The 144179-nt window shown below is 44.0% G+C and overlaps 2 protein-coding genes and 1 pseudogene across 3 annotated transcripts; 2 read left to right on the plus strand and 1 right to left on the minus strand.

Moving 5' to 3' along the window:
* Positions 1-19881: 19881 nt before the first annotated feature.
* Positions 19882-72020, minus strand: UBE2J1 (ubiquitin conjugating enzyme E2 J1). 2 transcript variants are annotated; one of them, XM_056566098.1, is made up of 8 exons: positions 71537-72020; positions 51892-51965; positions 44218-44349; positions 44035-44119; positions 35022-35127; positions 33974-34097; positions 31281-31376; positions 19882-22809 (listed from the first exon to the last, which is right to left on the minus strand). In XM_056566098.1, the coding sequence occupies exons 1-8, from the start codon at positions 72003-72005 to the stop codon at positions 22540-22542; spliced, it is 1356 nt and encodes a 451-aa protein (XP_056422073.1). In that variant the 5' UTR covers positions 72006-72020; the 3' UTR covers positions 19882-22539. The 2 variants fall into 2 exon arrangements, with proteins under 2 accessions (XP_056422073.1, XP_056422074.1); XM_056566099.1 differs by lacking the exon at positions 71537-72020 and adding an exon at positions 65843-65978.
* Positions 72021-95797: 23777 nt separating this feature from the next.
* On the plus strand, positions 95798-98678 carry LOC130361028 (uncharacterized). The gene is made up of 6 exons (XM_056563586.1): positions 95798-95874; positions 97153-97295; positions 97685-97850; positions 98077-98132; positions 98274-98360; positions 98487-98678. Exons 2-6 carry the CDS (start codon positions 97185-97187, stop codon positions 98676-98678), a joined length of 612 nt encoding a protein of 203 aa, XP_056419561.1. The 5' UTR covers positions 95798-95874; positions 97153-97184.
* Positions 98679-116822: 18144 nt separating this feature from the next.
* Positions 116823-116916, plus strand: LOC130363327 (U2 spliceosomal RNA; annotated as a pseudogene).
* Positions 116917-144179: the final 27263 nt, after the last annotated feature.

The following is a 144179-nucleotide window of genomic DNA, read 5'->3' on the forward strand; positions in this document are numbered from 1 at the left end:
CATTTTGTTTCTGCCCAGCAAGACAATTGGGTTGATCTTCTGTCTTGGGCTGAATTTTTTGTCATCTACGGTCTTCATCCTCGTCCATCTCTTCCTCTACCAGATTCCTCAGGAGTGCCAGCTCAGAAATGTTGTGTCCATCTGGCAAGAGACTCGACACTCGTTGCTATCCGCTTCCTCCCAAGTGAAGTCTCAAGAGAAGACCTCCTCCATCTTTTTCTTCTGGTGACAAGGTCTGGCTCTCCTCTAAGTATATATGCTTTAAAATTCCCAGTTACAAGTTGGGTCCTCGTTACCTGGGTCCTTTTGTGGTTTTTCAAAAAATCAATCCTGTCTCTCAAATTATGTCTGCCTTCCTCCCTCCGCATTCCAAATTCTTTCCATGTCTCTCTGCTCAAGCCCCTGGTCATTAATCGTATTTCTTAAAAAGTTGTTGCTCCCACTCCTACCATGAAAACTGTGAGAGGAAAGTGTTATATTCTTGTTGACTGAAAGGGCTTTGGTCCTGAGGAAAGGTCTAGGGAACCGGAGGAGAATATTGTTGATTATCTCTGGCTCCGGGACTTGTGGTGCGGGGCGCTTCCGCACGCGTGTCCTGGGCATTGCTATGGGTAACGCTCCGGACGTTCTGTCCATGCATGAGTGCACCCCCTCTGCCTGTCTTAGTGGCTCCGGGACACGCTATGCGGGACGAGCACGCATGCAAGCCCTGGGCATCCCCTCACCTCTCTTGGTCCCCGGCCTGTCTTCTGCTCTGCATTGCCAGCGCACGCTTCCTCTCTTCTTAGGGTGCATGCACGCAGGCGTTGCAAGATTTGAAGGGCCAGTACACCCTTAATTGGTTTCCTGCTGGGTGGAACCTATATTTGTCTGGCACCTCCCTATCATGGTGCCGGATCTTTGTGCCTAGTGCCCTAGAGAAAGCGTTACTGTGAGTGTGCCATATTAGTGTTTCTGACCTCCAGCTTGTGACCTGACTTTGCTCCTTCGCCATCTGCCTCCTGACCTTGTGCCTGTGACCTGACTACGCTTCTGTGCTGCTAGCCTTCTGACCCATTCTACATCTGACTACGCTTCATTCTCTGTGCCAAGTTATATCTGGGCAGCCTGTGTGGACGTATCGTGCCTGGGGTAGCGACCTGCAAAGCAGGATGGTCTTTCTGCAGCAGGGGGCTGCAGAAAGACCATCCTGCTTTGCGGCGGGCTCTGGTGAAAACCAGCGGCACCTTAGACTCCGCTCCCTGGTGCGTTCAGCCATTGTCCACACAGGACAGCGGATCCACTCCTCAGCCGTTTACGGTAAGACTGTTACAGGTATGACCTTAAATTAAAACTTAAAAAAAAAAAAATCTAAATGTGTTTAATGAAATGAAAAAACTGATCCATCTGAATATTCTGGCCTTACTTAATAGAAAATGGAAGATATAATAAATGGTAATAAATGGGGCTTGTTTCTGTATTTGTATCATGCTCACTAAGTGCTTTCACACTCGAGGGTTTAAGCACTGAAAACTGTGGATTAACCAAATGTCCAGATGAACTGCAAATAACCCCAAAATGGGTCACTCCAACCAGCGTCACATTTAATTCATACAAACGATCTCTGAACAGGTATTAAACAATAAAGACCTTCCGAGCTGATTCCTGGAGGAAAGGTGCCATCTACTGGTATGGAAGTGGGAATGACAATTATCGTTCTAGTTTGTTTACAGTACTTGACAAATGTATTCAATGGGGATATAGAAACCAATAGGGCAAATTTACTAATCATGTAAAATACTTAGATTGTATAAATTGAGACCACACAGTGCAGTTATGCGCCAAAGTGATCACGATGGCTCAATCTGTACAGTATAATGAATATGATTCATGTTGCTAGACACTTGTCTAATATTACACCACCTACTGGCTGTCTCATTTTAGGTTAATATTTTGTTGCAAAATTTTGGCACATGTTGTCATATTTCAAGCCAAACCCTTTTGGCAAGAAACTGAAGCAGATGAGATAAACACAGTAGGTTATTCTTTATAGTGCATTTGCTTCATAAATGTCTAAAATGTGATGCAACATTTTTTGCCAGGAATTAGCCAAACCGAAGGAAATTTAACCCCTTGGGGACGGAGCCCATTATAACCCTAAGGACGGGAGCATTTTTTGCAAATCTGACCACTGGCACTTTAAGCATTAATAACTCTGGGATGCTTTTACTTATAAATTTGATTCCAAGATTGTTTTTTTGTGACATATTCTACTTTATGGTAGTGGTAATTTTTTGTCGATACTTGCATAATTTCTTGGGGAAAAATTCAAAAATTTTATGAAAAATTTGAAAATGTAGCATTTTTCTAACTTTGAAGCTCTCTGCTTGTAAGGAAAATAGACATTCCAAATAAATTATATATTGATTCACAAATACAATATGTCTACTTTATATTTGCATCATAAAGTTGACATGTTTTTACTATTGGAAGACATCAGAGGGCTTCAAAGTTCAGCAGCAATTTTCCAATTTTTCACAACATTTTCAAAATCTGAATTTTTCAGGGACCAGTTCAGGTTTGAAGTGGTTTTGAAGGGCCTTCCTATTAGAAATACCCCACAAATGACCCAATTATAAAAACTTCACCCCTCAAAGCATCCAAAATGACATTCAGTAAGTTTGTTAATCCTTTAGGTGTTTCACAGGAATAGCAGCAAAGTGAAGGAGAAAATTCAAAATCTTCATTTTTTACACTTGCATGTTCTTGTAGACCCAGTTTTCGAATTTTTACAAGTTGTAATAGGAGAAAAAGCCTCAAAAAATTTGTAACCCAATTTCTCTCGAGTAAGGAAATACCTCATATGTGTATGTCAAGTGTTCGGCGTGCGCAGTAGAGGGCTCAGAAGGGAAGGAGCAACAATGGGATTTTGGAGAGTGAATTTTGCTGAAATGGTTTTTGGGGGGCATGTCACATTTAGGAAGCCCCTATGGTGCCAGAACAGCAGAAAACCCCACATGGCATACCATTTTGGAAACTACACCCCTCAAGGCACGTAACAAGGGGTCCAGTGAGCCTTAACACCACGCAGGTGTTTGACGACTTTTCGTTAAAATCGGATGTGTAAATGAAAAAAAAAATGTTTCACTAAAGTGCAGTTTCTTCTCCAAATTTACCATTTTTACAAAGAGTTATGGGAGAGAATGCCCCCCAAAATGTGTTACCCCATCTCTTCTGAGTATGGAAATACCCCATGTTAGGACGTAAAATGCTCTGCGGGCGAAATACAATGCTCAGAAGAGGAGGAGCGCCATTGAGCTTTTGGAAAGAGAATTCGTTTGGAATGGTAGTCAGGGGCCATGTGCGCTTACAAAGCCCCCGTGGTGCCAGAACAGTGGACCCCCCCACATGTGACCCCATTTTGGAAACTAAACCCCTCACAGAATTTAATAAGGGGTGCAGTGAGTATTTACACCCCACTGGCGTTTGACAGATCTTTGGAACAGTGGACTGTGTAAATGAAAAGTTACATTTTTCACTGTTCCAAAAATCTGTCAGACACATATGGGGCGTAAATGCTCACTGTACCCCTTATTACATTAAACGAGGGGTGTAGTTTCCAAAATGGTGTCACATGTGGGGGGGGGGGTCCATTGTTCTGGCGCTATGGGGGCTTTGTAAACTCATGTAGCCTTCAATTCCGGACACATTTTCTCTTCAAAATCCCAATGGCGCTCCTTCTCTTCTGAGCATTGTAGTGCGCCCGCCGAGCACTTTACATCCACATATGGGGTATGTTCTTACTCAGAGGAAATGGGGTTACAAATTTTGGGAGGCTTTTTTCCTATTTTCCCTTGTGAAAATGAAAAATTTAGGGTAACACCAGCATTTTAGTGAAAAAAAATTTTTTTTTTCATTTTCCCATCCAAATTTAATGAAAATTCGTCAAACACCTGTGGGGTGTTCAGGCTCACCATACCCCTTGTTACGTTCCGTGGGGGGTGTAGTTTCCAAAATGGGGTCACATGTGGGTATTTATGTTTTTGCGTTTATGTCAGAACCACTGTAAAATCAGCTACCCCATTGCAAATAACCAATTTAGGCTTCAAACGTACATAGTGCACTCTCACTCCTGAGCCTTGTTGTGCACCCGCAGAGCATTTTACGCCCACATATGGGGTATTTCCGTACTCAGGAGAAATTGCGTTACTAATTTTGGGGGGCTTTTTTTCCTTTTACTGCTTGTGAAAATAAAAAGTATGGGACAACAACAGCATGTTAGTGTAAACATTTTTTTTTTTTTTTTACACTAACAGGCTGGTGTAACCCCCAACTTTTCATTTTCATAAGGGGTAAAAGGAGAAAAAGCCCCCCAAAATATGTAGTGCAATTTATCCCGATTACGGAAATACCCCATATGTGGCCCTAAACTGTTTCCTTGAAATACGACAGGGCTCTGAATTGAGAGAGCGCCATGCGCATTTGAGGACTAAATTAGGAATTGCATAGGGGTGGACATGGGGGTATTTTACGCCAGTGATTCCAAAACAGGGTGCCTGCTGTAGTGCATGCTGGGAGTTGTACTTTTGCAACAGCTGGAGGCACACTGGTTGGAAAACCTTCAGTTAGGTTCTGTTACCTAACAGTATTTTCATACCAGTGTGCCTCCAGCTGTTGCAAAACTACAACTCCCAGCATGTACTGACATACCGTGCATGCTGGGAGTTGTAATTTTGCAACAGCTGGAGGCACACTGGTTGGAAAACCTTCAGTTAGGTTCTGTTACCTAACAGTATTTTCCAACCAGTGTGCCTCCAGCTGTTGCAAAACTACAACTACCAGCATGTACTAATCGCCGAAGGGCATGCTAGGAGATGTAGTTATGCAACAGCTGGAGGTTACGCAACTACAACTCCCAGCATGGTGAGACAGCTGTTTGCTGTTTGGGCATGCTGGGATTTGCAGTTTTGCAACATCTGGAGGGCTACAGTTTATAGACCACTGCACAGTGATCTCCAAACTGTGACACTCCAGATGTTGCAAAACTACAAATCCCAGCATGCCCAGACAGCAAAGAGCTGTTTGAGCATGCCAGGAGTTGTAGTTTTGCAAGATCTGGAGGGATACAGTTTAGAGACCACTATATAGTGGTCTCAAACTGCAGCCCTCCAGCTGTTGCAAAACTACATATTCCAGCATGCCCAAACAGCAAACAGCTGTCTGGGCATGCTGGGAGTTGTAGTTTTGCAACATCTGGAGGGACACAGTCTCAGACTGTAGGCCTCCAGAGGTTGCTAGGCAACTTATCGTCTTCTTCTGCTGCACGCTGCCTGCGCCGATCTCCGTCGCTGCCCGCCGATCACCGACACCCGCAGCCTCCCGAGGGGTAAATGGACCTTCGGCGTTCGATCCCCGTTGTTTCCCGTCCTGCCCCGCCTATTGTGGGTGGGCAGGATGGGGAAAACGAAAGTAAACCCCTCCACCCCCGATCTGCTATTGGTGGTCGCGTCTAGACCACCAATAGCAGGGACAGGAGGGGTGGCACCCCTGCCACCTCACTCCTATCGCTTCAGGGGGATCGTAGATGTCTTAGACAACCGCGATCCCCCTTCTATTCCGGGTCACCATAGACCCGTAATGACCCGGAATCGGCGCAAATCGCAAGTGTGAATTCACTTGCGATTTGCGCCGATCGCCGACATGGGGGGGTCTGATGACCCCCCTGGGCATTTGCACGGGGTGCCTGCTGATAGATATCAGCAGTCACCCCAGTCCTCGCCCGGCGCACGGCGGGACCGAAATTCCCACGGGCGTATGGATACGCCCTTCGTCCTGAAGTACCAGGACGCAAGGGCGTATGCATATGCCCTTCGTCCACCAACAGGTTAAAAAAGAGAAAAGAAAGTTAGTGCATCAAAATTCTCAAGGAATTACTCTGTATACTTTTTCAGTACTGTATTATGGAAGATTCACGAAAAGAGTTAACCAGCGACTGAGAAATTTTGGATCCCATATGCCATCCCATAGTTCTTAGTTATATAGATCGAATATTTGTGGATTTTAAAGTTAGAGCCATATGCCAGTTAGTATAGTTATGTATCATAAAATCTGCATGTGACTGCAAATTCACCAAACATTTCAGCCCATTATATTGAAGGGTGAAATCCGCAATGGAAATCCAAAACAGATGTTGCAGATTTTCAAATTCATAATGCATGGCAAAGGTCCACATTGGTTTCCAATTGTGTAGTCTCATCCATATATATTGTACTGTAGTCTACTGTGGAAATTCCACAGTTAACATTTGTAACATGAATTTACTCTAAAAAATATACTTACAAATCTAGTGTGAACAACCTTTTTTAAAGCTTGCTATAGAGAGAAGAGAGACTGATAGATGGGCGAAAATATTGGTAGCCCTGAAATTTTTCAAGAAAATGAAGAATTTTTCACAGAAAAGGATTGCAGTAACAAATGTTTTGCAATACACATGTCTATTCCTTTTGTGTGTATTGTAACTAAACCAAAATAGGGAGGGAAAAAAGCAAATTGGACATAATGTCACACTAAACTCCAAAAATTGGCTGGGCAAAATTATTGGCACCCTTAACTTAATATTTGATTGCACATCCTTTGGAAAAAATAACTGAAATCAGTCCCTTCCTATAATCATCAATAAGCTTCTTATACCTCTCAACCGGAATGTTGGACCACTCTTCCTTTGCAAACTGCTCCAGGTCTCTCTTATTGGAAGAGCACCTTCTCTCAACAGCAATTTTTAGATCTCTCCATTGGTGTTCAATGGGATTTAGATCTGGACTCATTGCTGGCCACTTCAGAACTCTCCAGTGCTTTATTGCCATCCATTTCTGGGTGCTTTGGTGTGTTCAGGGTGAGAGCTGTGTTGCTTTTACGCCAAACATAACGTTTTGCATTGTTGCCAAAAATGTTCGATTTTGGTTTCATCTGATCAGAGCACCTTCTTCCACATGTTTGGTGTGTCTCCCAGGTGGCTTGTGGCAAACTTTAAATGACACTTTTTATGGATATCGAAATGGCTTTCTTTTTGCCACTCTTCCATAAAGGCCAGATTTGTGCAGTATACGACTGATTGTTGTCCTATGGACAGAGTCACCCACCTCAGCTGTAGATCTCTGCAGTTCATCCAGAGTCTTCATTGCCCTCTTGGCTGCATCTCTGATCAGTCTTCTCCTTGTATGAGCTGAAAGTTTAGCGGGACGGCCAGGTCTTCGTAGATTTGCAGTGGTCTTATACTCCTTCCATTTCAATATTATCGCTTGCACAGTGCTCCTTGGGATGTTTAAAGCTTGGTAAATCTTTTTGTATCCAAATCCGGCTTTAAACTTCTCCCCAACAGTATCTCGTATAAAAAGAGATAAAAGAAAAAGAGGAAGGAGGACAGCGCCTCGTGTAATCCTGCGGATAGTATGATTTGGGTGAGTTTCTGAATTATAAACTCTCACCTGGTGAAATCAGGTATCAGGCATATCACCCCTATAGCTGGGGTATAAAACAGGGATTGCAGGCCTCAGGAGCTTGACCGGGATCCGTGACAGCGATTCCGGTAATATGAATTAGCAAGAAAAAAGGAAAAAAACTCCAATAGTGGCGCTATCCTATACAAAAGTGACAATGACTGGTAAGATAAACTCAGTCGTATTTTAATGATAAAACATATAACATATAGCAGGTGACAACCATAGGCAAGACGTGTTTCGGGTAAAGGCTTACCCTTTCTCAATTGCAGGTGTAAGGTCTGGACAGTGGAAGGCTTCTATATATATTCAAAAAAAGAGACCGCCAAAGTGCAAGGAAAAGAGGGGGCGTGGTAAGCCCAGCATACTCCGTAAAACTGTTATAACATACAAATTAAAATGAACACTTACGATGAATATAATTAGTAAAAAGGCTATAATACAAAATAACTTAAATAATTAAAATATGCAATGTCAACGGTAATCTTATAATAATAGCAGTTACATGGTTATATAAGCGGCATCGGATGTAATACCTACAGGGTTAACAAGCGGTGCAGATAGTAAAAGCCGTGTATCAATGACGATGAAAAGATCAATAAATCCTAAGTGATAATTATATTCGAGAGAAAAGAACAGCATATACAGCGTTATATTAAAATGTATAGTGAATAATAATAAAACCGCTACAAAGAAGTTAGCAGAGAGGGGCCAGTAATTTTATGGATGAAAGCTTGAAGAACGTGATGACATAGATGTGTTTGTAAACATACGCCAATACACATGAATGGACTAGCATAACATCAGAAGTAATAGTGTGTCTGACAGCGGCCCTATGAAAGGACTTATTGGCACGCATAAGCGTGCTGGGGCTGGAGTAACACACTAAAACAGAGGAAAGGAATGGAATTGTGAGTATATAATAAAAAAATCCTTGTCCTATCTAAATGAATGATTGTCCGAACTACAAATTCTTGTGATAGTGAGTATACAGTTAATATGCAGTATATATGTTGTAGCGCTAACGATAATTGTACTAATGCGTAATGGTAAATATATACACATATTGTGATTTATAAATGGGAAATGAATAGAAGGTAATTATAAATAGGGAAGTTCTTAGATGGCAACTAAGAACGTGCCGTGGGAATCTAGTGTATAAATAAATAACAGGATATGGGCCGCAATAATATAAATATATAAAGAATATATATATATATATATATATATATATATAAAAAAATTGTATAAATATCTATAAAAAACACATACCTATATATGGAATACATACATATATATATATATATATATATATATATATATATATATATATATATATATATAAACATATATACACATACATACCCATAGATCAATTATCCACACCCTCTTTTTTATAAATGCATCTCTTTTAATAGATATATTGATGATATTTTTATCATCTGGGGAGGTACACAGAAGGAACTGGGGATTTTTTTTTAGAAGACATTAATCGCAACACATGGAACTGGAATTCACTAGCAATATACCGTATTTACTAACCACGCAGAATTCCTTGATGTCATTGTATCACATAATGAACACAACCAATTAGAGACAAAGACTTTTTTCAGACGCGTTGATAGCAACAGCTATTTAGATTATACAAGTGCACATTACAACAAATGGCTATCAAACATTCCATTTGGACAATCAATCAAACATTCCATTTGGACAATATAAGAGGATCAGACGGAATTGCACTAGTAAAAAAACTTTTATGGAACAAAGTAATGTTCTTACAGCCAGATTTAAGAAAAAAGGATACCCAAACTCTCTAATTACTAATGCACGCATGAGAGCTAGTGTGCTGGATCAACAAACTTGTCTTTTACCAAAAGCAAAAAAACCTGATCAACATTACCGATAATTTTAAAAGTAATTTTATAACTAATTTTAGTTCACAAGAAAATCAAACAGCTTTTATCAAAACACTGGGGTATTTTAATGCTGGATCCATATCTAAAAGATATAATACCCACCAAACCCAATATCACATTCCGGAAATCAAAGTCTCTTAAAAATATACTAGCCCCCAGTAAATTAAAACAACTCCCCAATAAAATGAATAGCCACGTTTCTTTTCTATCAAGTCCAATAGGATCTTTTAAATGTAATGTTACCGCTTGCAAATGCTGCCAAAATTTTCTCAATGCTAAAAAGGAGTTTAAATCTACAGTTACGGGTGAAAAATTCAAAATCAAAACATTTATGAATTGTAGCACTACATATGTGATTTACTTGATGGAGTGCCAATGTGGTTTACAGTATGTGGGTCGGACCATCCAACCATTTAGGTGTCGGATTAATAAACATCGGGCTAATGTCACCAATGGATACCTTTTACACAGTGTATCTAAGCATGCCCTGGACCACCACAATTGCGATTTTGGTGCATTTAGGTATGTTCCTATTGAACACATATCTAGGTGAATAAACCAACGATTTGACTCTCTCAAAAAGAGAGAGAATTAATGGATATTCCTTTTAAAAACGTTGGCACCACATGGCCTTAATGAATATATTGAGAATATATATTGATCTATGGGTATGTATGTGTATATATGTTTATATATGTTTATATATATATATATATATATATGTATTCCATATATATGAATTCAGGTAGAAAACAGACATGGTGCACATCTACAATCTTGCACAATGATCCAACTGCTTCTCAGCATAATTTCAAAAACTAACAGGTTGTTAGTATATAGGTTTTGATCAAAAAGTACAAAGCCCACTCGCCACGTCAAGGCCACCTATTTAGAGTGGGTCCCTAACGTCCCTAGCATAAAATGGCGTAGCACTGGGCGGTGACCACCACCGCCGCGACACCAGTGCAGACATGACGACCCACTGGCAGAGCGGCCCCAATGCCACTCAAACCAGTCCATGGGTCGCACCTCCGCGCAGACACGGCGCCACGGCAGCAACGGACACCGCACAGCACCACACCAGTGTGAACAGGATGTTACAGCACACTTACCATGTTACAGCACACAAAAGACCCATGTGTAGCTAACTACTACTTATATGTATTCCATATATATGTATGTGTTTTTTATAGATATTTATACAATTTATTTAATTTTTTTTATATTTTTTTATTTATTTAAAAATTATTATTTTTTTTTATATTTATATTATTGTGGCCCATATCCTGTTATTTATTTATACACTAGATTCCCACGGCACGTTCTTAGTTGCCATCTAAGAACTTCCCTATTTATAATTGCCTTCTATTCATTTCCCATTTATAAATCACAATATGTGTATATATTTACCATTACGCATTAGTACAATTATCGTTAGCGCTACAACATATATACTGCATATTAACTGTATACTCACTATCACAAGAATTTGTAGTTCGGACAATTATTCATTTAGATAGGACAAGGATTTTTTTTATTATATACTCACAATTCCATTCGTTTCCTCTGTTTTAGTGTGTTACTCCAGCCCCAGCACGCTTATGCGTGCCAATAAGTCCTTTCATAGGGCCGCTGTCAGACACACTATTACTTCTGATGTTATGCTAGTCCATTCATGTGTATTGGCGTATGTTTACAAACACATCTACGTCATCACGTTCTTCAAGCTTTCATCCATAAAATTACTGGCCCCTCTCTGCTAACTTCTTTGTAGCGGTTTTATTATTATTCACTATACATTTTAATATAACGCTGTATATGCTGTTCTTTTCTCTCGAATATAATTATCACTTAGGATTTATTGATCTTTTTATCGTCATTGATAAACGGCTTTTACTATCTGCACCGCTTGTGTTAACCCTTGTGTTTTATAGAGTATGCTGGGCTTACCACGCCCCCTCTTTTCCTTGCACTTTGGCGGTCTCTTTTTTTTGAATATATATAGAAGCCTTCCACTGTCCAGACCTTACACCTGCAATTGAGAAAGGGTAAGCCTTTACCCGAAACGCGTCTTGCCTATGGTTGTCACCTGCTATATGTTATATGTTTTATCATTAAAATACGACTGAGTTTATCTTACCAGTCATTGTCACTTTTGTATGGGATAGCGCCACTATTGGAGTTTTTTTCCTTTTTTCTTCCAGTATCTCGGACCTGCCTGGTGTGTTCCTTGTTCTTCATGATGCTCTCTGCGCTTTAAACGGACCTCTGAGACTATCACAGTGCAGGTGCATTTATATGGAGACTTGATTACACACAGGTGGATTATATTTATCATCATTAGTCACTTAGGTCAACATTGGATCATTCAGAGATCCTCACTGAACTTCTGGAGAGAGTTTGCTGCACTGAAAGTAAAGGGGCTGAATAATTTTGCACGCCCAATTTTTCAGTTTTTTATTTGTTAAAACAGTTAAAAATATCCAATAAATTTTGTTCCACTTCATGATTGTGTCCCACTTGTTGATTCTTCACAAAAAATTACAGTTTTATATCTTTATGTTTCAAGCCTGAAATGTGGCAAAAGGTCGAAAAGTTCAAGGGGGCCGAATACTTTCACTATGCACTGTATGTTTGGGGTCATTGTCCTGCTGGAAGACCCAAGATCTTGGACGCAAACAAAGCTTTCTGACACTGGGCTGTACAGTGTGACCCAAAATCCATTGGTAATCCTCAGATTTCATGATGCCTTGCACACATTCAAGGCACTCACTGCCAGAGGCAGCAAAACAACCCCAAAACATCATTGAACCTCCACCATATTTCACTGTAGGTACTGTGTTCTTGTCTTTGTAGGCCTCATTCCATTTTCGGGAAAACAGTAGAATGAAGTGCTTTACCAAAAAGCTCTATCTCGGTCTCATCTGTCCACAAGACGTTTTCCCAGAAGCATTTTGGCTTACTCAAGTTAATTTTGGCAAAATGTAGTCTTGCATTTTTTATTTCTCTGTGTCAGCAGTGGGGTCCTCCTGGGTCTCCTGCAATAGCGTTTCAATTTATTTAAATGTCGACACTGATGCTCCCTGAGCCTGCAGGACAGCTTAAAGGGGTACTCCGCCCCTAGACATCTTATCCCCTATCCAGATCGCCGGGGTCCCGCTGCTGGGGAGCCCGGGGATCGCCGCTGCATCACCCCGCTATCATTACTGCGTAGAGCGAGATCGCTCTGCACGTAATGACGGGCAATACAGGGGCCGAAGCATCGTGACGTCACGGCCCGCCCCCGTCAATACAAGTCTATGGGAGGGGGCGTGGCAGTCGTCACGCCCCCTGCCATAGACTTGCATTAAGGGGACAGGCCGTGATGTCATGAGGGGCGGAGCCATGACGTCACGCTGCTCCGGCCCCTGTAGAGCGAGTTCGCTCTGCGCAGTAATGATGGAGGGGTGCCGCAGCGGCAATCCCCAGGGTCCCCAGCAGCAGGACCACGGCGATCTAACATCTTATCCCCTATCCTTTGGATAGGGGATAAGATGCCAGGGGCGGAGTACCCCTTTAAATATCTTTGGAACTTGTTTGGGACTGCTTATCCACCATCCGGACTATCCTGTGTTGACACCTTTCATACATTTTTCTCTTCCGTCCACGCCCAGGGAGATTAGCTACAGTGCCATGGGTTGCAAACTTCTTGATAATGTTGTGCACTGTGGACAAAGGCAAATCTAGATCTCTGGAGATGGACTTGTAACCTTGAGATTGTTGATATTTTCCACAATTTTCATTCTCAAGTCCTCCAACAGTTCTCTTCTCCTCTTTCTGTTGTTCATGCTTAGTGTGGCACACACAGACACACAATGCAAAGACTAAGTGAACTTCTCTCCTTTTTATCTGCTTTCAGGTGTGATTTTTATATTGCCCGCACCTGTTACTTGCCCCAGGGGAGTTTAAAGGTGCATCACATGCTTGAAACAATGTTTTTTTTTCCCCCACAATTTTGAAAGAGTGCCAATAATTTTGTCCAGCCTATTTTTGGAGTTTGGTGTGACATTATGTCCAATTTGCTTTTTTTCCTCGCTTTTTGGGTTTAGTTCCAATACACACAAAGGGAATCAACATGTGTATGCAAAACATGTGTTACTGCAATACTTTTCTGTGAGAAATACTTCATTTTCTTGAAAAATTTCAGGGGTGCCAACATTTACGGCCATGACTGTATGCCACTCCTAGTCGACTGTATAGTGTTTAAAGGGGTACTCCAGTGGAAAACAACTTTTTTTTTAATCAACGGGTGCCAAAAAGTTAAACAGATTTGTAAATTACTTCTATTCAATCTTAATCCTTCCAGTACTTATCAGATGCTATATGCTCTAGAGGAAGTTGTTTTCTGTCTGATCACATTGCTCTCTGCTGACACCTCTGTCTGTGTTAGGAACTGTCCAGAGAAGGAGAAAATCACAATAGAAAACCTCTCCTGCTCTGGACAGTTCCTGACACGGACAGAGGTTAGACAGAAAATACAGTGGTCTCTCAAGTTACAATATTAATTGGTTCCAGGACGACCATTGTTTGTTGAAATCATTATAAGTTGAGACTGGTAATTGCTTCTGAAGCCACCAAAATGTCATCCAAAAATAGGAAAAAGTGAGGATTAAAGAAAAATAAGTAGATAACTAATACATTTAAATGTAAGGACTTGGTTTTTCTGTAAGAAAGAGCTGGTGGAATCTGTAAATCACTGTCTATGTAGAGCTTCTTTAGAGTCCTTTACAGTGCACACAATGGGGGAGATTTATCATTGAATTTACCCCTTTTTCTTGTGGTTTTTTTTTTTTGGCGTAAAGATTTGTGCAGTGACTTTCATTGCATCTTTTTTGTGCATATTTTTTTATAGAGCAAAAAGCAAATACTCTATTTTTTGTGTATTTTGGAATGCGTTTTGCAGTGGATATTAATTTATCATGTTCCTTTTATTTGTTTAGACAAATTTTTTTGATGCAAATAATTTTTATTTTTTTTTACGTAAAAACACACCATCAAAAAGGATACGTAGGAAAATGTTCTACCGAGACAACCAGGGGATGCAGGAGCCATCCTTCAACACTGCTAAGCTACAACTACTCCCATCATGGGACAGAGTCTGTCCCATGATGGAAGTAGTTGTAGTACCGCAGCGCTGAGGGATGGCACTTGCACATCCCCCGGCTGTGGGACTATTTTGGGACAGCTAGGACTACTACTCCCACCATGGACAGACTCTGCCCATGATGGGAGTTATAGTCCAGGGGCTGAGGGGCAGATCACACCGAGATATTCTCCAGAGACCCGCTCGATCCGCATTTATTAACTGTTCAGGCCGGCGGCACATGCGACTCCACTGCGCTCCCTGCCGGCTCCCGGCGGGAAATACTGTATATGCTGTCACAATTTATAATCCCCGCCGACGGGATTCGAGAGCTCTGATTGGTGAACAGCTATTCACCAACCAGAGCTCCCATCTCCCAGTGGAGGGGATTATGAATTGTGAAAGCTGTATACAGGAGCCGGCGGGGAGCACAGTGGAGCTGCATGTGCCACCGGCTTGTACAGTTAATAAATGCGGATCGCAGCGGGTCTCTGGAGAATGACCCAGTGTGATCTGCCCCTGGACTATAACTCCCATCATGGGCAGAGTCTGTCTATGATGGGAGTAGTAGTCTTAACTGTCCCAAAATAGTCCCGCAGCTGGGGGATGTTTAAGTGCTGTCCCTCAGCACTGCAGTACTACAACTACTCTTGCAAATCCCCCGGCTGCGGGACTCTTTTGGAACAATTAGGACTACTACTTCCAACATGGACAGACTCTATCCATGATAGGAGTTATAGTCCAGGGGCTGAAGGGCAAATCGCAGCAGGTTATTCTCCAGAGACCCGCATTTATTAACTGTACAAGACGGCAGCACATGCGGCTCCACTGCGCTCCCTGTCTAATCCCCGACGCCAGGAGATGAGAGCTCTGATAGGTGAGAGCTGCATACAGGAGCCAGCAGGGAGTGCAGTGGAGCCACCAGCTTGTTCAGTTAATAAATGCGTATCGCAGCGGGTCTCTGGAGAATGACCTGCTGCGATCTGCCCCTGTACTATAATTCCCATCATGGACAGAGTCTGTTCCATGATGGGAGTAGTTGTAGAACCGCAACGCTGAGGGATGGCACTTGCACATCCCCCGGCTGCAGGACTTTTAGGACTACTACTCCCATCATGGAAAGACTACGTCCATGATGGTAGTTATAGTACAGGGGCTGAGGGACAGATCGCAGGTCATTTTCCAAAGACCCGCTGCCATCCACATTTATTAACTGTACAAGCCGGTGGCACATGCAGCTCCAGGCTCCTGTATACGCTGTCATAATTCATAAAACCCCGCCACCGGGAGACGGGAGCTCTGATTGGTCAATAGCTATGTATGTGAATAGCTGGTCTACCGGCTTATGAATTATGACATTGTATATAGTATTATGACATCGTATACAGTATTCCCCTCCCGGAGCCGGCGGGGAGCACAGTGGAGCCGCATGTGCTGCTGGCTTGTTAACTTAATAAATGCGGATGGCAGTGGGTTTCAGCAGAATGACCTGCTGTGATATGCCCCTCAGCCCCTGGACTATAACTCCCATCATGAACGGAGTCTTTCCATGATGGAAGTAGTAGTCATAACTTTCCAAAAAGAGTCCCGCAGCCGGGGAATGTGCAAGTGCCATCCCTCAGCGCTGAGGTACTACAACTACTCCCATCATGGGACAGTCTCTGTACCATGATGGGAGAAGTAGTCCAAGGGCAGAGGAACAGATCGAAAAGGGGTCTCACTCCTGAGACCCCCTGTGACCTTTCATGCTCTGCCCCCTAGTGATGCCATCATTAGGGGCAAAGCTACACAGTCCAGGCCTGACTCTGTTCTCATTATCCGTTTTGAATAATGGGAACAGAGCCTTTCTGGCAGTGTGTTCCCAAACAGGGAGACTCCAACTGTTGCTTAAAGGGGTATTCCAGGCAAAAAAAAAAAGTTTTCCACCGGAGTACCCCTTTAACCCCTTAAGGACTGAGCGATTTCCCGTTTTTGCATTTTCGTTTTTTGCGTAACCAATTGTACATTGTAATAAAACCTCATTTGTTCTGATACCCATGGCTAGATACTTTTATATTTTTGTACCACATAAAAAAAAATCTAAAACTTTTTGTACAAAATCAGTAATTAAAATTGCCCTATTTTGACCACCTATAACTTTTTCATTTTTCCTTATATAAGGTGGTATGAGGGAAAATTTTTTGCGCCGTCATCTGTACTTTTTATCGATACGACATTTGCATATATAAAACTTTTAGATAATTTATTAAATTTTTTTGGGGAATAAAATGTGACAAAAAAAAAGCAGCATTTTTTGACTTTTATTTTTACGTTTACGCCGTTCACCGTACGGGATCATTAACATTATATTTTCATAGTTCGGACATTTACGCATGCGGCAATACAAATATATTTATTTAAAAAAACAATTACGCTTTTTCAGGGTAAAATGGGAAAAACGGACAATTTTCATTTTATTGGGGGAGGGGATTTTTCACTTTTTTTTTACTTTTTATTTTCACTTTTTTATTTATTTATTTTTTTTACACTTTTTATGTCCCCCCATAGGGAACTATCTATAGCAATCATTTGATTACTAATACTGTTCAGTGCTATGCATAGAGCAGAGCAGGAGACACCGGGAGACGGACAGAGGCAGGGGAGGGGACCTCCACCATTACAGTTGATCGGATCGCCGTGGCAGCGATGCGGGCGATCCAATCATCTATTTTAACATGCGCATTGCTGCAGATGCTGTGATCTGTACTGATCACGGCATCTGAAAGGTTAATGGCGGACATCCGCAGATGTCAGCCATTACCGGCGGGTCCCCTGCTGCTGATAGCAGCCGGAACCTGCCATGTATGATGCGAGCACCGCTCCGATGCTCGCGGTCATACACAGGACGTAAATGTACTGGTGTGCGAAGTACCGCTAAGCCAGGACGTACATTTACATTCGTGGTCGTTAAGAGAATTCTGAAGTATGCATAAACTTTATTGGCAATTAATCAAATACAGAAAACATAACATTTTAGTCACATTAAAGTGACCTTTATCAGATTGTTGATTACTGCGGTGGTGTAGATATTATAAAGTAGAGGCAAGACACTGTGTGGAAAAGGCAGTAGTTTTTGCAACCTAGCAAGAGAAAGTTTTTTTTTTTTTTTTAAAGAAATATTTGGTAATGGAATGCAGGGTTCTCACGTAAGACTGACACGGCAACAACTGCACCTAATAGATTTATTAATGCTGTTTTACCTTACACAGCTTAAAACTAGACTAGGCATGCAGAATAAGCACCAACGTTATCACAGTAGCTCATGCTATGAAAGCTAATCTGGTGAAGGACAAGTATGCAAGTTTTTTGGTGCTGACCGAATCAGACTTCTAGCACATTTAGTTAAGTAAACTTCTTTCCTTGCAAGATTAACCACATTACATTTCTGTTCTGCAGGAAAGAAAAAATGCAGGGCATTCTATCCAACTGTATGCCAAAAGTTATGGCACTATATTTACTTTAAACTGATTGACAGGTAGTGTTCCAGTAAATAAGTATGTGAACAATCCCGCACGACTACATGCACAAATCTGTAAACGCGAAAGACGCACAAGAGGCGTGAGAGGAAAGCTCATAGAACAACTCACTGATTAGGGTTGTGCGTAAAGTGGACACAACACACATAAGCACTTATCAGAAGTCAACTCTTTCATTGGCTGCTGCCCTCCCCATGCGCTGAACAAAGCAAAATGCAACACCAAAAACTTCCTCCTCCACAGTCCAGACTCAAATGGGTTCTGCCAAATATAGCATGAGTGCTTTTATTGACATAATTAAAAACGTACAAACGTGTTTTGGAACCAAATTTGTTTCTTCAGGTAACCAACGGAACTAAAAGTTCAGAAACGTTCATTTTTAATTATGTGAATAAAAACACTCATGCTATACTTGGCAGGGCCCATTTGATTCCAGATTGTGGAGGAGGACGTTTTTGGTGCTACCTGCACAAATCTGGCTGCTGCCAACATATTTGTCATGTCCTGCGCTCCGGCCAGACACGCTGGTCGTGAGCGCTCTCCTCCTTCCCCCTCCTCCTCTGCCGGCCGGGCCAGGACTCGCATCGCGGGACACGCCCGCATGCGAATCCCAGCCCATCAGTTACCTCCGATCTCCACGGGTCCTTCTACTCTCTCTCAGCGCCGGCAAAAGTGCCCCTGCCACCTAGGGCCAGTACTCCCTTAATTATTGTTTTCACCTGCACCTCACTTATAAGTTTCTGCCCCTCCCTTCACTCCCTGCCGGATCTTTGTTGCCCTAGTGCCTAAGAGAAAGCATCCCTGTACTTCAGCTCATCTGTGTTTCTGACCCTTTGGTCCGTGACCTGTCCCTGCTTCACTGCCGTCTGCCAATTGACCTCCTGCTACGTTCTAGACTATGCTCCTGTTCTGCCTGCCCTGACCTACTGCTATCCTGACCATGAGTTGCTGTATCCCTCCTGTGCCTCGCATCACCTCAGCCACCTGTGTTGTCCAGTCGTGCCAGGGGTAACGACCTGGGTGCCGCACCTGCTTGTGAAAACCAGCGGCACCTTAGACTCCGCTCCCTGGCATGGCCCGCATCATCTGCCACACAGGTCCAGCAGATCCACTTCCTCCGTGAGTGTCCTGCCAACTGCCGTGAGTCTTTACATCAGATGCTAACAAACAAGCACAGTCTATGTATATTTAAAGGGATACTCGGCCCCTATCCTTTGCATAGGGAATAAGATGTCTGGTTGTGCGCGGCCAGCTGCTGGGACCCCCGACGATCTCTGTGCAGTCACCCGGCGTTCTGAACATTACGTTTCGCACGCTGGGTTTGGGCGGCTACATTCATGTCAGCGGCCATTTGGATAGGGGATAAGATGTCTAGGTGCGAAGTACCCCTTTAAGTAGAATTATCTAATATAAGACCTGAATCAAACTGTCTCCGGCTGTAGCACAAAGCACAAGGTCCACAACAGTTTACTGTATTTATTTCAGTTTCAATTTCCTAGTTTCAGTGAATATATGCAATACTTTTTTTCCTGAAAGAAGGCTAGTGACTAGTATTTGCCAACTTAATTATGTTTTTAAAGAACAGTATACCTTAGCAACCATTTATGGTAAAATGATTTGTGTGCACAGCTCCAATGCAGACATATGTGCTTTCATGGTAACCAAATACAAAGGCTGTCTAATCTAGTCCTATAACCACAATTTTACTAATACATTCGATAAGTTAGCAAAATGCCAGAAAAAACAGCTGTAGACAAAAAACGACTTGCTTCTTCCATTTCCGGGTTTTCAACATGTTGGCACAATAATGGAATAAAGGGAAAGGGTGTGAAATTAAGTGCAAACTAAAATGCAAACAACATTTTTTATTTATTGCTTATATATTTTTCAGTGAACAATTTTTTTAAGTCATTACATACAGCACATTATAACAAATGCCAATAATGAGTAAACAGTTATGTAATCATTTTAAATTAAAAAGCAAGATATACAGTTAAACATATTTGAAATCTACTGGATACTGATCACGTGATCCGTCAATGTAACACAAAATTCTGGCCCCATTCTAGAAAGACTAAAAAAGGAGATAAAATAAGGTATTCATGGGGTTTTAAAGGAAAACGTCAGCCATTGCTCATTTGTTCATCCTGAAGACACCAAGGTTAGCTATTGAGGGGAGATTTCTCAAGCTGTTGTACAATAAGATTCTCTTTGAAAGCAGAGCTCTAATTGGTTGCTATAAGACAACTTAAAAGGGTACTCCACTGCCCCAGCATTCAGAACAGTGGACGCAAGGATCGTGATGTCACGGCAACGCCCCCTCGATGCAAGTCTATGGGAGGGGTGTGTGGCTGCCACACCCCTCCCATAGACCTGTAGTGAGGGGGCATGGCGTGACGTCACGACCTCCACAGCCAGCGTTCAGAACCAAATGTTCCAAACACTGGGGAAGTGGAGTACCCATTTAATAGGTGCCCCCTCAGATCACATAATAAATCTGCTCTTACTATATTTAATGCTTTCCTACTCTGGTTGCAACTTTGTCTTTGTGACTGAAATTTTCCATTAAAGAGGGTTTTGAACTTTTATACAATCCTGAAAGATGATAAATATTTTAAGAAGGAAAACAATTGTGAAACTGAAACTTAAAACCCATGTTCTCAATGTTAAACACACTTTAAAAGGGGTCTACCAAAATAAGAATATTGATTGTCTACCCTCAAGAGAGCACGTACTCAAGTAACTCATAGTTCAATGGTGATATTAATGGCTACTATATGAGGAAACAGTAAAAAGATAATATTTATTTTTCCTGGTAAAGGTACAAATGAAGCAGGAAAAAAAATTATACTATGTACTATCTGCAACCAAGAAAGTTCTATCAGCTTTTTAAGACAGAGATGTAACAACCAGTTTACCATGCTAATTTTCCAAGGGGACTCCGAAAAATAAAAGCCAACTGGTTGGTATGGGCAACTATTCCACTTTTGCCTTATGCTAGTTTGAGAAATTTCTGTTTACTAAATATGTGAAGCTCATCTTGCATAAATAATATGTAATAAAAAAAAAAAGTCTGTGACAGAACTCAAGACATCAGCATGAGTCCCTAATAGAGTCCAAACTTCACCCCATTTAATAGCCCACCAAAGAGGGGGCGCTAAAACAAAGCACTCAGTAGGTCTGAGAAAGATTATAAGTCATACACCTTATGATTTAATTCCTAGAACTTGGTTGATCTAATGTACAACCAGAGATGGTGGTCTCACAGTTTAAATCCCAAAACTAAAAGCAAAATATGTTATTTTGTTCAAACAACTTTGTATCAGTAAGGCTTCTTTCACACTGACGTTTGTGCCCCTCAGTGTACCGGCAGTTAGGAAGATAGCGGGAGAAAATTTTTGGCATGTCACGTCTTTTTCTCACGCAATCATAACAGGACTTATAACAGACGTTAGAGGAATCCCATTTAAGTGAATGGGATCCTCTTTGCCCGTTATAACTCCCGTTTTGCTCCGTTACAATAACTGACGTTAGTGGCAGCAAAAGTAGGAAAAAAAAATAAGCCATTAATGTCCGTTTGTAACAAAGCAACGATATAGTGTAAAAAAAAAAAAGAAGCCTTAGCTGGCACAAAGTGCATACAAAACAATGCCCTTGTATAAAAAAAAAAAAAAAAAAATACTCATTTCTAAACAGCTTATAGTCATATATTCCAAAATTTTATGTGAAGAATTTGGATCAGTGTAGTTCTTAACAATATGTCGTGAAGATCACCTAGTACAGAGGCCCCAGGGAATTAATATTACTTGTTAGTTAACATTCCAAACAGTAACCTAATGCCCCCCTAAATGTATAGCTTTAAAGATTAAACTGTGCAGTAATATAAAACAAAAATGATTAAATAATTATTATTTTGTTATTTATAATAACAAAAAACTATGTAAAAGATAAGGTTGTGATATTATTTGTTCTAGGTAGCTCTGCAAGCCTCATATGGCACAGAATGATAGTTAGGAACATGCTGAGCGACACTCCCATAGTTTTTAAACAGGGTATCCCTAGCTTCCAGTCAGTTTCTTAGGATCTAGGTTTTCAAAGCCAGACTAGGACAGTGCCGTAGGGAAGCAACTTGGCAATAGTTCCATCCAGTTCAGGCTGCAATATCACTATCCAAGAAAGTGCATGTGCTGGAACACATGGGAAATTTGGGGAATTTGTTCTCAAATAAGGAAGTATAGTGTAAGTTTAAACTAGATTTCAGACTGAGCTGCAGCCCTTCATATAAAAGAGACATGCATCTGGATGTATGTTGTATCACTAACCATTTCCCCAGTATATATACTTAGCATCAACAATTCTGGTAGATGCCTGGCCACGAAAATTCCTGCAAATATGCCACAGTATACCATAAACAGTCATTAAATACAATCTGCAGCTTGTTTTAAAAACATACCCGATACACACTTTAATGACACACTTGTGTTATTCCCCTCAGAAGAAATCAAACATTATAGATCATAGTCAAAAATATATTCATTGGCTAAATACAGTCTACGGAAAAGAAGAGCTGCCAATGCAAATGTTAGTACAACTATAAGAATTGCTGATCCTGTGTTACTTCCATTGACAGCATTATGTTGAACTTCAATGAGGCCTGGGGAAGCTGGGTTTCTCCTTTGATGTGCTCGTCTCTGCCTAGGGCTCCTTGATGTGTTCACAGTGGGTGTTGACTCTGCAGCATCGTCACCCAAGTTGGGTTGACCTTCCTGAGCCTCATCCTGTAGAAGAGAAAAAGAGAGCTCAGTAAACAAGTACCATGGAGAGTACATAACAGTGACAAAACATGTCGAACCAGTACATACCAGAAAACATACCACAATTTATATAATATTGAAGTCAGCTATAACTTATCAAAAATATGACAGTATGCTTAGTATCCCCAATAAATGTAATACTGAAAACCAGATCTCCGCTTGAAGTCAGTCAAAAGGAACCTTCAAGCCTTAATTTCAGTGGATAACAATCAGACAGACAGAACTTGGTACAGATTTTTATCCACTCTAAGGTATGAATAAAAAGGTTCCTATTCAGTCAGCAGAGATCTTGAAAACTTGACCAAGGAATTAACTGTGCTTACGCTGGTGTGAAAGCGATAAAAAAAGCATGTACTCATCTGCTCCAATCGCACGCCGCCCTCATTTTAACAATGTCTGGTCCTGTTGCACAGCACTTCCTTGTCTGGGTCTTAAAACAAGCAAATGTCCGCTCAGCCAATCAGTGGTTGAGGTGGGCGACTGCTGTGGCCACCAAATGGCCACTTTTCTGTGTCGAATGAGAACAGAAAGTGCTGGGAAACAGAACCAGGTTCAGTCAGAACCTTGGTGGCAGAGTATTGGGGCAGGAGAGTACACATTTTTTTAATATTTTTATAATCTGAGCACATTTAACTCTGGGGAAAAAAAAAAAAACGCCCCAGTGAAACCCTCTAAAGTACAGATAGTATAGTATTGTATATGGCAAGTTGTAGAGTGTTTCATGAATAACCTTTTATTTCACAATATGTAGTACCCTTAAAACACAATATAAATACATGTAAAGCAAAGTAACATATGAATAAATAACTATTACTAGCCACAAATATTACTTGTAGGATGTCTGCTCATATTCCATATTGTGGAATTCCGTTAACTGCCGGTACGGTATGTGGAATGTGTGTCTCAGCTCAACCGCAGTGTATAGGGGAACCCTTATTCATTGCTGAGTTTTCTACATTTACACTGGTTATCTGTTCCAAATGCTTTGATCTGAGCTATAATTAATACTGTATATGTATTGGCCACACATGCAGAAGTCTAATCCTATCTGAATATATTACAAAATAATGTTTCACTGTTTATGATAATAACCAATAATTTTGGATGTCCAAGTGTATGGACTCTCTGTTCTATCATTTTGCTTCATGCATTAAGCAATACAGAATACTGCATAAACACAGTGGTTGTGCAACATAAGCCTATTGACATAGCTTGCTGAGAAAAAAGCTGGTCGTCCACTACGTCACCTATTACAAGGAAATTGTGTTTGTTCTTTGTGTAAGGCCGGAGCATTGAAAAAGGCCGAAGCATTGATTCTCTGCACTGATTATTGTGTGAAGTCGAGGATAGAGGGTATTCCCCCATTTACCAAGCCTGTAAAATGCGAAGCTGGTGGCAACAGATGGTCTGACGTTATTAGACGTGTTTTTGTCTATACCAATCCACGGGCCCACCACCGCTAAAATAAACAAATAAATAAATAAAGTGCAGCTTAGCAAGGATTTGAGCACAATTTGTCACTGAATTTAGATTGCATTTATAAAAGTCTAGTAGCAGCTGCCTTGGCTCAGAACCAGACTCCATGCACTCCCATAATGGATGTGTTATATAAGTACCACAGCCTAGGAGAATTAGGCAAATGCCAAATTAATACTTTCAATTATAAAAGCAGTATTATATAAACAGGAAGCTTTCAACAAATTTCATATCTGAGGAGAAGAAATTAAAGCCTGTATTTATCTTTGAGCTACCACTGTTTAAAAGTTCAATAGCATTAATAAAGTTGTATTATTGTTAATTACTTTTGTATAGTCTTTTTTTCCCTACAGGGTGTTATATTTATATAGAGAAAACAGAAAATTAAAGCAGGAATTAATTCCTTAATGCCCGATGATGTCATTCCGGAACAATGCCATACATTGATCACAAGGAGACATCTGTTACTGACAGACACATTCAGTACTAATGTACAAGGCCAAAGAAAACACTGATCCTGACTGTAAATTCTGATCCTGACGGTTTTCTGGTGACTGTGAGTTCTTTCTCACTGTGACTAATAATCTGAGCTAATTTACAAATATGTTTAACTTTCTGGCACCAGTTGATTTAAAAAAAAATAAATAAAAAATATGTAAATTATATATATATATATATATATATATATATATATATATATATATATATATATATATATATATGTGTTTTCCAGTGGAGTACCCCTTTAAGGATGTTAAAGCAGACCATAGATCTCCCCAGTTGTCTGTGCAGACACTGATGTATAGTATATACATATAAATATTTAGGGTGCTTTCACATGTAAATTATTCTGCGCATATTTGATGCACAAGATTTTAGGATGTAGATTTTATGCTGCACATTTCAAAGTAAGGCTGGGTTCACACCACGTTTTTTGCAATACAGTTCCCATATCAGGTTTTTGATGAAAAAAGTATTCCTCGAAACCAGACTACGCTATCAAAACGTGTGTACAAATTTTAACCCGTATACGGTTTGAAAAATTACGTCCGGTTGCATCAGTTTTTTTAAGAAAAAAAACATATATATGTTTTTCACTTTTCACTCCATTATGAATGAAGTTGCACTTGTTTGATTGAAATTCCAAGAACAAACTGTGCAAAGTCAAAAACCGTATGGTGCAAACCAATGGAACCGTACGCACATACAGTTCTGTATGGTTCCCATTGACTCCCATGTTTAAAAAAAAACGTATACGGTTTAATATGGTTTTTCACCTGGACCAAAAACCGTGGTAGGCTACGGCTTTGGTTAAAGGTGGGGAAAAAAAAAACGGACAAAACCGTAAATGCCGCAAAATGGATGCATCATTTGGCATATGGATTTTAATGGAGATTCAATAATATATATATATATATATATATATACACGGTTTTCAATACAGCTCCATACGGTTTTAAAATTGAAAACGTATACGGAAACTGTATTGCAAAAACGTGGTGTGAACTCAGCCTACGCTAAATGACTGAACACAGCTTCAAATCTGCAGCTTCAAAACCTGAGCATCAAGTATGCGCAGGATACTGTACAGGTCAATACACACTTAACAATACATAATGGCCCTGATTTACTAAGAGTGGAGTGTAGTTTTCTTTGTGGGTTTTAATTCCCTACAATTTTTTTGCCATGGTATTTACTAAGGTTTCCCTACATTTTTATTTTTTATTTTTTAAACACACAATCTGAGCTGTCAGGTTTTCCTCCTGAAATCAATCACATTTGCTGTGGAAACCTTAGTAAATATGTTGTTTTTTTGTGTGAAAATGTCGGGAACACGCCCCTTTTTTGTGACTACGCCCCCTTCCCTTGACTGCCACACCCCTTTTTGGGGTTTTCTTAGTAAAAATGGAAAGTTGGTAGGGTTTTTTTTTTTTTCAATTCCGGCACAAATTCTGTCGCACAACCAGACAAAACATGTCGGGTTTGCAATAGTAAATGAGGGCCAATGGGTATTACAGATAAAAAGGTTATTTCTATCACAGGATTAACTTCTCTGAATCAACATAAAAAAGTTATTTGAACATTTTGGCTATGTTCACACTTTGGAAAATCTCTGTGCGGATATTCCAGAGACTGCAGGTGCCAGCACAATATGCCAGTGCTAAGAACGCACAGGAATGCGTCGTCTCATAGATAGGTGTGCATTCCATGCAGTGTCTGCAGAAAGAATGAACAGGTACATTCTTTCTGTCAACACGGAAAACAGAATTTCCGTGCCGGACACATCTGGCACAGAAATTTTGCCATGTCCACCGTGCATCCTGCTGAATTGAACGGGACTCTGCTGCAGCAGAATTTCTGTACGGACATTCCAAGCAGAATGTCAGCATGGACATTCCAACGTGTAAACATATCCTTTGGAAGATGGACATAAATTAACCACAATATTGTACAAAACATGATATCTAAAAAGATATAATAATTTGAGACAATTTTTATTTATTCTTGCCTTATAAAGAGCCATAACTCTTATTTTCCCATCTACAGACCCATATGAGGGCTTGTTTTTTGCAGGAGCAATTGTACTTTTTAATGACATCCTTCATTTTACTAAATCATGTATTGTAAAATAGGAATGCACCTACCTAAGGAGTTAAAAAGGGAGGGGAATTCCCTTAAAGGAGTATTCCAGGAAAAAAAATTTTTTTTTTACCGTATATGCCGGCGTATAAGACGACCCCCAACATTTACATTTAAAATATAGAGAGTTTGGGATATAGTCGCCGTATAAGACTACCCCTTCTACCGCGATGTACAGTACCTTGTAGTTCCCCCTACATTAGGTAGGCAGCATGTTCCCCCACATTAGGTTGGCAGTTCCCCCACATTAGGTCGGCAGTTCCCCCACATTAGGTCGGCAGTTCCCCCACATTAGGTCGGCAGTTCCCCCACATTAGGTCGGCAGCTCCCCCACAATAGGTTGGGAGTTACCCCACATTAGGTCGGCAGTTCCCCCACATTAGTAGGCAGCACCCCCACAATAGTAGGCAGCTCCCCCACATTAGGTCAGCAGTTCCCCCACATTAGTAGAAAGCTCCCCCCACATTAGGTCAGCAGTTCCCCCCCACATTAGGTCAGCAGTTCCCCCACAAAAGTAGGCAGCTCCCCCCACATTAGGTCAGCAGTTCCCCCCACATTAGGTCGACAGTTCCCCCACAATAGTAGGCAGCTTCCCCCACCTTAGGTCGGGAGTTACCCCACATTAGTAGACAGTCCCCCCCCCCCCCCTCACAGACATACAGCCTCCAGCCATATACAATGTATGGCTGGAGGCTGTATGTCTGTACTGCCCCCACAGTGTTCTGATTACCGCTTCTCCGGCCCGGGGTCACCATCTACTGCTATGGACCATAGCAGCAGTCCCTGGCCTGTAGGAGCAGTGACCGGATCACTGAAGAAGATGACGCCCTGCATTCACCAGGCCCACGTCACATCACTCACCAGGCCCCAGCCGGCGTGCGTCCTCCTGCGATGGTCCTGCAGTCCTCCTGCGTCTCTATGGTCGCAGGAGGACGTCACTGACGTCCCGTGCGTACAACCATAGAGGCGGAGAAGCGGAGAAGGACCGCAGGAGGATGCGTGCCGGTCGGAGAATGGTGAGTGACCGGCAGACATCTCTATGTCCCGAGAAGATCTTTCGGGACACAGGGATGTCCGGCATAGGGAAAGCTATGATTATCTTCTCCCGTGATACTAAAAACCAGGGTGCCTCCAGCTGTTGTGTAACTACAACTACCAGCATGCCCGGACTGGCAAAGGCTGCCCGGGCATGCTGGGAGTTGTAGTTTCACAACAGCTGGAGACACCCTGGTTTTTAGTATCAGTAATTCGTTTTTATCTGCTCTGGCTGGCCCCCGCACACGAAAAAAAAAAGTCGGGGTTAAAAAGTCGTCTTATACGCCGGAATATACAGTAAATCAACTGGCTCCAGAAAGTTAAACAGATTTGTAAATTACTTCTATTAAAAAATCTTAATCCTTTCAGTACTTTTTATATGCTGAAGTTGTTCTTTTCTGTTTAAGTGCTCTCTGATGACACGTGTCTCGGGAACTGTTCAAAGTAGAAGCAAATCCCCATAGCAAACCTCTTCTACTCTGTGCAGTTCCCTAGACAAGCAGAGATGTCAGCAGAGAGCACTATGGCCAGACAGAAAAGAACAAGTCAACTTCAGCAGCTGATAATTATTGGAAGGATTAAGATTTTTTAACTTTCTGGAGCCAGTTGATATATAAAAAAAAAAAAAGTTTTTTCCTGGAATATCCCTTTAATTCCCATTCCTGTGTCTTTGTCTAGAATGACATGAATGTTGACATGGCTATAATATGTGCTCCACAGATGCCCACTACATGCCTTTATTATGTGCTCCACAGACATTTTTATTTTCTGTCTATGAAGCTGTGTGAGGGCTCATTTTTGGGCCATGATATGCAGTTTTTACTACTATTTTGGTAAAGATAAGACTTTTGTTTACTTTTTATTTCATTTTTCTTGCATGTGACCAAAATCCCCATCAGGCTATGTTCTCATCCGCACTGCAAAGCTCTGTTAAGGAGCTCTCTTATGGCAACTGATAACTTAGTTGGAGGAAGGGTATAATACCATACAACAATGGATCCCATCAAGCCCCAATCAATTTGAATACATTTGCTAAAGTACCGTCATTATAACAGAAACATCGAACAAAGCTTCCTTACTGAGCTCCAAATGCTAATGCGAATATAGCCATATGTGTTCACAGTGCAGGATCAGTACGGGTATATATTTTATTGGCACCCCTAGGGGCCGATAAAGAGGGAGGAATGATGTGACACAAGGGGGAAATTAAAGTTGGGCAATCATTTGGCATTACGTTCAGAACTTTATAGTGATTTATTTAACATTTAATTTCCCTGTAAAAATGAGGGTGTGTGTTATACACCGATAAATACGGTAAACAGTACAGAAGAACAGAATGGGAGCATATAATGTGAGGGTGGTCAATTAGCAAAAAAGAAAGGAAAAGGAGCCAGTCAAACTAACAAAGAACAGTGACCATATAGAGAGCAGTTTACACAATATTATGCAGCAAAACTATATGCAGGGAACGTCAAGAAGCAACAGAATATTGCCTGGACTTATAGGCTGTACATAATGCAGCTGAATAATAGTTTAATAGCGGAGTCAAGCTCCAATTAGGCCATGCTTGGAATCAAATGTTCCTTTTAGTGCCAGGAATCACTAGAGAGCAATTGGGGCACAATTTAGAGCCATACTATTCAAAAGACTACTGTGTGTAAAGTAAAGGCTCAGCTCTCGAGTCCACTTCATACATGGCAGATGTCACAATGGGGTTGTCCCATGAACAGTATGTATCATCTGAACACAGGATTAGTGATAAACGTATTGTGGTTTCTCTAGCATCAACAATCCATTTAATGTTTATAGGACTGATGGAGCTTTTTCAGGTTACATACATATTTTTAATTAAAAATACATCACAGTTAAACAATATTTAAAAAAAACACAATGTTACATATTTACCATTATTTGCAGTACTAAATGTTCTTTCCCGGGGTATTCCAGGAAAAAAACTTTTATTTTCTTCTTTATATCAACTGGCTCCAAAAATGTAAACAGATTTGTAAATTACTATTAAAAAATCTTAATCCTTTCAGTAGTTATCAGCTGCTGAAGTTGAGTTGTTCTTTTCTTTCTGACAACAGTGCTCTCTGCTGACACCTCTGCTTGTCTCAGGAACTGTCCGAAGCATTAGAGGTTTGCTATGGGGATTTGCTCCTATTCTGGGCAGTTGCTGAGACAAGCAGAGGTGTCAGCAGAGAGCACTGTTGTCAGACAGAAAAGAACAACTCAACTTCAACAGCTCATAACTACTGGAAGGTTTAAGATTTTTTAATAGAAGTTATTTACAAATCTTTGTCACTACAAAGACGCACTGCCCATTCAGAAGCCGACTTAACCTAAACCAGCGCTTATAGACCTGCTGCTCCAGCCGGGATTTCTATCCATATGACGCATTCACCTGCTTTTGATTCTACCTTACATGCCTGACATGCTGCCACCACCGCTAGCATTTCCACCAGATTAAGCCAGCGAGGGTCCAATATTGCAACAGCCGAACGCCGCAGCTACGGACCTCCGGCGTGGGAGCCATCTGCTATATCACCGCTCCCAAACTAAGCCGAAATCAACGCTCTGCTTGTGAAGTAGAACTGCTACTCCCATCATTTTCGGCCCGTCGCAGTACGGGACCAGCGGACACGGTGAGCATTATTCATCTCCATAGAGACTACAGGCATTTTTAGTCCAATCCACACAAAGGACTTTACAACCAGATATACAAATTGCCGGTTTAACAGTACAATCCGGACAGTCGGCCATTATTTACAACCGCAGTGCCTCATATATTACTATGAATATATACCATTAGGGTCCTATGGTAATCCAATATATTCAATATTGCTCTGTTCAAATGTTTTTTAATTGAATAATTTTAATAAATATAATTTTTTGCATTGTTCAAACAAACTGTCTTCAAGCCATTTTTTTCACTGTGCACCCAAGTAGGGTGGTATCCTTGAGGGGTGGTTGAAATTTTGTTTCTAAATTTGTTTTGCTCAGTCGGTGGGGACCGATTTGTCAACCACAATTTAACCTCGGATACAAGGTTGTGAGCTGCAAACATATTTCCATTTATCTCTAATTTACAAATCTGTTAAACTTTCTGGAGCCAGTTGATTATATATATATATATATATTCCTGGAATACCCCTTTAAGACTTTTTGCAGTCTGGAAAAATTTACACTGACTTTAGTAACAGCAAATTTACATTATGTAAAAAAAACAAAAACAAAAACCTTGAAATGTATTCCAATCTGTACATAGAGGAAATAGAACAAACCTGAGGAGTTGTAGTAGCTGTTTGGTCTGGCTCTGGTGACTTCTGCAGCTGATTCTTTCCTTCTGTTTGAGAACTTCCAGGAGGATTTACTTGAGCCTGTTAAAAAGAATACACTAAAACTTTACTAGATTAAATTAAAGCTATGAAAACATGAAGTTAAGCCTTAAAAGAAAAAAAAAAAAAAATCTTTTGCAATGTCCACCATCCCATCCCTTCAAACCAGGGAACATGTTTGGCATTCAAAATTTCAATGTTCCATAACTATGGTGCAACTGTAGTATTAGGCTATTTTTCTGGTTTCTTACAGAAATGCTCACTTTTTAGAGTATGTTCACATATTGTGAATTCTCTCCAGATTAGAAAGAGTGGATTTGACACCAAATTCCAGACAGAATTTGCATAAATTTTGCTGGCAGATAATTGGGATTCTTTAAGCCCCATTCATAAACTCCAGAAAAAAAAAAATCTTGATTGAATACTGCCTGCCATGAATTTAATAATCCACAGCATGTTCCTCATTTACACAGATTCAACACCGAAAACCCACAGTTTACTTCGGCAGAGCCACCACGCATGCAAATCCACAGCAAAAATCTGTGTTTGAGCTGCAAAATTCCTGAATATCCATGTATACTGGAAATCCTGATTATGTCAAAAATATCTTCTAGTAAACTGTTTTATCTAAAGGCACGATTGCTACACCATCAGTAAGATGGAGTACTGTAACAGAATATTAAATAGGTTTTCCAGGAAAACCTTATATCTGCCTCCCTGTGCATTACAACAACAAAAGCTGGCATACTTACCTCATCCACTCTCCAGGCACTGCAGCTGTCAGATCTTCTCCTAACCACTTCTGTTTCCATCTTCCAATGGCATCCCGCCAATCTAACAGCAAAGCAGGGGAGGGGGGACATCATGGGAAGAAGCAAGATGAGCACATGAACGGCGAACAGAAGATCCGACAGCTGCAGTGTTGGTGGACACAGCCCATTTTGGCCTTAAAGGGGTATTCCAGGAATTTTTTTTATTTGACTATGCTACAGGGGCTGTAAAGTTAGTGTAGATCATAATATAGTGTCTGTACCTGTGTGTGACGGTTTTCTCACAATTCTTCTGTGATTTTCACCCCAATATTTATTTTTAAACAGCATAAAAAATGCCTGTCGTCTCAGATTTTTCCCAGGTTGCAATGTGGCTGAGACCTGACTCACTAGTCAGCTGATGACAGGGAGCCTGTCTGCTTCAATGGGTGGAGTGATCGCTTGGTGGGAGAGAGATCAATCTACAACTAATTCAACAGCTGTAGGCACCCTGATTGAAAATCACAGGTCTTTTGAATGAATGCAGCTCATTTATGTTTCAATGGGTGGGATGGCTGATGTGTGGGAGGGAGGAAAATGGAATTATGGGATTTGTGGGCAAAAAAAGAAAACTAAAACAGGAAATACCAGTTCACAAAAAGCTAGCCACAGTATTATGGTAATTTCACAACATAGCCATTTAGCCCCAAGACAAGAGCAGACCCTTCCTATGCATGTCCATTATTGTCTGCCAGGTACGCACTAAAATCACCTAATGATGGACAAAGTTAGTTTCATTTTTGGGTTTTTATTTTTTCCTCCTTGTCTTCTATAGTTTATAACTTTTCTATTCACAGTCCCATTTTAGGGCTTGTTTTTTGCGAGACCAATTACACCTTTTATTTTTCCATAAAAATATGGCACAACCACAAAAATATTATTTTTGGAGGAAATTGAAGAGAAAAATACAGTTTTGCAACTTTTATATTTACGCAGTGCACTTTACGTTAAAAATGACATGTTTTGTGTATTCTGAGGGTCAATACAATTAAAATGAAACCCATGTTTACTACTTTTTTATTATAGTGATAGCTATAAAAATCTAAAAAATGTGTATGTTTTAAATTGCCCTATTCTGACCCCTCTCTCTCATTTATTCGTATACAGGGCTGTGTGAGGGCTTATTTTTTTGCAGCATGATCTGTAGTTTTATCGGTACCACTTTTGTGTATATTGGACTTTTTGATCAAAAAACAATGGGACTTTAACAGCCGTTCTTAACGGGGAGTAATGGCAGTGTGAAAGGGACCTAATACTGTTCAGTGCTATGCAAAAGCATAGCACTGATCAGTATTATCGGCGATCTACTTCTCTGGTCTGCTGGAAGGTAGACCAGAGAAGAAGACCCCTGGGATGACAGCCGGAGCAGGTAAAGGGAACTCTGTCCACCATCGTGGCTGATCTGATCCTGTATTGATCACTGCATCTGGGGGTTTAATTGGAAACATCAGCGCGATCGATGATATCCACCATTAACGGAAGGTCCCTGGCTGCTCACAGCAGCCAGGACCTGCCGTGCATGATATGAGCACCGGTCCAGTGCTCACATCATTTACAGGACATAAATGTAGGTCCTGGTGAGCGAAGTACCAGTGCCTCAGGACATACATTAAGGGGTTAAGAATAACCACCACATTGCTACTGTTGGTACAGACGGTGAAAGCAAGGATCTCAGAGTCAATATTTAGTACATACAAACTGCAGAATTACTAATTCTTTACTTCTCTACTATAGGAATAAATGATCACAATAGGAGATGACATCGACACATCAGGATGCTGCTATTAACATAACCTGATCGACAAGATCAGAACAAATATCTATTAATACCGTAAAACTGATTTGTCTAGCAAGCTCCCGGTCTTCTTTGTCATCTCGACTAGACTCAGAGTTAAGTGGTAGCAAAGCAGATTTCATACTTATCCCACAAGCTTCACAGAAGTAGTCTTGGGACCTGAATAGAAAGAGTAATGAAGAATGATTTTTGTATATATTGGGGGACATGTATCATTATTTGTGTATGGTAGAAGAAGTTTACCCCTTTTCCCAAATGCTAAATTATGCGCAGAAGCGCTAAATTTATCAATCAAGCGCAATGAGTTTCATAAATTGCGGGAAAATATAGTAATCTCCTCCATCCACTCTTTGGAAAATAGAATCGATGATTTAGAGCATCTTGCTACGTTAAGTCCAAGATGGCCTATATTTGCGCAAAAAAAAAAAAAAAAAAAACAGCTCTTGCGGCCAAATTTTTGGTGTAAAGGAAAAGTACGCAGTTAATAAATCCATGCGTACTATAGATGTCACTCCAAGGTACCCTGATGCGGCCACATCTGGAGAACATGCTCTACCAAAACATGCGCAAAAAAAAGTGCTTGCGCAAAATTTTGCGCCAAAAAAATTCACACAGAAGAGGAGTAAAATCTTTGATACATGTCCCCCATTGTTATTTCAAGTGAACTTCACTCAATTCCAGGACTATGTGCATCCTACAGAATACAGGCAGGTATCAAAGAACATATAATTTGGACCATGCGTTTCTTCCTGACCTGATCACATCAGGTGAGAAAGAGGGTTTGAAAGGATAAGAGGGTGGGACTAATGTACAGCCAAAATAGAAATTTGTCATATTAAAAAATCTTGTTTTTTCAGTATCCAACCCAATGCAGCATGCATACACAAGAACGCAAGGTTCAACGCTTACTTAACAGGTTTATATTTGAATTCACTTCCTGACATAAAAACCATATGTTCTAATCAAGTGGACATGCATATTTTTATAGCCGATTTTCACAAAGGATGCGCACTGCCTACTGACAACAGTGCATTAACAGGCCTAGTCTCATGCCATGGAAACCCCAAAAAATTGTCTGCTTACTTTTTGGCAAGTGATTTCCTCTCTTCAGGTGTGTAATCCAGGGAACCTATGGCACCTTCTCCTTTTGTAGGCATGAATCCAATGATAGCCAACAATGCAGTTCGGACTTAAAACATAAAGATACATTTTATTAGTTCATAAGTAATTAGGATAATTAAAGCGTCTGTCATTTAAAACTTTTGACATGTCATAAAGACACACTGAAAGTTTTGATTGGTTGATGTCTTGGTGCGGAGACCCCTGCTGATCATTAGAATGAGCATGGAGAAAGTAGTGTGTGGTTCTGCGCTTCACTCCCCTGCTCCCAGTGAACTTTGTTCTGTTTCACTAGATGGCCCAATAATAAGTGTATCGGGCCATATAGTGAAGCTGGATGGAGATCGCCGCAAGCCAAAGAAAGAAGCACATAGCCACACACTTCTGCTTGCTCATTCTAATAATCATTTGGGGTCTCAGCACTGAGACCCCCAACTGATCAAAACTTTTGATATTTCTATGAAATGTCCAAAGTTTTTTGTTTTACTTAAACTTACACTTAAAGAGAAACTGACAGCTAGTTCACCAGCACTAAACCTAATATAGTGGGTTATAGTGCGGGTGAATAGCTGTAAAAAGAGGGTAAATAGGTGTAATATTTCCTGAGTTCTGCCCGTTCCTAATTTCGTTGTCATTGCACAGTTTTGTGCAATGAAGGTGGAGAGGCGGCTCGCCGAGCTCCCGTCTTTTCCACATCAGCTCCCCCACCTCCAATGTGCAAAGCTTTGCAATGGCAACGGAATCAGGAATAGGCAGAATTCATGTTGGCCAGCTGCAAGGATTACCATTACCATTTCCATAAGTCTTAGGAAAATATGGAAAGAACACAGCTTCACAACACATTGTAAATCTGTCCTAAGAAATATTAAATGGACACTGTCATTTGGAAAAACTTATGCAATTTTGGAATGCATTCCTGTTATCAGTAATGTTTATATAAGAAATATTGCCCTATACCTGCTGCCACTAGGTGTCCTCCTTCTGATTAAAACAACAGCATGTCCTTAAGCACTACGCTGCTTGTCTTGGTCCCCGGCCACAGAGACAAAAAACAGGAAGTAAGGGCAGGACTAGCACGTCTCTGTGCATGCTCGCTGCTTGTCAACTTTCCTGCCAGGGGGCAAGTCACAGAGAGTCAGTGTGGTATAGAAGAGGACAAAAGACAAGGCTGCAGGCCAGTAAAGAGGAGTACAGCTATATTTGTTTCCATTCTCCACTATCACTAGACTAAAGTAAGTTTCTAAAATATGTATGGGCATGATTATTATGACTTTTTAGACACTACTAAAGTTGGCCAGACACTTTAGACTAAAGTCAGCTGGTCACTTCATTTTCAGTTCATCTGCTTTCCCTATCATCCATCTAAGCTGATCAGACTCCCACAGGACGAACCACCTTTTAGTCTTTTCAATTAAACATTTTTATTCGTGTCATTATTTGAAAACATGTTCTTCTCTACCTCCTGCCCTCTATATGCCATTTCCATCACTTATGAAATGTTTAACAATTATTGATATTGATTAGATTTCAGCAACTTCCATGGTTCCGAAGAGCATGGGAATCAAAATTAGGGAAACTATTTTCTGAAGTCCATTACACTAAAATGTTTCTATGTAATGTAGGGATGTCCCGATACTGGTATCGGTATCGGGGCCGATACTAGCCATTTGCATGGTATCAGGGACTTGTTTAATGTCCCCGATACCATGCCCGATACTTGGTGCCGCTCTGCTGCCCCGTTCTCCCATCCTCCCGTCCGCATCATAGTGTTCCATGGAGGAGCATGTGACACACACGTCACTCCACCTCCTCCCCTGAGCCCAGCGTAACGCTACGCAGGAAGCAGAGTGACGTGTATGTCACATGCTCCTCCATAGGACGAAACGATGCGGACCGGAAGACGGGGCAGCAGAGCGGCAGCACCAGCACCCAACCCGAGGAGGTGAGCTGCCTGCAAGGAGGGGGTTGCTACTAATGTCTACAGGGGGGGCCTGCTGCTGTCTAAGCGGGGGGGGGGGGGGGGGGGGGGGGGGGGGGGGCTCTGCTGCTGTCTAAGCGGGGGGGGGGGGGGGGCTCTGCTGCTGTCTTAACGGGGACCTGCTGCTGCCTAAAGGAGGGGGGCCCTGCTGCTGTCTAAAGTGGGGGCCCTGCTGCTGTCTAAAGTGGGGGCGGCTGCTGCTGTTTAAATGGGGGCCCACTGTCTAAAGGGGGGCTGCTATCTAATAGGCGGGGGGCCCTGCTGCTGTCTAAAGGGGGCGGGGGGCTGCTGCTGTCTAAAGGGGGGCTGTGGTCTACAGGGGGGCTGCTACTTATGTCTACAGGAGGGCTACGGTCTACAAGGGGAGCTGCTACTAATGACTGCAAGGGGATACTACCTACTATTAAAGGCAATCTTACAGCAGAGTCACCTGCACTAACTTGAATTTATGGGTAGATAGTGCAGGTGACCCGGTTTCTGCCACTGCTCACCATGTGGTCATTGGTCTCGCCGCCAATGCAAATAAATAAATAAAAACTCTTATCAGGCATCTCTTGCAAGCAGCTAAATCCTTATCCCTCTGACAATGGACGTCTCCAGAGCCCCTGATATTCAGTACATGACAGCCAACACCTCTGTAGAGGTAGATTGCTGCAGCACCACCTGGTTTCACCGGTCACCATTTCAGCCCTCAAATAGTTACATAGACAGAGGTGGCAGCAGAAAGAACTGTGTCTGAAGACTACACTACTTTCTCTGGAGCAAACAGCAGCTGGTAAGTACTGGAAGGATTAAGATTTTTCAGCAGAAGTAGATTACAAATCTGTATAACTTTCAGTCACCAGCTGATTTGAAAACATTTTTTTTCCCCTCCGGAGAACCCCTTTAAAGAGTACCTTTCATGAACTTGTTAAATTTTGTAATCCTCCCAGTTCACTGCCCCCATCATGATAAACCACCCCGCCCTTTATTTATCTTGTAGTTTTCTACCTTTATATTGCTCTGTATTTTCTGCTCAGTCTCAGTCAGATTCACAGACGTGACATCATCTGAAGCCATACAGGGGAACACGTCCTCCCTCACTCTGCTACACACAGCCCAGAGCAGTTCAGTGAGTGATATGAGCTATGATTGGCTAAGGCTGCACTCACTAATACAATCCATCCCCCGCAGCACTCCAGACTGCATTTCCTGATTTTGGACTTCTGCCAGGCCAGCAGGAGTCCAATGTCTGTGCATGAGTTAGGGGGAAATCTGGACAAGTAGGGAGACACTTAGAGACAGCTTTTTTAACCCCTTAAAGGGGTATTCCAGGCAAAACCTTTTTTTATATATATATATCAACTGGCTCTGGAAAGTTAAACAGATTTGTAAATTACTTCTATTAAAAAATCTTAATCCTTCCAATAGTAATTAGCTTCTGAAGTTTTCTGTCTAACTGCTCAATGATGATGTCACGTCCCGGGAGCTGTGCATGATGGGAGAATATCCCCATAGGAACTGCACAGCTCCCGGGACGTGAGTCATCAGAGAGCAGTTAGACAGAAAACAACAACAACTCAACTTCAGAAGCTAATAACTATTAGAAGGAATAAGATTTTTTAATAGAAGTAATTTACAAATCTGTTTAACTTTCCGGAGCCAGTTGATATATAAAAAAGTTTTGGCCTGGAATACCCCTTTAACCCCTTAAGGACCGGGGTTTTTTCCGTTTTTGCATTTTCGTTTTTTGCTCCTTGCCTTTAAAAAATCATAACTCTTTCAATTTTGCACTTAAAAATCCATATGATGGCTTGTTTTTTGCGCCACCAATTCTACTTTGTAATGACGTCAGTCATTTTGCCCAAAAATCTACGGTGAAACGGAAAAAAAAAAATCATTGTGCGACAAAATTGAAAAAAACAAACGACGTTTTGTAACTTTTGGGGGCTTCCGTTTCTACGTAGTACATTTTTCGGTAAAAATAACACCTTATCTTTATTCTGTAGGTCCATACGATTAAAATGATACCCTACTTATATAGGTTTGATTTTGTCGGACTTCTGGAAAAAATCATAACTACATGCAGGAAAATTAATACGTTTAAAATTGACATCTTCTGACCCCTATAACTTTTTTATTTTTCTGTGTATGGGACGGTATGAGGGCTCATTTTTTGCGCCGTGATCTGAAGTTTTTAACGGTACCATTTTTGCATTGATAGGACTTATTGATCACTTTTTATTCATTTTTAAATGATATAAAAAGTGACCAAAAATGCACTATTTTGGACTTTGGAATTTTTTTGCGCGCACGCCATTGACCGAGCGGTTTAATTAATGATATTTTTTTATAATTCGGACATTTCCGCACGCGGTGATACCATATATGTTTATTTTTATTTACACAGTTTTTTTTTTTTATTGGAAAAGGGGGGGTGATTCAAACTTTTAATACGGGAGGAGTTAAATGATCTTTATTCACTTTTTTTTTTATTTTTTTTTTGCAGTGTTATAGGTCCCAAAAAAAATAAATAATTGTGCGACAATATTGAAGAAAAAAAATGCAATTTTGTAATTTTGGGGGCTTCTGCTTCTACACAATATATTTTTCGGTAAAAATGACACCTTCTCTTTATTCTGTAGGTCCATACGATTAAAATGATACCCTACTTATATAGGTTTGATTTTGTCGTAAAATCATAACTACATGCATAACTTATGAACCCCATAAAACTTTTTAATTTTTCCGCGTATGGGGCGGTATGAGAGCTCATTTTTTTGCACCGTGATCTGAAGTTTTTATCGGTACCATTTTTGTATTGATCGGACTTATTGATTGCTTTTTATAAATTTTTTTGGACTTTGGAATTTTTTTGCGCACACACTATTGACCATGCGGTTTAATTTAAGATATATTTTTATCATTTGGACATTTCCGCACACGGCGATACCACATGTTTATTTTTATTTACACTGTTTTTTTTTATTAAATGGGAAAAGGGGGGGGGTGATTCAAACTTTTATTAGGGAAGGGGTTAAATTAGGGATCGACCAATTTTGATTTTTTAGAGCTGATACCGATAACCTGTTAACTTTCAGGCCGATAGGTTATAGCGATATTTCGTGCATTTGAATTTTTCGGCATTTTAAAGCAGGGCCATGTACACTGAGGACAAGCAGGGCTCTGTACACTGAGGACAAACAGGGCCCTGTACGGGGGCTATAACACTGCACACACTGATCTTTTACATTGATCAATGGTTTCTCATAGGAAACCATTGATCAATGATTCTGCAGCTTGACTGCTCATGCCTGGATCTCAGGCACTGAGCAGTCATTCAGCGATCGGACATCAGGAGGCAGGTAAGGGGACCCTCCTTGTGTCCTACAGCTGTTCGGGACGCCGCGATTTCACCGTGGTGGTCCCAAACAGCCCCCTGAGCTAAACGGCAGCACTTTAGTTTCCCTGTAGACGCGGCGATCAACTTTGAGCAGCGCGTCTAAAGTGTTAATAGCGCGCTGCACCATGAACAGTGGCGCGCGCTATTAGCCACGGGTCCCGACCGTTGTTAGAGGCCGGGCCCGACCCGCTATGACCCCACGTTATAGAACGGGAGCGGACTCATGGACGTACAGGTACGCACTGAGTCCTTAAGGGGTTAAGCACAAATAAAACAGAAAACTTCATTTTTTTTAACAAAGTACATTAGAAAGATTTTTTTTATTTACCATAAGGAGTGCAATAGCAAAACATTTTTTAATGAGAGTGCCCATTTAAGAATTTTAACAAAATTTCTGTACACACATTAGCTACAATCTTTCTAATGCTGATTAAGCAAAGAGCCCATCTACCTTCTTCCTGATGTACTACTTTACCATAATATTAGACTTCCAATAAGGAGAATTGACCGACCGGTTTGTCTCCCTCAGTGTAAACCTGTTATACTGCTCATCATATCCTGTGCTTTATTATTTCTCTGTATGAATCCTCATGCATCATCTGTGATTTCATTGTTATATTTCATCTTGGAAGAAATACTTAAAGAAAAAAAAATAACAATACGTATTTCTTTCACTGCCTTTGTTTCTGGAACATTGGTGGAGATTTACTAATGCAAATGTGCCAGATTCCTGGCGCAATTTGCACAAGAAATAAAAATATGGGTGTATATATATATATATAATATATATAGCGATGGCGGGGGTCATATGTTTATTAATGCACTGTGGGGGGCATATTATAAATGCACTGGGGGGCTAGATATATAGGCTATATGTCTGCCCCCCCCCCCCCCCGCGGCCACTCACAATGTTCATTTTAAAATCCCCGCTGGGAGCTCTGACAGGCTCCTCAGCACCAGCCATTCAGAGCTTCCCGCGGGGATCAATCCGTCAGCCCCTGTACTACAACCCCCATCATCGAACAGACTTTGTTCCATGATGGGGGTAGTAGTACAAGCAGTAATGTAGTCTCCCCAGACACCGGCAGACTCCTGCAGCCAGGGAACTACTGCTCTCATCATGGAAACAAGTCTGTTCCATGATGAGAGTAGTAGTAGTCCTGGCTGCAGGAGTCTGTAGGTGGCTGACTTTTTATACTAACGGATGAAAAACTGATGCAAAAGGATGCCACAGAATGTCATAGAAACATAGAATGTGTCGGCAGATAAGAACCATTTGGCCCATCTAGTCTGCCCAATAATCTGAATCCTATCAATAGTCCCTGGCCCTATCTTATATGAAGGATAGCCTTATCCTTATCCCATGCATGTTTAAACTCCTTCACTGTATTTGCAGTGACCACTTCTGCAGGAAGGCTATTTCATGCATCCACTACTCTCTCAGTAAAGTAATACTTCCTGATATCACTGCATAAACCTTTGCCCCTCTAATTTAAAACTATGTCCTCTTGTGGTAGTTTATGCTCTCCTCCTTTACCGTGTGCATTTAAAAGTCTCTATCATATCCCCTCTGTCTTCTTTTTTCCAAGCTATACATGTTAAGGTCCTTTAACCTTTCCTGGTAAGTTTTATCCTGCAATCAATGTACTAGTTTAGTAGCTCTTCTCTGAACTCTCTCTAGAGTATCTATATACTTCTGGAGATACGGCCCCCAGTACTGAGCTCAATACTCCAAATGGGGTCTCACCAGTGTTCTGTACAGCGGCATGAGCACTTCTCTCTTTCCACTGCTTATACCTCTCCCTATACATCCAAGCATTCTGCTAGCGTTTCCTGCTGCTCAATTACATTGTCTTCCTACCTTTAAGTCTTCTGAAATAATTGCTCCTAAATCCCTCTCCTCAGATACTGAGGTCAGGGCTGTGTCAAATAATCTATATTCTGCCTGAGGGTTTTTATGCCCCAGGTGCATTATCTTGCACTTATCCACATTAAATTTCAGTTGCCAGAGTTCTGACCATTCTTCTAGTTTGCCTAGATCCTTTTCCATTTGGCGTATACCTCCAGGAACATCAACCCTGTTACATATCTTTGTGTCATCAGCAAAAAGACATACCTTACCATCGAGACCTTCTGTAATATCACTAATGAAGATATTAAACAATATTGGTCCTGGTACAGATCCCTGAGATACCCCACTGGTGACAAGACCGTGCTCTGAATATTCTCCATTGACTACAACCCTCTGTTGTCTGTTACTCAGCCACTGCCTAATCCACTCAACAATATTGGAGTCCAAGCTCAATGACTGTAGTTTATTGATAAGTCTTCTATGTGGGACAGTGTCAAAAGCCTTACTAAAATCTAGATATGTGATGTCTACTGCCCCTCCACCATCTATTATTTTAGTCACCCAGTCAAAAAAATCAATAAGATTTGTTTGACCTGATCTCCCTGAAGTAAACCCATGTTTTTCATCTTGCAATCCATGGGATTTTAGATGTTCCACAATCCTATCCTTTAGTAGGGTTTCCATTAATTTCCCCACTATTGATGTCAGACTTACTGGCCTATAGTTGCTTGATTCCTCCCTACTACCTTTCTTGTGAATGGGCACAACATTTGCTAATTTCCAATCTTCCAGGATGGCTCCTGTTACCATTGATTTATTTCATCAATCTTAACGGTTTTGCTAGCTCACCACTAAACTCTTAATAATTTTGGGTGTATCCCATCAGGCCCCTGTGATTTGTCTTCACTTTAGAAAGCAAACTTAGAACCTCTTCCTCTGTAAAGACACATGCATCAAACAATCCCTTAGTTTTCCTCTCTAATGGAGGTCCTTTTCCTTCTTTTTCTTCTGTAAAAACTGAACAGAAGTATTCATTAAGGCAGTCGGCTAGCCCCTTGTTCTCTTCTACATACCTTCCTTCCTTTGTTTTTAATTTAGTTATTCCTTGTTTTAATTTCCTTTTTTCATTTATATATCTGTCTTATCCCCTTTTTTTTTTTTTTTACAGACTGAGCTAGTTTTTCTTCTGCCTGTGCTTTAGAAGTACTTATAACTTGCTTGGCCTCTTTCTGCCTAGTCTTGTAGATTTCCCTATCTTCATTGCTCTGGGTTGTTTTAGAATTACTAAATGCTAGTTTTTTTTTTTTTTTTTTTATGATTTTGCCACTTCTACTGAGTACCACAGTGGTCTCTTCCTTTTTCTGCTTTTACTGACAAGTCTAGTGCAATTTTCTGTTGCCTTCAATAAAGTGTCTTTTAAGTAGTCACATTTCTCCTGAACTCCATGTAATTTGTTCCAGTCTGATAGGGACTCATTTAGAACCAATCTAATTTTTGAAAAGTCTGTTTTTCTAAAATCTAAAACTTTTGTTTTTGTGTGGTGTGACTCCTTCACTGTTCTCATATTAAACCACATTGATTGGTGTCATCTGTTTGCATCAGTTTGCATCCGTTAGTAGTATGGTCCGTTTAGGAGGTAGTGACGGGAGAAAAACGGGACGGATGTGTGAACCTAGCCTAAGTCTTGTTTTCATTTCAAAAGAAAATAAGTTTCAATTGTAAAAAAAGTCAATGGTTATTACATTGTGTAAAGGCAGACACTTACTGCTCCAAGATGGCTGCCATGTTTCAGGATGATGCCCAGAAATACTTAAGCAAATTTTCTTTCCAACTTCAAATCTACCGTTAGCCTGGGTAAAGAAAAATGCACATAATAATAATAATAATATGAAATTACAGTACATAAATATGTTCTAAAGCAGGCTGAAACTAGAAATGACAGACTTACTGTTAACAAAATGATACTTGGAGGTTTCATGGGATATTCAGGTGGAAGAACAATTCTGCCGTGGTAAATGCCACCATCAAAATCTGAATCTGGTGGACCCCGGACTGTGAAGTGCCATTCAAAAAGATTATCCTTTAACAACACAGAAATAACAGTTACAATTATTAAAACAGTCAGGAACAGGTAGAGAATGTATGCTGGTAAAATGCCTTTTTTATATACTGAATGGCAAGAAATGATACTATCATTTTAAATAAATGATCTTGTAGTCTACAGAGAAGCCTATGGGAAAATGACAGAAGCAAATGCTATAACCACAGCATTCTGTGTTTTTGGGGGTGTTGGGAGTGGGTGTGGTTGGTTATTGCATGTGGTTACCATAGCTGATCCACAATTTAACTGAATACAAACCTGTATATGTTGCATTCACATACAAAAACAGCTTGTGAGATGAATCCATCTAATCTAATGCATAAAAAATTGGGGATTTTCCTACCCTTGGTGACGGAAAATATTGACGAACATTATGCAAATTCTTTCTTCACTGAAATTTTAGCAAACAAAGGGTGAACTTATATTAATATTATGATTGAAAGAATTTTAGTGTGAGAAAATAATTTTCTCCCTAGAAATCTATTAGATTTAAAACCAATGTGACATCCCAAGTAGATTGATATTTGGGTAAGGGGGGGGGGGGGGGTCTTCTAAATTTTATACCTTTTAACAATTTACAAATTAAAGGATTTTCCTAGAGGTAAGGCATGAAAAAAGGCAGGCTTGTCGGGTGCCACTGTCTGCACCAGCACAGCAAGTTTTGTGCACCTCGCATCTTGCGTTCGGCCGGAATTGCAAGAAATGTCGGTATGTTCTATTTTCATTGCGGTCAAAGGGGGAATGGGTCACAGAATAATAGACTTATTAAAATATAACTTTTATTACATGCCCATAAAACCAAGGGTAACACACAGTGCTCAAAGAGCTCGCCAAATCAATTAGTGGAAGAGCACAATGCTCATAACTCCTCTGCTATATCTAATAAAGCACATAACACAGTAAGCATCAATCCACAAATAGATATGCATAAAAATGATGCCAAAGATAAATCACGTGATAAATACTCAAAAGAAAAGTATAAGAAATAATGTAGCTGACATGCCCTAGCCCCAGGTGACACATAGGATAAGGAGAGGGACAACTGGGAAGGCCAGGACCAGGAGCCTATCACTCCCTACTGCTAACGCTGCTCTAGGCCCAACCCCTAGGCGGAATAGTTGCCCTAAAAAGGACGGTCACACGCAGGAACCTCACTAACACTTTCTGTTCTTACCCTATGGTACACTAACTCACTTGCTAATGATATACACTGACTTACTAGCCGGACAGTCCCTACGGCTACATGTGCAATAATACAATCAGATATTCTTGATAATGGGTACCAAAAGGTCCTCAACTATTCCAAACAGATACAGGGGGTATATACTACTCAAGTAATCATAAACCTGTGGATGGTGCACTCACATGCAGCATGCATAGGCAATTCTTGTGGATATGGTGTATTATATTTGGCAGTGCAGCATCTGATTGGTATCCTCCGGTACAGATAATGAATATACATATACAGTACCAGTTTATCTAGAAAATAATAGCCCTCCAAATTAATCTTTATACAGTGTCACAATGCGCACGGTTAGCTATAAGTAGTAGGCAATGTACATGCTGCAATACATAGAAGCGATACAACAAGCAAGCTTGACAGTAAAAAATGTGTATACAGCCAAGCTTAGCAGTAAATGCCGCAAGCTTGTGTTGCCAGACAGATTTATACACACAGCAACACAAACAGATAAGCCACAAAACGTATAGCAGCAATAAAGCAGGTGTGCGCTGTTTAAACAGATCATGCAGACCACGTAAATCCAAGGTACATGCTGTCTACCAGATGTATGCGTCAGTAGCACATGCAATGCACCAAAAATCTGCAGTGAATCATACATACATATACATCTCCCAGACGTGCATAGCGTGGACAAGTGTTGCACAAAAAAAAATACCATTTAAAAAATATATCAACACATACCTATATCCCAAAGATATTGAGCAGTATGAGCTGTGAGGAATTTAAGAATGTTTACTTATATAAGTGGAGGTCATAGATGCAAAAAAGCCTCTCAACGCGTTTCTTCCATCACGGATCATCAGGAGAGAGATGGATTACATGATAGGGCTCAATCCCTCTGTGTTTCCAAGTGCAGAGATCCAGCTTCGAGTGGTGGCCGCTCATATGTGCACAATCCACAGGTTTATGATTACTTGAGTAGTATATACCCCCTCTATCTGTTTGGGAATAGTTGAGGACCTTTGGTACTCATTATCAAGAATATCTGATTGTATTATTGCACACATAGCTGTAGGGACTGGTCCGGCTAGTAAGTCAGTGTATATCTTCAGCAAGTGAGTTAGTGTACCATAGGTTAAGGATAGCAAGTGTTAGTGAGGTTCCGGCGTGGGACCGTCCTTTTTAGGACAACTATTCCGCCTAGGTGTAGGGCCTAGAGCAGCGTTCGCAGTAGGGAGTCATAGGCTCCCGGTCCCGGCCTTCCCAGTTGTCCCTCTCCTTATCCTATGTGTCACCTGGGGCTAGGGCATCTCAGCTACATTATTACGTGTACTTTTCTTTTGAGTATTTATCACGTGATTTATGTTTGGCATCATTTTTATGCATATCCATTTGAGATTGATGCGTAATGTGTTATGTGCTTTATCAGATGAGTTATGAGCATTGTGCTCTTCCACTAATTGATTTTACCAGCTCTTTGAGCACTGTGTGTTACCCTTGGTTTTATGGGCATGTAATAAAAGTTATATTTTAATAAGTCTATTATTCTGTGACCTACTTTTGTTGATAGACAGATTATCTATTCTGTATAGTAATGAATAGGGGAAAGATAAAAGGAAATAGCTGATCGGTATACATTAATAGTCCAATAAGCTTTTCCTGCATCAAAAGAGTCAGATAAAAAAATGTATGACTGTTTAAAGGTGCATGTATTGGATACAAAACCCGTTGCATGCACCAGTTAGACCAAATTTTCCAGGCAGATCTGTAATCTGTTGTGGTACCTAGGGCCCAAGTGACTGAGAGGATGTTGCAAGCTGATTCTGAAAGCTGAAAATCAGATCTTGATGACCTGAAATGAGCCAGGCTATAGTTGGTCTGACAATGTGAGAGGATGAGTGTTCCCAGATAGATTCAATATGATGGAAGGATGCGAGGGCAATCTATGGACATTGCCAAAGCTTGGGGAAACCAAGACTGAGTTGGCCATAATGGGGTTATTAAAACTATCATTGACTTCTGTGATCTGGTCAGGAGGATAGTCCGTGAAATCAAAACAAAAGGTGGAAAGGCATACAGCGTTTCTGGAGGCCATGTCTGGAGTAAGGCATCCGTGCCCAGAGATTCCGGATCCGGATGCCAGCTGAAAAATTGAGGAATCTGACAGTTCAGACGTGAAGAAAATAGATTTGTGTATGGGACCCCATAAATGATTGAATTGATTGAAGATTAGAGGATCTAGTTTCCAATCGCTGTTGTCGATTAGGAAACGAGAGTTCCAATCTGCTATGGAATTGCACAATCCTGGTAGATACTCTGCTTTCAAGATGATACCTTTCTCCAGACAAAATGTCAAAAATCTTTTGTGATGTTGTCTAACAATTTTGATTTGGTGCCTCCCAATCAATTGATGTATTGGACTGTGGAAATATTGTCAATCTGCAGAAGAAAACAACAATGAGATCTGTTTTTGGTAAAGCTTATTAGGGCAAAGGATCCCGCTAGTAATTCTAGGCAACTAATGTGAAGAAGAGATTCCTCTTCTGACCATTTTCCTCCTGTGGAGAGTGGACAGCATCAAGCACCCCATCTGGAAAGACTGGCTGATGCTATGATCAGGTCTGGAAATTAATTGAAAATGGCTTTCCCATCCCATGATTGGATATGCTGGAGCCACCAAAAAGTTCCTTTTGGCATCTGGAGTAAGGGGAACATCGTCTGAGCATCATAATCCTTCTCTCAAATGTCGGGCTTTTAGTTGTTGGAGGGCCCTGTAATGTAGAGGTGCAGGGAATAATGCTTTAATGGAAGCAGAAAGTAAACCTAATGGAGCGGAGTGATACTAGATGTTTGTTCAGAACAGAATGTATTTCCCTGAAGACTCAGAGTAGCAGATTGGGTATTGATTATGAACCCTAAAAACTCTAGTAATTTGGAAGGAGTCAAAATGGAATTTTTTATGTAACTGATCAAAAATCCCAAATTGGATAGTAAGGTTATTGTCCATTGCATGTTTAGATGGATTAAATCTAAAGTATTGGCCATGATAAGTATATCATCTAAGTATATTATTAACCTCACCCTCAAGCCCTCAGGATAGCGATTACAGGTTTCAGTATTTTTTGTGAAACCCCATGGGGCCGAGGATAGACCAAAAGGAAGACTGGTAAACTGTCACTTTTTGTTCCTTCCAACGTTAGGCTGAGACATGGGGTACATAGGCACCGTGAGGTAGGCATCTTTTAGGTCCACCTTGACCAGCCAGTAGTCTTGTAGTAAGAGGTCTCTTAGAAGATGGATACCCTCCATTTTGAAGTGTTGGTAACATACATAATTGTTGAGGGTTTTAAGTTTATTACTGGTCTGTGACCTCCATCTTTCCTTTTCACTAAAAATAGGTTGCTCAGAAAACCTATTGAATCTAGAGGGACCTGAATGATTGTGCCTTTGGAACATAGTTCCTTGATTTCTTGTTGTACAAGATTTTGGTCTGAGAGAAAAATCATTGGGTGAGGAAACTGATACTGGACAGGTGGATAAACAAACTATTTGGTAACCTGAAACTGTATTCAGTATCAATGAGTCTGACGTTATCATAGACCAAGTGTAGAAAAAAAATGTGCTATCCTTCCTCCCAACGTTATGAGGAAGAAGATGGTAGAATTGCACTTACCCATAGGAGGTCTTGACTTTGAAGTTCCTCGAAATCCTCTTGTGGGAAAGAATGGCGTGGGGGTGAAAGAGGTTGATGGGTTGTAGTATCTGTCTAGTCATGGGGAAGGTAGGGAGGGACCTCTGTAGGATTGTCCTTCACGGTACTGATGGCTGGAAAAATGGCCCCTTCTTTTTCCAGCCCTTCCAAAAACACGACCTCTAAAAACTTGTTTTAATGATGTTTGGGCCTTGTCTAGAGTAGAGAAGAGCCCCATATACTTTTTTTTTAATCTCCTTTATGAAGGAGTCACCCAACAAATTACCATCCGATGAAGTACTCTGCTCAGAAGCAGCCAGGTGTACTAATGGGGATCGAGCTTCATGAGTATGGATCTCTTATGCTCTGTGCATAGGGAAGAGTTAGTTATAGCCCTCTATGCCCAACCTCTCAATACAGTGAGGTCTACTGGTTCACCTGATAGTGAGGCTTTTTCAGGCAAATCCAGTATTCGTTAATGGCCCTAAAAGGTCAAGGAACCTGTCCTGTACAGATCGATAGGACCTATCAACCCGTTTCTTGGATTACCCCCCCCCCCCCCCCCCCCGATATAGCCAGAAATGTAATTAGGCTGGGATCTAGTTCTGGAGTATTGGCTAGTTTTTGGAGGTAGTGTCGGTCTAGGACACTCAGATTTGAGCTTATTTCTAGCCGTTCTGTCTAGTGACTTTGTAATCCACATGCTGACATATTTGGATACCTGTGGATGAGGAATCCACTCCCCGGACCTTGGATGTCTAATCTGTCCAGGGTCAAAGTATGGGGTTCCTTCGCTATCTAGGATGACAGAATCTGTATCATCCATATATCATCTTCCCTTTCCTCAGAGATATCTTCATACATAGATTGATCTTCCCACTCAGATGATTCAGCGTCCTCAACAGAGGATTCACTAGGAGAAATATGGGTAACAATTGGTTTTGCCTTAGCAGAGGCCTTAAATGCCCGCATAACATGTACCTCCTCTAGGGCCAAGGGTATTGGATGTTTTCTAGGAACATCAGTAGATTTGTTTATGTCAAAGCTTTTATTTTTACCTGGTCCTCCAATTTTTGGGATTTTTTAAAATATGTTTAGAGGATATAGGACTGGTTTTAGACCTGCAACCGTGTGAGATGTTGAGTCTTTGGCTGAATAGAAAAGATCAGAGGGTGTACTAGGACCCATTGGAGAACCCTGTAGATTGGGTCTAGTCATGGCCATAGCCACAGATTGTGACACGACTTCTTGGATGGAGGACATGGCCAACCGGATTGCAGTCTGGACGGACTTATTCCAAAACTTGTCCACCATTGCCTGTAGTATGTTCTCATCAATGTGTTCAAAGGATTGGGGAGCAACCATTTTATTAGGCTTCTCATTGGCCATTGTAACTATGAAGTGTATATATACTTGAAGAGAAGTCAGTGGCACTCCAAAATGGTGAAAAAAATGTGATGTTTATTCACTCCCAAACAGAGCTACATTTGGCAACCTCACGCTGTCATTTTCAAGCCGGCTTGAAAATGGCAGTGTGAGGTTGCCGAAATGTAGCTCTGTTTGGGAGTGAATAAATATAAAAAAATGTTCACCATTTTTCGCCAATATATATCTTAGTGCTGGGCGGTATACCGTTTTTTTTTTTCTCCCACGGTATGGATTTTTGCCCATACCACTATACCGGTCGGGCCCCTCCCCCACCCTCCGGATGAATTGTAGAGCCCAGCGCGGCACCTTCACTTGTCCCGGTGTGCTTCATTGGCCGATTCCGAGAACGGAATCGGGCCACAGAAGCTAATCCATTTACTGTGTCCCCCCACTGCCCCTGTCAGCCAGTGTCCCCGCGAGCACGATCAATCCCCACCGCTAGCGGGGTCCCTGTGCCCACTAGCGGTGTCACAAGAATGCCGAGCGCGTCTCTGTTCCCCGTCCCTGTCAGCTCTCAGGGTACGGGAACAGATTTAAAAGCCTCGCGCGCGGCTAACGTAGTACTACGCAAATAGCGTAGGGCTAACGTAGGCAGCGCTAGGAGCCTGGCGTTAGCCCTACGCTATTTGCGTAGTACTACGTTGGCTGCGCGTGAGGCTTTTAAATCTGTTCCCGTACCCTGAGAGTTGACAGGGATGGGGAACAGAGCCGCGCTCGGCATTCTTGTGACACCGCTAGTGGGCACAGGGACCCCGCAGCAGTGATTGTAGCGATCGCGCTTGCGGGGGGCACATTTGACACCGCTAGTGGGCACAGGGACCCCACTCGCGGGGTGGGGGGACAGGCGGTAATACCGTGATAATAAAATAAAAATACAGTGATATTAATTTTAGGCCATACAGCCCAGCACTAATATATATAACATACACACACACACACACATAATGACAGGAAATTTTCACAATATTACTTATCTTTGTAATTAGCAGCAAAGAAAGAGGAAGTGGCTTACTGGTTGGAGCATTATATAACAGTTGGACTATACCACTATGGACTACGGGTCATTCTACATCATATATTTAAAGAACTTTTTTCTTTGTTAATATCTGTGAACCCTTTGTTTGCTGCTAAAATTTCAGTAAAGAAAGAATTAGCATAATGTTAGTCTCCGTCCTGTAATAAAATTCAGTTTGCCACTGAGATGTACTGTATCTGATACCTCTAGTGGCTGGGCATGATAGTGATCTGTAGCGTCCTTTAGTTCTGCCGCTTCCTTCATGAGTCGCTTCACAGCTGAAATACAAACCAAGAGAACAGACCTCACAATCTGCAAAAACACTAAGGAAACCACCCACATATTTTCATGCATAACTTAGAAAGAATGCTAAGGTTGCTTACAGCAGGGCTTGACAAATGTGTCATGAATCTAGGAGTCAGCAAATAAATTAGGAGCCAGGATGCCGCATGTAAAGCAACTTGACGTCATATAATCAATCAGTCATTAGGGTTCCCTCATCTCCCCCGGATTGACAGTCATTAGGGTCCCATCAGTTTCATTAGGGTCCCCTCATCTCCCCCGGAGTCAGTGTCATTAGGGTCCCCTCATCTCCCCCGGAGTCACAGTCATTGGGGTCCCCTCATCTCCCCCGGAGTCACAGTCATTGGGGTCCCCTCATCTCCCCCGGAGTCACAGTCATTGGGGTCCCCTCATCTCCCCCGGAGTCACAGTCATTGGTGTCCCCTCATCTCCCCCGGATTTACAGTCATTGGTGTCCCCTCATCTCCCCTGGAGTCATATTCATTTATGCCCCCTCATCTTTTAAAAAGGAAACTCCTACATGGTCCCCAAACTGATCCCCATTGAGCCTGTGGTCGGCACTCCGGTGTTACATGAGAAGTGGATGTCACACGACCGCTACAATTAACCAGCGGCCTCAGGGGTCATGCTTGCACTAAGGAGTACAGGGTAAATGTATCCAACAGAAGTACACTTTGCTTACACTCTGGTGCCTTTTATAGTGTTGCACTGCTAGGAAGTTCCAGTGCCAGTCACAGGGCCCCCTAAGCAAACTTTCAGACAGCCCATAAAATATGCGCACATATTAGTATTACTGCAATACCCAGAATTCCTGTGCTTCCACTGACTCAAACCTACAAGCAGAAACTACTGTAAATCAGTTCTATGTCAACATCATTTACCATAAAAATGCAGCTGCTTGCGGTGCCCATTGAACAAAAAAACTGGTGTATATGCCTTACACTCTATTTAGAGATTTTAGTCCTGCTCTCAAAATGGGGGCTTACCTAGCAGAAACAGGTGTGATTTTGGTCACCAAAAAGGAGTGCCAAACTTTTGCCATGAAATAAGCCAACTAAGGACTAGACCAGTGCTTCCCAAGCAGTGTACCTACAGGTGTTGCTCCAAGCATGCCGCCAGTTGTAGTTATGCCACAGCTTGAGGTACACTGGTCTGGACAATGTAAAGATACACCACATTTATTATACCTAAGCCACACTGGTATATTTTTGTGAATTTGTAGAAGGAGATGACAAGCCATTGTTAAGGAGAATGAAGATTTCTAGGCCTAGAATAGTCCCTGGCAGGAAAATAATGCAAAAAATATCAAGCTGGTTTCACAACGTATGAACTGAAACTAACAGCTGGACAACACAGATGGGAATCCAGTCATACTAACAGATTCGATTCTGCCATCTTGCTATGTGTTTTATATCAATATGATGCTTATGAATCTATTCTTTCTGCAAATATATGGACATTCTTGCTTACAAAATAAGGCACCTGTTACACAATGGACTGCTGCATTATTCACCAATATTTTACACAATTATAAACATATCTACACTATTCTCATGTACGAAGAACGCTACGTGATGTTGGACAAGCGACATCACGGGAGGGGGGGGGGGGGGGGGTTTTGAAAGCATAAAATTGTTACCTGATGTTGAAAGCATAGTCCAGGGGGCCACACTACTATATTTCGGCCCAATAACACATGTAGAGGTATATACAACCCACACGATATAACCTCTATAATACGTGTCACAGATAATAAAACATATCTTTTATTGTGTACTAGTTAATAAATAAAGGTGAGGAACACATGATTTAAAAACACAGCTCCATAAGAGTCCCTACGCTCATTAGGAATAAACATACAGGGTCATCTTAGATAGATCAACAGAGGTTGATGGATCTGACCAATTTGGCTAAACAATAGCCTCAATCACTGGCCAATGTATATAATAGCCTTATAAAGATAATGGCCAGATCTATTCCAGGGGTGTACGCCGCTACTGATATTCTGTTCACCACTCAGGAGTGATGTTATATATTACGTTCATATGCAGATACCAACTATGATTATGATCTTAGGGGCTACTTGTATCGGTACTTTCTCTAGGATAGCTCTGAAATAGCAAGCACTCTGAGATGTTATTCTTTATGGCCTCTATATATAAACACCACTTTTGTATGTGGTTGGTTACCAGATCCCCAACCCCATCGTGGGGTACTCAGAAATATCAGCCGTTAACACCTACTGTGCACCGCAGGTATATTGTGACTAAACAGCCTATCTAGACCTTATCCTTTGTCTCTATTTATCATTGTACACAGAGTTGCAAATAAAACAGAAAACTTTCACAACCCCAAAATGTTTCGCCACTGGTGTGGCTTTATCAAGGAGACAACTGACAGCAATCAGTCCAGGGGGGTGGCCCGAGCATAGTCCAGGGGGTCGGCGCACCATCCCCTGCATTTTTCCCCTTCCCGACCTGCGCGCCTGTGACGCACGTACATGCAATGCGCACGCAGGATTCCCTTCCCCTCTGTGCCGCTGGTATTCACAGGCACGCAAGCCGGCGTGTGAGATTTAAAAAAATAATAATAATAACAACCTGCTGGAGCTCGCAGAACATAGTAACATAGTTTATAAGGTTGAAAAAAAGACCAGAGTCCATCAAGTTCAACATATACCCCTAATAAGTCCCTAATGAGTTTAGTTGATCCAGAGGAAGGTAAAAAAAAAAAAAAATCATACTAGAGGTAAAAATTCCTTCCTGACTCCAAATATGGCAGTCAGAATAAATCCCTGGATCAACGTTCTATCCCTATAAATCTAGTAGACATAACCAGCAATGTTATTTTTCTCCAAAAAAGCATCCAGCCCCCCTTTTGAACTCTTTTACAGAGTTCACCATGACCACCTCCTCTGGCAGAGAATTCCACAGTCTCACTGCTCTTACAGTAAAGAACCCCCATCTGTGCTGGTGTAGAAACCTTCTTTCCTCTAGACGTAGATGATGCCCCCTTGTTATAGATACAGTCCTGGGTATAAATAGATCATGGGAGAGATCTCTGTACTGCTCCCTGATATATTTATACATAGTTATTAGGTCTCCCCTAAGCCTTCTTTTTTCTAAACTAAATAACCCTAATTCTGATAAATCTTTCTGGGTACTGTAGTCCTCCCATTCCCCGTATTACTCTGGTTGCCAGTCTTTGAACCATCTCCAGCGCCACAATATCTTTCTTGTACACGGATGCCCAGTACTGTACACAGTATTCTATGTGAGGTCTGACTAGTGATTTGTACAGTGGTAGAATTATTTCCTTGTCGTGGGCATCTATGCCCCTATTGATGCACCCCATGATTTTATTTGCCTTGGCAGCAGCTGCCCGACACTGATCCCTACAGCTAAATTTACTGTTAACTAAGATTCCCAAGTCCTTTTCCACATCAATTGTCCAAAGTGTTCTCGCATTTAATACATAATCCCAGCCCGGATTTTTCTTCCCCATGAGCATTACCTTAAATTTATCAGTGTTGAACCTCATCTGCCACTTCCCAGCCCAAACTTCCAACCTATCCAGATCCATTTTTAACAGTGCACTGTCCTCTATAGTGTTTACCGCTTTACAGAGTTTAGTATCATCTGCAAAGATTGCTACTTTACTATTAAACCCCTCTACAAGGTCATTAATAAATATATTAAATAGAACAGGACCTAAGACTGACCCCTGTGGTACCCCACTAGTAACAGTCACCCAATCGGAATAAAGTACCATTAATAACCACCCTCTGTTTCCTATCACTGAGCCAGTTACTTACCCACTTACACACATTCTCCCCCAGCCCAATCCCTCTCATTTTATGCATCAACCCCTGGCTGTTCTCAATGGAACACAGAGGTTCTGGGGAACCCCGCTTGGGAATCACTGTGTTAGTGGATCTCCTTAGGATTTAGGTGAAGAGTTCACATCCATGAACATAGCCCTTTAAAGGACATCTGCAGTGATATAACACTTATCCCCTATCCTCCCATGCAGGGGGCGTGCCAGCCACAGCAAGACTCCGCAGCCGACACACCTCCGCCATGTAGTTCTATGGGAGAGGCGGGGATGCAGCGTTCATGCCTCTCCCATAGAGCTTTATGAGGAGGGGGTGTACTGTTGACATCACTGTTCGATGCTATGCGCATTAGCCAGTGCACAGCACGGCAATGCCGGGCCCCATTTGGGAGATTGCAGGGGGTCCCAGTGGTCGGACCCCCCGCGATCAAACATTTATCCCCTATCCTGTGGATAGGAAAGTGTTATATCACTGCAGATGTCCTTTAAACAGTAAAACCACAAGTTCACACGTAACAGTTTTGCTGCGGACATTTTCTGTGTTCAGAGCCCGACCGATGAGTAGAACAAGTCAGGAGAAGTGAGTGCTTAGCGTGTACTCTCCCGACTATTGGTCAAATGGTCAGGACGGTCTCACTCACACAGACACTACATGCTTCTCTTTCCACTAATTCTAGTGCTTAGAGACCTGAACAATCAGACCTAGACCTATTAAAACTTTTTCGGATGACAGTGCCCATTTAAAATAGTGAGATACACAAAAATAGGAATGCAGCACTCTCAGGTTATGTGCACATTAAAGCATTACTGTCATTTATAAAAACTTGGCATGTCAACCAGTGCCGAGACTCCTACTGATCCCTAGGTTTAGCCACCCAGCAGTGTGCTTCACTCCCCATTTAGCCACCCAGCAGTGTGCTTCACTCCCCATTTAGCCACCCAGCAGTGTGCTTCACTCCCCATTTAGCCACCCAGCAGTGTGCTTCACTCCCCATTTAGCCACCCAGCAGTGTGCTTCACTGAGCAGGGATGTGACACACACTACCTGGCTATATCTAGGCACTGAGACTGCATGGCATGTTAAAAGTTTTTAGAAATGACAGTAATGCTTTAAATATTTTAAGACAAATTTTACGGCTCAAAAAAAATAAAAAATTAAAAAACCTCCATTGTTTGATCATAGTTCAGCAAGACAGACCCCTCAATGTAACACTGAACTGCAATGTTTGTTTTTTTTTTGTGCATTTCAAATACATTTGTATGTTACATTAATTTCCCTGTAGTCCAACATCTTGTCTGCTTTTGTTCTGCCAACATCTTGACTTTCATATATCTCCCTGCTTTCTCTTCCTCTGTGCTTTGCTATCAATCCCAAGGTAAATCAGAACAGCAGCAGCTATAGCCAGTACCACCACTGCCTGCTGAGAGGACCCCCATCATGTCCGCCATTCCCATTGTATGACAGGAACCTGTTTAATGACTAACTATCTCTATGGCTGGGGGGCTGCTGTGTATGAAAAAACAGTAAAGGGATCACTTTACAAGATGGGAAGGTTAAAGGGGTACTCCGGTGAAGACCTTTTTTCTTTTAAATCAACTGGTGCCAGAAAGTTAAACAGATTTGTAAATTACTTCTATTAAAAAATCTTAATCCTTCCTGTACTTATTAGCTGCTGAATACTACAGAGGAAATTCTTTTCTTTTTGGAATTCTCTCTGATGACATCTGACGTCATTATTATAATAATAATAATAATAATAATAATAATAACTCTTTATTTATTGTTGTCCTTAGAGGGATTTGAACCCAAGTCCCCAGTGCTGCAGGGCAGCAGTGCTAACCACTGAGCCACCATGCTGCCCTTCGCATACATTTGCTATGCATGGTTGCTAAAATGGACAGAGATGTCAACAGAGAGCACTGTGCTCGTGATGTCATCAGTGGTCCAAAAAGAAAGGAATTTGCTCTGTAGCATTCAGCAGTTAATAAGTACTGGAAGGATTAAGATTTTTTAATAGAAGTAATTTACAAATATGTTTAACTTTCTGGCACCAGTTGATTTAAAAGAAAAAAGGTTTTCACCGGAGTACCCCTTTAAGCATGTGAGAACTGAGCCAGGGAATGCTGCAGCTGAGCAGTATCCTGTAAGAGATTATTGGGCACAACTGTACTGCAAACACTATGGGGGAGATTTATCAAAACCTGTCCAGAGGAAAAGTTGCTGAGTTGCCCATAGTAACCAATCAGATTGCTTCTTTCATTTTTCAGAGGCCTTTTAAAAATGAAAGAAGCGATCTGATTGGTTACTATGGGCAACTTTTCCTCTGGACAGTTTTGATAAATCTCCCCCTATCTACAGAGAGGCAGCTGTTGTTTCTCACACATAATCTGTAGAGCTGACCATGACAAACAACTGCCCGACATGAATATGACATTCACCATGCAATCTGGTGTACTGACACTTTTCTATACAATATCATGGAATACTATGGACACATTAGAGGAAGCCTATACCCTGTAAGAGAATGTGTACTGCTGCATGAGCATATATCGAGGATTGGCATAATTAGAAAGAGAAGGGCCTCACCGGTAACATGCCATATACCATGTATGTGGCAATAAATTCCCTCCTAGAAGCATTGTTCCTAGGAAGTATAACTCCAATGCCCACAGCTCCATGTGCATACAGAGGGGCCAATAGGGTGAGGCCTCTGCTCTAAGACTGCATGTTGCCAAAGGTGTAAAAAAAAATCTGATGGAGATCCCCTTAAAATAGTAACTCCTTAAGGACCAGAGCCGTAAATGTACGGCGCTGCATAGCAATACTTCGCGCACAGCGCCATTCATTTACGGCACGGCTGTGAAGCGAGCGCAAGAGCTGTGCTCACTTAATTCACAGAGGGTCCCGGCAGCTGTCAGCAGCCGTGGACCCACTGGTAACGGCGGACATCATCGATCATGCTGATGTCCGCCATTAACCCCAATACAGATTACAGCATCTGCGGCAGTGCAGCACTTAAAATGGCTGATCTGATCGCCTGTGGCACTGCCCCGGGGATCAGATCAGCCAAGATGGCGGATGAGGTCCCCTCACCTGCCTCCGTCCATCTCCCGGGGTCTTCTGCACTGATCTGCCTTCCAGCAGACCAGAGCAGAAGATCAACGATAATACTGATCAGTGCTATGCCTATGCATAACACTGAACAGTATTAGGAATCTGATGATTTCTATAAATAGTCCCATATGGGGACTAAAAAAGTGCAAAAAAAAAAAAATTATATATATATACACACATATACATATATAAACATAAAAAAAGGGGGGAAAAGCCCCTCTCCCAATAAAGTTTTAAAATCACAACTTTTTCCCATATCAATACAAAAAAGCAAAATTCACAAATTTCTAAAAAGCAATCAAAAAATAAAATATACACAAAAGTGGTATTAAAAAAAACTACAGATCATGGCGAAAAAATTAGCCCTCACACATCCCTGAATATGGAAAAATAAGAAAGTTAGAGATCGTCAAAATAGGGCAATTTTAAACGTACAGTAACCCCCCGAGATGCGATGGCCCAGACATATGATCAAATAGACATACGATGCTTTTATATGTCGGGGCCATCGCATTAACTGCTATCCGACAGCGCAAAATGCTTAAGCTGCTGTCGGATAACAGTGTAATGTGCTCCAGCAGGTTCACTTATGTATTCCTGCTGCTCCGGGTCCTCTCCGGGGTCCGGGCCTCGCTTTCCGGCGTCGTTATCGCGTAGCTGCGCACGCCGTCCCGGCGCAACAACGTAATCACGTCACCAGAAAGCGAGGCCCGAAAGATGCGGAAGACACCGGAGGACCCAGAAGAAGATGCCGGAGCAGCGGGACCCTGAAGCTGTGAGGACGCAGTCCGGAGCGGCGGGGACAGGTGAGTATTTAATGCACTTTTACATTGCACGAATCTCTCAACATACGATGGATTCGACAAACGATGGGTTGTTTGGAACGAATTACCATCGTATGTTGAGGGACCACTGTACTGATTTTGTAAAAAAAATAAAAAAGTTTATGATTTTTTAAAAGCAGTACAATAATAGAAATGTATGTAACCATGGGCATCATTTTAATCGTATTGACCTAGAGAAGAAAACATGCCATATTTACCGTAAAGTGAACAGCGTGAAAACAAATTTTCTAAATTACGATTTTCGTTTAAATTTCTTTATACAAAAAAAAAGTTTTTGGTTTACCGTACATTTTAGGGTAAAATTTGTGATGTCATTACAAAGAACAACTGGTCACGCAAAAAACAAGCCATATGGGCCTATGAATGGAAATATTAAATAGTTATGGATTTTTGAAGGCGAGGAGGAAAAATGGCCAAAATGGGCTGTGTCCATAAGTGGCTTTCTGAAACGTAAAAAAAATAAACGAAAAGTTTGCTATTTTTTTATTTCCTGTGGTCTGAACTCAGTCTAGAGAATGAAGCTGACTCATCTACACAGACACATAACCTAGGGATGAGGGGTGTGGAGGATGATGACAGGTAATACCAATACATCACCTGCACAGAGGTCAGTCATGTGACCACTATAGGGATGAGGGGTGTGGAGGATGATGACAGGTAATACCAATACATCACCTGCACAGAGGTCAGTCATGTGACCACTATAGGGATGAGGGGTGTGGAGGATGATGACAGGTAATACCAATACATCACCTGCACAGAGGTCAGTCATGTGACCACTATAGGGATGAGGGGTGTGGAGGATGATGACAGGTAATACCAATACATCACCTGCACAGAGGTCAGTCATGTGACCACTATAGGGATGAGGGGTGTGGAGGATGATGACAGGTAATACCAATACATCACCTGCACAGAGGTCAGTCATGTGACCACTATAGGGATGAGGGGTGTGGAGGATGATGACAGGTAATACCAATACATCACCTGCACAGAGGTCAGTCATGTGACCACTATAGGGATGAGGGGTGTGGAGGATGATGACAGGTAATACCAATACATCACCTGCACAGAGGTCAGTCATGTGACCACTATAGGGATGAGGGGTGTGGAGGATGATGACAGGTAATACCAATACATCACCTGCACAGAGGTCAGTCATGTGACCACTATAGGGATGAGGGGTGTGGAGGATGATGACAGGTAATACCAATACATCACCTGCACAGAGGTCAGTCATGTGACCACTATAGGGATGAGGGGTGTGGAGGATGATGACAGGTAATACCAATACATCACCTGCACAGAGGTCAGTCATGTGACCACTATAGGGATGAGGGGTGTGGAGGATGATGACAGGTAATACCAATACATCACCTGCACAGAGGTCAGTCATGTGACCACTATAGGGATGAGGGGTGTGGAGGATGATGACAGGTAATACCAATACATCACCTGCACAGAGGTCAGTCATGTGACCACTATAGGGATGAGGGGTGTGGAGGATGATGACAGGTAATACCAATACATCACCTGCACAGAGGTCAGTCATGTGACCACTATAGGGATGAGGGGTGTGGAGGATGATGACAGGTAATACCAATACATCACCTGCACAGAGGTCAGTCATGTGACCACTATAGGGATGAGGGGTGTGGAGGATGATGACAGGTAATACCAATACATCACCTGCACAGAGGTCAGTCATGTGACCACTATAGGGATGAGGGGTGTGGAGGATGATGACAGGTAATACCAATACATCACCTGCACAGAGGTCAGTCATGTGACCACTATAGGGATGAGGGGTGTGGAGGATGATGACAGGTAATACCAATACATCACCCGCACAGAGGTCAGTCATGTGACCACTATAGGGATGAGGGGTGTGGAGGATGATGACAGGTCATACCAATACATCACCCGCACAGAGGTCAGTCATGTGGCCACTATAGGGATGAGGGGTGTGGAGGATGATGACAGGTCATACCAATACATCACCCGCACAGAGGTCAGTCATGTGACCACTATAGGGATGAGGGGTGTGGAGGATGATGACAGGTAATACCAATACATCACCCGCACAGAGGTCAGTCATGTGACCACTATAGGGATGAGGGGTGTGGAGGATGATGACAGGTAATACCAATACATCACCCGCACAGAGGTCAGTCATGTGACCACTATAGGGATGAGGGGTGTGGAGGATGATGACAGGTAATACCAATACATCACCTGCACAGAGGTCAGTCATGTGACCACTATAGGGATGAGGGGTGTGGAGGATGATGACAGGTAATACCAATACATCACCTGCACAGAGGTCAGTCATGTGACCACTATAGGGATGAGTGGTGTGGAGGATGATGACAGGTAATACCAATACATCACCTGCACAGAGGTCAGTCATGTGACCACTATAGGGATGAGGGGTGTGGAGGATGATGACAGGTAATACCAATACATCACCTGCACAGAGGTCAGTCATGTGACCACTATAGGGATGAGGGGTGTGGAGGATGATGACAGGTAATACCAATACATCACCTGCACAGAGGTCAGTCATGTGACCACTATAGGGATGAGGGGTGTGGAGGATGATGACAGATAATACCAATACATCACCTGCACAGAGGTCAGTCATGTGACCACTATAGGGATGAGGGGTGTGGAGGATGATGACAGGTAATACCAATACATCACCTGCACAGAGGTCAGTCATGTGACCACTATAGGGATGAGGGGTGTGGAGGATGATGACAGGTAATACCAATACATCACCTGCACAGAGGTCAGTCATGTGACCACTATAGGGATGAGGGGTGTGGAGGATGATGACAGGTAATACCAATACATCACCTGCACAGAGGTCAGTCATGTGACCACTATAGGGATGAGGGGTGTGGAGGATGATGACAGGTAATACCAATACATCACCTGCACAGAGGTCAGTCATGTGACCACTATAGGGATGAGGGGTGTGGAGGATGATGACAGGTAATACCAATACATCACCTGCACAGAGGTCAGTCATGTGACCACTATAGGGATGAGGGGTGTGGAGGATGATGACAGGTAATACCAATACATCATCTTCTTAGGGGGTCAGTCATGTGACCACTATAGGGATGAGTGGTGTGGAGGATGATGGCAGGTAATACCAATACATCACCTGCACAGAGGTCAGTCATGTGACCACTATAGGGATGAGGGGTGTGGAGGATGATGGCAGGTAATACCAATACATCACCTGCACAGAGGTCAGTCATGTGACCACTATAGGGATGAGGGGTGTGGAGGATGATGACAGGTAATACCAATACATCACCTGCACAGAGGTCAGTCATGTGACCACTATAGGGATGAGGGGTGTGGAGGATGATGACAGGTAATACCAATACATCACCTGCACAGGTCAGTCATGTGACCACTATAGGGATGAGGGGTGTGGAGGATGATGACAGGTAATACCAATACATCACCTGCACAGAGGTCAGTCATGTGACCACTATAGGGATGAGGGGTGTGGAGGATGATGACAGGTAATACCAATACATCACCTGCACAGAGGTCAGTCATGTGACCACTATAGGGATGAGGGGTGTGGAGGATGATGACAGGTAATACCAATACATCATCTGCACAGAGGTCAGTCATGTGACCACTATAGGGATGAGGGGTGTGGAGGATGATGACAGGTAATACCAATACATCACCTGCACAGAGGTCAGTCATGTGACCACTATAGGGATGAGGGGTGTGGAGGATGATGACAGGTAATACCAATACATCATCTTCTTAGGGGGTCAGTCATGTGACCACTATAGGGATGAGTGGTGTGGAGGATGATGACAGGTAATACCAATACATCACCTGCACAGAGGTCAGTCATGTGACCACTATAGGGATGAGGGGTGTGGATGATGACAGGTAATACCAATACATCACCTGCACAGGTCAGTCATGTGACCACTATAGGGATGAGGGGTGTGGAGGATGATGACAGGTAATACCAATACATCACCTGCACAGAGGTCAGTCATGTGACCACTATAGGGATGAGGGGTGTGGAGGATGATGACAGGTAATACCAATACATCACCTGCACAGGTCAGTCATGTGACCACTATAGGGATGAGGGGTGTGGAGGATGATGACAGGTAATACCAATACATCACCTGCACAGAGGTTAGTCATGTGACCACTATAGGGATGAGGGGTGTGGAGGATGATGACAGGTAATACCAATACATCACCTGCACAGAGGTCAGTCATGTGACCACTATAGGGATGAGGGGTGTGGAGGATGATGACAGGTAATACCAATACATCATCTTCTTAGGGGGTCAGTCATGTGACCACTATAGGGATGAGTGGTGTGGAGGATGATGGCAGGTAATACCAATACATCACCTGCACAGAGGTCAGTCATGTGACCACTATAGGGATGAGGGGTGTGGAGGATGATGGCAGGTAATACCAATACATCACCTGCACAGAGGTCAGTCATGTGACCACTATAGGGATGAGGGGTGTGGAGGATGATGACAGGTAATACCAATACATCACCTGCACAGAGGTCAGTCATGTGACCACTATAGGGATGAGGGGTGTGGAGGATGATGACAGGTAATACCAATACATCACCTGCACAGGTCAGTCATGTGACCACTATAGGGATGAGGGGTGTGGAGGATGATGACAGGTAATACCAATACATCACCTGCACAGAGGTCAGTCATGTGACCACTATAGGGATGAGGGGTGTGGAGGATGATGACAGGTAATACCAATACATCACCTGCACAGAGGTCAGTCATGTGACCACTATAGGGATGAGGGGTGTGGAGGATGATGACAGGTAATACCAATACATCATCTGCACAGAGGTCAGTCATGTGACCACTATAGGGATGAGGGGTGTGGAGGATGATGACAGGTAATACCAATACATCACCTGCACAGAGGTCAGTCATGTGACCACTATAGGGATGAGGGGTGTGGAGGATGATGACAGGTAATACCAATACATCATCTTCTTAGGGGGTCAGTCATGTGACCACTATAGGGATGAGTGGTGTGGAGGATGATGACAGGTAATACCAATACATCACCTGCACAGAGGTCAGTCATGTGACCACTATAGGGATGAGGGGTGTGGATGATGACAGGTAATACCAATACATCACCTGCACAGGTCAGTCATGTGACCACTATAGGGATGAGGGGTGTGGAGGATGATGACAGGTAATACCAATACATCACCTGCACAGAGGTCAGTCATGTGACCACTATAGGGATGAGGGGTGTGGAGGATGATGACAGGTAATACCAATACATCACCTGCACAGGTCAGTCATGTGACCACTATAGGGATGAGGGGTGTGGAGGATGATGACAGGTAATACCAATACATCACCTGCACAGAGGTTAGTCATGTGACCACTATAGGGATGAGGGGTGTGGAGGATGATGACAGGTAGTACCAATACATCACCTGCACAGAGGTCAGTCATGTGACCACTATAGGGATGAGGGGTGTGGAGGATGATGACAGGTAATACCAATACATCACCTGCACAGAGGTCAGTCATGTGACCACTATAGGGATGAGGGGTGTGGAGGATGATGACAGGTAATACCAATACATCATCTTCTTAGGGGGCCAGTCATGTGACCACTACAGGGAACAGAGGAGACCAGGCCACTTGAAAGGTAATAAAAATCTACTTAAAGAGCCCAGGACCCTCCATTTAATGTCCACACACAAGACAACATCGCACAATGTAACCACAGACAGATCAGAGAACACTGGTCCTTGTACCCGGTCCCTGCTGAGTTAGGAACTACTACACCCAGCACACAATGCCACATAAACGCTTCACTAATCCTCTATGAGAAGAACCGAAAGTGACTGGATCACAGCCGGTAGAGATAACAAGAGAAGGAAGAGCCGGGCACAAGACCCACCCAAGGCACAGCACAGCACAGCACAGCACAGCACAGCACAGCACAGCACAGCACAGCACAGCGATGAGAACACCGCTCCCAACCTTACCCGGGCTCTTCAGGTTGTAGCGAGTCTCCATGTCTGCTTGACAGCGGCCTATTCCCCGCCCACTACGTCACGTCGCGTCAGCCCGCCACGTCACGTGCTCACAGAGGGGGTGGCGAAGCAAATACATCACGTGCTCGAAGGTAGTTGGCGGAAATTGTTGGTTGCGGGAGACGTGGCGCGTTGTTTACATTGGTTGCCTCATGACGAGAACGGGGCTTGGTCTTTATAAGGATCTGCTCTCAGTACTGGAAGACGACGAGTCTCCATAGACCTGTTTATTGCTGTTAGGGCCATGAAGACCCCTGCTGGCAGTGACTGATATATACCCAAGTGTTTCCCAACCAGGGTGCCTCCAGCTGTTGGTAAACTACAACTCCCAGCATGCCTGGTCATCCTTTGAATTGCTCAGCCAGTTTTCATTTTGCATTTTTACACCCTGATCTGTAGTTTTCATAAATATCATTTTTGATTTTTGACTTTTGGACCGTTTTTATCAGATTTTTTTATGGTGTATGAAGTGACTAAAAATAGGCAATTGTGGACTTTTTCGTTCATGGAATTTACTATTCTATTTTAAAGGGTATCTCTCATCAAAAAAACTTTTGATATATTATAGATTAATGTATGCAGAATAACTTCACAATTGCATGTTATTAAAAAATATGCTTCTTTCTATTTAATTTTCCACTTTGAAGAAATGACCACTAGGGGTCTCCCTACTAGTCCTGGCAGCAAGCATTTCAGACTCATGCTGGAGTCCTAAACACTACGAGCTGCCAGTCTGCTTTGTTCACAAAGGAGAACACTCAGAGCTGCCAGCCTGCTTTGTTCACAGCCTGTTTGGCTGTGAACAAAGCAGACTGGCAGCTCTGAGTGTTTAGGACTTCAGCATGAGTCAGAAATGCTTGCTGACAGGACTGATCGGGAAAAATACAATAGAAAGAAGCATATTTTTCATTAACATGCTATTGGAAAGTTATTCAACATTCATTAATCTAAAATATATCAAAAGTTTGTTTGATGAGAGGTACCCTTTAACTGGTCAGACATTTCCACACATGGCTATACCATGTTTTTTTGTTTGTTTGTTTGTTTTTCGTTTTGCACTTTCGTTTTTTCCTCCTACCTTTCTAAAAATCATAACACATTTAATTTTGCACCTACAGACCAAAATTGTACTTTGTAATTTTTTTTTTTGTGGGGTGAAATGGGGAAAAAATGCCACTTTGCAACCTTTTAGGGCTTCCTTTTCTATGCAGTGCACTTTTCAGTAAAAATGACACCTTATCTTTATTTTGTAGGTCCATATGGTTACAAGAATACTTAATTTATATAGGTTTTTTTATTTTACCATTGTAAAAAAAATGTAACTACATGCACCAAAATTAGTATGTTTAGAATTGTCATTTTCTGACCCCTATAACTCTTTTATTTTTCCGCATACTGGGCTATATGAGGGCTCATTTTTTGCGCTGTGGTCTGTAATTTTTATCAGTACCATTTTGTTTTGATGGGACTTTTTAATTGCTATTTATAAAAAAATAATAATAATTTTGGAATTTGGTATTTTTGTACGTGTACACCATCGACCGTATGGTTTAGCTAACCTTATATTTTAACAAAACAGACATTAACGCATGTGGCGGTACCATGTATGATTATTTTTTATTACATTATTTTATTAAAACAATGGGAAATGGGGGGGGGTGATTCAAACTTATTAGGTGAGGGGCTTATTCACATTTATTAACTTTATTTTTTTTTTATTTACCGTATTTATCGGCGTATAACACGCACTTTTTAGGCTAAAATTTTTAGCCTAAAGTCTGTGTGCGTGTTATACGCCGATACACCCCCAGGAAAGGCAGGGAGAGAGAGGCTGTCGCTGCCCGCTTCTCTCCCCCTGCCATTTCTGGGGTCTAGAGCCCTGCTGTCGGCCCTTCTCTCCCCCTGGCTATCGGCGCCGCTGCCCGTTCTGTCCCCCTGACTATCGGTGCCGGCGCCCCATTGCCAGCACCGATAGCCAGGGGGAGAGAAGCGGCGCCGACAGCCAGGGGGAGAGAAGGGGCAGCGGCACCCATTGCCGGCGCCGCTCCCCCGTTGCCTCCCCCCATCCCCGGTGGCATAATTACCTGGGTCGGGTCCACGCTGCTCCAGGCCTCCGGCGTGCGTCCCCGGCGTCGTTGCTATGCGCTGAACGGCGCGGCGCATGACATCAGTGCGCCGCGCCGTGCATAGCAACGACGCAGGGGACGCACGCCGGAGGCCTGGAGCAGCGCGGACCCGACTCAGGTAATTATGCCACCGGGGATGGGGGGAGGCAACAGGGCAGCGGCGCCAGCAATGGGTGCCGCTGCCCCTTCTCTCCCCCTGGCTGTCGGCGCCGGCAATGGGGCGCCGACACCGATAGTCAAGGGGACAGAACGGGCAGCGGCGCCGATAGCCAGGGGGAGAGAAGGGCCGGCAGCAGCGCTCTAGACCCCAGGAAAGGCAGGGGGAGAGAAGCGGGCAGCGACGGCCTCTCTCCCCCTGCCTTTCCTGGGGATGTATCGGGGTATACACGCGCACACACGCACCCTCATTTTACCATGGATATTTGGGTAAAAAACTTTTTTTACCCAAATATCCTTGGTAAAATGAGGGTGCGTGTTATAGGCCGGTGCGTGGTATACCCCGATAAATACGGTACATTTTTTACTTTTCTTTTAGCCCCCATAGGGGGCTATACCATGCAGTCTTTTGATTGCATACACTGTTCAATGCTATGTCATAGCATAACATTGATCAGTGTGATCGGTGCTCTGCTGCTCCAGCCTGCATCCGTTCGGATGGTGAGGAGGCAGGTAAGGGCCCTCCCGCCATCATTACATCGCAATTTCATTCTGATAGTCCCGGTCAGCTCCACTGAGCTGCCGGGATGCTTTCACTTTCATTTTAGAAGCAGCAAGTCAGGACCCACTGGGTTTAAAGCATGCTCAGCTCGCGAGTACGCTTTTAGCCCCGGTAATGAGACCAGCACGCTTTTAACCCTGGTAACGGGACCAGGGCGTACATGTACTCCCTGCGTCTTAAGTACCGGGACTGAAGGGCATACCTGTAGGGTTAAAATCTGGGAAAAGGGGAGTGGATTTAAACTTTTATGTAAGGGGTTAATATATAAGGGGATTAACAGTATTTGATCCTGAGGCAGCCGGGTATGGAGTGGTCTGAGCCCTCTCCATAAGTCTTTCACAGCATTAGGATATACGTGTACATCCTTTTGCATGAGGGGGTTATCCCCCTAAGGATACAGCCCATTTTGGCCCTGAGGACACAGACAATTTTCATTGTTTGCAATTTAGTTTTTTCCTCCTTACTTTCTAAGAACAATAACCTTATTCTTCCATCTACAGACCCTTGGACTAGTTTTTTGTGCAACCAATTGTACTTTGTAATGACATTTTTCATAAACTGTATGACACAACCCAAAAATTATTCAGAGGGGGGAATTGAAAAGACAACCACAATCTTGTTTTGTTTTTTCACAGCAACACTTTATGGTAAATCTGACATGTTCTCTTTATTCTGTAGGTTAATACAACAATACAATTTATAACGTTTTCCATTATTGGCATAAAAACCTTCGGGCAGAATATAGAATATTTGACGCAGTCCTGACCTCAGTATCTGAGGAAAGGGATTTAGGAGTAATTATTTCAGAAGACTTAAAGGTAGGAAGACAATGTAATAGAGCAGCAGGAAACGCTAGCAGAATACTTGGATGTATAGGGAGAGGTATAAGCAGTAGAAAGAGAGAAGTGCTCATGCCACTGTACAGAACACTGGTGAGACCTCACTTGGAGTATTGTGCACAGTACTGGAGGCCGTAAACTAGTACATGGATTGCAGGATAAAACTTGCCAGGAAAGGTTAAAGGACCTTAACATGTATAGCTTGGAAGAAAGAATAGACAGAGGGGATAGGATAGAGACTTTTAAATACATAAAGGGAATCAACACGGTAAAGGAGGAGAGCATATTTAAAAGAAGAAAAACTACCACAAGAGGACATAGTTTTAAATTTGAGGGGCAAAGGTTTATGCAGTAATATCAGGAAGTATTACTTTACTGAGAGAGTAGTGGATGCATAGAATAGCCTTCCTGCAGAAGTGGTCGCTGCAAATACAGTGAAGGAGTTTAAACATGCATGGGATAGGCATAAGGCTATACTTCATATAAGATAGGGCCAGGGACTATTGATAGGATTCAGATTATTGGGCAGAATAGATGGGCCAAATGGTTCTCATCTGCTGACACATTCTATGTTTCTACTGTTCTACTTTAAAACTTTTTTTTAATAAAATTAGTATGCTTAAAAGTGTCCTCTTCTGACTTCTATACCTATTTTGGTTTACCATATACAGTGCCATATGAGGGCAATTTTTTTGTGCTATAATATGTCGTTTTTATTGGTACCATTTTTGTTTAGATGGGACTTTTTTTTATCACTTTCTGATATGTGACTAGTGTTGAGCGGCATAGGCCATATTCGAATTCGCGATATTTCGCGAATATATGGACGAATATTCGTCATATATTCGCTAAATTCACATATTCGTAATATTCGCGTTTTATTTCCGCATATGCGAAAATTCACGTATGCGAAAATTTGCATATGCGAAAATTTGCATCAATAAAGATTAACATATGCGAAAATTCGCATCTGCGAAAATTAGCACACCAGTCTCACACAGTAGTATTAGAGCCTTCTTTACACCACAAAAGCTGGAAGCAGAGAGGGGTGATCACTGAGATGTGTACTGTGAAAAAATAAAAATAAAACAAATATTCGTAATTACGAATATACAGTTCTATATTCACGAATATTCCTGAATTCGCGAATATGCGATATTCGCGAATAAAATTCGTATTGCGAATTTTCGCGAGCAACACTACTTTTCAACAATCTGCAGTGTTGAGTGTAATTTGCCGGACGTGGGAGATGTCAGGGATAAGATGTAAGGGGTGGACAATCGTGGGTGTAAAGCCCTGGAGAGCCAGGAGCCAGCCTTGTCAGCGTACTCGTAGTATCCCCTATGCACCCTTTCCCTCAAGCAAAACGATCTCCTATCTAAACAAGTGAGTATCTGTTGTCGAACAGAGGAAATTTGGGCCCTAGTGGCATCATTATAAGATCTCTTATTTGATGCTTCCAAGGAGGCACGGGAGTCAAAGAGAGTACGCAATTGGCTAGCATACTCTTTTTTGAGACGGGAGCCATGAGCTATAAATATGCCACGGACCATACACTTCAACTCCTCCCATTGAGTAGGCGCCGAGTTAGCGTCGGAGGCATGGATTTCCAAAAATTCAGAGATCACTCTTTTGACTTCCTGCACACATAAAACATCCTTAAGAACATGATCATTTAGCCTCCAGGAGAACGCACGGGGAGCACTAGGAGATAATTGTACGCTGACAAGGACCGGGGCATGGTCCGACCATACTATCAGGGCAATAGTTGCGCATGGGGAAAGAGAAAGGAGAGGATGGCTAAGGAACACCATATCTAGGCGACTATAGGATTTATGGGCAGGTGAAAAAAAGGTGAAGTCCTTAACCCTGGGGTGAGTCGCGCGCCACACGTCCACCAACCGGCGATCAAGGAGTTCTTTCCTCAGTCTACGCAAAGCTGCAAAGGACAAAGAGGACTTACCAGTGGATGTGTCCAAGAAAGGATCCCATACCCAGTTGAAATCACCCCCCAAGATTATCTGCGAGGAGCCAGCAAATTCATCCAGAAGATGGAGGACCTTAGAGGCAAAGGAAACCTGTCCCTGGTTACGAAAATAAACAGAGGCAACGGTGAATACATGGGAGGAATGAGAGAATTGTATAAACACATAGCGACCATGAGGGTCACATAATGATTTCAATACAGTAGGCTGGAAGGACCTATGAAAGGCTATAGACCCCCCTTTAGATTTAGAATCAGTAGACATTGTGTGAAACCATACTGGATATAACCGGTCATTAATCACCGGGCAACTAATAGATAGAAAATGCGTTTCCTGAAACAGGGCAATTAACACCTTTTGTTTATGTAGGTACCTAGATATTTGGCGTCGCTTTTCAGGGACATTCAGACCCTTCACATTAAACGAACAGGCAGATAATGTATCCATGGTGGTTCACCAAGGGTCAGGGGGACAGGGAGGATAGGGAGGGACAGAAAAGGGGTAAAAGGGAAGGGTAGGAGAAGGGAAGAGGAGAAAGAGAAGAGACAAACCAAGAGAGAAGATAAGAGAGAAAGAAAGGAAGGACCGAAACAAGAGAAATAAACATATACGAAAAAACATAAAAGTTGTGGTAACAGCACTAACAGTGAACAGAATACTAGCCACTAGAAGAGCAGCATAAGGCGGTATCCCACCCACCGTCGGGTTCTTGGCAGGGCAATACCAGCCCATCTCAGCCCAAGGTAAAGGCAATCCAAGGTATGACCGAACAAGCAGTCAGACACTATAAATCACCCCAATTACCCACCAATTACCCACCAAAAAGACTTGCTTGATGCTGCATGGCATGGACTCAGGTGTGAACAAACACCAAGGAAATACAGGTGGACTTTTGTTACGTTTTCCTTTGTTCTGCATTTAAAGACTGTTTGACAATTGTGAATAAAACACTGAACTTTGATTTGAAAAGTACTGTTTCCTTGCCTCTATCTATGTATATAAAAATACACAGCACTCCAAAAACTGTGAAAAATCAACATGAATACGTTTATTGCATCACATGCCAAACAAAAGTGACATTTCTTCTCCCTCCTGGAACCTTTTTCAAGCCGGATGAAGCCCTTGGATCTGCGGGCACCTGTTGTCCTGTGTGACGCTGCTTCGTTGTGACTTTTCCATCTATATAAATATATTTTATTACTTGGGTTTCCTTGTTTTATGTGTCGATATATTCTCTATCAATGTATATAGAAAGACAAGTCATTTAGTGCCAAAAGTCCTTAGTAGGTGTCAGGTGGATTCTGGCCCCAAGACGTCAGCAGCAGATTCTTAGAGTCCTGTAAGTTGTGAGGTGCGGCCTCCATGCGTCCGACTTTTTTCACCATTAAATTCCCGCCAGTGATGACCCTGTATAATGCTATGCAATAGACACAGCATTATACAGTGGAGGCAACCTAATGATCCCATATAATTGTCCCCAATGGTGACTTAAAAAATGAAAAATAAAAAGTTATGTAAAAGCCCCTCCACTAATAAAATATAAAATCACCCGTCTTTTTCCATATAAAGGAGAGAACAGAAAACCATTGACCAAGGGACATACCAGAGGTCACTAATCCCCTTATTCAATTCCCACTCCTAAAACATACCGGTAGCTTTTAGGCTGGAACTCCACTGAGGTGTTTTTTTTGCCAAAACGCCGTAAAAAACGCCAATTTTCCCGAAGGGTTTTTTTTCAGCGAAAAAACGCCGCATCCAGATGTTAGCTGCAAGTCAATAGAAAACTGCAAAATGCCAGATTCACTTGGCGTTTTTCAGTTTGGCGTTTTTTAAAACCTTTTGGCGTTTTTCAGCAATTTCGGGCTCAGAGGCTGGATTTTCAAATCGCTCGACAAAACCTAGATTGGCGTTTTTTGCCCTGAAATCGTGGCGTTTTCATCCCATAGATGAGCAAAAACGCTAAGAAAAACGCCATGTTGGTTTTAAATTTTGCGTTTTCTTTTTTGGACTTTAGCGATCCATAAAAATTATGGAGATACCTTTTTTTATTAAAATTTCGTAGGGTACCATAAAAAAAAATAATAATAAAAAAGATACAGTAGTGATGGAAAAAATTGTATCTAACGAAATGTATCTTTTTTATTACGAAATGTTTATTAATTTTTAAACAGGGATCAATTTATGTGGGCGGGTAAAGTACTAAAAATGTAGTGTGTGTTTTTCACTCTTTTTTTTTTTTTTTTTTTAGGTAGCACTACTACTCCCAGCATGGAACACACTCAGGGCCGGACTGGCCTAGCGGGATACCGGGAAAATTTCTGATAGGCCGACCGCACAGTGGGCCGGCAGGGGCCAGTTTTCTGCACTACACCGGCCTGTGTGTGGCCACCCAGTGGCTGCTCACTCACACAAGGTGCTGACACTAAGTCAGGACCTTGTGTGAAGCGGCCACAGAGAGGTGGAGATATGAGCTGTAGGCTCCCAGCCCTGCCACTCAACCCAGTACCTGCGCATCCAGAGGCAGCAAGTAGTGCAGTGATTCCCAACCGTGATTTATTTTTTATTTTTATTTCCCTCCCCGGCACCGCAGGGGGGAGGGAAGTTACGCTGTGCGTGCGCCTGAGGCTTTAACAAGACCTGCGATGATGTCACCGTCATGTGATCAGTCACATGGAGGAGGAGGAATCACATGATCAGGGGCTGCTGTTCAAGGCTTCAGTGTACCCCTACGTCCCCCAGCTTCCCCCTCCCCCCTGCGGCCCAGAGAGGGGAAGTATGCGAAAGCTGCGCCGGGCCGGTGTAGTGACCCGTGCCCCAGCGTCCCCCTCTCCCCTGCGGCACAGTGAATAATTGCCCTGCCGGAGTCGGTGCCCTGCCAGAGATTGGAAGAACAGGGAAGAAAAAGGGCTTGCTTGAGGTACTGTACCGTATCCATTCTCCCCCCCCCCCTCACCCATGTGCATCCCCCCCCCTCACCCATGTGCATCCCCCCTCACCCATGCATATCCCCCCTCACCCTTGTGCATCCCCCCCTAACCCTTGTGCATCCTCCCTCACCCATGTGAATCCCCCCTCACCCATGTGCATCCCCCCTCACCCATGTGCACCCCCCCTCACCCATGTGCATCCCCCCTCTCACCCATGTGCATCCCCCCTCACCCATGTGCAACCCCCTCACCCATGTGCATCCCCCCCTCACCCATGTGTATCCCCCCTCACCCATTTGCATCCCCCTCACTCATGTCCACCCCCCTCTCACCCATATCCACCCCCCTCTCACCCATGTCCACCCCCCTCAGCCATGTGCATCCCCCCCTCACCCATGTGCATCCCCCCCTCACCCATGTGCATCCCCCCCCTCACCCATGTGCATCCCCCCTCACCCATGTGCATCCCCCCTCACCCATGTGCATCCCCCTCTCACCCATGTGCATCCCCCTCTCACCCATGTTCACCCCTCATTGTCCACCCCTCTGACCAAATACTTGTTACCCATGTACACCCCTCTGTCCCTTTGTCACCTCTGTTACCACCTTGTCACTCCTGTCCACCCCTCTGTCACCCATGTACATCCCTTTACACCCCTTTGTCACCCATGTACACCCCTCTGCCATCCATTTACACCCCTCTGCCACCCATGTACACTCCTCTGCCACCCATGTACACTCCTCTACACCCCTCTCTCACCCATGTACATTCCTCTATACCCCTCTGCCACCCATGTACACTCCTCTACACCCCTCTGTCACCCATATACACTCCTCTACATCTCTCTGTCACCCATGTACACCCCTCTGTCACCCATGTACACCCCTCTACACCCCTCTGTCACCCATGTACACTCCTCTACACCCCTCTGCCACCCATGTACACTCCTCTACACCCCTCTGTCACCCATGTACACTCCTCTATACCCCTCTGTCACCCATGTATACCCCTCTACACCCCTCTGTCACCCATGTACACTCCCCTATACCCCTCTGTCACCCATGTACACTCCTCTACACCCCTCTGTCACCCATGTACACTCCTCTACACCCCTCTGTCACCCATGTACACTCCTCTATACCCCTCTGTCACCCATGTATACCCCTCTACACCCCTCTGTCACCCATGTACACTCCCCTATACCCCTCTGTCACCCATGTACACTCCTCTACACCCCTCTGTCACCCATGTACACTCCTCTACACCCCTCTGCCACCCATGTACACTCCTCTATACCCCTCTGTCACCCATGTATACCCCTATACACCCCTCTGTCACCCATGTATACCCCTCTACACCCCTCTGTCACCCATGTACAATCCTCTACACCCCTCTGCAACCCATGTACACCCCTCTGCAACCCATGTACACTAATTTACACCCCTCTGCCACCCATGTACAACCCTTTATACCCCTCTGCCACCCATGTACACTCCTCTACCCCCCTCTGTCACCCATGTACACTCCTCTACACCCCTCTGTCACCCATGTACACTCCTCTATACCCCTCTGTCACCCATGTACACTACTCTACAACCCTCTGCCACCGCTGTAAACCCGTCTATCACCCCCTACACCCCTCTGTCACCCCCATGTACTCCTCTACACACCTGTCTCTGATGAACACCCCTTTGTCACCCATGTACACCCCTCTGTCACCCCCATGTACACTCCTCTACACACCTGTCTCCCATGTACACCCCTTTATACCCCTCTGCCACCCATGTACACCGCTTTACATAGTTACATAGTTAGTATGTTCGAAAAAAGACATATATCCATCAAGTTCAACCAGGGAATTGAAGGGTGGGGTGTGGCGCGATATTGGGGAAGGGATGGGATTTTATATTTCTTCATAAGCATTAATGTTATTTTGTTCCAGGAATGTATCTAATCCTGTTTTAAAGCTGTTCATTTTTCCTGCTGTGACCAGTTCCTGAGGTAGACTGTTCCATAAGTTCACAGTTCTCATGGTAAAGAAGGCGTGTCGCCCCTTGAGACTAAACTTTTTCTTCTCCAGACGGAGGGAGTGCCCCCTCGTCCTTTGGGGGGGTTTAACCTGGAACAGTTTTTCTCCATATTTTTTGTATGGGCCATTAATATACTTATATACATTTATCATATCCCCCCTTAAACGTCTCTTCTCAAGACTAAACAATTGTAACTCCTTTAATTGCTCCTCATAGCTAAGATGTTCCATGCCCCATATTAGTTTAGTAGCGCGTCTCTGCACCCTTTCCAGCTCCACAGTGTCCCTTGTATGGACAGGTGAACAAAACTGAACAGCATATTCCAGGTGAGGCCGTACCAATGCTTTATAAAGGGGGAGTATCATGTCCCTGTCCCTCGACTCCATGTCTCTTTTTATACATGACAATATCCTGCCCGCCTTGGAAGCAGCAGCCTGACATTGCATGCTATTCTGTAGTCTGTGATCTACAAGTACACCCAGATCCTTCTCTACCAGTGACTCTGCCAGTTTACTCCCCCCTAAGACATACGATGCATGCAGGTTATTAGTACCCAGATGCATAACTTTACATTTATCCACATTGAACCTCATTTGCCAAGTGGATGCATCTTGTAACCTATACACCTCCTCTATAGACTGCACTGTGTCATCTTGTAACTTATGCACATCCTCTATACACTGTACCGTGCTACAAAGCTTGGTGTCATCTGCAAAGATAGAAACAGAGCTGTTAATGCCATCCTCTATATCATTGATAAATAAATTAAACAACGGCGGGCCCAGTACTGAACCTTGGGGTACACCACTAATAATCGGGGACCAATCAGAGTACGAATCATTGACCACCACTCTCTGGGTACGATCCATGAGCCAGTGTTCAATCCAGTTACAAACTAAAATTTCCAAACCCAAAGACCTTAACTTACCTGTCAGACGTCTATGAGGGACAGTATCAAATGCTTTAGCAAAATCCAGAAACACTATATCCACAGCCATTCCTCTGTCAAGGCTCCTACTCACCTCTTCATAAAAGCAAATTAGATTGGTTTGACAACTTCTATCCTTAGTAAACCCATGCTGGTTATCACTTATAATACAATTATCCCCTATGTATTCCTGTATGTAATCCCTTATAAGTCCTTCAAACAATTTACCCACAATGCACGTTAAACTTACCGGTCTATCTTGGTCAGTTACAGTGTGATGGTAATATTTATTTTCCTCCCATACTATTGTAACGCTGGGTGCACACTACGTTTTGTAACTACGGTTCCCGTATACGGCTGGGAGAAGGAGGGGCGTGGCTTAATCGCGGCGCCCGCACTCAGCCGTATAGGGGAACCGTATTTAATGCATGTCTATGAGCCGACTGGAGTGAACCGCAGCCTCCGGTCGGCTGATTTTTCGGCCGTATGCGGTTTCCCGACCATAGGCAAAAACACGGTCGACCACGTTTTTGCCTGCGGTCGAGAAACCGCATACGGCCGAAAATGCAGCCGACCGGAGGCTGCGGTTCACTCCGGTCGGCTCATAGACATGCATTAAATACGGTTCCCCTATACAGCTGAGTGCGGGCGCCTTGATTAAGCCCCGCCCACCTCCTCCCAGCCGTATACGGGAACCGTAGTTACAAAACGTAGTGTGAACCCAGCCTTACCAGGTAAATGTATGACTTATATAGACATATACAGTATTATAATGCATGGAAAATTTACACATATATAAATTGCTCCAGCATAGTGAAATACAGTAGCAATTTATTTCTTCGAAATATATATCAAGGAAATAAATAAATAAAATATATATATATATATATATATATATATATATATATATGTATAAAAAAATATTTAAATTAGCTCACCACACCACCTTCACAGGTAGTGTCTCCTGCAAAACAGCTCAGGCTCCATTTAAGAAGTCTCAGAACTGATTGGGATTTATGCCAAGCCAGAACTCTCTCCAGAAGGAAAGAGGACCCATCTGCAGACAGCTGTTTCAGGGTGTTTGCCCCTCGTCAGTACAGAGCAGGGTGATCTGGCTTGGCTGTGGTGAGAGGCGTAGGAGTACGTCCTATCCATTCCCGGCCCCCCGCCGCTAGCCGGAGGGGAGCCGGTGCCCGATGCCTGCTGAAATCGTTCAGCAGGCATCGCGGCATATCGCCCAGGGGGGTCATTATGCCCCCCCATGTCGGCGATGGACGCAGATCGCTGGACAATTCAGTCCAGCGATCTGCGGCGATTCCGGGTCAATCGGGTCTCCAGTGACCCGGTGACCCGGAATTACTGGCTGATCGGGGCCGTCAGATTCCCGGCCGACCAATCAGGGCGCCTGCTGCGGGTGTCACCCCCGCACCTGCTCCGCCCCTCTTCCGGAGGACGTGAGCGGGTGCGGGACGTGCACCCCGGGTGCTGGGGACCCCGATCCCCGGCGTTAATGTTGGGATCGGGGCCCCAGGAGCGACGACGGCGGCGGCGGCGGGACTGACCTGCAGCGTCGATCAGCAGCAGCAGGAGGTGAGTGACAGCCTCCTGCTGTTGCTTAGCAACAGCTCCCAGCATGCAAAAAGGGCATGCTGGGAGCTGTAGTTATGCAACAGGAGGAGGCAGACCACCACAACTCCCAGCATTCCCTTATGGGCATGCTGGGACTTATGGTTTTGCAACAGCTGGAGGCACATTCTTTCTATGGAAAAGTGTACCTTCAGCTGTTGTGTAACTACAACTCCCAGCTTGCACAAACAGCTAAAGTGCATGCTGGGAGTTGTAGTGGTGCATCTGCTGGTTGCATAACTACAACTCCCAGCATGCCCGTTGGCTGTCGGTGACTGCTGAGAGTTGTAGTTTTGCAACAGCTGAAGGCACACTGAGTTAAGTAGCAAACCAGTGTGTCTCCAGCTGTTGCATAACTACAATCCCCAGCCAAAGTAGTATGCCTCCCGCTGTTGCATAGCTACAACACCCAGCATGCCCTTCCGCTGTCCGTACATGCTGGGGGTTGTAGCTTTTGCAACAGCTGAAGGCACACTGGTTGCAAAACTCTGTGTTTCACAACCAGTGTGGCTCCAGCTGTTACAAAACTACAACTCCCAGCATGCACTGATAGACCGTACATGCTGGGAGTTGTAGTTTTGCAACAGCTGGATGTCCCCCCCCCCCCCCCAATGTGAATGTACAGGGTACACTCACATGATCGGAGGATTACAGTAAGTATCCGGCTGCAAGTTTGAGCTGCGGCAAATTTTCTGCTGCAGCTCAAACTGCCAGCGAGAAACTACTGTGAACCCCCCGCCCGTGCGACTGTACCCTAAAAACACTACACTACACTAACACAAAATAAAATAAAAAGTAAAAACACTACATATACACATACCCCTACACAGCCCCCCTCCACAATAAAAATGAAAAACGTCTGGTACGCCACTGTTTCCAAAACGGAGCCTCCAGCTGTTGCAAAACAACTACTCCCAGTATTACCAGACAGCCACTGACTGTCCAGGCATGCTGGGACTTTTACAACAGCTGGAGGCACCCTGTTTGGGAATCACTGGCATAGAATACCCCTATGTCCACCCCTATGCAAGTCCCTAATTTAGGCCTCAAATGCGCATGGCGCTCTCACTTTGGAGCCCTGTCGTATTTCAAGGCAACAGTTTAGGGCCACATATGGGGTATCGCCGTACTCGGGGGAAATTGTGTTACAAATTTTTGGGGGTATTTTCTGCTATTACCCTTTTTAAAAATGTAAAATTTTTGGGAAACCAAGCATTTTAGGTAAAATTTTTTTTTTTTTTTTTTTTACATATGCAAAAGTTGTGAATCACCTGTGGGGTATTAAAGTTCACATTACCCCTTGTTACGTTCCCCGAGGGGTCTAGTTTCCAAAATGGTATGCCATGTGTTTTTTTTTTGCGGTTATGGCACCATAGGGGCTTCCTAAATGCAGCATGCCCCCATAGCAAAATTTGCTTTCAAAAAGCCAAATGTGACTCCTTCTCTTCTGAGACCTGTAGTGCGCCAGCAGAGCACTTTTCACCCCCATATGGGGTGTTTTCTGAATCGGGAGAAATTGAGCTTCAAATTTTGGGGGGTATTTTCTGCTATTACCCTTTTTAAAAATGTAAAAATTTTGGGAAACCAAGCATTTTAGGTAAAAAACATTTTTTTTTTTACATATGCAAAAGTCGTGAAACACCTGTAGGGTATTAAGGTTCACTTTACCCCTTTTTACGTTCCCCGAGGGGTCTAGTTTCCAAAATGGTATGCCATGTGTTTTTTTTTGCGGTTCTGGCACCATAGGGGCTTCCTAAATGCAGCATGCCCCCAGAGCAAAATTTGCTTTCAAAAAGCCAAATGTGACTCCTTCTCTTCTGAGACCTGTAGTGCGCCAGCAGAGCACTTTTCACCCCCATATGGGGTGTTTTCTGAATCGGTAGAAATTGGGCTTCAAATTTTGGGGGGTATTTTCTGCTATTATCCTTTTTAAAAATGTAAAATTTTTGGTAAACCAAGCATTTTAGGTAAAAAGGTGACATGCCCCCCCAAAAACCATTTGTCGCTCCTTCCCTTCTGAGCCCTCTACTGCGCCCGCCGAACAATTAACATAGACATATGAGGTATGTGCTTACTCGAGAGAAATTGGGTTTCAAATACAAGTAAAACTTTTCTCCTTTCTACCAATTGCAAAAATTCAAAAATTGGGTCTACAAGAACATGCGAGTGTAAAAAATGAAGATTGTGAATTTTCTCCTTCACTTTTCTGCTATTCCTGTGAAACACCTAAAGGGTAAATACACTTATTGAACGTCATTTTGAATACTTTGGGGGTGTAGTTTTTATAATGGGGTCATTTATGGGGTATTTCTAATATGAAGACCCTTCAAATCCACTTCAAACCTGAACTGGTCCATGAAAAATAGCGAGTTTGAAAATTTTGTGAAAAATTTCCAAATTGCTGCTGAACTTTGAAGCCCTCTGGTGTCTTCCAAGAGTAAAAACTCATACATTTTATGGTGCAAACATAAAGTAGACATATTGTATATGTGAACCCAAAAATGTTTTATTTTGAATATCCATTTTCCTTACAAGCAGAGAGCTTCAAAGTTAGAAAAATGCTAAATTTTCATTTTTTTCATCAAATTTTGGGATTTTTCACCAAGAAAGGATGCAAGTTACCATAAAATTTTACCACTAAGTTAAAGTAGAATATGTCACGAAAAAACTATCTCAGAATCAGAATGATAACTAAAAGCATTCCAGAGTTATTAATGTTTAAAGTGACAGTGGTCAGAATTGCAAAAAAAAACGCTCTGGTCCTTAAGGTGTAAAATGGCCTGGTCCTTAAGGGGTTAAGCACATTTCAACTGTACCCTCTGTTGTTACCCCATTTCATCCCTGTCTAACCCCGCCCCCTGTCACCCATGTCAATCCCCCCGTAACCCTTTTCAACCCCCGTCACCCATGTCCACCCCACATTGACCCATGTCCACCCTCTCCGTCATCTATGACCACCCCCCATCACCCATGTCCCCCCCCATCACCCATTTCCACCCTCCCCATCACCCATGTCCACCCTCCCCCGTCACCCATGTCCACTCTCCCCCGTCACCCATGTCCACCCTCCCCGTCACCCATGTCCACCCTCCCCCGTCACCCATGTCCACACTACCATCACCCATGTCCACACCCCCATCACCCATGTCCACTCCCCCCCATGTCCACTTCCCCCCGTCACCCATGTCCACACACCCTCACTCAGTCTGCTACACATGGCTCTGTACACTGAGGACAAGCAGGGCTCTGTACACTGAGGACAAGCAGGGCTCTGTGCACTGAGAACAAGCGGGGCTCTGTACACTGAGGACAAGCAGGGCTCTGTACACTGAGGACAAGCAGGGCTCTGTACACTGAGGACAAGCGGGGTTCTGTAAACTGAGGACAAGCAGGGCTCTGTACACTGAGGACAAGCAGGGCTCTGAACACTGAGGACAAGCAGGGCTCTGTACACTGAGGACAAGCAGGGTTCTGTAAACTGAGGACAAGCAGGGCTCTGTACACTGAGGACAAGCAGGGCTCTGAACACTGAGGACAAGCAGGGCTCTGTACACTGAGGACAAGCAGGGCTCTGTACACTGAGGAATAACAAGGGATCTGTACACTGAGGACAAGCGGGGCTCTGTACACCGAGGACAAGCGGGGCTCTGTACACTGAGGACAAGCAGGACTCTTTACACAGAGGACAAGCGGGGCTCTGTACACTGAGGACAAGCGGACTTCTGTACACTGAGGACAAGCAGGGCTCTGTACACTGAGGACAAGCAGGGCTCTGTACACTGAGGACAAGCAGGGCTCTGTACACTGAGGACAAGCAGGGCTCTGTACACTGAGGACAAGCAGGGCTCTGAACACTGAGGACAAGCAGTGCTCTGTACACTGGGGACAAACAAGGGCTCTGTACACTGAGGACAAGCAGGGCTCTGTACACTGAGGACAAGCAAGGCTCTGTGTACTGAGGACAAGCAGGGCTCTGTACACTGAGGACAAGCAGGGCTCTGTACACTGAGGACAAGCAGGGTTCTGTACACTGAGGACAAACAGGGCTCTGTACACTGAGAACAAGCAGGGCTTTGTACACTGAAGACAAGCAGGGTTCTGTACACTGAGGACAGCAGGGCTCTGTACACTGAGGACCAGCAGGGCTCTGTGCTCTGAGGACAAGCAGGGCTCTGTGCACTGAGGACAAACAAGGGATCTGTACACTGAGGACAAGCAGGGCTCTGTACACTGAGGACAAGCAGGGCTCTGTACACTGAGGACAAGCAGGGCTCTGTACACTGAGGACAAGCAGGGCTCTGTACACTGAGGACAAGAAGGCTCTGTACACTGAGGACAAGCAGGGCTCTGTACACCGAGGACAAGCAGGGCTCTGTACACTGAGGACAAGCAGTGCTCTGTACACTGAGGAAAGCAGGGCTCTGTACACTGAGGACAAGCAGGGCTCTGTACACTGAGGACAAGCAGGGCTCTGTACACTGAGGACAAGCAGGGCTCTGTACACTGAGGACAAGCGGGTTTCTGTACACTGAGGACAAGCAGGGCTCTGTACACTGAGGACAAGCAGGGCTCTGAACACTGAGGACAAGCAGGGCTCTGTACACTGAGGACAAGCAGGGCTCTGTACACTGAGGACAAGCAGGGCTCTGTACACTGAGGACAAACAAGGGATCTGTACACTGAAGTCAAGCGGGGCTCTGTACACCGAGGACAAGAGGAGCTCTGTACACTGAGTACAAGCAGGACTCTTTACACAGACGACAAGCAGGGCTCTGTACACTGTGGACAAGCGGGCTTCTGTACACTGAGGACAAGCAGGGCTCTATACACTGAGGACAAGCAGGGCTCTGTGCACTGAGGACAAGCAGGGCTCTGTACACTGAGGACAAGCAGGGCCCTTTATACTGAGGACAAGCAGGGCTCTGTACACTGAGGACAAGCAGGGCTCTTTACACTGAGGACAAACAAGGGCTCTGTACACTGAGGACAAGCAGGGCTCTGTACACTGAGGACAAGCAGGGCTCTGTGCACTGACGACAAGCAGGGCTCTGTACACTGAGGACAAGCAGGGCTCTGTACACTGAGGACAAGCAGGGCCCTTTATACTGAGGTCAAGCAGGGCTCTGTACACTGAGGACAAGCAGGGCTCTGTACACTGAGGACAAGCAGGGCTCTGTACACTGAGGACAAGCAGGGCTCTGAACACTGAGGACAAGCAGGGCTCTGTACACTGAGGACAAACAAGGGATCTGTACACTGAGGACAAGCAGGACTCTTTACACTGAGGACAAGCAGGGCTCTTTACACTGAGGACAAGCAGGGCTCTGTGCACTGAGGACAAGCAGGGCTCTGTACACTGAGAACAAGCAGGGCTCTGTACACTGAAGACAAGCAGGGTTCTTTACACAGAGGACAAGCAGGGCTCTGTACACTGAGGACAAGCAGGGCTCTGTGCACTGAGGACAAGCAGGGCTCTGTGCACTGAGGACAAACAAGAAATCTGTACACTGAGGACAAGCAGGGCTCTGTACACTGAGGACAAGCAGGGCTCTGTACACTGAGGACAAGCAGGGCTCTGTACACTGAGGACAAGCAGGGCTCTGTACACTGAGGACAAGAAGGCTCTGTACACTGAGGACAAGCAGGGCTCTGTACACCGAGGACAAGCAGGGCTCTGTACACCAAGGACAAGCAGGTCTCTGTACACTGAGGACAAGCAGGGCACTGTACACTGAGGACAAGCAGGGCTCTGTACACTGAGGACAAGCAGGGCTCTGTACACTGAGGACAAGCAGGGCTCTGTACACTGAGGACAAGCAGGGCTCTGTACACTGAGGACAAGCAGGGCTCTGTACACTGAGGACAAGCAGGGCTCTGTACACTGAGGACAAGCAGGGCTCTGTACACTGAGGACAAGCGGGGTTCTGTACACTGAGGACAAGCAGGGCTCTGTACACTGAGGACAAGCAGGGCTCTGAACACTGAGGACAAGCAGGGCTCTGTACACTGAGGACAAGCAGGGCTCTGTACACTGAGGACAAGCAGGGCTCTGTACACTGAGGACAAACAAGGGATCTGTACACTGAGGACAAGCGGGGCTCTGTACACCGAGGACAAGAGGGGCTCTGTACACTGAGGACAAGCAGGACTCTTTACACCGAGGACAAGCAGGGCTCTGTACACTGAGGACAAGCGGGCTTCTGTACACTGAGGACAAGCAGGGTTCTGTACACTGAGGACAAGCAGGGCTCTGTGCACTGAGGACAAGCAGGGCTCTGTAGACTGAGGACAAGCAGGGCCCTTTATACTAAGGACAAGCAGGGCTCTGTACACTGAGGACAAACAGGGCTCTGTACACTGAGGACAAACAAGGGCTCTGTACACTGAGGACAAGCAGGGCTCTGTACACTGAGGACAAGCAGGGCTCTGTGCACTGATGACAAGCAGGGCTCTGTACACTGAGGACAAGCAGGGCTCTGTACACTGAGGACAAGCAGGGCCCTTTATACTGAGGACAAGCAGGGCTCTGTACACTGAGGACAAGCAGGGCTCTGTACACTGAGGACAAGCAGGGCTCTGTACACTGAGGACAAGCAGGGCTCTGAACACTGAGGACATGCAGGGCTCTGTACACTGAGGACAAAGAAGGGATCTGTACACTGAGGACAAGCAGGGCTCTGTACACTGAGGACAAGCAGGGCTCTGTGCACTGAGGACAAGCAGGGCTCTGTGCACTGAGGACAAACAAGGGATCTGTACACTGAGGACAAGCAGGGCTCTGTACACTGAGGACAAGCAGGGCTCTGTACACTGAGGACAAGCAGGGCTCTGTACACCGAGGACAAGAAGGCTCTGTACACTGAGGACAAGCAGGGCTCTGTACACCGAGGACAAGCAGGGCTCTGTACACTGAGGACAAGCAGGGTTCTGTACACTGAGGACAAGCAGGGCTCTGTACACTGAGGACAAGCAGGGATCTGTACACTGAGGAAAAGCAGGGCTCTGTACACTGAGGACAAGCAGGGCTCTGTACACTGAGGACAAGCAGGGCTCTGTACACTGAGGACAAGCGGGGTTCTGTACACTGAGGACAAGCAGGGCTCTGTACATTGAGGACAAGCAGGGCTCTGAACACTGAGGACAAGCAGGGCTCTGTACACTGAGGACAAGCAGTGCTCTGTACACTGAGGACAAGCAGGGCTCTGTACACTGAGGATAAACAAGGGATCTGTACACTGAGGACAAGCGGGGCTCTGTACACCGAGGACAAGAGGGGCTCTGTACACTGAGGACAAGCAGGATTCTTTACACCGAGGACAAGCAGGGCTCTGTACACTGAGGACAAGCGGGCTTCTGTACACTGAGGACAAGCAGGGCTCTGTACACTGAGGACAAGCAGGGCTCTGTGCACTGAGGACAAGCAGGGCTCTGTGCACTGAGGACAAACAAGGGATCTATACACTGAGGACAAGCAGGGCTCTGTACATTGAGGACAAGCAGGGCTCTGTACATTGAGGACAAGCAGGGCTCTGTACACTGAGGACAAGCAGGGCTCTGTACACTGAGGACAAGAAGGCTCTGTACACTGAGGACAAGCAGGGCTCTGTACACCGAGGACAAGCAGGGCTCTGTACACCGAGGACAAGCAGAGCTCTGAACACCGAGGACAAGCAGGGCTCTGTACACCGAGGACAAGCAGGGCTCTGTACACCGAGGACAAGCAGGTCTCTGTACACCGAGGACAAGCAGGGCTCTGTACACTGAGGACAAGCAGGGCTCTGTACACTGAGGACAAGCAGGGCTCTGTACACTGAGGACAAGCAGGGCTCTGTACACTGAGGACAAGCAGGGCTCTGTACACTGAGGACAAGCAGGGCTCTGTACACTGAGGACAAGCGGGGTTCTGTACACTGAGGACAAGCAGGGCTCTGTACACTGAGGACAAGCAGAGCTCTGAACACTGAGGACAAGCAGGGCTCTGTACACTGAGGACAAGCAGTGCTCTGTACACTGAGGACAAGCAGGGCTCTGTACACCGAGGACAAGCAGGGCTCTGTACACCGAGGACAAGCAGAGCTCTGAACACTGAGGACAAGCAGGGCTCTGTACACCGAGGACAAGCAGGGCTCTGTACACCGAGGACAAGCAGGTCTCTGTACACTGAGGACAAGCAGGGCTCTGTACACTGAGGACAAGCAGGGCTCTGTACACTGAGGACAAGCAGGGCTCTGTACACTGAGGACAAGCAGGGCTCTGTACACTGAGGACAAGCAGGGCTCTGTACACTGAGGACAAGCAGGGCTCTGTACACTGAGGACAAGCGGGGTTCTGTACACTGAGGACAAGCAGGGCTCTGTACACTGAGGACAAGCAGAGCTCTGAACACTGAGGACAAGCAGGGCTCTGTACACTGAGGACAAGCAGTGCTCTGTACACTGAGGACAAGCAGGGCTCTGTACACTGAGGACAAACAAGGGATCTGTACACTGAGGAGAAGCGGGGCTCTGTACACCGAGGACAAGAGGGGTTCTGTACACTGAGGACAAGCAGGACTCTTTACACCAAGGACAAGCAGGGCTCTGTACACTGAGGACAAGCAAACTTTTGTACACTGAGGACAAGCAGGGCTCTGTACACTGAGGACAAGCAGGGCTCTGTGCACTGAGGACAAGCCGGGCTCTGTACACTGAGGACAAGCAGGGCCCTTTATACTGAGGACAAGCAGGGCTCTGTACACTGAGGACAAGCAGGGCTCTGTACACTGAGGACAAACAAGGGCTCTGTACACTGAGGACAAGCAGGGCTCTGTGCACTGACGACAAGTAGGGCTCTGTACACTGAGGACAAGCAGGGCTCTGTACACTGAGGACAAGCAGGGCCCTTTATACTGAGGACAAGCAGGGCTTTGTACACTGAGGACAAGCAGGGCTCTGTACACTGAGGACAAGCAGGGCTCTGTACACTGAGGACAAGCAGGGCTCTGTACACTGAGGACAAACAAGGGATCTGTACACCGAGGACAAGCAGGGCTCTGTACACTGAGGACAAGCAGGACTCTTTACACCGAGGACAAGCAGGGCTCTTTACACTGAGGACAAGCAGGGCTCTGTGCACTGAGGACAAGCAGGGCTCTGTACACTGAGAACAAGCAGGGCTCTGTACACTGAAGACAAGCAGGGTACTGTACACAGAGGACAAGCAGGGCTCTTTACACTGAGGACAAGCAGGGCTCTGTGCACTGAGGACAAGCAGGGCTCTGTGCACTGAGGACAAACAAGGGATCTGTACACTGAGGACAAGCAGGGCTCTGTACACTGAGGACAAGCGGGGTTCTGTACACTGAGGACAAGCAGGGCTCTGTACATTGAGGACAAGCAGGGCTCTGAACACTGAGGACAAGCAGGGCTCTGTACACTGAGGACAAGCAGTGCTCTGTACACTGAGGACAAGCAGGGCTCTGTACACTGAGGGCAAACAAGGGATCTGTACACTGAGGACAAGCGGGGCTCTGTACACCGAGGACAAGAGGGGCTCTGTACACTGAGGACAAGCAGGATTCTTTACACCGAGGACAAGCAGGGCTCTGTACACTGAGGACAAGCGGGCTTCTGTACACTGAGGACAAGCAGGGCTCTGTACACTGAGGACAAGCAGGGCTCTGTGCACTGAGGACAAGCAGGGCTCTGTGCACTGAGGACAAACAAGGGATCTATACACTGAGGACAAGCAGGGCTCTGTACATTGAGGACAAGCAGGGCTCTGTACATTGAGGACAAGCAGGGCTCTGTACACTGAGGACAAGCAGGGCTCTGTACACTGAGGACAAGAAGGCTCTGTACACTGAGGACAAGCAGGGCTCTGTACACTGAGGACAAGCAGGGCTCTGTACACCGAGGACAAGCAGGTCTCTGTACACCGAGGACAAGCAGGGCTCTGTACACTGAGGACAAGCAGGGCTCTGTACACTGAGGACAAGCAGGGCTCTGTACACTGAGGACAAGCAGGGCTCTGTACACTGAGGACAAGCAGGGCTCTGTACACTGAGGACAAGCAGGGCTCTGTACACTGAGGACAAGCAGGGCTCTGTACACTGAGGACAAGCAGGGCTCTGTACACTGAGGACAAGCGGGGTTCTGTACACTGAGGACAAGCAGGGCTCTGTACACTGAGGACAAGCAGAGCTCTGAACACTGAGGACAAGCAGGGCTCTGTACACTGAGGACAAGCAGTGCTCTGTACACTGAGGACAAGCAGGGCTCTGTACACTGAGGACAAACAAGGGATCTGTACACTGAGGAGAAGCGGGGCTCTGTACACCGAGGACAAGAGGGGCTCTGTACACTGAGGACAAGCAGGACTCTTTACACCAAGGACAAGCAGGGCTCTGTACACTGAGGACAAGCAAACTTTTGTACACTGAGGACAAGCAGGGCTCTGTACACTGAGGACAAGCAGGGCTCTGTGCACTGAGGACAAGCCGGGCTCTGTACACTGAGGACAAGCAGGGCCCTTTATACTGAGGACAAGCAGGGCTCTGTACACTGAGGACAAGCAGGGCTCTGTACACTGAGGACAAACAAGGGCTCTGTACACTGAGGACAAGCAGGGCTCTGTGCACTGACGACAAGTAGGGCTCTGTACACTGAGGACAAGCAGGGCTCTGTACACTGAGGACAAGCAGGGCCCTTTATACTGAGGACAAGCAGGGCTTTGTACACTGAGGACAAGCAGGGCTCTGTACACTGAGGACAAACAAGGGATCTGTACACTGAGGACAAGCAGGGCTCTGTACACTGAGGACAAGCAGGACTCTTTACACCGAGGACAAGCAGGGCTCTTTACACTGAGGACAAGCAGGGCTCTGTGCACTGAGGACAAGCAGGGCTCTGTACACTGAGAACAAGCAGGGCTCTGTACACTGAAGACAAGCAGGGTTCTGTACACAGAGGACAAGCAGGGCTCTTTACACTGAGGACAAGCAGGGCTCTGTGCACTGAGGACAAGCAGGGCTCTGTGCACTGAGGACAAACAAGGGATCTGTACACTGAGGACAAGCAGGGCTCTGTACACTGAGGACAAGCAGGGCTCTTTACACTGAGGACAAGCAGGGCTCTGTACACTGAGGACAAGCAGGGCTCTGTACACTGAGGACAAGAAGGCTCTGTACACTGAGGACAAGCAGAGCTCTGAACACTGAGGACAAGCAGGGCTCTGTACACTGAGGACAAGCAGTGCTCTGTACACTGAGGACAAGCAGGGCTCTGTACACTGAGGACAAACAAGGGATCTGTACACTGAGGAGAAGCGGGGCTCTGTACACCGAGGACAAGAGGGGCTCTGTACACTGAGGACAAGCAGGACTCTTTACACCAAGGACAAGCAGGGCTCTGTACACTGAGGACAAGCAAACTTTTGTACACTGAGGACAAGCAGGGCTCTGTACACTGAGGACAAGCAGGGCTCTGTGCACTGAGGACAAGCCGGGCTCTGTACACTGAGGACAAGCAGGGCCCTTTATACTGAGGACAAGCAGGGCTCTGTACACTGAGGACAAGCAGGGCTCTGTACACTGAGGACAAACAAGGGCTCTGTACACTGAGGACAAGCAGGGCTCTGTGCACTGACGACAAGTAGGGCTCTGTACACTGAGGACAAGCAGGGCTCTGTACACTGAGGACAAGCAGGGCCCTTTATACTGAGGACAAGCAGGGCTTTGTACACTGAGGACAAGCAGGGCTCTGTACACTGAGGACAAACAAGGGATCTGTACACTGAGGACAAGCAGGGCTCTGTACACTGAGGACAAGCAGGACTCTTTACACCGAGGACAAGCAGGGCTCTTTACACTGAGGACAAGCAGGGCTCTGTGCACTGAGGACAAGCAGGGCTCTGTACACTGAGAACAAGCAGGGCTCTGTACACTGAAGACAAGCAGGGTTCTGTACACAGAGGACAAGCAGGGCTCTTTACACTGAGGACAAGCAGGGCTCTGTGCACTGAGGACAAGCAGGGCTCTGTGCACTGAGGACAAACAAGGGATCTGTACACTGAGGACAAGCAGGGCTCTGTACACTGAGGACAAGCAGGGCTCTTTACACTGAGGACAAGCAGGGCTCTGTACACTGAGGACAAGCAGGGCTCTGTACACTGAGGACAAGAAGGCTCTGTACACTGAGGACAAGCAGGGCTCTGTACACCGAGGACAAGCAGGGCTCTGTACACCGAGGACAAGCAGGTCTCTGTACACTGAGGACAAGCAGGGCTCTGTACACTGAGGACAAGCAGGGCTCTGTACACTGAGGACAAGCAGGGCTCTGTACACTGAGGACAAGCAGGGCTCTGTACACTGAGGACAAGCAGGGCTCTGTACACTGAGGACAAGAAGGCTCTGTACACTGAGGACAAGCAGGGCACTTGTACACTCCTCTACACTCCTGTCACCCATGTACACTCCTGTCGCCCATGTACACTCCTGTTGCCTATGTACACTCCTGTCCACCCCCAACACCGCTCTGCCACCAATATACACCCCTCAATCACCCCCTTTGCCACCTGTCACCCATGTACACTCTTCTACACCCCTCTGTCACCCATGTACACTCTTCTACACCCCTCTGTCACCCATGTAAAAAAAAGTGCGGAGCCTAATAGGTTTGTTTTGCAGGTTTAACGGTGAAGAATTGTGGCTGGAAGAAATTGTCATGATGGCCGGGCCAGATGGAGAAGAAAAGGGAACGTTGCTGATTAGAGAAGACGTCATTTGTGAGTAGCTGCATAAAGTAGAACTGTAATCTACATACCCACAGATAAATAGACATTGTGCATTGCGGCGCTTTTCTCTTTTTTGTTTTGCTCGACAACTTCAGTAGGGGTTCCCCCGACAACTTTGGAGGGGTGCCTCAAGCCGAAAAAGGTTGGTAAACACTGGTCTAAACTATTAAAATATAATGTTTGTGATCTCGCACGGTGGACGGTGTCAGTTTAAAAAAAATAAAAATTAAAAAAAAATGTACCAAAAGTGCAGGAAAAATATATTAAAGCAATCCTATGCTTAGACTGTGAATGTTCTTGAGTGACCCAGCCAGAGCCCTGGCTTAAACCCATTTGATCTTCCACCAACGGTCCCCATCCAACCTGACAGAGCTTGAGAGGATCTGCAGAAAAGAATGGCAGAGAATCCCCAAATCCAGGTTTCTAAACCTTGTGGCCTCATCTCCAAGAACACTGCCAAAGGGGCTTCACCTAAGTCTTGAGTAAAGGGTATGAATACTTATGTCACTGCAAGATATTTGTTTTTTCCTTTTCGATTAATTTGAAAGATTTTTAACATGTTGTTTTTTCTTTGTCATTATGGGGTGCTGAGTGCAGAATAATGAAGGAGGGGCCTAAAAGGGTCTGAAAACTTTCTGAATGCATTGAATACATGACTGCAGGAAACATGAACTTCACAAGATCAACTGGTGCCAGAAAGTTAAACAGATTTGTAAATTACTTCTATATAAAAATCTTAATCCTCCCAGGACTTATCAGCTGCATTATGCTCTAGAGGAAGTTGTGTAGTTCTTTTCTGTCTGACCACAGTGCCCTCTGCTGACACCTCTTTCTATGTCAGGAACTGTCCAGAGCAGGAGAGGTTTTCTTGTACTCTGGACAGTTCCTAACACGGACAGAGGTGGCAGTAGAGAGCATTGTGGTCAGACTGGAAAGAGCTCTAGAAAGAAATACAACTCCCTCTGGAGTATACAGCAGCTGATAAGTACTGGAAGGATTAACATTTTAAATAGAAATCATTTACAAACCTGTTTAACTTTCTGGCACCAGTTGATTTAAAAAATGTTTTTTTTCCATCGAAGTACCCCTTAAAACAATTTCTTCAGTGTGGCAGGACATTATCCTGTTGAAAGATGCCACTGCCCTGTACTACTGCCATGACAGGGGAAGTGAGTCTGCAATAATGTTAAGGTAGATGGTACGTGTCACGGTAACACATAAATGTCTGGACCCAAGGTTTCTCTGCAGAACATTGCCCAAATCCTTAAAAGGGTACTCCGGCGCTAAGACATCTTATCCCCTATCCAAAGGATTGGGGATAAGATGCTTGATCGTGGGGGTCCCACCGTTGGAGACCCCTGTGATCTTTCACGCAGCCCCCCGTTACCATCAGTCCCCGGAGCATGTTCGCTCCGGGACTGATGACTGGCTATCACGGGGGCCAGAGTATCGTGACGTCACGGCTCCGTCCCCTCAATGCAAGCCTATGGGAGGGGGCGTGACATCTGTCAAACCCCCTTCCATAGGCTTGCATTGAGGGGGCGGAGTGTGACATTACACGGGGGGTGCCCCCCTCCCACCACACACCAATCACCTTCTACCACCAAAAGGAGGGACACGCCCCCTTTAACCACACACCAATCACCTCCCACCACCACAAGTAGGGACACGCCCCCTCCCACCACACACCAATCACCTACCACCACAAGGAGGGACACGCCCCCTCCTACCACACAGCAATCACCTTCCACCACCACAAGGAGGGACACGCCCCCTCCTACCACACAGCAATCACCTTTCTCCACCACAAGGAGGGACACGCCCCCTTCCACCACACACCAATCACCTACCACCACCACAAGAAAGGACATGCCCCCTCTAACCACACACCAATCACCTCCCACCACCACAAGGAGGGACACACCCCCTCCCACCACACACCAATCACCTCCTCCCACCACACAGCAATCACCTCCCACCACCACAAGGAGGGACACACCCCCTCCCACCACACACCAATCACCTCCTCCCACCACACAGCAATCATCTCCCACCACCACAAGGAGGGACACGCCCCCTCCCACCACACAGCAATCACCTCGCACCACCACAAGGAGGGACACGCCCCCTCCCACCACACAGCAATCACCTCCCACCACCACAAGGAGGGACACGCCCCCTCCAACCACACACCAATCACCTACCACCACCATAAGGAGGGACATGCCCCCTCCCACCACACACCAATCACCTCCCACCACCACAAGGAGGGACACACCCCCCTCCCACTACACACCAATCACCGTGCACCACCACAAGGAGGGACACGCCCCCTTCCCCTGAGAGGATTTCTAATACAGTGAGCTAATGAAAGGAGGTATTTTATAATAAATATAGGTGATAGAGGCATAAACATTAGATGTACATGGTCAGGATTATGTACTGAGTAACATTATTCTTTTTTTGTGGGATCTGACAAATGCGCTTTAAGAAAATAATAGATGTTTCTTGTTAGTGTTACTAGTGACCGACCCTTGTTACTAGTGACCAGCCCTTGTTACTAGTGACCGACCCTTGTTACTAGTGACCGGTCCTTGTTACTAGTGACCGGCCCTTGTTACTAGTGACCGACCCTTGTTACTAGTGACCGGTCCTTGTTACTAGTGACCGGCCCTTGTTACTAGTGACCGGCCCTTGTTACTAGTGACCGGCCCTTGTTACTAGTAACCGACCTTTGTTACTAGTGACCGGCCCTTGTTACTAGTGACCGACCCTTGTTACTAGTGACCGGCCCTTGTTACTAGTGACCGGCCCTTGTTACTGGTGAGCGGCCCTTGTTACTAGTGACCGACCCTTGTTACTAGTGACCGGCCCTTGTTACTAGTGACTGGCCCTTGTTACTAGTGACCGGCCCTTGTTACTGGTGACCGACCCTTGTTACTAGTGACCGACCCTTGTTACTAGTGACCGGCCCTTGTTACTAGTGACCGGCCCTTGTTACTAGTGACCGTCCCTTGTTACTAGTGACCGACCCTTGTTACTAGTGACTAGTGTTGAGCGGCATAGGCCATATTCGAATTCGCGAATATTCGTGAATATATGGACGAATATTCGTCATATATTCGCGAATATTCGCATATTCGTTATATCCTCGTTTTATTTTCGCGTATGCGAAAATACACGTATGCGAAAATTAACATATGGGAAAATTCACATATGCGAAAATGTGCATATGCAAATTTTCGCATATGCGAATTTTCGCACGCCAGTATCACACAGTAGTATTACAGCCTTCTTTACACCACACAAGCTGGAAGCAGAGAGGGATGATCACTGTGATGTGTACTGTGAAGGAAAAAAAACCCGAATATTCGTAATTACGAATATATAGCGCTATATTCGCGAAATTCGCGAATTCGCGAATATGCGATATTCGCGAATAATATTCGAATTGCGAATATTCGCGAGCAACACTACTAGTGACCGACCTTTGTTACTAGTGACCGGCCCTTGTTACTACTGACCGATTCTTGTTACTAGTGACCGACCCTTGTTACTAGTGACCGGCCCTTGTTACTAGTGACCGGCCCTTGTTACTAGTGACCAATTCTTGTTACTAGTGACCAGCCCTTGTTACTAGTGACCAGCCCTTGTTACTAGTGACCGGCCCTTGTTACTAGTGACCAATTCTTATTACTAGTGACCGGCCCTTGTTACTAGTGACCGGCCCTTGTTACTAGTGACCGACCCTTGTTACTAGTGACCAGCCCTTGTTACTAGTGACCGACCCTTGTTACTAGTGACCGATTCTTGTTACTAGTGACCGGCCCTTGTTACTAGTGACTGGCCCTTGTTACTAGTGACCGACCCTTGTTACTAGTGACCGACCCTTGTTACTAGTGACCGGCCCTTGATACTAGTGACCGGCCCTGCTAATGTTATAAATGGAATCTATTTCTCCTCAGTGACACTGGAGCACAATATCCAGAATCCATCGTGCTGACTGTAGTTTCCACCGTGTCTTCTCTGCTAGGTAAGTGCACTACATGTATCTATAGGAATTATTATTAGTGCCATCCTGAGTACAAAGGTGTAGCTAAAGTGTCATGGGTGCAGAAGTTTAGCCTGGGCCCACCTGACCATGCCCATCAGCCATCAAGCAGACATGCTATTCAGGAGCATGGAAAAGCTATGTCAGATATTGTCACCTAACTTTTCCATGCTCCTGAATGGCATATCTGCTTGTAGTTGGATTGCTTTATGCACAGGCAAACTTCAGATGTCATATATTAATCCCTGCAGTGGCGGGCATGTGGTTGCTGTAATGACTCATGGTCCTGTAATGATTACAGTAGCATAAGTCATTACAGGGTTTGTCATACAGCTTTCTTAGGCACCTGAATGGCCAGAAATGTGTCATTACTAAGACAATCATGTGCCAGTCAGAAGCCTGTAATGGCTCATGTTCCTGTAACAATTACAGGGTCTGACTATCACACAAAGCTTTCCCAGGCTCCTGAAATGCACATGATCTGCTTAGTACTGACACATTTTAGCCATTCAGGAGCATGGGAAAGCTTTGGCCTGGTCTTGGGGTCCTAGCTCTGTGTACACATTGGTGGGTGGGAGGGTGTCGGGGAGGATGCTGAGGGGGAGAAGTGTACAGGGATGGTGTAATGAAGGGGGTGGGGCCGAGGAGCTGGGAATATTAATGAAGGGGCGAGCCCAACTAGCAGTGAATAATAAAGGGGCGGACACAACTAGCAGTGAATAATAAAGGGGCGGGGCCAACAGCCGAAGTGAAGACTTGTTATTGTTGCTAAAAGCCCATTGGGAATGCTCCTTATTGCTAGATTCTCAGGAATAGTATGTAGACAGTCTGCTCGTATCTTCTGAACAGCTGCACGTAATGGGGTAAGAGAAGCAACGTTAAAAAGAGGGTCCCCCGCACTATAAGCTTAGGTATTCAGGTTAGTGCGGGTGAGCCTCCCGTCAGTCCGCCCCTAAACGTAGTACTGTACTGATTGGTCTGTGTGACCCATCTATGCAGCCACAGGCCGCAGCATATAGTGTAGTGGCAGGGGGGTAACTGTGACCCTTGCCGCCTTTATAGCTGCGTCACAGCTTGAGTAACTACTAACATGGCCGCCATGACAGCTTCAGCACATGTTTTCAGACAACTTTTGGCAGATCCACTATGTGTTACTGAATTATATCTCCTGCATATTTTCTAATTGTTAATATCTTCAGACATGTATATGCTTTGTGTGGTATATATACCATCTTTAGACTGTTCTGTATATGGTTTCAGAGGCCGGGATTTTGTTTATCATCTACAAATCCATGGAGATCCAGGCCCTGAAGAGAAGCATTTGTGGAGTCACCTGCCAAACGTGGATGTTGACATTCGGGTGGATGACGTGTGTTGGCAACATCATAACCCCATTGATACAGGTTTGTTTATACAGATTCTGTGGTCTTAGGGCCCCTTAGCTGGTCACCTATGAAGCCCCCTTACCCAGGAGAAGAGCAGCACAACTGGGGCCATGTATTGTCAGATAACCTGCTGATCTGTAGGTCTTGGGACAGAATGGACCTGAGCTCACACCCCCTCACAATGATACATAAGGCCCAGTATAAGAATACAGATAATATAATAACACCATTGGCAGATGTAGGATTATCCTGGATACTTACCATTGGCAGATATTAAGTATCCAGGAAAATCATATATCTGCTAATGGTGTATAATGATATGGAGCTCTATGTGTTGTCTGATGATAGGTCATCTAGGACAGGATATGTATATTGTGAAATGTCATATTTTCTTTTTTTTCCTCTAGGATTCAGCAATGCTTAATGATAGCTGCCTGGCAGTTTTAACAAGTATGGTCATCTACGGAGGCATATCGTTGGCATCTCAGCTGTACCCAGGCTCCAGGGACCGTAGATGTAGGCGTCTTACCACCACGGTGCTGTCAGTGACCATCTTGCTGGCTAACATTAGCCGTATCCTTTACAATTCACTATGTTATGTTATGGGATTAAAGGAAACTCCAGTAAATCCTTTCAGACACCATAATGACTTTTTAGGTTCTTTCCTTTGCCATTGATGGTGGGGGAGCTGGGTTATCTTGTCACTTCTGTCGTCCACCGTGAAATTGTGTTTTTCTACTAAAATATGACCCCATTCTCCAGGGTTTAGGTTATTTTCCTATATACGTCCTCCTTTCAGGGTTATCCTGTAAAATGACAGCAGTATATACCTGCACCAGCGAGTACTGCACACAGGTATGTATATTCTACCACATAGGGGGAACTTCTTCACATGGTTATGGAATCCCAATCCCAGTAATTCGCACCACTGCTTGGTGAATAAAGGGGAAGACCAAAATGGACAAAGTCAAATGTATATGTCTGTTTTATTTTCAGTCTTCCAGAATTACGCTGACCATCCTGGAGTGGGTCGTATTGGTCTGCTCATGTATTAGCCAAATAATGCTGTATTGGGACTTCCAGGTCAGTATATGAAATCCAGATTTACAAGGTCTTGTTCACATGTAGCAGCTTTGTTGTGTCTGGGGCCTTTATATGTCAGTAAATATGAATGGTTACAACATGTCCGGCTCTTCTTTCATTTCTTAGGTTCTTACTATGACATCCAAGAGCAACATGATTGAAGCCGAGAGCGTCCTGGCAGTTGATCCATTGACAGTGCCTCTACTAGATCGAGCACTTGAGGATCAACAAGATGACGTGACGCCAGATGAAGCATCATCATGTGAATATATCATAGTAGACCTATTTTCAGCGGAGGATACAGCACCATCAGACTAGGAGCGATAGGTCCCATCCCCCCCTCCCCCCTCCCCCCCCCCAAAAAAAATGGATAGATATATCTATCTATCTCATATCTATCTATTGTGAGAAGGTGAAAGGCATGGTGGTTGATGGTCTGTATGTGTCACCAAGGCTCCTGGTCTTGGTGAAATAAGAGCCGGTATTTATTCAGTGTCTGTGCTGCGATGCAGACTGACACTGTGGCTGTAGTATGGCTGGAAGGCCTATCTGGGACCGCTCTTACTGGGAATGGCCAAGTGTAGGGTGGGGGCCAGTCCCCACAATCCAGGCCGCCTTTTGGTGGCCTTAAAGGCAACCTGCTTCACCAGCTGAGGGGGATTTGCTAGTTGCAGCACACACTGCCAGAGAGAGCTGAGAGTGGAGTCCTACCCTAAGAGGTTGGAAGATGGTCAGCAGCCTGCCTGGAAAAGACTTGCTTGATGCCGTATGGCATGGACTCTTGTGTGAACAAACACCTATAGAATACAGGCGGACTTTTGTTACATTTTCCTTTGTTCTGCATTTAAAGACTGTTTGCCAAGTGTGAATAAAACACTGAACTTTGATTTGAAAAGTACTGTTTCCTTGCCTCTATACTGCAACCACACCTATCTGCAAGAGCGAGTCATCACATTTGGTGAATGACACGGGCAATGCAGTAAGGTCAGAGATTGAGTTGCAGCCCGCTGTTTGCGAAGAACAGAGCCTGGGATAACTTGTTGGAGTGGTTGCTAGGGGCAACGATCCTGCCGACAAGTGACTGACAGTACAGCGGGAGTGTTTTCTCCAAAGAGTCAAGGCAAAGCAGTATCGCCAAAATGAAGGTGGTTATGAAAGCATTTCGGAGGCTTGTGTTAGAGTTAGCCCACCAACATGTTCTAAGGGGGCACCTGGGCCTGCAGAAGATACAGGACCAAATTTTGCAGCGTTTTTACTGGCCCAACGTGTATAAGAAGGTTGAAAGGTATTGTGAATCTTGCCCAACATGCCAAATAACTAGCCCCCAGCCACATTACCGTAGTCCCCTGGTCCCCCTCCTGATTATCGAGGTCCTGTTTGAACGGCTTGCTATGAATATTGTGGGCCCGTTGCCGAAATCTGCTAGGGGCCACCAACACATCCTGGTTGTCCTGGACTATGCTACTCGGTATCCCGAGGCGCTACCTCTGCGACATACCTCTGCCATACTCATAGCTAAGGAGCTAATGGAGATGTTATCCCAAGTGGGCTTACTTAACCCCTTAAGGACTCAGGGTTTTTCCGTTTTTGCACTTTCGTTTTTTCCTCCTTACCTTTTAAAAATCATAACCCTTTCAATTTTCCACCTAAAAATCCATATTATGGCTTATTTTTTGCGTCGCCAATTCTACTTTGCAGTGACATTAGTCATTTTACCCAAAAATGCACGGCGAAACGGAAAAAAAAATCATTGTGCGACAAAATCGAAAAAAAAACGCCATTTTGTAACTTTTGGGGGCTTTCGTTTCTACGCAGTGCATATTTCGGTAAAAATTACACCTTATCATTATTCTGTAGGTTCATACGGTTAAAATGATACCCTACTTATATAGGTTTGATTTTGTCGCACTTCTGGAAAAAATCATAACTACATGCAGGAAAATTTATACGTTTAAAAATGTCATCTTCTGACCCCTATAACTTTTTTATTTTTCCATGTATGGGGTGGTATGAGGACTCATTTTTTGCGCCGTGATCTGATGTTTTTATCGGTATGATTTTTGTTTTGATCGGACTTTTTGATCACTTTTTATTCATTTTTTAATGATATAAAAAGTGACCAAAATACGCTTTTTTGGACTTTGGAATTTTTTTGCGCGTACGCCATTGACCGTACGGCTTAATTAATGATATATTTTTATAGTTCGGACATTTACGCACGCGGCGATACCACATATGTTTATTTTTTATTTTTTTTACACTGTTTTATTTTTTTTATGGGAAAAGGGGGGTGATTCAAACTTTTATTAGGGAAGGGGTTAAATGACCTTTATTAACACTTTTTTTTTACATTTTTTTTGCAGTGTTATAGGTCCCATAGGGACCTATAACACTGCACACACTGATCTCTAATGCTGATCACTGGCGTGCATTAACACGCCTGTGATCAGCATTATCGGCGCTTGACTGCTCCTGCCTGGATCTCAGGCACGGAGCAGTCATTCGTCGATCGGACACCGGGGAGGCAGGTAAGAGCCCTCCCGGTGTCCGATCAGCTGTTCGGGACGCCGCTATTTCACCGCGGCGGTCCCGAACAGCCCGACTGAGCAGCCGGGTCACTTTCACTTTCACTTTAGAAGCGGCGGTCAGCTTTGACCGCCGCTTCTAAAGGGTTAATACCGCACATCGCCGCGATCGGCGATGTGTGGTATTAGCCGCGGGTCCCGGCCGTTGATTAGCGCCGGGACCCACGCGATATGATGCGGGATCGCGGCGCGATCCCGCTTCATATCGCGGGAGCCGGCGCAGGACGTAAATATACGTCCTGCGTTGTTAAGGGGTTAAAGAGGTGTTGACTGACGAGGTAACCCCGTTTATGCCAAAGGTAATGAAAGAGCTCATAAGTTACTGCAGGTAAAACAACTGTGGTGGCGTTGGGAGATAAAGCCTTGTGGGGTGTAGGGTAGTTAGGGTGTTGCTGTTCAGAATTATAAAGGGCGCTGTTAACCCTTGTCACTCGTGATGCCAGGGTGTGGGTTAAATTCTGTAATCTTGATAGGCCTATTGCCACCCTTCCCAAGAGCAATAGGTGAATGTAGAATAAAGGATTGTCCATAACCACTATTAACTGGAAACTTGCAGGAACTTTTACTGAAGAATTTCTTTACATGCAGCAATAGTAAAAGTCCCGATAACAGAGTCTCTACAGATATAGTTGAACAGGGATTGACAGTTGTTCGGGATCAGATAAGCTCAATTTAGCTTCTCAGAGATTTGGCAGCATAGATCCGCTGGATTTAAGGGTGCGTTTAGGTCCAGTGATCTTGCGGGGAGTAGCGGGGAATTGCTTAGTATAACCACTTTGATATAGGCCGAGGCCGCAAGGCTTTGGCCTAGTAAATTGTTTTGTAAGCTGCGGAGGTCCTACCTCTTCCAGAATCAGCAACCCAAGAGAGCGATCAAGATGGCGCAGCTCCCTTATATGGGCAGGGGCTGGCCATTTTGGATTGGTCCATAACAACTGTCACTCACCGTTACATTGCATTGTGGGTGAACACGTCATGAGAACCTCCAAAGGTCCTGTAGCAAAACCATAGAGTTCTAACCCTAATCACATGACCCGCAGGTTGAATATATACATATTTATACTTATATTTATATGAACTTCTATACAAATACAAACTAACCAAGGGGTGACAAGGGGATAACTATAGAAGAGGGACCTCGACGTTCCTAGGGACTCTGACTATGGGGACCTCTACAAAGGTACAGTATAAAATACGGTACCGGGACACCACACAACTACGGACCTCCGTGTACCACCCGCAGACGGACAGCCTGGTAGAAAGGTTTAACCAAACATTAAAAAATATGTTAAAGCGGGTGGTGGCTAGAGATGGGAAATATTGGGATCTTTTGCTGCCCTATCTCATGTTCGCAGTGCGAGAAGTGCCCCAGGCTTCTACTGGGTTCTCGCCCTTTAAACTGCTATAGGGCAGACATCCACGTGGTCTGTTAGACCTAGCTAAAGAGGCATGGGAGCAACCGCCCACGCCGCACAAAAGTGTAGTTGAATATGTCACTCAGTTTCAGGAACGGATGGAAACAGTGTTGCCCTTGGTTAGGGAACATATGGTAGCAGCTCAGCAAGCTCAGAGCAGAGTTTATAATCGGCAGACTCGGGTTCGGAACTTTAACTCGGGAGATCGGGTTCTTGTTCTGGTACCAGCGGTAGACAGCAAGTTTCTGGCTAGGTGGCAGGGTCCCTACGAAGTGATCGAAAAGGTAGGGGAAGTGACATACAGGGTACACCACCCCGGGCGAAGGAAGCCAGAGCAAGTGTACCATGTAAACTTGTTGAAACCCTGGAGAGATAGGGAGACTAGTGTGGATGACAGCCCCCAGCCAGGTTTGTTAGGGGTGGAGTTTCCCTTCCCTCAGTCTGGTGCAGTTGCCACAGTGAAAATTGCTGACAGCCTTTCCTCTGCACAGACTCAGGAGGCAAGGGAGTTCGTCAGTAGGAACACAGATGTGTTCTTGGACCTTCCTGGACGTACTTCTGTCATCCGCCATGACATAGTCACTGAACCCCAGGTAAAAATACAGTTGAAACCATACCAGGTACCTGAGTCACGGCGACAAGCCATCTCTGAAGAAGTACAGCAGATGTTAAAATTGGATGTCATCGAGGAGTCAAAAAGTGAGTGGGCCAGTCCAATAGTCTTAATACCGAAGCCAGGCGGTGCGCTGCGGTTCTGTAACAATCTCCGCAAACTTAATGAGATGTCCAAGTTTGATGCATATCCCATGCCCAGAGTTGATGAGCTTCTTGAAAGGCTAGGACAGGCTCGGTATTTTTCTGTTTTGGACCTCACAAAAGGGTACTGGCAGGTGCCCTTGACGGAGGCTGCCAAAGAGAAAATAGCCTTTGTCACACCAGAAGGTTTATTTCAGTAGAAGGTGTTACCCTTTGGTGTACATGGCGCTCCCACTATGTTTCAAAGGCTAATGGATATTGTACTTCGGCCACATCGTCGGAATGCCTCAGCTTATCTGGACGATATCATCATCCACAGTACAGACTGGGAAAGTCACCTTCCAAAAGAACAGGCAGTGGTAGACTACCTTAGGAAGGCCAGGTTAACTGCTAACTAGTGTTGAGCGGCATAGGCTATATTCGTATTCGCGAATATTCGCGAATATATGGATGAATATTCGTCATATATTCGCGAATATTCGCACATTCGTAATATTCTCGATTTATTTTCGCATATGCGAACATTCGTGTATGCGAAAATTCTCATATGCGAAAATTAGCATATACAGAAATTAACATAAGCGTAAATTCGCATATGCGGAAATTAGCATATGCAAATTTTCGCATATGCGAAAATTCGCACACCGGTCTCAAACAGTAGTATTAGAGCTTTCTTTACACCACACAAGCTGGAAGCAGAAAGGGATGATCACTGTGATGTGTACTGTGAAAAATAAATAAATAAATAAATAAAAAAAATAAAAAAGAATATTCGTAATTACGAATATATAGTGCTATATTCGCGAATATTCGCGAATTCGCGAATATGCAATATTCGCGAATAAAAATTCGCATTGCGAATATTCGCGAGCAACACTACTGCTAACCCCAAAAATGTGCCATAGGGTTGAAAGAGACAAATACCTGGGGTTTGTCATTGGGCGTGGAGTTGTCAAACCCCAGGTAAACAAAATAGAGGCCATTCGGAATTGGCCCCGAGCTGTCACTACCCGACAGGTGAAGTCATTTCTAGGAATGGTGGGTTACTATATGAGATTCATCCCCATTTTACTACGGTGACTGTGCCCATAACAGACCTCCTAAAGGGACGCAAGTCCATAATGGTGCGCTGGAACGAACAGGCAGAGCAGGCCCTATATGTTTGTGACACCAGACTTCAAAAGGGAATTTGCGGTACAGACCGATGCCTCTGAGGTAGGTCTTGGTACTGTACTCTCCCAAGAAGTCAATGGGGTAGAGCATCCCGTTGTCTTTCTCAGCCAAAAACTGACCCCGGCCAAGACCATGTCTAGTATAGTGAGAGAAAGTGCCTGGCCATTAAGTGGGCACTCGAGTCTCTCCACTATTATCTGTTGGGCAGGAAGTTTTGTCTTGTGACGGATCATTCCCCCCTTAAGTGGATGTGCCAGGCCAAGGACAAAAATGCCAGGGTCACCAGGAGGTTTCTGTCATTACAGAATTTCAAGTTTAGGGTTGAACACAGAGTGGGTCGTTTGCTAGACAACGCCGATGCCCTATCACGAGTCCACTGTTGCGCCCCCTCAGGCTTGAACAAAGGGGGGGTATGTGAGAAGGTGAAAGGCATTGTGGTTCATGGGCGATATATGTCACCAAGGCTCCTGTGTCTGTGCTGCGATGGAGACTGACACTCTGGCCATAATATAGCTGGAAGGCCAATCGGGACAGCTCTTACTGGGAATGATGAAGTGAAGGGTGGGGATCATACCCCACAATCCAGGCCGCCTTTTGGTGGCTTTATGACAAATACGTTTTTATTGGAGTTTGACAATAAAAATATAACAAGACAGTTTAAAACAATCTATTGCTTACACAGAAGACCTGAATGAGTAGGGGTACACAATTCCATGCAGGAGTGGCCAGCCGTCCCTAAAGAATAAATCGCAACCTCCATAAGGAAGCCGCTACCAGCATATCCCCATAAACACCATAACACTGCTCACAACAGCCACAACCATCAAAGGGATGCATTAATATAGAGGGAAGGCATAGCCCCCACTGCACTAATTCAAACACCAGCTCAAAATATCCCCTTATTACCCAATCATGCCGGTCACAATAACACCAATAGACGTACAGTAAAAGGAATACAAGACAAAAGAAAGAAGCAAAGTCGAAGAACACAATAAGAGAAGAGTTCAGTAGGACAAACAGGTAGGAAAAGTAAGAAAAGAATAAGAAAAAAAAGAATAAGAAAGTTAGGAGGAGGGAGGCGGGGGAACGGGTAAGGAAGGGAGGGAGGGAAGAGAAGCCACCATGGAAAGGACATATGAACTAACATAACCAAGTTAGAAATTCTGCCGATTCCCTATTACTGTCCCAGGAGGCCCAGACCGCCATAAAGACATCCAATTTGTCATTATCAGTAGCTACCATCTCCTCCATCTTACGAATCCTATTTATCGTTTCTACCAGCTCGACTCTCGTGGGCGTCACCATAGTCTTCCAGTGGCGAGGGATAACCGCTCTTGCAGCACCAAGAAAGTGCCTCAGGAGACCCTTCTTTGCCCCGGACAATGAGCCAGGCAATAGAGAGAGAAGAGTTATGGCGGGGTCAGGAGAGATCGAGCCCGAGGAAACCCTATTATACAAATCAAACACCTCGTCCCAGAAGGAATGGATTAGAGGGCAATCCCACCAGGTATGAAGGTAAGAACCCAATCCCTGACCACAACGCCAACACGTCGCCGGTACCGTAGGGAAAATCCTATGTAAGTGGCCAGGACATCTATACGGCATAGGCCATATTCGAATTCGCGATATTTCACGAATATATGGACGAATATTCGTCATATATTCGCAAAATTCGCATATTCGTAATATTCACGTTTTATTTCCGCGAAAATTAGCATATGCGAAAATTAGCATATAAAAAATTACCATAAGTGGAAATTCGCATATGCGAAAATTAACATATGCAAATTTTTGCATATGCGAACATTTGCTCGCCAGTCTCACACAGTAGTATTAGAGCCTTCTTTACACCACACAAGCTAGAAGCAGAGAGGGATGATCACTGTGATGTGTACTGTGAAAAAAAAAATACGAATATTCGTAATTACGAATTTATAGTGCTATATTCGCGAATTCGCGAATATGCGATATTCGCGAATAAAATTCGTATTGCGAATATTCGCGAGCAACACTATATGTGACCAAACAAATCATCTTTTCTGGCATTTAGCATTTTTTCACGTCGTTCACCGTGCAGGATCATAAACTTTATATTTTAACTTTCGACAATTCTGCACGTGGCGATACCAAAAATGTTCATAAGTTGTTAGTTATTTTTTGAGAAATGGGAGAAGGGTGATTTTTTTATTAGGGTTATATATAATTTTAGACTTTTTGTCAGCGATCGCGGCAAATCGCAAATGAATTCACACTTGCGGTTTGCGCGATTACAGGTCTATGGTGACCCGGAATATAAGGGGGATCGCGGTTGTCCAAGACACCGACGATCCCCCTGAAGGGATAGGAGTGAGGTGGAATCCCTCCTATCCCTGCTATAGGTCGTATAGACGCGATGACCAATAGCAGATCGGGGGCGGGAAGTTTACTTTCGTTTTCCCCCTTCTGCCCACCCACAATAGGCGGGGCAGGACGGGGAAACCGACAGGGATCGGCGGTGAAGGTCACTTAACGATCTGCGGAGGCTGCGGGCGACGGTGATTGGCGGGCGGCGATGTCATGCAGCTGGCTCCTTGGATCCTACGGAAGCCGGTGAGTTGCCTAGCAACATCTGGAGGGCTACAGTTTGAGACCACTATACAGTGGTCTCTAACTGTAGCCCTCCAGATGTTGCAAAACTACAACTACCAGCATTCCTAGACAGCTATTGCGCATGCTGGGAGTTGTAGTTTTTCAACAGCTGGAGGTCTACAGTTTAAAGAACATTGCACAGTGATCTCCAAACTGTGGCCCTCTAGATCTTGCAAAACTACAACTCCTAGCATGCCCACACAACTGTTTGCTGTCTGTGCATGCTGGGATTTGTAGTTTTGCAACATCTGGAGGGCCACATTTTGGAGATAACTGCACTGGTCTCTAAACTGTAGCCCTCCAGTTGTCGCAAAACTGCAAATCCCAGCATGCCCAAACAGCGGTCTCGGCATGCTGGGAGTTGTAGTTGTGTACCTCCAGCTGTTGCATAACTACATCTCCCAGCATGCCCTTTGGCGATCAGTACATGCTGGGAGTTGTAGTTTTGAAACAGCTGGAGACACACTGGTTGGAAAATACTGAGTTAGGTAACAAAACCTAACTGAAGGTTTTCCAACCAGTTTCCCACCAGCTGTTGTAAAAGTACAACTCCCAGCATGCACAGTCTGTCAGTACATGCTGGAAGTTGTAATTTTGAAACAGCTAGAGGTTTGCCCCCCCCCCCCCCACACACACACACACATGGGCAGGTTTACAGTAAGTTTCCTGCTTGAAGTTGGAGCTGCGGCAAATTTTTCGCCGCAGCACAAACTCCTAGCGGGAAACTCACCGTAACCCGCCAGTGCGAATGTACCCTAAAAACACTACACTACACTAACACATAATAAAGGGTAAAAACACTACATATACACCCCCTTACACTGTCCCCCCAATAAGAATGAAAGACGTATTGTATGGCAGTGTTTCCAAAATGGAGCCTCCAGCTGTTGCAAAACAACAACTCCCAGCATTTCCGGACAGCCACTGACTGTCCAGGCATGCTGGGAGGCATGATGTTTGGGAATCACTGGCGTAGAATACCCCTATGTCCACCCCTATGCAATCCCTAATTTAGTCCTCAAATTCGCATGGCGGTCTATCAATTCGGAGCCCTGTCGTATTTCAAGGAAACAGTTTAAGGCCACATATGGGGTTTTTCCATACTCGGGAGAAATTGCACTACAAATTTTGGGGGGCTTTTTCTCCTTTTACCCCTTATGAAAAGGAAAAGTTGGGGGCTACACCAGCTTGTTAGTATAAAAAAATAAAAATGTTTACACTAACATGCTGGTGTTGCCGTATACTTTTTATTTTCACAAGCGTTAAAAGGAAAAAAAGACCCCCAAAATTTTCAACACAATTTCTCCTGAGTACGGAAATACCCCATATGTGGGCGTAAAATGCTCTGCTGGCGCACAACAAGGCTCAGGAGTGAGAGTGCACTATGTACATTTGAGGCCTAAATTGGTGATTTGCACAGGGGTGGCTGATTTTACAGCGGTTCTGACATAAATGCAAAAAAAAGAAATACCCACATGTGACCCCATTTTGGAAACTACACCCCTCACGGAACATAACAAGGGGTATAGTGAGCCTTAACACCCCACAGGTGTTTAACCCCTTAAGGACTGAGCCATTTTTCCATTCTGATTCCGAGATTGTTTTTTCGTGACATATTCTACTTTAACATAGTGGAAAAATTTTATGGTAACTTGCATCCTTTCTTGGTGGAAAAATCCCCAAATTTTATTAAAAATGTGAAAATGTTGCATTTTTCTAACTTTGAAGCTCTCTGCTTGTAAGGAAAATGGATATTCCAAATTTTTTTTTTTTATTCACATATACAATATGTCTACTTTATGTTTGCATCATAAAATTGACGTGTTTTTACTTTTGGAAGACACCAGAGGGCTTCAAAGTTCAGCAGCAATTTTCCAATTTTTCACAAAATTTTGAAACTCGCTTTTTTTCAGGGACCAGTTCAGGTTTGAAGTGGATTTGAAGGGTCTTCATATTAGAAATACCCCATAAATTACCCCATTTTAAAAACTGCACCCCCCAAAGTATTCAAAATGACATTCAGTCAGCGTTTTAACCCTTTAGGTGTTTCACAGGAATAGCAGCAAAGTGAAGGAGAAAATTCACAATCTTCATTTTTTACACTCGCATGTTCTTGTAGACCCAATTTTTGAATTTTTGCAATTGGTAAAAAGGAGAAAATTTTTACTTGTATTTGAAACCCAATTTCTCTCGAGTAAGGACATACCTCATATGTCTATGTTAATTGTTCGGCGGGCGCAGTAGAGGGCTCAGAAGGGAAGGAGCGACAAATGGTTTTTGGGGGGCATGTCACCTTTAGGAAGCCCCTATGGTGCCAGAACAGCAAAAAAAAACACATGGCATACCATTTTGGAAACTAGACCCCTCGGGGAACATAACAAGGGGTAAAGTAAACCTTAATACCCCACAGGTGATTCACGACTTTTGCATATGTAAAAAAAATAAAAAATAAATTCCCTAAAATGCTTGGTTTCCCAAAGGTTTTACATTTTTAAAAAGGGTAATAGCAGAAAATACCCCCCAAAATTTGTAGCCCAATTTCTCCCGATTCAGAAAACACCCCATAAGGGGGTGAAAAGTGCTCTGCTGGAACACTACAGGTCTCAGAAGAGGAGTCACATTTGGCTTTTTTGAAGGACATTTTGCTCTAGGGGCATGCCGCATTTAGGAAGCCCCAATGGTGCCATGACAGCAAAAAAAAAACACATGGCATACCATTTTGGAAATTAGACCCCTTGGGGAACGTAACAAGGGTAAAGTGAACCTTAATACCCCACAGGGGTTTCACAACTTTTGCATATGTAAAAAAAAAAAAAAAATGTACCTAAAATGCTTGGTTTCCCTAAAAATTTACAATTTTACAAAGGGTTAAAGCAGAAAATACCCCCCAAAATTTGAAACCCAATTTCTCCTGATTCATAAAACACCCCATATGGGGGTGAAAAGGGCTCTGCTGGCGCACTACAGGTCTCAGAAGAGAAGGAGTCACATTTGGCTTTTTGAAAGCAAATTTTGCTCTGGGGGCATGCCGCATTTAGGAAGCCCCTATGGTGCCAGAAGAGCAAAAAAAAACACATGGCATACTATTTTGGAAACAAGACCCCTCGGGGAACGTAACAAGGGGTTAAGTGAACCTTAATACCCCACAGGTGTTTCACGACTTTTGCATATGTAAAAAAAAATAATTTTTTTTTACCTAAAATGCTTCTTTTCCCAAAAATTTTACATTTTTAAAAAGGGTAAAAGCAGAAAATACCCCCCAAAATTTGTAACACAATTTCTCCCGAGTACGGCGTTACCCCATATGTGACCCTAAAGTGTTGCCTTGAAATATGACAGGGCTCCAAAGTGAGAGCGCCATGCGCATTTGAGGCCTAAATTAGGGATTGCATAGGGGTGGACATAGGGGTATTCTACGCCAGTGATTCCCAAACAGGGGGCCTCCAGCTGTTGTAAAACTCCCAGCATGCCTGGACAGTCAGTGGCTGTCTGGTAATACTGGGAGTAGTTGTTTTGCAACAGCTGGAGGCTCCATTTTGGAAACAGTGGCGTACCAGACGTTTTTTATTGAGGAGGGGAGGGGGGCAGTGTAGGGGTATGTGTATATGTAGTGTTTTTTACTTTTTATTTTATTTTTTGTTAGTGTAGTGTAGTGTTTTTAGGGTACAGTCGCACGGAAGGGGGTTCACAGTAGTTTCTCGCTGGCAGTTCGAGCTGCGGCAGAAAACTTGCAGCCGGCTACTTACTGTAAACCTCCGCCCATGTGAGTGTACTCTGTACGTTCACATTGGGGGGGGGGGGGAACATCCAGCTGTTGCAAAACTACAACTCCCAGCATGTACGGTCTATCATTTGGTAACAAACTCAGTGTTTTGCAACCAGTGTGCCTTCAGCTGTTGCAAAAGCTACAACCCCCAGCATGTACGGACAGCGGAAGGGCATGCTGGGTCTTGTAGTTATGCAACAGCTGGAGGCATACTACTTTGGCTGGGGATGCTGGGGATTGTAGTTATGCAACAGCTGGAGACACACTGGTTTGCTGCTTAACTCAGTGTGCCTTCAGCTGTTGCAAAACTACAACTCTCAGCAGTCACCGACAGCCAACGGGCATGCTGGGAGTTGTAGTTATGCAACCAGCAGATGCACCACTACAACTCCCAGCATGCACTTCAGCTGTTTGTGCAAGCTGGGAGTTGTAGTTACACAACAGCTGAAGGTACACTTTTCCATAGAAAAAATGTGCCTCCAGCTGTTGCAAAACTATAAGTCCCAGCATGCCCATAAGGGCATGCTGGGAGTTGTGGTGGTCTGCCTCCTGCTGTTGCATAACTACAGCTCCCAGCATGCCCTTTTTGCATGCAGGGAGCTGTTGCTAAGCAACAGCAGTAGGCTGTCACTCACCTCCAACGATCCACGCAGCATCAGGTCAGTCCCTCGTCGTCGTCGTCGCCGCTGTTCCTGGTGCCCCGATCCCAACATTCACGCCGGGGATCGGGGTCCCCAGCTCCCGGGGTGCACCCGATCACGTCCTCCGGAAGAGGGGCGGAGTGGGTTGCGGGAGTGATACCCGCAGCAGGCACCCTGATTGGTCGGCCGGGAAACCGGCCGACGAATCAGGGCGATCGTGAGGTGGCACCAGTGCCACCTCACCCTTGCTGGCTACTGCTGTTCGGGGCCGTCAGAGACGGCCCCGAACAGCCTGTAATTCCTGGTCACCGAGTCACTGGAGACCCGATTGACCCGGAATCTGCCGCAGATCACTGGACTGAATTGTCCAGCGATCTGCGGCCATCGCCAACATGGGGCGTCATCATGACCCCCCTGGGCGATATGCCGCGATGCCTGCTGAATGATTTCAGCAGGCATCGGGCAACGGCTCCCCTCCAGCTAGCGGTGGGGGGCCGGGAATGGACAGGGCGTACTCAAACGTCCTGAGTCCTTAAGGACTCGGAAAAGGGGCCGTTTGAGTACGTCCCGCGTCCTTAAGGGGTTAATGAAAATTCTTCAAAGTTGAATGGAAAAAAAACAAAAAACATTTTTCACTAAAATGCTGGTGTTACCCTAAATTTTTCATTTTCACAAGGGAAAATAGGAAAAAAGCCCCCCCAAATTTCTTCTGAGTAAGAACTTACCCCATATGTGGATGTAAAGTGCTCTGTGGGAGCACTACAATGCTCAGAAGAGAAGGAGCGCCATTGGGCTTTTGAAGAGAAAATTTGTCCGGAATTGAAGGCCACGTGTGTTTACAAAGCTCCCATAGTGCCAGAACAATGGACCCCCCCCCCCACATGTGACCCCATTTTGGAAACTACACCCCTCACGTAATGTAAACAGTGAGCATTTACTCCCCACAGGTGTCTGACAGATTTTTGGAACAGTGGTCCTTGAAAATGAAAAAATTTTATTTTTCATTTGCACATCCCACTGTTACAAAGATCTGTCAAACGCCAGTGGGGTGTAAATACTCACTGCACCCCTTATTAAATTTTGTGAGGGGTGTAGTTTCCAAAATAGGGTCACATGTGGGGGGGTCCACTGTTCTGGCACCACGGAGGGGCTTTGTAAACACACATGGCCCCTGACTTCCATTCCAAACATTTTTTTTCCAAAAGCTCAATGGCGCTCCTTATCTTCTGAGCATTGTAGTGCGCCAGCAGAGCACTTGACGTCTACAAATGGGTTATTTCCATACTTAGAAGAGATGGGGTTACAAATTTTGGGGGGCAAGTTGTCCTATTATCCCTTGTAAAAATGTTAAATTTGAGGGAAAACTAGCATTTTAGTGGAAAAAAAAAAATAATAATTTACACATCCAACTTTAATGAAAAGTCATCAAACACCTGTGGGGTGTTAGGGCTCACTGGACCCCTTGTTACGTGCCTTGAGGGGTGTAGTTTCCAAAATAGTATGCCATGTGTTTTTTTTTTGCTGTTCTGGCACCATAGGGGGTTCCTAAATGTGACATGCCCCCCAAAAACTATTTCAGAAAAACTCACTCTCCAAAATCCCACTGTTGCTCCTTCCCTTCTGAGCCCTCTACTGCGCCCGCCGAACACTTGACATACACATATGAGGTATTTTCTTACTCGAGAGAAATTGGGTTACACATTTTAGGAAGATTTCTCTCCTTTTACCCCTTGTAAAAATTCAATAACTGGGTCTACAAGAACATGCCATTGTAAAAAATGAAGATTTTGAATTTTCTCCTTCAATTTGCTGCAATTCCTGTGAAACACCTAAAGGGTTAACACACTTACTGAATGTCATTTTTAATACTTTGGGGGGTGTAGTTTTTATAATGGGGTCATTTATGGGGTATTTCTAATATGAAGACCCTTCAAATCCACTTAAAACCTGAACTGGTCCCTGAAAATTTTCGATTTTGGAAATTTTGTGAAAAATTGGAAAATTGCTGCTGAACTTTGAAGCCCTCTGATGTGTTCCACAAGTAAAAAAAATTTCAACTTTATGATGCAAACATAAAGTAGACATATTGTGTATGTTAATCAATATATAATTTATTTGGAATAACCATTTTCCTTATTAGCAGAGAGCTTCAAAGTAAAAAAAAATGCAAAATTTTCAATTTTTTCATCAAATTTTGGAATTTTTCACCAAGAAATGATGCAAGTATCGACAAAATTTTACTATTAACATAAAGTAGAATATGTCACGAATAAACTCTCTCGGAATTAGAATAAAAGGTAAAAGCATCCCAGAGTTATTAATGCTTAAAGTGACAGTGGTCATATGTGCAAAAAATGGCCGGATCCTACAGTGAACTTTGTCTGGGTCCTTAAGGGGTTAAATACCGGTGTTCCCCTTTTAAAGGAATATTCCAGTATAGAAAACTTGACTCCAATTTTAATAATATGGTAGAATGTATTAATTGTCATTGCTCACCATATACGCCACTATGTTCCCTGAAACTATTCAGATATAGAATTTGTTATATAAAACATAGCATAGCTAGACCATACACTCTAACATATGCTGAAACAGGATCACATTAGTCAGTATCCCGTAAATTATGGCTAGCATAAATTCCTCTGATTGATACAGGAGATATCCTGGAGCATTAAAAGATACATTTTATATAAATACAATAGCTTCTGATCTATATAAGTGGAAGTTGCACTGCACATAAAAGAAACCACATCACAATAGTATTTCACATTGCCACTTCAATACCAGTTATCCTAATACCACACCCCTGCATTATACAAATGTAATATATTGCACAGAGTATGCTCTTTTAATGTTCAAAATCCTTGTGTCCTTTTTAAAAAAAAATTTTTTTTATCTACATGCTTATAGAAAACCAGCTCACAAGGAAAATTTCAAGCTGGATACTAAGATCTCTGCAGTCTGTTACCATCAAGTAACTTACAATCTCCATGCTGCTGTGGCCAGGCTGTTGTCTTCTTTTGCGGTGTTGTTTTTGTAGCACTGCTCTTTCCGATGTCAGTCTTCCCAAAGCTACGTTCTGCTATTTTCTCCACACACCTGTTAGATCACTATATGAGGGATAAAGCTACTGTGCAGGATCAGTTCATATGCTTAAAGACATAACGCCAGAACCCTAGTGAAACCGGTTGGGTCTATTTACATTGTACTTAATATTACAATATACATTAGAATTCACACAGCAATATTTCCTTGCAGAATACGGTGGAAGAAATTTAGCTTGGAAATTCTGTTCCAGCAAAGTCCCATGCACATGGCAGAATTTCAGCAGTGGAAACATCTGCTGCAGAAATTCCGATTCCGGCTTCTGCAGAAAAAATTCTCTATGGAGACAGCGATTTTCCTAGTGCTATGAGCATAAACTGAAGAGTCAGCGCTTGCCTCGGACTCAATGTCTGTCTGGAAACAATTGCTGTGGAAATTCCACCATGTGCACGGTGCAGCAGAATACCATTGAAATCAATAGGACTCTGCTGCAGGCGAATTTTCGAGCATAATATTTTCATGGAATTCCACTCGGAAATTCCAGCATGTAGACATGGCCTTAAACTGAAAAATTTAGGCGCCAAATACATTTTTGAGTCAACACATTTAACCCCTTAAAGGACAAGTCCCATGCCGATAAGTACAGAAAAACGTTTTAGATTGTGGGGGGGGGGGGGGGGGGGGTCGGAGCACTGTGGCCCCCTGCGATCGTCTGTACAGATCCCAGCACTCCCAGAGAGTGGCGCGGCACAACCCCCGCCCAGAGAGGAAGCCGCCATGCCACCTCCATATATCTCTATGGGAGAGAGAAGATAGCCGAACGGCTCTCCCATGAAGATATATGGAAGGGCGTGCGACTCCCGCTTCGGGCAGGGGTCGAGACCGGCCACTCTGTGGGAGAGCCAGGGCTCCATACAGACGATCACGGGGGGCCACAGCCCATGCATTGTAGAAAAAAAAATTCTACATGAGACATCTCAGGTTTTGAAAAATCTTCCCCTAGATGTGTGAGCTGAACCCATTGGATGGTCAGGATCAGCTGACCATCCAATGTTTCCCTAGGATCTACCCACAGCACAATGATGGGGTGTCTCTGCCATGTTGATGGGGAAGTACTTGGCATGCACGCAATGTAAGCCTATCTGCCTGACAGATATAAATACTCGGTCAAGCCTGTTGCCTCAGAGCTCGCAAAAAACTGTAAACCATCTATAAGGGACGCTGTCATCTGGGTCAAGGACTTTGTCCAGTAGTCTATGAGTATGTTCACATTGTGGAAAATTAGCAGAATGTCCGCCTGGAAAACACCCCAAGGCCCTGACGAAGGAACATGTCTGCTCCATAACATTTAGGCTTTTTGGTCTTCTGTGCCTGCCAAAGTGACATCACTATTTTTTGGAAATAGGCTTTTTATGGCTTTACATCCACACTGGGTTGAGACACTGGCAGATGGGGCACTCTCCCATGCAGTTGGATTACACCATCGCTTACTAAAACAAATACGGAGTTTGGTCGTTGTTTTGCTTGGGATACCTTTACACACATAAGACCTGCATATGAATACATTTTCAAGGTAACCTATTGGTATGGTCCGTATTAGCAGTCCTTGCTGATTCAGAGCATGTATATTCAGGTGGGGGAATACACACTGCGTTGGATGGTGAACGTTGCTGTGTACACAGAGACCATAGATGGTACCATTGTCCGTTCATTGTATGCATATTTGTAATTGGTGGCATTACTGTATTTGATAGTAATGTGCATGAGCCCTTATCTGGGAACTTACTCTATTCATTTGCAAGATCTTTTCTTACCCATATACCCACTTTTTAGCTATTTTGTACTACCTTATGTTCATGTTACTATGTAACTATGTAACTCTGCTCATTCTAGTCTGGTGGTCATGTTGGTGATTGACTGCTGTTTGAGTATATTTGCGCATGCTGTGTGTATAATTGTGCTAGCTTCCTACTAGTAGGGTCAGCTTTCTAGATCTAGGGGAACACTGGGGACAGCTGTCAAGAAATGAAAGTCAGTGGGTGCACTGCCCAAGCCCTGGGGAGGGCTGGTTCTTGATTTCTAGGTTATTCCACAGTGACTGCTACCACATCCACTATCTTTGAGTGTATACTTTACATTGCCACCTTCATCTACACATGCTGTGCCAGCCCTAGGATGTACCCTGCAGGGCTCTGTGGCAGCAGGGCGACATTTGTATGTAACAGTACACATGATCTCATCCTATAATGGCTCTGGTTCTTATAGAGGACAGTTAAAGGGGTATTCTCTCATCACAATAAATTTATATGATAAGCCAGCAAATCAAAAATGAATAAACTTACTAATGCATGTTGTTTCCATTAATGCTTCTTTCTGCAACAATTCACTATTCATCCTGTTCATAGTTAATTGCTCATTTCCTAGGGTTACAACCACCAATGCAATCTTGCATTATCACTTCTTGGCCTTTTGGCTAAGATCAAGTGTAGTATATGTTCTGTTAGTTGGTGGTGTTGCAGACTACCAAGACCGGATGGAGGACCACATGCATGCCTCTTGGTTATGCAGATGTTAGCTCAATGGCTACCCTGAGGTATCCTGGATCTCCGGATCTGGCTATAAGGTTTCTGATAAGAGTAAGGGTAAGAGCAGAGGTGCAGGAGTGATGACCCCACATGTCCGGCCTGACCGAGACAGCACACATCAAAATAGACAAATCACCAGGTCCAGATGGCATTCACCTCCGAGTTCTAAAGGAATTAAGTATTGTAATAGACAGACCTCTATTTTTAAAATTCAGGGACTCAATAGTAACAGGGACTGTTCCCCAGGACTGGCGCGGTGCCAATATTTAAAAAGGAGACAAAAGGTGACCCTGTAAATTACAGACCTGTTGGTTTAACCTCCGTTGTATGTACATTTTTGAGGGTTTTCTAAGAGATGCTATTTTGGAGTATATTGATAAAAATAAATGTATGACACCATATCAGCATGGCTTTATGAGGGATCGGTCCTGTCAAACTAACCTGATCAGCTTTTATGAGGAGGTAAGCTCCAGACTGGACCAGGGGCAATCGCTGGATGTCGTATATCTGGATTTTTCCAAAGCATTTGATACAGTGCCACATAAAAGATTGGTGCATAAAATGAGAAGGATTGGGCTGGGGGAGAATGTGTGTAAGTGGGTAAGTAACTGGCTCAGTGATAGGAAACGGAGGGTGGTTATTAATGGTACTTATTCTGATTGGGTGACTGTTACTAGTGGGGTACCGCAGGGGTCAGTCTTGGGTCCTGTTCTATTTAATATATTCATTAATGATCTTGTAGAGGGGTTGAAGAGTAAAGTAGCAATCTTTGCAGATGATATTAAACTCTGTAAAGCGGGAAACACAATAGAGGACAGTGCACTGTTGCAAATGGATCTGGATAGTTTAGAGGTTTGGGCTGAGAAGTGGCAGATGAGGTTTAACACTGATAATTGTAAGGTTTTGCACATGAGGAGGAAAATTCTGGGACAGGGTCATATATTAAATGGGAGGACACTTGGGGCGACTGACGTGGAAAAGGACTTAGGGGTCTTAGTTAACAGTAAACTAAGCTGTAGTGACCGGTATCAGGCATTATTTCTTATCCTTAAGGGTCTATTCACACATACAGTAACATAGTAACATAGTTCATAAGGTTGAAAAAAGACCAGAGTCCATCAAGTTAAACCTATAACCCTAATGAGTCAATACTGAGTTGATCCAGAGGAAGGCAAAAAAAAAAAACATACTAGAGGTAAAAATTCCTTCCCGACTCCAAATATGGCAGTCAGAATAAATCCCTGGATCAACATTATGTCCCTATAAATCTAGTAGACATAACTGGTGATGTTATTATTCTCCAAAAATGCATCCAGACCCTTTTTGAACTCTTTTACAGAGTTCACCATGACCACCTCCTCAGGCAGAGAATTCCACAGTCTCCCTGCCCTTACAGTAAAGAACCCCCATCTGTGCTTGTGTAGAAACCGTCTTTCCTCTAGACGTAGAGGATGCCCCCTTGTTATAGATACAGTCCTGGGTATAAATAGATCATGGGAGAGATCTCTGTATTGTCCCCTGATATATTTATACATAGTTATTAGGTCACCCCTAAACCTTCTTTTTTCTAAACTAAATAACCCTAATTCTGATAATCTTTCTGGGTACTGTAGTCCTCCCATTCCCCATATTACCCAGGTTGCCCGTCTTTGAACCCTCTCCAGCTCCACTATATCTTTCTTGTACACTGATGCCCAGTACTGTGCACAGTATTCTATGTGTGGTCTGACTAGTGATTTGTACAGCGGTAGAATTATTTCCTTGTCGTGGGCATCTATGCCCCTATTGATGCACCCCATGACTTTATTTGCCTTGGCCGCAGCTGCCTGACACTGGTCACTACAGCTAAATTTACTGTTAACTAAGACTCCTAAGTCCTTTTCCATGTCAGTCGTCCCAAGTGTTCTCCCATTTAACCCCTTAAGGACACAGCCCATTTTCACCTCTAGGACGCAGCCCTTTTTTGCACATCTGACCACTGTCACTTTAAACATTAATAACTCTGGTATGCTTTTACTTATCAATCTGATTCCGAGATTGTTTTTTCGTGACATATTCTACTTTAACATAGTGGTAAATTTTTGTGGTAACTTGTATCCTTTCTTGGTGAAAAATCCCCAAATTTGATGAAAAAATTGAAAATTTAGCATTTTTCTAACTTTGAAGCTCTCTGCTTGTAAGGAAAATGGATATTCCAAAATTTTTTTTTTGGGATTCACATATACAATATGTCTACTTTATATTTTCATCATAAAATTGACAAGTGTTTACTTTTGGAAGACACCAGAGGGCTTCAAAGTTCAGCAGCAATTTTACAATTTTTCACAAAATTTTCAAACTCGCTATTTTTCATGGACCAGTTCAGGTTTGAAGTGGATTTGAAGGGTCTTCATATTATAAATACCCCATTAATGACCCCATTACAAAAACTGCACCCCCCAAAGTATTCAAAATGACATTCAGTAAGTGTTTTAACCCTTTAGGTGTTTCACAGGAAAAGCAGCAAAGTGAAGGAGAAAATTCAAAATCTTCATTTTTTACACTTGCATGTTCTTGTAGACCCAATTTTTGAATTTTTACAAGGGGTAAAAGGATAAAATTTATACTTGAATTTGTAGCCCAATTTCTCTCGAGTAAGCACATACCTCATATGTCTATGTAAATTGTTCGGCGGGCGCAGTAGAGGGCTCAGAAGCGAAGGAGCGACAAGGGGATTTTGGAGAGTACGTTTTTCTGAAATGGTTTTTTGGGGGCATGTTGCATTTAGGAAGCCCCTATGGTGCCAAAACAGCAAAAAAAAAAACATGGCATACTATTTTGGAAACTAGACCCCTTGAGGAACGTAACAAGGAATTAAGTGAGCCTTAATACCCCACAGATGTTTCATGACTTTTGCATATGTAAAAAAAAAAAAAAAATTTCACTAAAATGTGTGTTTCCCCCCAAATTTCACATGTTACAAGGGTTAATAGCAGAAAATGCCCCCCAAAATTTGTAACCCCATCTCTTCTGAGTATGGAGGTACCCCATAAGTTGACCTGAAGTGCATTACGGGCGAACTACAATGCTCAGAAGAGAAGGAGTCATATTTGGCTTTTTGAGAGCAAATTTTGCTTGGGGGGCATGTCGCATTTAGGAAGCCCCTATGGTGCCATGACAGCAAAAAAAAATGACATGGCATACCATTTTGGAAACTAGACCCCTCGGGGAACGTAACAAGGGGTTAAGTGAATCTTAATACCCCACAGGTGTTTCACGACTTTTGCATATGTAAAAAAAAAAAAATTTTTTTTACCAAAAATGCTTGGTTTAGCAAAAATTTTACATTTTTAAAAAAGGTAATAGCAGAAAATACCCCCCAAAATTTGAAGCCCAATTTCTCCCGATTCAGAAAACACCCAATATGGGGATGAAAAGTGCTCTGCTGGCGCACTACAGGTCTCAGAAGAGAAGGAGTCACATTTGGCTTTTTGGAAGCAAATTTTGCTCTGGGGGCATGCCGCATTTAGGAAGCACCTATGGTGCCAGGACAGAAAAAAAAACACATGGCATACCATTTTGGAAACTAGACCCCTTGGGGAACGTAACAAGGGGTAAAGTGAACCTTAATACCCCACAGGTGTTTCACGACTTTTGCATATGTAAAAAAAAAATTTTTTTTTCTACACTAAAATGCTTGTTTTCCCCCAAATTTGACATTTTTACAAGGGATAATAGCAGAAAATACCCCCCAAAATTTGTAACCCCATCTCTTCTGAGTATGGAAATACCCAATAAGTGGACGTGAAGTGCACTGGGGGCGAACTACAATGCTCAGAAGAGAAGGAGCATCATTGAGCTTTTGGAGAGAGAATTTGGCCATGTGCATTTCCAAAGCCCCCCCGTGGTGCCAGAACAGTGGACCCCCCCACATGTGACCCCATTTTTAAAACACCCCTCACGGAAGGTAATAAGGTGTGCAGGGAGAATTTACACCCCACTGGCATTTGACAGATCTTTGGAACAGTGGGCTGTGCAAATTAAAAATTTTATTTTTCATTTTCACAGACCCGTTTCAAAGACCTGTCAGACACCAGTGGGGCGTAAATGCTCACTGTACCCCTTGTTACATTCCGTGAGGGGTGTAGTTTCCAAAATGGGGTCACATGTGGGTATTTATTGTTTTGCACTTATGTCAGAAATGCTGTAAAATCAGCCACCCCTGTGCAAATCACCAATTTAGACCTCAAATTTACATGGTGCACTCTCCCTTCTGAGCCTTGTTGTGCGTCCCCAGAACACTTTGCGCCCACATATGGGGTATCTCAGTACTCAGGAGAAATTGTGTTACAAATTTTGGAGGCTTTTTTTCTTTTACCGCTTGTGAAATTTTAAAGTATGGGGCAACACCAGTATGTTAGTGTACAAAAATGTTTTTTTTTTTACACTAACATGCTGGTGTAGACCCCAACTTTACCTTTTCATAAGGGGTAAAAGGAGAAAAAGCCCCCCAAAATTTGTAATGCAATTTCTCCCGAGTACGGCGATACCCCATATGTGGCCCTAAACTGTTGCCTTGAAATACGACAGGGCTCCAAAGTGAGAGCGCCATGTGCATTTGAGGCCTAAATTAGGGATTTGCATAGGGGTGGACATAGGGGTGTTCTACACCAGTGATTCTCAAACAGGGTGCCTCCAGCTGTTGCTAAACTCCCAGCATGCTTGGACAGTCAATGGCTGTCCGGAAATGCTGGGAGTTTTTGTTTTGCAACAGCTGGAGGCTCCGTTTTGGAAACACTGCTGTAGGATACGTTTTTCATTTTTATTGGGGGGGAAGGGGTGGTGGGGGGACAGTGTACGTGTGTATATGTAGTGTTTTACTCTTTATTTTATGTTAATGTAGTGTAGTGTAGTGTTTTTAGGTTACATTCACAGTGACGGCTGATTACACTGAGTCTCCCGCTAGGAGTTTGAGCTGCGGCTGCTGCAGCTCAAACTTGAAGCAGGGAACTCGCTGTAATCCGCCGCCAGTGTGAATGTAACCTGTACATTCACATGGGGGGGGGGGCAAAACTACAACTCACAGCATGCACTGACAGAACGTGCATGCTGGGAGTTGTAGTTTTGCAACAGCTGGAGGCACACTGGTTGAAAAATACTGAGTTAGGTAATAGAACCTATTACCTAACTCGGTATTTCCCAACCAGTGTGCCTCCAGCTGTTGCAGAACTACAACTCTCAGCATGTACTGATTGCCAAAGGGAATGCTGGGAGATGTAGTTATGCAACAGCTGGAGGCACGCAAGTACAACTCCCAGCATGCCGAGACAGCCATTTGCTGTTCCTGAATGCTGGGAGTTGTAGTTTTGCAAGATTTAGAGGGGTTCAAGCTAGAGATCACTGACAGTGGTCTCTAAACTGTGGCCCTCCAGATGTTGCAAAACTACAAATCTCAGCATGCTAAGACAGCAAACTGCTGTCTGGGCATGCTGGGAGTTGTAGTTTTGTAACATCTGGAAGGCTACAGTTTAGAGACCACTGTCAGTGATCTCTAGCCTGAACCCCTCTAAATCTTGCAAAACTACAACTCCCAGCATGCCAACACAGCAAACAGCTGTCAAGGCATGGTGGGAGTTGTAGTTTTGCAACATCTGGAGGGCGACAGTTTAGAGACCACTCTCTAAACTGTCGCCCTGCAGATGTTGCTAGGCAACAGACTCCGGACACGCGGCGTCATACTCACCTCCACCGCCGCCGTGATCACAGCCGCCGCCGGGTAAGTGATCGCCGCTGCCGCCGCCGCCGCTACTGCACGGTTCCCCCCGCTGTGCCCGGACACCGATGGGTGGGCATAGCGGGGGGAACCGGACTTTAACCCCCCCGCCCCCAGTCTGCTATTGGTCGGCCGCTCGGCCGATCAATAGCAGGGATAGGAGTGGTGGCAACCCTGCCACCACACTCCTATCTCTTCAAGGGGGATCGAGGATGTCTTGGACACCCTTGATCCCCCTTATTTTGTCGCGGAGCCGCCGTTGATGGGCAGGGGGAGAGCGCTCCCCCTGCAAACACCATAGATGCCGTGATCAGAACTGATCACGGCATCTATGGGGTTAATGCTGCCGGGACCGGCGCGATCGCGGCCCCGGCAGCTGCGGTGGGACTCCGGCTGTGATTGACAGCTGAGTCCCACCCGCGATCTCCTGCGCTGCCCGCGGCAGAGCAGGAGATCGCTTGGACGTATGCATACGTCCATTTGCGCGAACGTGTAATTCGCTTGGACGTATGCATACGTCCAATAGCGGGAAGGGGTTAATACATAATCCCAGCCTGGATTTTTCCTCCCCATGTGCATTACCTTACATTTATCAGTGGTGAACCTCATCTGCCTTTTCCCAGCCCAAACCTCCAACCTATCCAGATCCATTTGTAACATTGCACTGTCCTCTATAGTGTTTACTGCTTTACAGAGTTTAGTATCATCTGCAAAGATTGCTACTTTACTATACAACCCCTCTACAAGGTCATTAATAAATATATTAAATAGAACAGGACCTAAGACTGACCCCTGTGGTACCCCACTAGTAACAGTCACCCAATCAGAATAAGTACCATTAATAACCACCCTCTGTTTCCTATCACTGAGCCAGTTACTTACCCACTTACACACATTCTCCCCCTGCCCAATCTTTCTCATTTTATGCACCAACCTTTTATGTGGCACCCTATCAAATGCATTAGAAAAATCCAGATATACGACATCCAGCACAGATATTCTGCGCAGATTTCATACTCAGGATTTCAAGCTGTGTTCAATTTACATTGAAATCTACAACAGAAAATCCTGCACATCAAATCTGTGCAGAATACTGTACGTGTGAATAGATCCTAAAACAACAATCTATTAAACTCACATTCCTTTTATGCCTTATATCTTTTAAGAGAGTTTCGGATGTTAAAGCCTTAGATATTTCACATCAAGATTTTCTCTCCTCAATGAGTACAATTCTCTATCTTTTCACACACTAAAACAGGTTTAAATTCTGTCTTCTATCCTTGGTTTCCTCATACTGAACACCTTTGTGTTGTTCGCTGTTTAAAAACTTATAAACAAAAAACTGTTCATTTACATCTCCCTTCTTCCTCTCAACTTCTCATATCGTACTGTAAACCTTTTCTTCCTGTTTCTACACCAACCTGAGGAAGGAATGCTATGTCTTTAGCTTTCATTGACATCTCTACTTTTAGCACTCATTCTACTAGAGGGGCTATGTCATCTAAAGTTTTTCAATCAAGAGGATCCTTATCTGATATCCTCAAAGCTGCAGATTGGTCCTCTGAATCCACTTTTCGTGATATTTATTTCAGACCAGAATACCATGTTTCTATGACATTTATTTGATTAATGTATTGTTTTTAATATGATACATGATTTATATGCTTCGAATATGCAAAATTTGAAGCCTTTTGTCTTGTTATTTTATCCCTACCCTATATAGTTTAATGTCTGGAAAATTTGATTTCACTCATCTTTCTTCAGTTCTGGTTTGACTACTACGGTTATGTTCCAGATCATCTTGAATTTTCAGTTTGCATCAAGAAAGAGGAAGATTTTGTAATGAGCAACAGTTTTATAGACTATTTTGCATGCTGATTGGATACCATTCTATCCCTCATTTGCATACTATAATTTTTTTTCTCTTTTTCTGTTACGTGATTGGTTGCTGCTGGAGTAGTAAAAAGAAAGTGTAAAGCAGAATACTCGCATTTTGTCTTTAATAAAATACATATTTTCCTACACCTAGGCTAGGAAATCCCCTATTATCTTTCCTGTTATAGATTCCACTTATTGGGAAACTTTTTTACTCTTGCCTGGTGATTTCCTATCAGTTTGACTTGTCACAGACCATCAGTCACATACAAACAGCTGTGTGTACATTTTGTTTCTTGCTAAAATACTAGTATATGCAGTAATATATTTAAGGATAAATCCTATAACATGCATCATAATTAGGGATGAGCTAATAGAATCTGACTAATTCAAATTTGTTACAAATTTGAGGAAAAATTTGATTTGCAACGAATGTGAATATCGCCGCGATTCAATCACGCAAATCACTTCAATAAACTCCATTTAGTGCGGTGCAGGCTCCAGGGCATTTAAAAATGGCGGATCCAAGGGTAGACGGGATGACTCTGAATCATATGCATCATGCAGCCTATCAGCAGCCAGTTACCCCAGTGATGTCACAGCCATCTTGCGGCCAGTCACTTCAGCCTTTTATTGCAGAGAGAGAGAGAGGGACAGACAGCACTGTGTGTTGCACAGAAAAGCATTTTTACAGCAGCAATTCACCTCCCAGTCACATCAGCGTTCTGTTGTAGAGAGGGACAGTGAGCAGTGTGTGTTGCACAGAAAAGCATTTTTACAGCAGCGATTCACCTCCAGTCACATCAGCGTTCTATTACAGAGAGGGACAGAGAGCAGTGTGTTGCACAGAAAAGCTTTTTTACAGCAGCGATTCACCTCAAGCCTAAATCCAGCCTAGAAGCACTGATAGGGAAGGGAGTGAGACTGAGAGAGAGAGAGTGAAATTTAGGGTGTAGTACACAGCGACTGTGTGCTGCAGCACTGGTGTGTACTGCTAGTGTTGTAGCCCAATACTTTTTTAAGCGTACTGGAGCGCATTGTCCTCCCCGCATAATTGCATTCCACATATGTACATCTAAGTGGTGTACTATTTTGTTCCTGTTAAAGTCTTAAGGGCCTAGATACTGTGAAAATTGCAGACCTGCTGGTGTTGTAGACAAATACTGTTTTAAGCGTACTGGAACGCATTGTCCTCCCCTCATAAGTACATACCACATACGTACATCTAAAGGGTGTAATATTTTGTTCTTGTTAAAGTCTTAAGGGCCTAGATACTGTGAAAGGCCTGCCAAAAGTACACACCTGCAGGTGTTGTAGACAAATACTGTTTTAAGCGTAGGGGAGCGCATTGTCCTCCCCTCATAAGTGCATACCACATACATACATTTAAGTGGTGTACTATTTTGTTCCTGTTAAAGTCTTAAGGGTCTAGATACTGTGAAAGGCCAGCCAAAAGTAAACAACTGCTGGTGTTGTAGACATATACTGTTTTTAGCATAGTGGAGCACATTGTCCTACCTTCATAAGTGCATACCACATACGTACATCTCAGTGGTGTACTATTTTGTTCCTGTTAAAGTCTTAAGGGCCTAAATACTGTGAAAGACCAGCCAAAAGTACACACTTGCTGATGTTGTAGACAAATACTGTTTTAAACTTAGTGGAGAGTATTGTACTCCCCTCATATATGCACTAATTATGTCAGGCAGAGAAGTGCCAGTACGTGCACAGAGGAGTGGCAGAGGCCTAAATTCATCAGGCAGAGGTAGCAGCAGACTAGGGGCAAGTGGCAGCTGGAGTCGCAGCGAGAGGCCTGAGCTCCTGGTATCAGCTAGCGGTGGTGTCTCGACCAGCAACCCATCTGCCATCATCGATTGGTTAACATGATCATCCACTTCATCACAAGTGACATCTGACACCCCCAGTCAACAGTCGGTGGGTTCCTCAGACACAACCCTCAGTTGGCATGGCCCGGGAGCAGTCCCTGGCCTCACATTGCCTCTGTCCTATGCTGTTCCCTCCCCCACAGAATATCTTATGCTGTGGGTTAAGCTCCACTATTTGGTGAGGACATTCTACTAGAGGACAGTCAGCAGCTACTGCCCAGCCAAGAAATGGAGGAGACATCCGCCACTTCCTCCACTAGATGGGCAAGTAGTGATGAGGAGAGTGGTGTGGGAGGTGGTGTTGCGAGCGTTCAGGCTCCTGAAGCAGACACTGTTGAGGAACCTGAGGAGGACATCAGTGCCGTGCAGACAGAACTCGATGATGATGAAGCAGATTGCACTTGGGAGCCAGGTGCAGAAGGGGCTTCATCATCATGAGAAGAGGGTTGCAGGTTGAGGCAGCAGCTGAGCCAGCAAGGTGGTAGCATGGTGGCAGAAGTGGAAAGTCTGGGATCAAACGTGCCCGGGATAGACTACCTGCTTCACTGCAGCCTACCTTCCTGGGAGGTAGTGGAACAGGGGTTCCTGGAGTGGGCGGCAGTAGCAGTCAATCAGTGCGGACTGTTGGTGGGAAAATCAGCTACTCGGCGGTGTGGCAGTATCTCATCAAGCATCTGGAAGAATGTTAACCTGGCCACATGCAAAATGTGTCGCCAGAAAGTGAAGCGTGGTCAGGGTCCCAATGTTGGCACAACGGCCCTGCGTCAACATATGCAGCGTCACCATCACCTCAGCCAAAGGGAGCTGTGTGTCATACCCATCTTCTGTCGCTCCAGATGCTACTGCTCCTCCTACTTCGAGTCAGTCATTCCGCCAGCAATCCATGGGTGAAGCGATGTCCAAGAGACAACAATATGCGCCCACTCATCCAATGGCGCAGAAGCTGAATGTGCTCCTGTCCAAGTTGCTGGTGCTTCAGTCCCACCCTTTTCAAGTGGTGTACTCTGCACCTTTCAGAGAACTGATGGCTTGTGCCAAGCCAGGGTGGAGAGTGCCAAGTCATCATATTTTTGTGAAAAAGGCAGTACCAGCCCTGCACAATTTTGTGGAAAAGAAGGTGGAGCTGTAACTACGGTCAGGGACAATACCACTGGTCCACAGGTGAATGTGGTTCCTACACAGCCACAACTACAACTTGGACAGGTCATGCCGCTTCCACCTCCATGCTCTCAGGCTGTTGGTTCTGTGACAGCTCTGTTATAGTTCTGTGATAGTTCTGTGCGACTCTGTCTCCTCATCATCCACAGTGTCCTCAGCCTCCACCGCACGGACAAGTCTCAGTGCCCCTCCAGCATACCATGTGTGCAGAGAACGGGGGTATCACGCTGTTCTTCACATGGTTTGCCTTGGCGAACTGAGTCACACAGGGGAGGAACTGCTAAAAATCATTCATCAAGAAATCAAACCGTGGCTTACTCCTTGAAAACTGGAAATGGAAACCATGGTGACCGACAATGGGAAGAACATTTTGTCTGCGCTGCGACAAGGAAACCCGAGACATGCTCCCTGTATGGCACACGTGTTCAATCTGGTTGTAAAGCGTTTCATGAAGTGTTCCCCCCATCTACAAAACATCCTAACAATGGGAAGGAAACATTGCAGGCACTTCAGCCACTCGTACACCACAAAGCACACCCTCCTTGAGCTTCAGCATCAGAACGGCATCCCCCAACATAGTCCAATTTGCCACGTTTCCACATGTTGGAATTCCACCCTCCATATGTTGGATCGACAATACGAAGAAAATAGCCATCACTGATTTCTTGATGATTCAAGCGGATAGTGGGACTCCCATGTGTAACTTCAATGTCAACCAGTGGTAGCTCATACATGACGCCTGCTGTTTTCTCAGGCTGTTTGAGGAAGCCACATTATTAGTCAGTTGCCAGGATTACGGGATGAAGAACGTCATTCCACTGCTTCATCTACTACAACACGTGTTGGAAACGAGGGCTAGTCAGGGCACCGGAGACGTGGCACCTAAATCTCACGGCCACATGAGCCCTGTGGGGACTGAACAGGAGGGGGAGGAGCACAGTTTTGGTTTCGCGAGATGGGTGGTTTTTTAAGTCATCTGACAGGAGAGGGGGAGCAGGAGCAGAAGGGTTATGAGGAAGGCGAGACAGAGGACCCAGACACACTGTGGCAGTATGCAGTGCAGATGGAAGCAAGGAGTCCCTTCGAGTCACTTGCACAAATGGCACAATGCATGCTCACTTGCTTGCGTAGTGACCGCCGAATTGTCACCATTTGGCAGCAGGATAACTTCTGGCTCTCCACCTTATTGGACCCTCGCTACCAGCACAAAATGGGGGCATTTGTTACACCCACTGAGAGGGAGGACAAACTGACCTACTACAGAGACATCCTACTTAGTCAGTTGGCCGATGGCTATCTGCGTCATCGTCTATCCTCTCGCAGGTCTTAACCCCTTAAGGACTCAGGGTTTTTCAGTTTTTGCACTTTCGTTTTTTTCTCCTTACCTTTTAAAAATCATAACCCTTTCAATTTTCCACCTAAAAATCCATATTATGGCTTATTTTTTCCGTCGCCAATTCTACTTTGCAGTGACATTAGTCATTTTACCCAAAAATGCACGGCAAAACGGAAAAAAAATCATTGTGCGACAAAAGCGAAGAAAAAACGCCATTTTGTAACTTTTGGGGGCTTCCGTTTCTACGCAGTGCATATTTTGGTAAAAATTACACCTTATCATTATTCTGTAGGTCCATACGGTTAAAATGATCCCCTACTTATATAGGTTTGATTTTGTCGCACTTCTGGAAAAAATCATAACTACATGCAGGAAAATTTATACGTTTAAAAATGTCATCTTCTAACCCCTATAACTTTTTTATTTTTCCACGTACAGGGCGGCATGAGGACTAATTTTTTGCGCCGTGATCTGAAGTTTTTATCGGTATGATTTTTGTTTTGATTGGACTTTTTGATCACTTTTTATTAATTTTTTAATGGTATAAAAAGTGACCAAAATTGCGCTTTTTTTGACTTTGGAATTTTTTGGCGCGTACGCCATTGACCATGTGGTTTAATTAATGATATATTTTTAAAGTTCGGACATTTACGCATGCGGCGATACCACATATGTTTATTTTTTTTTACACTGTTTTATTTTTTTATGGGAAAAGGGGGTTGATTCAAACTTTTATTAGGGAAGGTGTTAAATGACCTTTATTAACACTTTTTTTTACTTTTTTTTTGCAGTGTTATAGGTCCCATACGGACCTATAACACTGCACACACTGATCTTTTACACAGATCACAGGCGTGTATTAACACGCCTGTGATCAGTGTTATCGGCGCTTGACTGCTCCTGCCTGGATCTCAGGCACAGAGCAGTCATTCGCCGATCGGACACCGAGGAGGCAGTTAAGGGCCCTCCCGGTGTCCTGCAAGCTGTTCGGGACGCCGCGGTGAAATTTCACCGCGGCGGTCCCGAACAGCCCGACTGAGCAGCCGGGTCACTTTCACTTTAGAAGCGGTGGTCAGCTTTGACCGCTGCTTCTAAAGGGTTAATACCGCACATCGCCACGATCGGCGATGTGTGGTATTAGCCGCGGGTCCCGGCCGTTGATGAGCGCCGGGACCGACGCGATATGATGCGGGATCGCGGCGCGATCCCGCTTCATATCGTGGGAGCCCGTGCAGGACGTAAATATACGTCCTGCGTCGTTAAGGGGTTAATCGGAGGGCCCTCTGCGCTCACCTTCCACTGCTGGGGAGGGGTGGGGTGGCAGGAGCAGTTGCTAATGAGTAGCTTTCTTACCCCGCATAGTGAAGCAACTCATCAGCAGCAGGTAGACCTGGAGCAGGACCTGAACCAGCAGGTGGTGGCATACCTTGACATGACCATGCCAACACACCTTGAAGATCCGCTGGACTTCTGGGAAGCCAAACTTAATTTGTGGACAAAACTAGCAGAGTTTGCCCTGGAAAAGCTGTCCTGCCCGGCCAGTAGTGTGCCATCAGATTGGGTGTTTAGTGCGGCGGGGGCCATAGTAACCCCAAGGAGAACTCGTCTGTCCGGGAAAAATGTGGAGAGACTGACCTTTCTGAAGATGAATCGGGCATGGATCAGCCAGGATTTCCACCCACCAATGCCTAATGCATCAGAGAAGATTGACCATGGTGCCACACCAACATTTCCCAAATATGGATAGTGATAAACATATTTAAGGTGCTGCTCCCCAGTTACAGACATATCAAACAAAAGGAAAGGTGTGCAAAAAACACCATGTGCTGCCTACACCACCAAGTATTGATGTGATGCAAAGACCTCTAAAAGGTGGAACGGAACTACGTATGGTCCATTGTAACTGGTGGGGGTAAAAACTTCCCCTGTAAGGCCCTACTCTCGCATTATTAATTCCCTTCTTGGCAAGTGTTACTCGCCCTAAAAAGGGTGGCCCCACGCAGGAACCTTTCCCTATTTCCCCCTACAAACACTGCCATTTCCCAGGGTTTTTAGGGGGAAATAGAGAGAGTTTCCTGTGTGGGGCTGCCCTTTTTAGGGAATTAATAAGGCGAGAGTAGGGCCTTACAGGGGAAGTTTTTACCCCCACCTGCTTCAATGGAGAATACGTTGTTCTCTTCCACCTTTTCGAGGAAAGTGTTACTCATCTTAAAAAGGGAGGCCCCACACAGGAACCAATCCCTATTTTTACCTAAAAACCCTGGGATATGGCATCGTTTTGTAGGGGGAAATAGGGAGCTGTTCCTGTGTGGGACCGCCCTTTTTAAGGTTAGTAACACTTGCCAAGAAGGGAATTAATAATGCGAGAGTAGGGCCTTACAGGTGAAGTCCCCCCCCCCACTCCCCTTCCACCTTTTAGAGGTCTTTGCATCACATTAATACTTGGTGGTGTAGGTGGCACATGGTGTTTTTTGCACACCTTTCCTTTTGTTTGATTTAAAAGAAACATTTTTGGGTACATATATTTTATCCTAAGCATATTATTAAAAGTTACATTTTACGGAATTCACATCTTCAATACTAAAAACTAAAACTTTAACAGAAGAGACCGTTTTCTTCTGCCTACCTGCCTCACTACTATTCTGATACTGCCACCCACCTGATGACACACATCTGATGCCAAGTTTTCCTTTTTTTACCCACCTTCGTCACCGGGTACTGGTATTGCCACCCACCTCACTACTCCACCGTCACCGGGTCACTTTCAGGACTCCTTATGCTTTTTCTGCCACCTCCAGGCTGTCTCATTCTGCCACCATATGTTCTCCTCGTGCTAATTCCACCTCCAGGCTGTCTCATTCTGCCACCATATGTTCTCCTCATGCTGATGCCAGCTCCAAGCTGTCTCATACTGCCACCATATGTTCTCCTCATGCCACTTCCAGGCTTTGTCATTCAGCTACTATATGTTCTCCTCATGCTGCTGCCACCTCCATGCTGTGTCTTTCAGTCACTATAATCTGCCGCGGTGGTGTCATTTAGCCACTATATGTTCTTCTCATGCTGCCGCAAACTCCAGGCTGTGTCATTCAGCCACTATAATCTGCCGCCAACTCCAGGCTGTGTCATTCAGCCACTATGTGGTCTCCTCATGCTGCTGTCAACTCCAGGCTGTGTCATTCAGACACTATATGTTCTCCTCATGTTGCCACCACCTCCACGCTCTGTCATTCAGCCACTATATGGTCTCCTCATGCTGCTGCCAACTACATTCTGTGTCATTCAGCCACTATATGGTCTCCTCATGCTGCCGCCGCCTCCACGCTGTGTCATTCAGCCACTATATGTTCTTCTCATGCTTCCCCCAACTCCAGGCTGTGTCATTCAGCCACTATATGCTGCTGCCAACTCCACGCTGTGTCATTCAGCCACTATATGTTCTCCTCATGCTGCCATAAACTCCAGGCTGTGTCATTCAGCCACTATATGCTGCCACCAACTCTATGCTGTGTCATTCAGCCACTATGTGGTCTGCTCATGCTGCCACCAACTCCAGGCTGTGCCAGCCACTATATGTTCTTCTCATGCTGCCGCAAACTCCAGGCTGTGTCATTCAGCCACTATATGCTGCCACCAACTCCAGGCTGTGTCATTAAGCCACTATATGGTCTCCTCATGCTGCCGCCAAGTCCAGGCTGTGTCATTCAGCCACTGTATGTTCTTCTCATGCTGCCGCAAACTCCAGGCTGTGTCATTCAGCCACTATATGTTCTCCACATGCTGCTGCCACCTGCAGGCTGTGTCATTCAGGCACTAAATGGTCTCCTCATGCTGCCACCACCTCCACGCTTTGTTATTCAGCCACTATATGGTCTCTTCATGCTTCCATTACCTCCAAGCTGTGTCATTCAGCCACTATATATTCTCCTCAGGCTGCCTCAGGCTGCCTCCATGCTGTCCAATCGCCAAATGACTGCTCAGTGCCTGAGATCCAGGCATGAGCAGTCAAGCGGCAGAATCATTGATCACTGGTTTCCTATAAGAAACCAGTGATCAATGTAAAAGATCAGTGTGTGCAGTGTTATAGCCCCCTATGGGAGCTATAACATTGCAAAAAAAGTGAAAAAAAAGTGAATGAAGATCATTTAACCCCTCCCCTAATAAAAGTTTGAATCACCCCTCCTTTTCCCATAAAAAAAAAGTGTAAATAAAAATAAAAAGAAACAGGGTATAATTTTAAGTGTCATTTTTACCGAAAATTGTACGACGTAGAAACAGAAGCCCCAAAAGTTACAAAATGGTGTTTTTTCCAATTTTGTCTCACAATGATTTTTTTTTCCATTTCGCTGTAGATTTTTGGGTAAAATGACTGATGTCATTACAAAGTAGAATTGGTGGCGCAAAAAATAAGCAATCATATGGATTTTTAGGTGCTAAATTGAAAGAGTTATGATTTTTTAAAGGTAAGGAGGAAAAAATGAAAGTGCAAAAATGGAAAAAGCCCTGTTCCTAAAGGAGTTAAGCCACTATATGCTGCCGCCAACTCTGGGCTGTGTCATTCAGCCACTATGTGGTCTCCTCGTGCTGCCGCCAACTCCAGGCTGTGTCATTCAGCCACTATAGGTTGTCCTCATGCTGCCTCCACCTGCACAATGTGTCATTCAGCCACTAAATGGTCTCCTCATACTGATGCCACCTCCAGGCTGTCATTGTGCTGCTCTGCAACAGTGATTCTAATAGCGACGTCTCTGATCAGCATGTCATACTGAATAACAGTTAATATTATTTCACTAACCCAGCACACACCCTATGCCTGTTACAGCAAGGTAAAGTGTTGTACACCTATATTGAGTCTCTCCGAAATAAATTCGTATTGAAACATATTTTTTTTTATTCGCTCATCTCTAATTATAATGGTCTTTAGAATCATTGTGATCATGGAGATCATGGCAAGTAATACCACTTTGAAATAATGTACAACAAAAATAGAGAAACAGAAACATAGCCGCGCATAATTTCAAAAACTAACAGGTTGTTAGTATACATTTTGATCAAAAAGTAAAAGCCCACTTGCCACGTCAAGGCCACCTATTCAGAGTGGGTCCCTATTCTAACTAGGTGGCCTTGACGTGGCGATTGGGCCCGTAGTTTTGATCAAAATGTATGCTGACAACCTGTTAGTTTTTTTAAATTATGCTGAGAAGCAAGAAGCTCAAAATACAAATGGTGGATGTGCAGCTATGTTTCTCTATTTGTGTTGTACATTTGGTATTTCTCCCTTCTTTCATGGCCAGCACACCACTTCACCCATTTGGCGCAGGCGTTTTTAATTAGCAGGAGACTGCATAAGGGTTTCCTCCTAACATTCTCCCAGCCCTCTGGTAGGGAGCACATGGTAGGTGTTCACACTGGTGTCGTTCTCTATGGCGGCCATTGTTTCTGTAATGCTTTGTCTGTGGGGTGCTGCGGCTCAAAGCCAGGGGCTTCATCGGGCAGCAGTGGGGCTGCCTGGCCACTGGGTCGTACCCTCTGTGGGCATCGTGTCTCGGAGGCGGTGATCGCCGCCCGGCGCTACGCCAGTGTTAGACTCTAAATAGGTGGCCTTGACGTGGCGAGTGGGCTTGTACTTTTTGATCAAAATGTATACTAACAACCTGTTAGTTTTTTAAATTATGCTGAGAAGCAAGAAGATCAAAATACAAATGGTGGATGTGCAGCTATGTTTCTCTATTTGTGTTGTATGTTTGTAATCTCTCCCTTCTTCCATGGCCATCACTCCACTTCACCCATGCGGCCCAGGCATTTTTAATTAGCAGGAGACTGCATAAGGGTTTCCTCCTAACATTCTCCCAGGCCTCTGGTAGGGAGCACATGGTAGGTGTTCACACTGATGTGGTTCTCTGTGGCGGCCATTGTTTCCGTGATGCTTTGTCTGTGGGGTGCTGCGGCCCAAAGCCAGGGGCTTCGTCGGGAAGCAGTGGGGCTGCCTGGACACTGGGTCGTACCCCCATGGTGTCTTGGAGGCGGTGGTTGCAGCACGGTGCTACACCAGTGTTAGGTTAGGGACCCACTCTAAATAGGTGGCCTTGACGTGGCGATTGTGCTTGTACTTTTTGATCAAAATGTATACTAACAACCTGTTAGTTTTTAAATTATGGTGAGAAGCAAGTAGATCAAAATACAAATGGTGGATATGCGGCTATGTTTCTCTATTTGTGTTGCACTTTGAAATAATGTATCTTATATTTATCCAGTTGATTGTGACGTAAGGTTCTCCTGCTGAGGAATCCATTCACATACAGCCCTTTAGTGGCAGCACCCCACCACCACCACCACCACCACCACTTGTCAAGACAGGATTTGTTCTGGCTTTAGGGAGTGGAATAACCACATATATACAGCAGATATGCCAATCTGTAAAGAAAGATAAATTGGATAGGGGATAAGTTATAGATCGCGCGGGGTCTGACCGCTGGGACCCCCCACGATCTACTGAACGGGGCCCTGGCAGTCTGCTAGAAGGGGCATGCCGTCCCCCACACGGAGCAGCGGCTAACACGCCCCCTCCATGTATCCCATAGAGATACATAAAGGGGGAGTGTTGGCCGCGGCTTCCTGCGGGGGTTGGAACGGCCACTTCCCGCAGACTGCCAGGGCCCCTTTCAGGAGATCATGACAGGTCCCAGCAGTTGGACCCCCCGCGATTTATACCATATCCCCTAACCTTTAGATAGGGGATAAGTTATTTTTCACTACACTAGTCCTTTAATTTTAGTTGCTTTGATTAAATAATACATATGTATATGTGTCTGTTTATGTGTCGGATTTATTAGGCAAGTTTGTTTTCATGAAGGACATAGCTTTGCCTCCACACATGGACTTGTATGGTATGGTCATCAATATAACTGATGGACATCATCTGTATATCTAGCTAAGCTAGGGAAGGCTGGCATTTTTTAGGGTGCCATTAATAAATACAGCACTTCCATTAATAAAAACAGCACTTCGCCAGGAGTACAACGCATAGTAGGTACGCCTCTGTGCATGTAGAGAGCTGTCAGCCACTGAGTAGGACCGCCACATGACTATTAAGCTCTGCCTGATCTATAACATTATGCTGGCAGATTAGACTACATTTCAACATTACAGGTTCCCTTTAACCACATTTATTAGTGCCAAGATAAAACAGTTATTTTTACTGTTATGCTCATTTTTATTTTCAAACACAATATGAGTATGAATATGAAATTTATTTTTAATTATTTACATGACACCGACATATTCTGCAGCAATATAGACATAATGCATTCGCTTATAATGCTTTACTTGCATTCATCTTAATCCTTATCCTTAGAGCTAACAATCAAATTACTTTGCTCATACTCCAAAGCAATGTCTCAGGAACAAAGGTATTCTAAGAGGGATTTTCAGTGCAAAAGAACACCACCATTAAAGGGGTACTCCGGTGAAATTATTATTTTTTTAAATCAACTGGTAATAGAAAGTTAAACAGATTTGTAAATGACTTCTATTAAAAAATCTTAATCTTTCCAGTACTACCAGCTGCTGTGTACTACAGAGAAAGTTCTTTTCTTTTTGAATTTCTTTTTCGGCCCACCACTGTGCTCTCTGCTGACACCTTTGTCCGTGTCAAGAACTGTCCAGAGTAGGAGCAAATCCCCATAGTAAACCTATCCTGCTCTGGACAGTTCCTGACTTGGACAAAGGTGTCAGAAGAGAGCACTGTGGTCAGACAGAAAAGAGATTGAAAAAGAAAAGGACTTCCTTTGTAGTTTACAGCAACTGATAAGTACTGGAAGATTTATAAATAGAAGTAATTTACAATTCTGTTTAACTTTCTGGCACCAGTTGATTTAAAAAGAAAATTGTTTTCTGCTGGAGTACCCCTTTAAGTTATCTTTCTGTACAAGCTTTAGAGGAAACAACAATATATATGTGTGTATATATATATATATATATATATATATATATATATATATATATACATATATATATATATATATATACACACACACATACATACATATGTTACCGTTGAAACCAGTTTTCAGTTAGAACTGGTTTTCCCTAGTGGAAACAAGTTCTCACTGACCTGAATGTCAGTTTTAATGACATGACTGTAATATGTGAAGAAAGTAAGGCACCTGATGATGCGGAGGTACTAGCTGACTCTGAGGAGGTATTAGCCTGTTATGTATCGTTGAATCTGTTTTAAAACTAGTTTTAACTAGGCACACCTGTTTATGTGAAACAAATCAGTTAAAAACAATTAAAAGTGTTTATTGGGAATTAAAATAATTTCTATAATGTAGCATGTTGTTGAGGATACAACAATATTCGATATAACATATATGATACAACATTCCTTTTTTGTATTAGCAGTAACATTCCAGTTTGAATGAAGGCGTTCAGTATAAATTTGGTTTTATCTAGGGAAAAGCAGTAAATCCTAGTTTTCACAAAGGCATTTAGTCAAAACTATTTTTCCCTAAGAAATAGCAGTAAATGCTAGTCTTCACACAGGAGTTCATTCAAAACTGGTTTTCACTAGCGAAAAGCAGTAAATTTTAGTTTTCACAAGGCGTTCAGTCAAAACTGTTTTTCACTAGGGAGAACCAGTTTTAACTCAAAACCAGTTTTCTGTTGACAGGTGTTGCAGGGACAGCATAGATGAAGAAACTGTAGGCAACCCTGCATGCTATTATCAGTTTGTAAAGGGAGACTTTGTAATTATACCATTACCTCAAAAAAATTAATATAAAATATATTTATTATTGGCCTTTTTTCCAGATAAAATGTCGGAAAACATTATGGAATCACAGTGTTGTGGAAAAATTATGGAATCAACTAATAATGGCATATTCTTTGCTGAGATAAATAAAATAAGACCTTACAAAAGAATTGTTCATTTAGTCCAGGGGTCCTCAAACTACGGCCAGCGGGCCACATGTGGCCCGCCGAGGACATTTATCCGGCCCGCCGCTGCCTGGGACATCCCTGTGTCCCCAAAGATGTTTTCGGGACACAGGGATGCGCTCTCGGAGGCCCTGTGTTTACTTTAAAAACACAGGGGTCGCCGGGAAGGTGGCGAACGCAGGGACGTCACTGACGCCGTGCGTGCGCCCATAGCAACGGAGCGCGGAGGAGCGGAGCAGCGATGAGGACGTGAGCTGGTCAGCTAGGTAAGTGTTACCAGCGGCACGTCAGCTTCGGTGCTCCGACCACCGCTCCTTCGGTCCCGGGACTTACTACTATGTCCGGACCGGAACTATACTGCACCTAATGTGGGGGAACTATACTGCACCTAATGTGGGGGAACTATATTGCACCTAATGTGGGGGAACTATATTGCACCTAATGTGGGGGAACTATATTGCACCTAATCTGGGGGAACTATACTGCACCTAATGTGGGGGAACTATACTGCACCTAATGTGGGGGAACTATACTGCACCTAATGTGGGGGAACTATACTGCACCTAATGTGGGGGAACTATACTGCACTTAATGTGGGGGAACATACTGCACCTAATGTGGGGGAACTATACTGCACCTAATGTGGGGGAACTATACTGCACCTAATGTGGGGAGCTATATTGCACCTAATGTGGGGGAAAATGCTGCACCTAATGTGGGGGAACATGCTGCACCTAATGTGGGGGAACTATACTGCACCTAATGTGGGGGAACATACTGCACCTAATGTGAGGGAACTATACTGCATCTAATGTGGAAGAACATACTGCACCTAATGTGGGGGAAGTATACTGCACTAAATGTGGGGGAAGTATACTGCACCTAATCTGGGGGAAGTATACTGCACCTAATGTGGGGAAAGTATACTGCACCTAATGTGGGGGAAGTATACTGCACCTAATGTGGGAGAAGTATACTGCACCTAATGTGGGGGAAGTGTACTGTATCTAATGTGGGGGAAGTATATTGCACCTAATGTGGGGGAAGTATACTGCACCTAATGTGGGGGAAGTATACTGCACCTAATGGGGGGAAGTATACTGAACCTAATGGGGGGGAAGTATACTGCACCTAATGTGGGGGAAGTATACTGCACCTAATGGGGGGAACTATACTGCACCTAATGTGGGGGAACTGTACTGCAGCTAACGTGGAGGAACTGTACTGCAGCTAATGTGTGGGAACTGTACTGCACCTAATGGGGGAGAACTGTACTGCACCTAATGTGGGGGAACTGTACTGCACCTAATGGGGGAGAACTGTACTGCACCTAATGTGGGGGAACTGTACTGCCAACCCTAATGTGTGGGAACTACATCCTAATGTGGGGAACTATACTGCCAACCTAATGTGTGGGGAACTGTACTGCACCTAATGTGGGGGAACTGTACTGCACCTAATGTGTGAGAACTGTACTGCACCTAATGTGGGGGAACTGTACTGCCAACCTAATGTGTGGGGAACTGTGCTGCGTACTTAAAGGGGTAGTCCACTAATAAGATATATAAGTGTGCATAGGAAGTTGTTCATGTTTTTTTAATCTATAGTCCGGACCTCCAACGGTCTGAGGGACCGTGAACTGGCCCCCCGTTTAAAAAGTTTAAGGACCCCTGATTTAGTCAATGGAAGCAACTATGTAAAGGTTCCTATACATTTCCTACAGTTCCTAAATATGTTCGGCTGAAGCTGCCACCACTGTGTGGGTGAAGAAAAGGGACGGACATGCTGAATTTTTGCCACTGCATACGGTTAGGTGTATGGGGAGGTCGGGAGGGGTATCTGTCAGCCGAACAAACGTAATTGAAATTGTATAGGAACCTAAATTTCAAAATAGAAATTCAGGACATAATAAAGTTGTACCCAGGCAGCTGTGTGTAAAATTAGGTGCAAGTATAAAAAAAAAAATAGGAAAGTTATAAAAGAAAAATAGTTTGAGGTAAATGCCAAAAGCTTCAGGATAGAAAACTCAAAGCAATATGCCTGGAAAATAGAAAATGCTAAACAAAACAAATGAAAAGCATATTGAAAGAAACAGTGATCAACAATTGCAATAAATGGGCTGAATTTTGATTTACATATACAAAAGCCAATCAAACACCAACAAAAACACCAAAATAGAAGAAAAAAGGGGGACATGGAACAAAAGCCATCATGGAGTGTTGAGGACTGGATAAAAGTGATATTCTGGTATGAATCACCAATATGCAGTGGCCAAGTAGATGATGCTGGACTTTTTGTCTGGTGCTGTTCTAATAAAACATTTGCCTGCTCATTTGCAATATGATACATGTGAGGTACAGAACCAGGGTAATGGCATTTATTACCTTAATAGTCAGGGAACAAGTGTGTATAAAACTCTCAGGATGATAATGCATGTCACCACAGAGAAAAGAATAGCATATGAAGTCGATGACATCTCAATCTGATTGGAAATTTAATCCAGCAAAGATGAGCAACAAAGTACTGACTGAGATTTTTTTAAATTCTTTTTGCTACTAGATGTTGAAAGGCATATACTATTAAAATAGAAAAAATAGCTTAAGTTTTTATAAAACTAGAATGTTACGCTGTCAAATAAATATTGTTTTGTGTCATATATGTGATTTGTGTATTTGTTGTGAAAAAAATGCTGGCTGTATGTGTTTTGTGTGTGGTCTTACCATCATGTTTGCCAGGGGTTGTACCTTCTAATGTACCCTACTTTCAAGACAGTATGATCACATCTTTGCACTATAAAGCTTTCTCTATCTTAAAGGAGTATTCCAGGAATTTTTTTTTATTTTACTATGTTACAGGGACTGTAAAGTTAGTGTAGTACATAATATAGTGTCTGAACCTGTATGTGACAGTTTTCTCACAATTCTTATGTGATTTTCACCCCAATATTTATTTTTACCAGCATATAAAATGACTGCTGTCTCAGATTTTTCCCAGATTGCAATGCGGCCGAGACCTGACACCACTAGTCAGCTGATGACAGGGAGCCTGTCTGCTTCAATGGGTGGAGGGATTGCTTGGTGGGAGAGAGATCAATCTGCAACTAATGCAACAGCTGTAGGCACCCTGATTGAAAACCACAGGTCTTTTGAATGGATGCAGCTCATTTATGTTTCAATGGGTGGGGTGGCTGATGTGTTGGAGGGAGGAAAATTGAATTATGGGATTTGTAGGCAAAAGGAAAAAAAAACAGTTCATAAAAAGCTAACCACAGTGTTATGGTAATCTCACAACATAGTTATTTAGCCCCGATACAAGCGCAGATCCTTCCTAAGCATGTCCATTACTGTCTGCCAGGCACATACTAAAATCACCTTATGGTGGATAACCCCTTTAAATAGTATATTATTGGCATAGTGCCTTAAAATTCTGTTTGACGACTATTCAACTGCATGAACCTCCACCAAATTTTAGAACTTTTATGTATGATCTCACATTCCTGGCTTTCTACAATTCTGTCTCTTGCTAATAGAATATATTATGATCCAAAACCAGATACCTAACATGATTAACTGTATGTAGTGTGTTGTACTGCAATGAACATTTATTTTTTCCCATAGACTTCAGTGGAGAGTGAATGGGGATACAGATTCCTTTTTCCCAGATCATTGAGTTCCCAAGCAGCTGGTCTGGTTTATGCAAAATTCTTTCAATATGTAATTTATTTATTTATTTAATGTTGATCCCAATAGTAATAAGCACTTTTACAAAAAGAAAAAATTACAGTTCCTTTACGTCCTGCAGCAGCAGCACTAATAGGGAAGAATCTATCTTCCTGCAATGATATGACAAAAGGAATCAATTAACAATTTATTGCATTTTTTTTCTGTCCTCCTTTAGGACATGTGGTATCTGGGAAAGGGTAACTCTATTTACTTTTGTCCGTTTAACTCTTTGCATGCATGATCTTGCTGACGAGGAGTTGCTATCATTATTATTATGTTTAGCTTCTTTCAGGTTCATGTTAAAAACAGCTATAGCTCAGGAAAACTGGTGGCATTTTGTATTTTTTTGTTTTAGGTGTTTTACTTTGAATAGTCTTTTACTTTCTGTATAAGCCATCACCACCCCACCATGGGCACTATTCTGTCAGATTCCAAAAGCTAAGCAAGTATAGCCTGGTTATTCCCTGAATAGGAGACTGCCTTGTATCCAGGCTGTAAACTAAAACATTTATGTTTTTAAAGCGTGCTCCAACATCAGAAAGATGAGAGCTGTTCACAAATTTCTTATTCATTTCCACCTAGTCATTCAGGAGAGGACAGTAAGGGTCAATTCAGAGGACATGACTCCAGTATCTTACAAAAGGGGGAAGATGACAAGATCCCATACCCTTTTTATAGAAGAGGAGCTGATCTTTACCTGGGTAACCGATCTTTACTCTGGTTGCTAAGTGGGACCTTTGTCTTGTTCTAGACCAACTCTGTAAAGCCCCATTTTGAGATTCTTCATATTTGAAAGGTCTCCTATCTTGTGCCCATAACCTCTGCTAAGTGCATTAGTGAGATCCATGGTATAGCAGGCATTTACCCTTATCTAATTTTTCTTCAAGACAGAGTTCTCGTGAGAACTGAAACCTTATTAACTCCTAAGGTGCCTTTCAACAACATTAAATTACAGTTTTTTTTCATGATTTCTCTCTTTCGATGTGGGCAGAGCCCAAAATAACCAAGTGGAGCGCACCAAAGAGATAAGAATGTATCATCAGAAAAATTACATTGTTTACGTTTTCATGTTAAACATATTTTTTTAAGAATTTTTGATAATATATATTTATTTTACTGTCTATATCATAAAATAATCCTGAAATCTTTAAATTTTTATTTTCACCACTAAGCTGACACTTCCTGTTCTGCCTGTGATGATAAGGAGGAGGAGGCAATTAAGCAATCTGCGCAGCATTACCATGAAAGGTGACACCGGTAGATAGGAAAGACACAGTGGCGTACCTACCATAGAGGCAACAACACACATGACTGATGGCTCTGGCTCTGCCTTCTCTGCAGTCCAAACCCACTGCTACCCACCAGTATCAACACACCTGCAGTGGCCATGGGGAGGGGGGGCAATTCTAAGTTTTGCTATGGGGCCCCATAATTTCTATATACACCACTAGTAAAACAGTAGATGAAGCTCATAGCTCATCTTCCCCCTCCCCGTGGAAAAAAGAACATGGCTCTAATCAATAAAAAAAGAAAATATAGGTGTTACAAAGCTGCAAATAGACTATACAAGCACTGCAATTGATAAGAGCCTACTCATCCACAGAAGTGTCATCCTCATGGACAGAAAATAAATACATCCCTACTGACTAGTCTTGGAGAGCCTCATGGTCATTGTCTCACATGTAAATGATGTACTACAAGCTGGATATCTGTGAATCCGAACAATCAGCCTTCAGCAGAGTGGTTCTATAGTCCACAGTGCAAAACTACCCCCCTCCCTACCCCATCCAACGATTGCTAAATCCCCACTGGTGCTGCTGCTGGACATTGTGGAAATTCTTGTTTTTACTCACTGTAAATTTTCTTTCCTTTAGTTTGAAACAGGAGCAAATATATTTCCTTCCCAATAAAATTGTTATACAGCAGACCTTGAGGTTTGTTTATTGGAGTCATTAGAAGTACATAGCGAGGCTATGGAGTGTTATGTGTTATATACGCTTTGCAACTTAATTGTTAATTAATACCATCTGTCCTGTCTTTGCAGGAAGATAGAATTTTCCCCTATTGGTTCTGATGCTTTGGACTTAAAGGGGTACTCCACCCCTAGACATCTTATCCCCTCTCCAAAGGATAGGGGATAAGATGTCTGATCGCGGGGGTGCCGCCGCTGGGGACCCCCACAATATAGCATGCAGCACCCACCTGTTACTGCTCCAGAAGCGCTGGAGGGTCTGGCTCCCGACCACGGGGACGGAAGATCGTGACGTCACGACTCCGCCCCCGTGGAGTACCCCTTTAAGGAAAAAGAATTTACAGTAAATGAAAATTACACTTTATAAAAAGCAAAAAGGTAAATATTTAGATGCTTTTAATGTATAATTTTGAGTATTTCTCAAGTAACATTTTACAGTGAAATAAATAGAAGAATACATGATTAGCGCAAAAATATGAATGTGCCATTATATGTGGGCTTTGCCTTCATCTGGAGTAACATTATTTTCAAACAGTAGTGACAGGCATTGCAATTTCAGTGGTTTGTTACTAAGTGCAGATGGGCAA

Source organism: Hyla sarda, chromosome 3, assembly GCF_029499605.1.
Source record: "Hyla sarda isolate aHylSar1 chromosome 3, aHylSar1.hap1, whole genome shotgun sequence".
Lineage (NCBI taxonomy): Eukaryota > Metazoa > Chordata > Amphibia > Anura > Hylidae > Hyla > Hyla sarda.

Excerpts from the sequence above, each read along its gene's own strand:
- UBE2J1 (XM_056566098.1), bottom strand. The coding sequence starts at position 72,005 with ATGGATACATTATCTGCCTGTTCGTTTAATGTGAAGGGTCTGAATGTC. Across the intron at positions 44,350-51,891 it reads ATCATGCCCAGCCACTAGAG|GATAATCTTTTTGAATGGCA; the intron begins GTATCAGATACA and ends GTGTTGTTAAAG. Across the intron at positions 34,098-35,021 it reads AGGAAATCACTTGCCAAAAA|GTCCCAAGACTACTTCTGTG; the intron begins GTAAGCAGACAA and ends CTTTCTATTCAG.
- LOC130361028 (XM_056563586.1), top strand. The coding sequence starts at position 97,185 with ATGGAGATCCAGGCCCTGAAGAGAAGCATTTGTGGAGTCACCTGCCAA. Across the intron at positions 97,296-97,684 it reads TCATAACCCCATTGATACAG|GATTCAGCAATGCTTAATGA; the intron begins GTTTGTTTATAC and ends TTTTTCCTCTAG. Across the intron at positions 97,851-98,076 it reads CTTGCTGGCTAACATTAGCC|GGTTATCCTGTAAAATGACA; the intron begins GTATCCTTTACA and ends TCCTCCTTTCAG.